This window comes from Hippoglossus stenolepis, chromosome 13 (genome assembly GCF_022539355.2).
Source record: "Hippoglossus stenolepis isolate QCI-W04-F060 chromosome 13, HSTE1.2, whole genome shotgun sequence".
NCBI lineage: Eukaryota > Metazoa > Chordata > Actinopteri > Pleuronectiformes > Pleuronectidae > Hippoglossus > Hippoglossus stenolepis.
In genome coordinates, this window is record NC_061495.1 from 21,057,890 (window position 1) to 21,176,024 (window position 118,135).

At 40.4% G+C, this 118,135-nt stretch overlaps 7 protein-coding genes and 1 long non-coding RNA gene across 20 annotated transcripts; 2 read left to right on the forward strand and 6 right to left on the reverse strand.

Moving 5' to 3' along the window:
- Positions 1–5,078: 5,078 nt before the first annotated feature.
- On the reverse strand, positions 5,079–10,465 carry gja3 (gap junction protein, alpha 3). The gene is made up of 3 exons (XM_035173644.2): positions 10,079–10,465; positions 9,432–9,493; positions 5,079–8,347 (listed from the first exon to the last, which is right to left on the reverse strand). Exon 3 carries the CDS (start codon positions 8,309–8,311, stop codon positions 6,875–6,877), a length of 1,437 nt encoding a protein of 478 aa, XP_035029535.1. The 5' UTR covers positions 8,312–8,347; positions 9,432–9,493; positions 10,079–10,465; the 3' UTR covers positions 5,079–6,874.
- Positions 10,466–10,980: 515 nt separating this feature from the next.
- gjb8 (gap junction protein beta 8) lies at positions 10,981–14,979 on the reverse strand. Its single transcript, XM_035175235.2, has 2 exons — positions 14,866–14,979; positions 10,981–13,465 (listed from the first exon to the last, which is right to left on the reverse strand). Exon 2 carries the CDS (start codon positions 13,430–13,432, stop codon positions 12,641–12,643), a length of 792 nt encoding a protein of 263 aa, XP_035031126.1. The 5' UTR covers positions 13,433–13,465; positions 14,866–14,979; the 3' UTR covers positions 10,981–12,640.
- A 1,011-nt stretch (positions 14,980–15,990) lies between these two features.
- On the reverse strand, positions 15,991–41,346 carry cryl1 (crystallin, lambda 1). Its single transcript, XM_035175181.2, has 9 exons — positions 41,200–41,346; positions 40,326–40,433; positions 38,802–38,928; positions 36,049–36,210; positions 35,084–35,179; positions 33,078–33,176; positions 22,848–22,956; positions 18,257–18,363; positions 15,991–16,616 (listed from the first exon to the last, which is right to left on the reverse strand). Exons 1-9 carry the CDS (start codon positions 41,238–41,240, stop codon positions 16,512–16,514), a joined length of 954 nt encoding a protein of 317 aa, XP_035031072.1. The 5' UTR covers positions 41,241–41,346; the 3' UTR covers positions 15,991–16,511.
- A 327-nt stretch (positions 41,347–41,673) lies between these two features.
- On the forward strand, positions 41,674–60,267 carry ift88 (intraflagellar transport 88 homolog). Of its 9 annotated transcripts, XM_047342637.1 has the most exons (29): positions 41,674–41,880; positions 42,067–42,129; positions 42,901–42,960; positions 43,073–43,126; positions 43,265–43,328; positions 43,497–43,566; positions 43,851–43,941; positions 44,358–44,462; positions 44,714–44,816; positions 45,405–45,751; positions 46,042–46,112; positions 46,300–46,386; positions 47,584–47,683; positions 48,362–48,367; positions 49,206–49,292; positions 49,424–49,610; positions 50,163–50,271; positions 50,432–50,582; positions 50,677–50,792; positions 50,999–51,051; positions 51,188–51,253; positions 51,371–51,477; positions 53,585–53,657; positions 54,412–54,459; positions 55,636–55,650; positions 55,853–55,903; positions 59,083–59,190; positions 59,399–59,556; positions 60,014–60,267. In XM_047342637.1, the coding sequence occupies exons 1-28, from the start codon at positions 41,800–41,802 to the stop codon at positions 59,518–59,520; spliced, it is 2,595 nt and encodes an 864-aa protein (XP_047198593.1). In that variant the 5' UTR covers positions 41,674–41,799; the 3' UTR covers positions 59,521–59,556; positions 60,014–60,267. The 9 variants fall into 9 exon arrangements, with proteins under 9 accessions (XP_047198593.1, XP_047198592.1, XP_047198594.1 ...); XM_047342636.1 differs by having other exon boundaries at positions 59,399–60,267; XM_047342638.1 differs by lacking the exon at positions 54,412–54,459 and having other exon boundaries at positions 59,399–60,267.
- On the reverse strand, positions 45,975–47,397 carry LOC118120144. Its single transcript, XR_004698182.2, has 3 exons — positions 47,175–47,397; positions 46,256–46,418; positions 45,975–46,110 (listed from the first exon to the last, which is right to left on the reverse strand). It is a non-coding gene; the product is annotated as an uncharacterized LOC118120144 (long non-coding RNA).
- A 407-nt stretch (positions 60,268–60,674) lies between the features above and the next one.
- il17d (interleukin 17d) lies at positions 60,675–63,689 on the forward strand. Its single transcript, XM_035174876.2, has 2 exons — positions 60,675–61,594; positions 62,271–63,689. Exons 1-2 carry the CDS (start codon positions 61,278–61,280, stop codon positions 62,584–62,586), a joined length of 633 nt encoding a protein of 210 aa, XP_035030767.2. The 5' UTR covers positions 60,675–61,277; the 3' UTR covers positions 62,587–63,689.
- Positions 63,690–64,237: 548 nt separating this feature from the next.
- eef1akmt1 (EEF1A lysine methyltransferase 1) lies at positions 64,238–67,064 on the reverse strand. 4 transcript variants are annotated; one of them, XM_035175628.2, is made up of 5 exons: positions 67,010–67,064; positions 66,474–66,646; positions 66,040–66,122; positions 65,468–65,757; positions 64,238–64,906 (listed from the first exon to the last, which is right to left on the reverse strand). In XM_035175628.2, the coding sequence occupies exons 2-5, from the start codon at positions 66,615–66,617 to the stop codon at positions 64,773–64,775; spliced, it is 651 nt and encodes a 216-aa protein (XP_035031519.1). In that variant the 5' UTR covers positions 66,618–66,646; positions 67,010–67,064; the 3' UTR covers positions 64,238–64,772. The 4 variants fall into 4 exon arrangements, with proteins under 4 accessions (XP_035031519.1, XP_035031521.1, XP_035031523.1 ...); XM_035175630.2 differs by lacking the exon at positions 67,010–67,064 and adding an exon at positions 66,905–67,000; XM_035175632.2 differs by lacking the exon at positions 67,010–67,064 and adding an exon at positions 66,964–66,988.
- Positions 67,065–68,288: 1,224 nt separating this feature from the next.
- On the reverse strand, positions 68,289–117,128 carry xpo4 (exportin 4). 2 transcript variants are annotated; one of them, XR_007034782.1, is made up of 25 exons: positions 117,015–117,128; positions 113,845–113,950; positions 113,160–113,301; positions 112,097–112,235; positions 110,273–110,389; positions 109,971–110,124; positions 100,919–101,031; positions 89,776–89,933; positions 82,353–82,527; positions 81,558–81,734; positions 81,164–81,306; positions 80,911–81,056; positions 79,871–80,048; positions 76,213–76,372; positions 75,862–76,031; positions 75,581–75,755; positions 74,070–74,276; positions 73,758–73,844; positions 72,950–73,130; positions 72,729–72,850; positions 72,511–72,641; positions 71,927–72,044; positions 71,392–71,484; positions 69,359–70,075; positions 68,978–68,992 (listed from the first exon to the last, which is right to left on the reverse strand). XR_007034782.1 is itself a non-coding variant. In XM_035174440.2 (24 exons), the coding sequence occupies exons 1-24, from the start codon at positions 117,102–117,104 to the stop codon at positions 69,878–69,880; spliced, it is 3,480 nt and encodes a 1,159-aa protein (XP_035030331.1). In that variant the 5' UTR covers positions 117,105–117,128; the 3' UTR covers positions 68,289–69,877. The 2 variants fall into 2 exon arrangements, 1 of the variants encoding a protein (XP_035030331.1); XM_035174440.2 differs by having other exon boundaries at positions 68,289–70,075.
- Positions 117,129–118,135: the final 1,007 nt, after the last annotated feature.

The following is a 118,135-nucleotide window of genomic DNA, read 5'->3' on the forward strand; positions in this document are numbered from 1 at the left end:
TCTGTTAATATTTGATTAATTAGATAAAGCCTAAATTATTGTAGGTGTGTTGAATGGTGTATTTTTCTACTATACAGTGCATCTGGAAAGTTTTCGTACCCGTTCAAGTTTTCCACATTTTGATATGTTCCAGACTCATCTTAAAATGTATTCAATTCATTCTTTTCCTCATAAATCTACACACAATACTCCACAATGACAAAGCAACATTTTTACATAGGTATTCAGACCCTTCACTTAGTACTTGGTTAAAGCACCTTTGGCAGCAATGACAGCCTCAAGCTTGGCACACCTTTATTTTGGAAGTTTCTCCCATTCTTCTTGGCAGAATCGTTCAAGATCAACCAGGTTGGATGGGGAGCGTCCATGCAAAGCCATTTTCAGGTCTCTCCAGAGATGCTCTATTGGGTTCAGGTCTGGACTCTGGCTGGGCCACTCCAGGACTTTCACATAGTTTTCCTGAAGCCACTCCTTGGTTTTCTTGGCGGTATGCTTCGGGTCGTTGTCTTGTTGAAATGTAAACCTTCGCCCCAGCCTGAGATCCAGAGCACTCTGGAAAAGGTTTTCACTCAGGATTGCATCCATATTTCCCTCTATCCTGACTAGTCTCCCAGTCCCTGTCGCAGAAAAGCATCCCCACAGCATGATGCGGCCACCATTATGTTTGACTGTAGGTATGGTATTAATGAGGCGACTCTCAGTGCCCGGATTCCTCCACACATGCCTTTGGGAATTGTGGCCAAAAAGTTAAATTTTTGTTTCATCAGACCAGAGGATTTTGCTTCTTGTGGTCTGAGAGTCATTTAGGTGCTTTTAGGCAAACCCCCAGCAGACTGCCATGTGCCTTTTAGTAAGGAATGGCTTCAGTCTGGCCACTCTACCATAAAGGCCTGATTGGTGGAGTGCTGCACTGATGGTTGTCCTTCTGTAAGATTCTCCCATCTGCACAAAGGAACTCTGGATGTCCTTCATAGTGAGCATTGGGTTCTTGGTTACCCGTCTGACCAAGGCCCTTCGTCCCCGATTACTCAGTTTGGCTGGGCGTCCAGATCTAGGAAGACTGTTGGTTGTTCCAAATGTCTTCCATTTGAGAATGATGGAGGCTACCGTGCTCTTGGGCACTTTCAATGCTGCAGAAATGTTGTTGTACCCTTCCCCAGATCTGTGTCTTCACACAATTCTGTCTTGCAGGTCTACAGACAATTCTCTTGACCTCATGGCTTGGCTTTCACTCTGACATATACCATCGACTGTGAGACCTTATATAGACAGGTGTGTGCCTTTCAAAATTATGTCCAATGAATTCAATTAGGATAGGAGGACTCCAATCAAGATGTAGAAGCATCTAAAGGACCATTGATAGAAGTAGGATGCACCAGAGCTCAGTTGCAAGTGTCATAACAAAGGGTCTGAATACTTATGTAAATTGGATATTTCACTCACTAAACAGTTTTTGCTTCATCATTGTGGAGTATTGTGTGTAGATTTATGTAAATCTTCTCATGTAACGTTCTAAAATCATTTTTAAAAGTGTGCATTTCTTTATAAAATGGCCCAAAATGGCCCAGTTTCCTTATTTTCTATTTGCTTGTGTGTTTTTTATCTGTTGCTTTGTTGAAACCCACTGTGCTCAAAGTGAGCGGAAACCGATCAGCTGTTGACTTCACCCCCCCTCCATCGTGTATCGCACTGTGTTGTAAATTGTCCCTGAGCTTCTGTGACTGTGCAGACCTGAGTTTGTGATCGATGTTTGTGAGACTGACGCGCTCGTCTGATTTTAATTATTCCTGGATGTGGTTATGAAGTGGGTTTGGCTCAGTGGCACATTCTGACATTGTCTGTAGGAATGCAGAGTGAGGCTGTGTGCCGAGAGGTCAGAGGTCAAAGAGTCTGCAAAGAGAGTGATGCCACAGAGACTCTGAGGCTCAGCTCGTGCTGATGTTTAACTGCTGGATGTTTGATGTCTCCTAACTTTCTCCAGATTACTTTCATTATGGAGAAAGACAGGTTTTCTGGGGGCAAATATAATAATCTGATAGAATTAAGCCCAGCCATTTATTTATCTATATGATAACTATATGACTTACCAATTATTTAGACAGCTTCTCTCTGATCAGCTGACCAAAATAATCTCATGTTCTAAACCAACAACTTGTATCTTAGATCCCATTCCTACAAAATTACTTCAAGAAATTCTGCCCCTAATTGATAGTACGTTACTGAACACAATCAATCTGTCATTATCATCAGGATATGTACCACAGTCCTTTAAAATAGCTGTAATCAAACGCCTTCTCAAAAAACCCACCCTAGACCCGAAGGTTTTAGCCAACTACAGACCGATATCCAACCTCCTCTTCCTGTCTAAAATCCTTGAAAAAGTTGTAGCCAATCAGCTGTGCGAGTTTCTCCAGGAAAGTAATGTCTATGAAGACTTTCAGTCGGCGTATAGAGCTAATCACAGCACGGAGACAGCCTTGGCAAAAGTCACTAATGACCTTCTAATAGCTTAACAGTTAATTAGCATTAAAGGAACCGCCCTAAACTGGTATAAATCCTATTTTTCAGATCGATTCCAATTCATGCAAATTAATGATGAGTCATCTGTGCGCACCAAAGTTAACCACGGTGTTCCACAGGGCTCTGTGCTCGGCCCAATTTTATTCTCATTATATATGCTTCCACTAGGAAACATTATCAGGACACACTCTGTAAATTTCCACTGCTATGCGGATGACACCCAGTTATACTTGTCAATAAAACCTGAACAATGTAATCAATTAACTAAACTCCAAGCATGTCTCAAGGACATAAAGCTGGATGACCAGCAATTTTCTCTTATTAAACTCAGATAAAACAGAGGTTCTAATACTTGGCCCTAAACACCTTAGAGATACATTATCTAATGATATAGGTGCGCTAGACGACATTGCCCTTGCTTCCAATGAAACAATCAGGAACTTGGGAGTGATCTTCGATCCTGATTTGTCCTTTAATTCTCACTTAAAACAAATTTCTAGGACCGCCTTCTTCCACTTGCGTAATTTCTAAAAAATCAGACATGTCCTTTCTCAAAAAGATGCAGAAAAACTAGTCCACGCCTTTGTTACATCCAGACTTGATTATTGTAATTCCTTATTATCAGGCACCAGCAGTAAGTCGTTAAAGACTCTGCAGCTTGTCCAAAATGCTGCAGCACGTGTCCTGACAAGAACAAAGAAAAGAGACCACATTTCTCCTGTATTAGCTTCACTACACTGGCTTCCGGTTAAATCTAGAATAGAATTTAAAATTCTCCTCCTCACCTTCAAGGCCCTTAACAATATGGCACCATTATACCTCAAAGAGCTGATAGTACCTTATCACCCCACTAGAGCACTGCGCTCCCAGAATTCAGGCTTACTTGTCGTCCCTAAAGTCTCTAAAAGTAGAGTTGGAGCCAGAGCTTTCAGCTATCAAGCTCCTCTCCTATGGAATCATCTCCCACTTTCAGTTCAGGAGGCAGACACCATCTGTACATTTAAGAGTAGGCTTAAAACCTTCCTTTACGATAAGGCTTATAGTTAGAGCCGGTCCAGGCTTGTCTTAGACCTGCTCTTAGTTATGCTGCTATAGGTTTAGAATGTCGGGGGACACATGACACTCGGAGCTTCTCTTTCCAGCTTCTCCTTCCTCTTCTCAATCGTTATCACATCAAAGAAATTAGTATCTCATCAATACATATTACTGACTTGACTTCTTCCCCGGAGTCCCTTTGCCTTATCGTCAGGAAATAAAACGACCAGTAAATATCGTCAAGTTTTTTTTAAGAACAATCTGATGGAGCCTGAAGGAGAAATCCTAAAATTATCTATCTATATCTAGTTATGTCAAATTAAAACACATAGTTGATCTCTGTATGTCTGTACCATGAAGAGAGGAGGTGATGGATTAACCCTTTGAGTGATAATGAGTTGATCTTTTAAACTTATCCTGAGACCAACCAGTTAAGTTAGGAGGCAGATTTTTTTCTCTTTCTTTTACTAGGTTTTAAGACTAATAAATAATTTAGGTTCTTAGACAACTTCCTTTTTTCTTATAAGAACTAGACACTCGCGTAGGATTGTTTGGCCTTGGTGGAGATTTTCCTAGATATTATTTGTAAAAATATCAATCATGGTTTTTCTTGATGATTTAAAAGTTTTGTTCATTTTCTTAATCTCTCATCTTGTTAATGTTTACGTGTTTATTAAGTTGCTTTTTGTTGAAAAGTAAAAACGGAAATGTTTTTTTGTTCAGATCAAAGTTCAGGATTCATGTCTCACGTCTCTATTTCTGTGACTCTAAGTTTTAACTCTACAGATCTGCACTGAAGTGTTTGAATCTGTGACTTTTATTCGCTGCTGAAAGCAAAAGCACGGACAACCCATATGGTACAAAAAATTTATTTAGTAACAGTTTTGTAAACATTTGAGGTAAATGAACATTTACATCAACTTGTTCTTACAAAAGAATCATTCATACACAAGGCACTTCTCTTGTTTAAGACAGCTTTGAAAACAGGCTGCTGCTGCTGCTGCTGCTGCTGTTCTGAGCATCGTGAGATGTTTCCTACTCCCTGACGAGCCAGAGAAATCATGCTCTGCATGAAACTTAAAGAGGAGAGAGTTCAGAGGAGGCGTGGGGGAACGACGACATCCTGTCAGGGCCTCATACAGGGGGGGTGAGGGAGGGCCACAGCTACCCAGCTAACACGGTCTCAGCAGTGGAGTCGTCCGATGTGACGTCCCGACCAGAGAACAAACTGAGTGAACAAAAAAAACACCCCGACTGCTTTTTCTCTCTCTCGCTGCTGTTTTGTTGTTTTATTCTTTAAATCTTCAAACTCGTCCGAGCTCGAGATAAATAACAGTTCTTTTTTAAAACACTGTCTTTTCTGTGAAGAGCCGATGCGTGTTTTTATTTTTAAAACATTTTCTTTCCTTTTAGGATCATAGTGATTGTTTGACGTCACTCTCTCTCTCTCTCTCTCTCTCTCTCTCTCTCTCTCTCTCTCTCTCTCTCTCTCTCTCTCTCTCTCTCTCTCTCTCTCTCTCTCTCTCTCTCTCTCTCTCTCTCTCTCTCTCTCTCTCTCTCTCTTTCTCTCTCTCTCTCTCTCCCTCTATTTCTACCAATATTAGCATCGTAGAACAGCAATTTTCTTTCCTTTTCCTAAATGTGCAAATCTTTATCAACTACCAAAATGTAAACTTTAGGAATCAAAAAAATAAAATAAAAACAACAAAGATTTCTTTTTCTGTTTTTTTGTCATTTTAAACAAGAAACATGGATTTGGAAAAGGCTGCGTTCAGCTACACGTTGTGTCGCTGTATATTCTCCTCTCTGTGTTCCTGTTTGCACTTAAAGTCGTAAGAAACAGTGTGAAACATTGTGGGTACAGATACACCGTAGAGTACCATCCTTTTTATACCCCCCCTGAAAATTGAATTAAATTCAACAAAAATAAAAAAACAGCTGGTACCACTACATTGCTCTTTCTCCAGTGTATTAACCTGCACACGAACTGCTGAAAAACGACTGTTTCATTAAGGTACTTTAATTTATCCTGTTGTTAAGTCCCGATGTGTCCGATGCAGATGTAGCTGAATTCACATGCAGTGAATTATTGTCATAAAGGTTTAAAAGAAAAGAATCATTTAAAAGTGAGTGCCTGGGATGTGAATGAACCAAACAGCACAGTGACACGACAGAGACAAGACGACTGTGAGTGCTGATTTAAAGTTTTTTTTTCTAAAGGTTTCTAAGAATCAAGATGAACACAACAAAGTAGAAGCCTGTCGACTGCACCGCGGCGTCTCAATACTCACAACGCCAGTCGCTTTGTCGTCTTTTATTTTTTAATCGCAGCTGTTTCGCAATCACAAACTGACTACTACAGTTATGCAATTTATGAGTAAAATTCAATTCAGTGTTTAAAAAAATATCACTTTTCAGAATAAAACCCGATGAAGAGGCACGTGAAGTGTGTCGTGAACGTTTTGATCGCAATTTAGACTCATATCCCGTCAACAACCTTACTTATCTTACTTCATAATGTGGACTCTAGGAAGATTCTTTTTACTTCCATCGTCTCTGGGTGAAACCAAACTAGCCGACTTCGGCGTGTCGAGTCGGTGAGTTGCAGGACTACAGATGCTGCCATGCACAGCTACAAAAAACGCAATTCATCCCGGAGGATTCAAATTAAAAACAAAAACAGGTGATTGCAAGTGCTGCAGCTTAAAGGTCAAACACTGTCTGGCCACACATCGACTAACTGAACAACACCAGCTACTTGTGCTTCCTCCTGATTAAATGAAATGGAAATATATTCAGGCGTCGTTTGGACAAATGATCCTTTTCAGTCGGAATCATTCGTCCTTCAGGCTCAACGAAGAAGAAGAAAAAGTAGAGAAACACCATGAAATCTTCCTCCTCAAACCAAACATGATGCTAAGTCCATTTTGATGCATAACATGACAGCGTCCTCGGCTTGAATGGAGCCTTCCGACTCACTGCATCTTCACAGTTTGTGTGCATAGATGAACGCCGTTCAAAAACATAAACCTTTCCTCGACAACTCTGCAACTCACCGACTGCACGAAATCAACAGCTGCTGCTGATCGAGTCGTTTCACATTTACCTCAACGATTTTTTAGCTTTTCTTCTTTCCTGTCTCTTGTCGCCTCGCCTTCTTTTGCTGTTTGTTTTGTGTATTTTTTTTTTCTTTTTCTTTTCTTATGCATGTGTGTGATTGTTGTGTTTTTGTCTGAGAATCTTTGTATTTCGGCTGCGGTCGAGGGATGAGGGCTGTTGGTCAGGGAGGGTTCAGAGACATGAAAGTGGAAGAAGAGATTCAAACAGCCAGGTCGCTCGGCCTGGCCCTGATGCTGCTGCTCTTGCTGGCCCGACTGAGCCGCCGAGGGTCTGTACTGACCCTTACTGGAGGCTCGTGCATCTCCACCGTGGTGATGGTGATGTGGCCTTCCTCCTGCTCGCTCTTCCCCCCGCCCCAGCTGCCTGCGGTAGAGGTGGCGCCTGGGCTGCTGCTGCTGCTGGAGGCGGCAGTGGCGGTTGTGTTGGTGATGTTGGTGTTACTGGTGGTGTTGCTGGTGGGAAGGAGAAGCGCAGCATCGACGGGCGGCTGCTGCTGCTCATTGTCGGTGCTGGTGGAGGAAGAGGGGGATGGGGAAGGGGAGGTGGCCTTCATCTCCCGAGTCTGCTGCTCGGTGGCCAGATTGGCCCAGTTCTGCTGCGTGGCCAGCCTATGGTTGTTGTTGTTGCTGATGTAGTAATGGGAAGATGGCGAGGGCTGGCGGAGGGACTCCTTTTGCTGGAGGTCATCCATCTTGAACTCTGCTGCCGAGGGTACAGCTGTCGGCCCTATGGGTGGCAGGAACGCCCCGCTGCCCGCCGTAACATCTGTGTAGTTGGGAGGGTAGCTGTGGCTGGATGGGGCAGTTCTGGAGCCCGAGGCCAAACACTCAGGCTCCGCTATGTTGACGCAGCGCAGCGACCCGCGGTCAGGGGCAAACTCGTTTGTCATGCCCTGTTTTACTTTCTTCCATCCAAGGTGATAGATCTCTAACAAATTCAGCAAAAGAGACACGCAAGCCACCACAAGCATAAATATAATGAAAATAGTCTTTTCAGTGGGCCTCGATATGAAGCAGTCGACGGTGTTGGGGCAGGGCCAACGTGCACACTTGTACAGGGGCCTCAGCTGGAAGCCATAGAGGAAATACTGGCCCAAAATGAATCCCACTTCAAACAGGGTCTTGAAAATAATGTTGAACACATAAGTACGCAGCAGTGCGCCTCTGATGCGGATTTTGCCGTGTTCATCCCTGATTGGCGGCTTTTCCTTCTTGCCGCCGCCTCCTCCTCCTCCTCCAGCATCTCCACCATTTCTATAAAGGAGTTCTTTCTCCTCTTGGAACCTGTTCGCTTTGCGCAGCTCCTCCTCCTTCTCTTTCCGCTTCTCCTCCATGCGGACTATGTGCAGCACGTGGCCCAGGTAGATGAGGGTCGGCGTGGACACGAAGATGATCTGCAGCACCCAGAAGCGGATGTGCGAAATTGGGAAGGCCTCGTCGTAACAGACGTTCTCGCAACCGGGCTGCTGGGTGTTGCAGGTGAAGTCGGACTGCTCGTCGCCCCAGACCTCTTCAGCCGCGGCCCCCAGCACCAGGATTCTGAAGATGAAGAGGACAGTCAGCCAGACTTTGCCGATAACCGTTGAGTGCTCCTGAGCGTTCTCCAACAGCCGCCCCAGAAAGCTCCAGTCGCCCATGCTTCAAGATTTTCTAGCCTATGGAGAAAGTACAGGCTGGAGTGGACGAAGAAGGAGGGAATGTCAGAAACAGAGAGAAGAAACAGTCAGAGAGAGGTGAAGAAAGTTGTATGAAACGAGTATTAGGTGTGGCCTTACCCAAAGGTTAAACACCCTACACACACGAACACACGAGACGACAAAATGACATGGATGAGAGCGGACATGTCGACCACGACTCCACATATTTGTCTTTTTCATAAAACGCTGGGCAGAACACGGCCTTTTACAGAAAAACTGCCACGTCGACGTTGGATATCAAAAACAAATCAATTCACAAGCATTCGCTTCAAACACAGACGCTTTTCAGCAGCTGGTGTGTAAACCACCTGTTTAACCCTGGTTCACTGTCCCTCTCTCTCTCTCTCTCTCTCTCTCTCTCTCTCTCTCTCTCTCTCTCTCTCTCTCTCTCTCTCTCTCTCTCTCTCTCTCTCTCTCAATGTCAGGCCTATCTCGCTCTCTCACCTGCTCGCTCCACTGCCCAGCAGGCATGTGCTGAGATCAACATTATAATGTTCGAAAACAGCATTTAGGAGAGATGGGGCTCTGGTGTGGCATACACACATGTGCACGGACACACACGCACATACACACACAGACAAATACCGGCATTCACACGTGCACACATCCTTTCTTCCCTCTCTCCGTTCCACTGTAACGCTAAAACCACACACATCTCTATTTGTTACTGTAATTACAAAAGATAATTGATCATGATAATAGTAATATATTTATGAATTGACAAATTCTGATGAGACTTGCGAGTTAAACATTTTAAAATGTGTAGATTTAGACAGATTACATTATTTTCATTATCAATTCATCTTAGAGGCTTTTTTCTTTGATTTATCGAAATATTTAACATCAGGCACACGCTGATGTCTTCAAACAGCTTGTTTTGTTCAACCAATAATATCAACTCTATATATTTATTCAAAAAATTAGATAAATATAAGATAACATATTCTCACATTTTAAAACCTGAAACCAGAGGATGTTTAGCAAAGTTTTTACCATAAACTCACACTATTCATGCAACAAATCACCAACACACAGAAGAAGAAAGAGAGGAGAAACTTACTAAAATATTCTTGTATTAAAGGTAATAAATCCATCGACTAGGGTTCACAATATGTATAACACCTGGAAGAGAAAGACGTTAAAGTCAAATGGTTATTCATTCAATTTCAGTATTATTTCAAATGAAGAAACAGTGAGAGTTTAATATTTTAAACTAAAATGCCTCCAGATGTCACGATAAAAACATTTTCTATAACTTAATAAAACTGAATACCATTATGAATGACCTATTAAATCCATAAGAGTGTGTTTTCCAACTACAGTTTGCATTTGAAATATCTGATATAAATGCAGAGATGTGTAAATATTGGGGAGATGAACTCAAAAATTAAACCCAGGGAGTCAGAACTATTTGATTTTATCTTCAGAATCAATAACTGAATACATTTCTCTGGGGTTCTCAGGTATTTGAGGCATTTATGTCGCATGTTGGTGAATGTAACAGACAGAGCCAGGTTCAAATACAAAGCCATAGCTGCAGGTTCACAATACAGAGTGTGCCAGAGTCCCCAGACTCCCTTTAACGCGCCAGGAGCTTTGTCAGGCTTTTGTCTCCCTCGTTAATTTACCTTATAACAGGCCCTGCTGCGTTTACTTGCTCTTTCTCCACTCCCACATAACATGCACAGCAGTGTTCATCTGTCATACCTTCAGACCGGAGATGTCATACTTAAACACGAAAAGCAAATCCTTGTGCCATCACCGGTGCCATCATCAGAGCGCGTAGACCTCCTGTGGCTGCAACGACCCCCTGTCTCTCTGCCTCCCTGATCCCAAACCCCCGCAACCTGTCGCCTCTCTGACAACTCCTCAAACTCTTTTTCTAAAAGCTGCCACACAAACTCAGTCGTGCACACTCTTCTCCAGGCGTGTGGTCAGGTCTGCTCCGTCCCAGGCCCGTTCAACGTGCGCAAAAGTTCTCCCTTGTTGTTGTCAGTGTTTGGAGGCGGCTTGGAGTCGGAGATGGGGCTCGGTCAAACGGAGCTGCCTCCCGTTTCCAGCCATGTCTGGACTGTCACATTGTGTGACCATGCATGAGTGAATCCACAGAGTCATCAGCCTGTCCGGAGTCACACCACGCCCCTGCCAACCTCCCCAAAACCCACTCCAGCGTGTGCGTAAAGGTTGTCGCAAAATGTGCCATCAGAAAACTTTGCTCTAAAATCTATCCGAAGTAAAAACAAAAAAGTCATGAAAAGTTTTCCTAAAGTTGTTAAACTCCAGTAAGAGTAAACTTACAATTATAAAATATTAAAAGTTTTAGGTGAAAACTAATGTTCAATGAGCATAAGGTGACAATAAATGTGATGCTTTAGATTCACTGTCCAAATATAACATAACTTTAAACCTGATGTTTGGTGTGTAAAAAGAGCAGATTGATGAATAAATAAAAAGTAATAAAAGCATGTTATTATTAATATTGGATATCAAAAATGAAAAATGAATAAAAGAAAGACAAAAACATTCCCTGTTAGTTCCACCCAGTGGGAGGCTGCAGGCAGACATAGCATCATATGAGGTGAAGTGACACAAAACAATGAACCACACAGTTTCTGGTTTTACTGATTTATGACCAAAAAAACAGTCTCAAAGAGCAAAATGACTTCAAGGATCAAAGTGCAAGTGTAAAAAAAACCCATCTTAGGTACAAAACACAATCATAGACATTTCATTTCCTTCTCACTTATAGGAAGCTGTTAAAAAGCAGAATATCTCAGAGTGTGGAAGAGAAAAATGTTCAGAACGTCTCAGGAGGATCGAGCTCGTCCCTGATTTTTGATTTGTGACGGAGGACAAAGACTTTTGTCACTTTGTGGTTCCTCACATCGAGAGGCCGAGCGGTGATTGGTGTTGTGGCTAAAAAAAGGCACATCCTGAAAGCTGATACAGGCAGTCAGGTCACACACAGACACACACAGACACACACACACACACACACACACACACACACACACACACACACACACACACACACACACACACACACACACACACACACACACACACACACACACACACACACGCTGTGACAACAACACAAGTCTTAATAACACAGGAGCAGGTCTGGGCTGATCAGTAAAGCCGCATATCAGTGTTTTAAAAGCAGGATTACTGTGACAGAGACCCAGCAATAATGTTAATGATGAAGCAGTTGTTGAAGTTTTCTGCTTAACATGATAATCCTGCTTTTTCAATTAAACTCAGCAGGTAACAGCAAATTCAGTTCTTTGCAAGCATTTCACATTTATGCAACTTCTGACAGAAGCATGACAACATCATGTGCACCCTAAACATTTACAATTCTCATGTTCGTACCAAACGACATGTAAGTGTTAAAATACGCAACATATTCTCGGTGTTTAGTTTTTTTCCTCTCAAGAAAAACTTCAATTTCAAACACTTTCAGTTCAAGTAAAAAGACTTTGTGATTTGATCGAACAGCAAAGAGCCTCACATCTATCATTAAACCACTGTGGAGTTTTAGATAAGATTCAACATTGTTACATAAATTCTTTTTCAGTGTAATTGTACCCTGTGCAGCACAGCCCTCAGTAGTTATTAACACACGCAAATAAAAAAAAACTAAATCATTAAAAGAAAGTCATTTAACAAATGTCAAACTTGATTTTGTGCTTGATTTTGATTTAACAGCATAAACTCAGCTTTTTTTTAAAAATCAAGAACTGTAAAACATGTACTAACATTTAAAATTAAATGTCTGTTAAACTACACACTGAAAATCATCACAAATTTTGCTTCATTTGTCATTAACTTCATTTTTCTTCTGTAACACTTAAACAGTAGGATTCCCACTGTCACCAGCAGATGTCAGTGTGGACTCATTCTGCTCTGGTTTGGTACAGTACGGCACATGCAAGCAAACCTCAGTGTGAACGGTAAACGGAGACGAGGACAAGGACGCGTACGACAGGAATAGAAAATCTACGCTTGTTGGGTTGATCTGTGACTTTTTTTATGCCAGGAAGGAACGAGAGACATGGGACCTCCTGTGTAAAATTTGAGGCCATGTGGGGGAATAAAGAGCAAATCAGAATAAATACAGAGACTGATGTAGAAATCCCAACAAAACAGATTTCTGTTAAATGTCCTCGTCTCAATACCAAACAATATGCACAAATGAATGATGCATTGTGGGTACAGTTTATGGGTTTCTCGTCTTTCGCTCAAGTCCACTCTGATGGCTGCTCTTCAACACGCGGTCTTGTTGCTGGATGAATCTGTGCATGTGGACAGCAGCATCTCATTCTTCTTATTCAGCGCATTGTCCCGCTTCACGCCATCCGTGAAACGCTTCTTATTAGACCTGGCTGAGCACCTCATGAGCGCCTTGCCGATGAGGTAGCCCAGCTCAGCCACGTTCAGGATCATGCAGATGGATGACGAGGCCACCATGAAGATGGTGAAGATGGTCTTCTCTGTCGGCCGGGAGATGAAGCAGTCCACCTTGTTGGGACAGGGCCACTGCTCACACTTCACCAGCCGCGGCATCTGGAAGCCGTCGTAGACGAAGTAGAGTGCATACATGAAGCCGCCCTCAAAGATGAGCCTGAAGAACAAGCTGCAGGTGTAGGTCCACCACAGTGGGCCTGTGATCGGCAGACGCCTCTTCTTCAGCATCTCCAGGTCACTGTCAGTCGTCTTCTCTGTGCCGTTGGAGGCCAGCATGCTCCTCTTATCCCCACGCTTCCTGTAGGCCACGTGCATGGCCACCAGCAGAGCCGGCGTGGAGACGAAGATCAGCTGCAGGCACCACAGGCGGATGTGTGACACAGGAAAGAAGTGGTCGTAGCAGACATTTTTGCAGCCCGGCTGCTGCGTGTTGCACGTGAAGTCAGACTGCTCGTCCCCCCAGACGCTCTCAGCAGCCAGGACCAGAATAGTTATGCGGAAGATGAAGAGGACAGAAAGCCAAATCTTTCCAAGACTGGTGGAGTGTTTGTTGACGCCGCCCAGCTGGGCGTAAAGCACCCCCCAACTCATTGTGGCGAAGAGGACTCTGAAGGGTCAGACGACCTGGGGAGGGCATGAATTCAGAAGAATGTTAAAAGCCTGGAAAACTAAAATTCAGCGAGTCACAAACAGAAGTGCTAACTGCCTGAAATGGTGTGTGCAGCTGTTCCATTGTTCCTTGGATGGACACACAGGATTCCCCCCCCCCACATTCTTTAAAATAGTGAAATACAGCCCCTTCAAGTGTGTTTGTTGTTTTTTTTGGAATGAGGAATATACAAAAACTATGAAACAACAACTAAAACTACAATTTCCACCAATCTATGTGGAGGGATGAGGCCTGGGCCTGAGAGGAAACCACTACATTAAGGTACAGATCCAGGTTAATGTTTTTTTTTTCTTCAACTATTTTTTTCAAGAGAAACTAGAGTAGACCTCAGTAGAGCTCACACCTCCACCAAGGCCCAACGGTCCCCTTATGAAACCACATTTAAATTCGCTGGATCCAAAATATTGATTTGGATTCGTGTAATAACACAAAAATAACACTGCTTAATAACACAGATTAAAACGTAAACTCATCGTAATAAATTTGGATTACTGGGTTTATGATTGTCCCACAACGAGGCTGAAACTGACTTTGATTTTAGGTTTTGTATTATGTCATCTGTTGTCTTGAATTAAAATGAGATCTTATTAATTCGCTTTTTGTCTTGGATGTTTTGTTTTGTTCATTTTCATCTTCCCAAAGCACTTTGTTACATCTGTCCTTTTTTAAACCCTCACAGGAGTCTTTTTGTGTTCTGCTTTTTTTTCTGTCAGAGGAGATGTAGCCCCCATCCCCCCAAAAATCTGTGCACGCCACTGCCTGTAACTATGCTCTAAAGAATCCAACATGACTTCACCACTTTAACACTTGTGTGATTATTATCACTCACCGCCTGTTATTAGCACCATCCTCACTTTTGGGTTAAATGGGTTAAATTATAATCTATAATCTGTCTCCGCTCTGTTTGGTAACATATGTGCTTCATGGCAGTGACATCATAAATAAACAGAAGTGAGAAAACAGAAGAATTGAGAAGTGAGGATGAGAACGGAAATAAAATTCTTCAAATACATTCCAAATATTTCCTCTCCCCTTCAGTCTTTTGCTTTTCTTAAGAACAAAGATTATAATAAGACATATTAACACTGACAGTGAGAATATTTGTTGTAGCATGTTTAAAGGCAGTTTGGCGCTTTTAGATCTGAATCAATAAATCTGATTTTAGGAATGTAGTATTTTCTGTTTCTGTTGACTTGAAGTTGTTTTTTTTTCCTTTAGTTTTTGCGACACAGACACAAATGATGATAAACTGTCGAATCTGAAAGTTACTAAATGAAAATACGTGTTATCATCAGTAATAATAAAAGGATCTCGTGGAGTTAATGTATGTGAGGAGAGCACATCATGAACTCACCTGTCTGTAGTTTATAATAAAATAAAAAGTCAGTAGTTGTCCATGGAGGTAAAAGTCCTGAGTCCCTCGCGCTGCTTCAGAATCAAACCTCAGCTCGCGCTCCACTCGTCTTAAAGCGCGAGACACCTGTAACCTCAGGGGGGAGGGGCCAGAGCAGCCAAGGGGCGGGGCCAGCAAAAAACTACAATGGATGAAACGTTCCTACGACCAAAGTGATTGAAATCGGTTTAGACTTGGATTGAGGATCAAAACACAGATTTCACTGTTTTTATTGAGCTTTATAACAAAAATGTCAGCATTGTTAATCGTCATGGAGAGGCCCTTCTACCAATGATCAAATCACATTTATCTGCACAGCCCATATTCAGCAAATACTATTTGCCTCACAGGGCTTAACAAGGTGCGACACGCCTTTAACCCTCGTCAGGAGTAATAATAATTTTATTTCACAGCACCATTTAAAACAGCCATTACAAATTACTGACCTCTGACTGACCCACTCCCATCAACCAGAGCTGAAATGTTAATGTCATAACAGAAAATCAATTGGTAGCAATTCTGAAACTGATTATTGCTTTAAGTTTTTAAAAAACATCTACTTGTTTCTATTTTCTGTTGCTTTTCAGACTCAATATTTCTCTCCAAGTAGTTGAAGTAATCAGTGCTTGATTTTATTTATATAATAAATATCACATCATTAAGCTTTAAAAATATATCAAAGTATATGAAGATGGCATTTGTTTGCCATTGTAAATGATTTGTTATTGTATATTAAATGGTTAAGTAATCTTTATTATAGACTTTTACTTAATACACTAAATTTTTCAGACCTCTGTACTCTACAGGACGTATACATTTCTTGCTAAATATTGTATTTTTGTTATCAGTTCAACTTGACACAATTCCCAGATGCAGGCGATCATGTGACGGTCGCTCCGGCCTGGTATCTCTGTGAAATGAAATCTGCAACAGTAGAAATGTCCCAGCGAGCGGTGAACAATCAGTTACTCTCAGTTACTCTCCTGACATGTCTCCATTCTTTGTTTCCTGGGATTCAGGAGTTTATCTGTAATGAAACACATCGTTGATTTGTTCTGCTGATGGGAACAGAGACCAACACAGAACTCAGCACAATATCATAATTTTATTTTCCTTCATCCGAAGGATAACTGAGAATTAAAACACAATGTGTTAAGTGAATAAAATCACATTGTTTGATTCCATTTTAAAACTTAACAAAACATCCTCCTGTCTTGAGGGTGGAGATCGACACAAAAAGAAAAATGTTCTGGACATTTGAGAAATAAACTTCACAGTTGTTTTTATGTTCATAAAAAGGCACTTAAATCAAACAGGTTTTCAGAATCACTTCAAAAATGCAATGATATAATTCTCATTGTCATATATAAAATATGTTAGTGCCTGTGATTCCCTTTTACACCATCATGGAACAAGTTCTGTTCCTGTTCAATGTTTAACGATGTGCTGCAATTAATGAGCTTTATTTCTATGTAAAATCTCACAAAAATCATACATTTAAAATCAAAATCAAGTATAGTCGAATTGTGAAAAAATATGGACAACATTTTTTTCTCGGTCAGCAGTCATGATCATTGACGTTCCAGAGTTTGGGCCCTGGATGTATTTCAGTGGTCCTTCTTCAGCTTCGCCAGACCCATGAGGAGCTGGTCCCTCCTCTCCTTCCTGGCCGACAGGCTCTCCTGGTCACCGGGAATCAGCTCACACATCTCCTGTAGATGACACAATACACCAAAATTGAATGCGTTCTTCTGAGGCTCCATCCCTCCACCAAGTTGGGTGGATATCCAACTTTTTTAATTTATTTTTCTTTGTCCTGCTGACAAATAAACGAACAAACAGACACGTGCAAACATCACCTTGTTGCCTGAGGTAAAAATATAACAGCCATAAAAAAAATGGAACAATACACTTATTTTCCACCGGTTTTGAGCTGGAAAATTCCACCAACTAGAACATGACTTAAGCTCTGGTTCTTCTGGAGGAAAATATTTCCTCAACAGGTTCCTGTCCCCTGGAGAAAGTTCCTGTAATAAAATCGCACCTTGTGTTGCGTCCTCATGATGAAGTTTATTGTTGGCATCGGCACTTTTCACATACCACAGCACTTAAAACTAATTGTCAACGCCCTCGCTATATACGGGCCTTTCAAAACTCATAAAACTCAATTATAAAGCAATTTAGGAACAATGGCATGATAAGAAAAAGTACATTAAAACTACAGATGTCCGATCTTTACAAATCCTTGATTGATTGTTCCATTTGAACTTTAATTTGAGATAAAGAAAAGCTTGCTCGTTGACAGACAGCAGAGAACGTATAGCTGCTGAAATCTCTTGCAACGTTTACAAATCCCCTCTGTTTTTTAAATCTTTTGTATCTGCCAGTTTTCATGATTCTCGTAATTCTTTTCACTGACTCTTTGTTGTGTTGCTTTTATTTCTTAACTCTTGGAATGTGAGCTTGAAAAAGAGACTGGGAATCTCAGGCTACATCCATAACACAGCGTTTTCAAAATAAAACGATTTCTCTCTGTGTTCTGGCTTCGGATCAGTTTTAATAAAATGCACAATTTAACTGCACTACAGCTGTTAGCAAAGACAACGGGGTCAGCAACATAAGGGATTATCCACGTTGTGTTCTACACTAATAGCTGAGGCAGATTGTTTTCTTCCAGAAAGGGGTCATGTGATTGGAGCCTGAAGAATCAGCGGAAGTATCCTCACGACCGAAAAGACCCAGTCAGCAACTGGTTGAGCGTCTCTATGTAAATATTGATCTATTTCTGCAAAATGAAAAATGCAGACCCAGCAGTGTTTCCAAACTTCTCTGTTTTCATACTCATGCCTCAAAGACACTTTTCGCTTTAATAAAGATTAAATAGAAAAGTAAACTGTGTGCGTGTCTGCCTGCCTGCCTGAAAATACCTTTAAACCCTCAGCTAATCAAAGTTAATGTAGTGGAATTGTTTTTGTTCTTGCACGTACAACTGAACCTAATGTGTGTAAATGAATTAAAGGTGAATGTGAATCAGGACGTGGCTGCTTTGGTGAACATTCAAAGACCAAATGAGAATATGGCTGCTTTACGACAAACAAATCCAAACTCAGGAACTTCGAAAACAAGAGCGTCTTCTATTGTCCTCTCAAGTGCTTCACTAAACTATTTATTGTTTCTTCACATGATGACATTTAAACAGCCTGTGAGAGCATGTGATGAGACAACGCCTACATTAAGGAAGTCATGCATTTCAGTCACGCAGAACTTAAGACACCATCAGTTAATGTTCGCTTCATCTGACTCAATCGGTAGTGAGAAATCATACATATGGCAACATTGCCGTCACACTCACATGATTGATTCTCTTAGAGCCCTCGCCCTGGAAGTCTGGTACAGGCCCGAAGGAGGTCAGGACCCTCGCTATTCCCTCGCCGTAGCGTTTCATGTAGTCTTCCAAACCTGTGGGAGGACAGCTGATCAGAGGGGGACGGCTGCTACAGTATTAAATCCTGCAAGAGAGTTTCTGGCTCTTAATGTGAAAAAACAGGAAAACATCGAGAGCAAAATATCCCAATTGAAAAAGTTTTTTCAGTTTTCTTCAATGTCGTAGGAAGTGTTTTGATATGATCTCAACATGTGATATGGCGATGAAGTGGCCAATCAGCCTTGGTGGAGGTGTGTGCCCCTCTGTGTTAACTTTTAATTTAAAATAACAAAAGGTCGCTTCAAGAATATTAATGGCATTCAGAGATGAGGGAATCCGTGTGAGGTTTTGCAGGTAAAGGCTGAGGCACATGCAGATGTTGTACAGAGACGATCAGCTTCTCTTATAGCTCTTTACACAGAACATCTAGTGAGTGTTTCCTGCTTTGAACCCACCTCCTGACGCAAACTGGTTCAACAAATGACACCCATGGCTGTAAAAACATTTTAGAAGGGATGCACATTATGTCCTCTGCAAGCCTCTGTGACCTACATATATGACGTCTGTCTATAACGCTCTTTTGTGTGAAGAACACCTGCACAATTACTGTATAAAAAATACTACTTTATTTATATATACAAGCAGCCTTAACCTGATTTTATGGCTGCATGATTCAGCACTAGACTGCACAAGTTTGTTCCGGCTGGCATCCCTCACAGAAATCTATTCATCACACTTATCATACATGTAATGTCGTCTGTTTCCCTGCATCTGATTATTCTTGGATCGTTATGAGTCTCTTAAATGTGTTGATGCCACAGAAACCCACTGAGGAAAATGTCAAGATGTGTTCAAGAACTTAAATTTATGTTGCTGAGTGACGTCCTTGGTGAGAGTGCCTCATAAATAACTGTCACTTAGTTATACTCTCAATTATTCTAAATAATTATTCTTGAATGATTTACTCATAAAGTAGACAGCAGGTATTTTGAATGTGCACTGATTTATGTGTTACCCTGATCAACTGGTTCATTACCTTTGCCAAGGAGGTTATGTTTTCACCCCGGTCCGTTTGTTTGTCAGCAGGATTTACGCAAAAGGATGGGACATGGGTCAAGAAAGAACCCATTCAATTTAGCCATGGATTCGGACAAATGGGCAGATCTAGGAATATTTTCATCCCATTCTTTCATAGATTTCTCAGGAAAATATGTGCAACTTGCTGCGGATCCAAATAAAAATCTGGATCTAGCGAATTTAAATGAGGTTTCGTAGTGGGGTAGGATTTTTTCAGCCGCTGTACGATAACAAATCAGGCTAAAAACCTGTCACTGCAGCTAATGTGTAGCCAAGATAACGTGGATTCAGTAGATAATCAATATTAATATGTATCTTCAATAGTTTTAGAGCCATGTTCATTCAAACATGACGGATTAGGTGCAGGATTTAAGGGGACTGTTGGGCCTGGGCAGAGGAATGCGCTCTCCTGAATGCTGTTCTCTGACTCTGGGTTTCTTCTACTCGAACTCTACAAGAACATCTTTTATTGTCATGTTAAGGCAGAAAACTAAAGTTAAACCAAAAGTCTGGAAAAAAGTGTTTGTCCCACTGCTGCTCGACTTGTTTCTGCTTTTAAAAATCACTTTATAATGCTACATGTAGCAACTTTATACAAACACAATTCAACCAAATGTGTGTGACTGTGGCCCCTAATTCAGATGTAAAAAAATAACAGGTCGCAGCTAATGAGGCAGCCATTATAACTAATGATTGAACAGAACATATCATAAAGAGGGGCAGCGTCATGGTTTCTTGACATTCCCCTGATAAGGTGAGCAGAAGATCTCTGAAGTAATAAAAAAAGCCAAAGTGAAGCAACGGAGAGACGAGAACAAACCTCTTCGCAACGGCTCTTTAATTACGGCAGGTCAGGGGGCGACCGTTTCAAATAGTTCTGTCACACTCACTTGAAGTTTCACACTGCAAATTCAAATGTGTGACACACGTACACGTTGTTCAGTCAAACAGACACATCTGAGAAATATTGCAAATGGTCTTTTGATCACTACAATAGTTCTTAATCTTTTAGATGAAACCTGGTGGGAAACGCTATGTTTATATGACAGCGGTGCAGTGAATACCATCTACCTTCATGTCTCTGTTTTTTATTTTCCAGTGACATACATGACTGGTATTTAAAGTTGTGCAGTGGATGATTTGACCCCACCACAGCAACTCTTGAATATTTAAAGACTTCTGCAGGGTGGTAGAGGGTGACAATGAGAGGAGAGTTACAGTTTTGAGAGGTTAAAACTGAAACTGACTTCTTTTTCCATTGGCCGTTCACTCACTTCATTTCTTAATTTAACTTGACTTAACAATGACTTAATCTATATGATTTAATGTGAAATCAAATTGAGAGAATAGTCAATGTTAAGTAATCTTATCATTATAATGTATATATAATAATTATACTGTATGTATCAATATAGTGGCAGTGGTAAGCACTGACGCCTCACAACAATAAGTTTCTGGTTTCAGCCGGTAAGGGTCTTTCTCCTGTTGGTTTTCTCCAGGCACTCCTGTCTAGCTTTTCAATGAATAGTCCCCCTATGTTTCTACTCCAGTTTAACTTGTGCATACAACACTCCTCTGTTGCCCAGCATCCATGCAATGGAAAAATGTAATTACATAATATAATAGTTAACAATATAATACTGAGAACACAGCTAGTCGACCCCAACTGGTTGAGGCAGATTATTTCTCCACAGGTGCCAAGTGTTTGCTTGTTGGGGGAACTGTTGGATTTCTCTATTAATTTGTAGGCTCTCAACCTTACTATGTGAAGAGCCTTGAAATGATGCCTGTTGGATTTACTATTACTATACAAATACAATTGAAAAGAAGTGGATCATACTGTTGGACTGCCTTTTCAATCTTGTGACGGACGAAGCTACAAACATTTCAGAGTCTCTCTCCAGGTTTTCAGTGGACTGCTCCTTTAAAGGATAATGCTCTCCTGTACAGGTACGAGGTTTACAGGAGCCAAGTTGTTTGGGCAGAGTAGAAAAAGAGACAGAGACAGAGCCTGAGTGCTCCGGTATCTGATTGGAACGATACAAGGACGGGAAGTCGCTACAGGATTGGGTCTTAGCAATCTTTAGAGAACACGATCATACTACTGTTTCCTAAGCAGCAGAAAAAAGAATGAGTCGAGAGCTTCAGTGCTGTCACTACAGGTAGAGTTGGCGTCTGGTTTGAAGGCCTCGATGTGGGCTTTGTGAGTTTTGGATTACTGGTGTGAGGGAATGCATTCATCGCAACCCATCAAAAGACGGCTTTGTTCGGCCACAGCGACCTTTTTCTGTGTGTGTACACAGTCCTGGCTGCTCTCTGGGTTTCACACTACCCTTTGATATTCTGCATCTCCCTGAAGTTTCACTCTCAGCCTCTCTCTGGCACCCACAGGGCGTCACAGTATGGTACAGTACATGCATGTTGTGCCGAGACATGTGAGCTGTGTCACCGTGTGTGATTTTCTCACAGTGTGTTATACTACAGAGGACAGTCTGTGATTGTGCAGCGGTGGTTCGTTTATCTGAGAAAGTACAAAAAGTCAATATCATAACATTGTAAAGCCTTTTATATGATTGTCTTGTTCCTTTGGTTGTAGACAGCTCACATCCCATTTCTTATTTTACATTTAATTCAGTGGATCAAGGTGCAAAATGAATTTTAACTTAATCAATTTATTTATTAATTTCTGCCAAGGACATTATGTTTTCATCACAGTTTGTTTGATTGTTTGCAGGATTACACAAAAACTACCGAACATATTTCCACAAAACAAAGAACCCACTACATATTGGCACAGATCTGGACAAAGGGGCAGAACCAGGATTTGTTTCATGTTCTTTAACATTGTAAAATAGATTTTCTTTTTTTTTACATTTTAACCACACTCCCAGGGAAGAATTCACAGATCTTGATGAGAAAAATCTGGCATATTTAGGGGACTGACAGATAGCTGATTTAAATGTATATTATGTGTCATCTATGTAAATGTATTTATCTAAACTTATTGGATGTAATTTTTTGACTTAATTGTGAGGTCAGGATGATGTCATTCCAACCATATGAGCTAAAATTAGTTTTTGATTCCATATAAACTTTATGTTTCATCTATAATCCTACAGGATGCAAGAAACCTTGAAAAATATTAATTTTTGATCCATGCATGACGTCATTTTTTGACTTGTGCTTTTAACACCATATTTCTGTTGAACTTGATCAGATCCAAAAGTAAAATCATCTGGAGAAACTGAACTTCATGTGTAAAATTGGTGAGCTCTGCATTCTGCCTTTGAACGTGGTTCCTTCACTATTGTTGCCCGTCGTCTCTTTTTCTTTCCAAACACTCAAACAAAGTAAAATTGGATGGAATCGGGGGCTTGAGGAGGAACGCTGGATGGTGACCCTCTGTTTATGTGAGCGAAAAGGTTCAGAGAGGGAACATTACCTTCAGGTGCATTGAGGTGCATCGTTTCCATGGGACCAATGAAGGCGTAACGCATTCCTAAACCCTCTGACATCACCAGGTCGATGTCCTTGACTGAGATAACGCCATCCTGATAGGATAAGGGGGAAAAAAAGAGTTCAGACACTAGAGCCCATTTCATTGACTTCATTGAGTTGAACAGCTCAACTCTGAGAATTACTACCCTGTGCTCATATGCCTCCCCGAACCAGAGCTATTTCAGTCTACATGTTTTCCCCCCCCTGACACATATGAGGTCATCGTGATCTTTGACCCTTGAACACTGAAATTTAATCAATTAATCTTTGAGTCCAAGTTACAACTTTACAAAATGTGAAGAAATTCCCTTGAGGCAGACTGGAGACATCATGTTCAAGAGGCCAAAAAACTGTTTTGTGAGGCCACTGACCTTGACCTTTGACCCCCAAGGATTCTCTAGAGGAGTTAAGAGCAAAAAAAGGTTTCGTAAGGCCCCAGTGAATTTGACCTTTGACCTCCAAATTCTTATCTCGTCATCTTTTAGTCCACCTGAATGTTTGTGCAAGATGTAATGAAATTCCCTATGGGTGTTCCTGAAGCATGAAGAAATTCTCACTTGGTGTTTCTGAGATGATGCGTTCACAAGACCAAAAACATCTTTTGTAAGGTCACAGTGAACTTGACCTTATACCTCTGACCACCAAATTCTATTCAGTTCATTTTTGAGTCCAATTGAACGTTTACACCAAATTTGACAAAATTCCCTCAAGGCATTCTTGAGATATTGAGTTCACAACAAGGGGAGGGTCGGCCTATTGTATGGACATACACTCCAAAAACATATTGCCTCTGGCCACTGACTGTCGCCGGCGATGAGGCATGAAAACAAAAATAATTTAGCTTTATTTGTAGCTAAAAATGTATTTAGTCTGAGGCTGTAAGACCATATTTTCACTGGCAGATCAACAAAGTCCTGGCTTTTAACCCACTGGGATTTTGAACCAACTAAATTCCCTTTGATCACATCGGACTACTCCCAACATATAATGTTTCCCCAATCAGCCAATTCTGTGTCCTCAGGATTATGTGGGCAGTGCAGGGAGGAGAGGGGCTGAGGATAGAGAGATGGATGGAAGTGGAGACAGAGGGAGTGGTTCAAGTATCTTTGGGTTAGAGATGCCTGTTGGCTTGACCACGCAGGAAATCAAAGCTCCGATACAGATACAGAGAGTAGGGTTAGCAAAGAGGAGAGGGACAGGGTCGTCTTTGTTTGGGTCCCACGTCCAACAACGGGCCTGTTATCTGAGCCAAGCGCGACGGTGGGTGGGGTCTTTTCTCCGCTGTAATCACTGGGGCCAGCAAGCTGCTTTCTCAGCCACTCTGCTTTCCAACACTGGCCCCGACTCAAGGGTCATTTCAGTGAGTGTATTTTCGGAGGGGTGAGGGAGGGTCCCGGTTATGTATTGTTATGACACCACAGGCCTTGATGATCACAGCTAAACCTCAGGTCATTACCTATGGCGGAGATGTTTTCACCCCAGTCTGTGTGTTTGTTCGTTTGTATGTTTGTTAGTTAGCAATACAACGCAAAAACGGATTGCCACAAAACTTGATGTGGATTTGGATCAGGGGTCGGGTCCAGGATTTTTTTTTCCCGCTTTCTTTAACATTGCACAATTTCCTAAAGAATAATTCATGGATCTTGATGAAAAAAATAATGAGGCATGTTTAGGGGACTGATATCTATGAATGTTTAAAATTTGGTGTAGGGGAGTGTTGGTCCTTGGCTGAGGTATGTGCTCTACTGAATGCCATTCTAGTTACTGATGTTTGAGTGGGAGGGAAAACTGCTCAGTCACTCATAACTGAATTAGCCGTCTTAAAAAGGTGCACAGTACCTCGCAAACGCTTTATACACAATGCGGTAAAGAGCTTTATTAGTGCCATGGATATAGTTTTAAACTCTTCATGATTCCTTTATAGAAGTTGAGATACAATCGTAACAGCATAAACATTGAAAACCATTGTTGATGTTCATGTCAAAACAATTTGCTGTTCATCAACATTACAAATTGGTAAATTAAAGTTAATAACAACTCCTCTGATTGCGGCCAAACCATTAAATAAATAGAATTCTTTCTATTGTTGCACCTCATTATCAATAATGATTCAAATGACAGCCGTTCCTCAGGTGTGTCACACATGAGGAAAGTCTTTCCGATATCTTCACAGCCCTTCTGAGATAACACAAAGGTAAAACTGGAGGAAATGTAATCCACATTGAAAAGTGATGCTATGGTGATGTCCCCAAACAGTTTTTTCCAAAGAGTTACAGTGTACTTGAGAAGAGGTTTTAAGACTCACACTGGCAGGACCATTAAGGTTTGAGAGTGAATCAATAGGGACTCGGGAAAGCTTCTGGTCAGGTGAGTGATCACATGTTAAGTGTTCCTGGTGGGAATGTAACGCTGAACTGGACATTGATGTTTTCCAGAGACGATGGTACATACCACATCGTTAGGATGCCAGCAGTTATCATCATCTGGTCCTTTAATTTACCGAGCAGGATCTCCATAATTGTCCTCTGTGACCAATCATAATGTTTAAAAACAATGAAGTTGCTCGACAGACCAGTTGCTAAAATTATCTAGGATGATAATAATCAGGCATCTAAGAATTTCTACGTTGATCCAGAATAAAGTAGATTCTCTGCATTAGTTCAGGGTAAAAAATTGCATGCAAAATCTGAAAAATTGATTTACAAATCAGTGTTGGTAGATTTGCTCATATTGTTTGACTAACTATGTAAGTAACGGTACCACAGAGTAGAAATACCAATATATTCAAGTAAAAGTATAAAAGTATGAAGAATGGACAATTTCAAAATAATGTTTGTATTATATTAAATTACATTATATTATAAAAAATATAGATCATATTTTTTTTTGTTGACAAATGAGACTGACACAGATGACAAAGTGAATACAGGCAGTACAAAGGATAAAATGATAATAGCAATAGGATAACAGGAGAACAGTATAAAGTTGTAAACTAACAGAGCAGTTATTTATGTATCTGGTGATATGTCAGTAATTGTGAATACTTCATGCATTGGTGTGTCGCCTCTTCCCATCACATCAGACTTTGTTTGTACTGCAATATAAATTTGGTCCAGCGTGTTCTGAGAAGTGACATCTACACTGTAAATCACTTTGTTTTAGTCACATGGTGCGACAGCCGGTTACGGCTCAGGTCAGCTGGTTTATCGAGGTTCTCTGTTCTTGGCGAAGCAGCAATGAAGATTCACAGTTCATCTCCATCTCCGGTGGGGACCAACATAGGATTCCCTGTGTGTTATGAATAATCCTTTCTCCTCAAACACATTCCACTCAACTTAGACAGTCACCGTGACTTAATTAGAGCCAGGCCCACACAGTGAGTTTTGACAGCTGTGACTGACTGACGTTCCAGATTTACCTGCTGATCAACTGTGACGAAAGGAACTCACAGAGCGATCGTTCCTGTACGACAGGTTTGCCTTTGTTTTTTAAATTGCGCTAATGGCAGAAGATTTGTTGACCTTCTTTTAAACCTAATTCATCACGTACCAGTGATTTCTAAATTGAAACTGCCTCCTATTGTTAGATTTCTCTGAAGGTTTACACGTTTCAATTTAAAAATAAATAAGTGAAAACTTTCTCATTTACAAACTGGTTGGTTATTCTCACACACACAGGGACATTCATGGGTTGGGCGGGTTGAACGATCTCCCACGGTAAGAACCGACGTCACAACCAACCAGCAACCTCTTCAGCGAGCTGCCGCTGCTCAGCATGAGCTGCATCATCCTGGTTTAAATGTCTATGATGCAGTAAGAATGTTTAGGCACCAGTTTGCACATGAGGAACATTTTTATTAAATTCCTAAATGTAACAAGACTTTATGTCATTCATTTTGCTGTTTGCGGTTTTGCTACAGGTCTAAATCTGTGCGGCAAAATTAGTGAAGTTCATTATTTGTCTATAACTGTTTGAGATTGTCATTATAATAATATGCTTTAGTTTCAAATTTTTTGTTTAGTTTTTTAATTTATCAAAGCAAGAAAAATAAATATGATAGAAGTTAAACGTAATTTTCTATACACCCCATATACAATTATCACCTTTTAAAATGTACAATATTATTGCTCAATATCATGTACTATTTACACAACTAATTTTGTGCAATATTACTTTTATCATTTCATGTACAACATCACTTCCAGTAGGCCTCTTCACATATAAACTATTATATTAAATCATGTGCAATATTACATTTCATTTGTGTAATATTACATTCATTAACATTTGCAAGGTTACTTTTATTATCTGATGTAGCAAATGACTTCCATTATTATTGTGGAGTATTATATGAATAACATTCAATATTAGTTATTTATTACTTTAGATTATAGTTTATTCTATAACATTTATATAACTTCTATGAATAGCATTGCTATACATTTAGGCACATTCTTTTTTATTTTAACTTTGGAGCAATATCTCGCACAAGACTTTCCTTCAGGATTTATAAAGTTCTATCTTATTTGTGTTGCTTGACTTGAATGAAGCTGCAGTGGATGCTGGGTTTGAATCGTCATGCTAAATAGATCAGACTTTATGAGCCCTTAGTTAAAAATAGGAATAATGAACAGGTTCTTCCACTGTGCATTATTTTGAAACAGACACGTTATATGTGATTTATCATCATACACAAAACTTTGTGTAACTTGTTATCCTGTGATTTTATTGTTGCCTCTATTCTTGGTTGTCGTATTTATTTTGTGATGGATGTGTAACAGCCTCTCATTTTTGTTTCTATTTCACTGTTAACAGTCCAAGGATGTCCCCAGTGTTCACACTCAACAGAGCTCACACATGAGTGCACCATGCTCTCTGGAATGTCATGTCGATACGAGTCTTTGCTTCCACAGGCCTGTGTGAAGACATAAATATCTCATGGGAGATGCATGGATACAGTCAGGAGGGAGAGGAACACAGTAATCTCTGCCTCATTTTCTTGCAGTGCACTTTAATTCGCAGAAGCTGAAACCTGGTGACATGTTTGTCCCGTTGTTGACTGAACCAAAAAGTGCTTTCACCTGACTGCAGGCCCACTTGACTCATCAATGCACTGAGACGTTCCTCTTGAGACAAAGAATCCAGAGTCGTTTGAGGAGAGAGAAAAAATTACAAAACAAACTAAAACAGTCCGAAAAGTGAAAAGCCCAAGTCTCTTAAAGCAAGTCATCCCACGGTTTCTGCCCGTATGACTGATGCCATTTATATGTGAGTGCCAGATATATAACAACTAAAATAGTTTCATATTTCTGTTTCAATTCCATGAAAAAAAAGAAAATTCTTCAGTAATAATTTTAGGATTACACGCTCACACACTGTTTTCACTGGGTTGTAACAAATAGGAAAAATAAAACGGATTTGAAACCTAGAATAGTTGATCAAGAAAGAAAAATCTGCTGTCTGTTAATGAACCACCCCTCTGTTTTCAATAATACACATGACTAAATAAACAAACTTTTATACATCTCCTCTCCTCGCTGTGCCCGAAGAATGCTGTCAAGATATTCAACTCAAAGCCATGTATGTCATGGTGGAGCTGGAGGGAAGACCATAAGCTCACCGAAGTCGGCAGGATTTATCTTCTGAGACTTCATGCCAATCCATCGAATGGAATTTTAGATATTTCAGTTTGGATAAAAGTGAAATTGATATCCATTGAGAAAAGAAAAGACCATATAATCAACACTTCTCTCAACAAATTCGAAGCTAATGAAGTCTATCAACAATATGATTTATTGCAATGATTATTATCCTGGACTGTATAATATCTTTTCATGTATTCATATGATCTATAAATGAACTGTGACACAGACCAAGAAAGACAGTAACTGCTGGTTGGGGTCCAATCCTCAGCTGTGTGAGTTCATGTGTCATTTGCTGCACGTCTGTGAATATATGAATTTCACAGAGACTTGAATTCCACAGGCTCCTGCACAAACCCATTAGGGCTTGTGTGTCATTTTCGAACTAGTCTTTCAGTTCATTTGATTTTCACAGAGAGATGACTGAGCACTTGGAGAAGTCTTAAAGATGCAAAAGTTACCCTGAGGATACCGTAACGGAGCTAATCCGGTGGAACGGCCTGTTCTGACAGTTTGTGTACATTCCTCTAGTCAACACTTAAATGTCAAGCACTGGAATGTGAATGTGTTAGACCTCCTCAGAAAACAGGTCACTTTTCATACCACGGTTGTGCTGCTTCCATCATTTGATTCTACTGCAGACAATGTCATGGGATTAAGGAAACAGAAGGCAATCTGATAGATCACATGGATTGTTTAATTTCGATTATGAAGAATAGACTGATTATGTCGAGGAGGAAAATCGAAATCTATCAGAAAGTTGTTGAACATAAATACAGCGATAACGTGACATGTTTTAATAGATTGTTGAGCAGTGCTCGTGATGACCTGAGATATGGGTTCAACGTGTCATTTTAGCAGCAACTAAGAAAGTAAATGATGTTTCATATTTTCAAATTCACACATAACCCGTTATCAATATCCTCAACGCTATGTTTTAAAGCAACTTGTATTTATCTTAATCAATCAAATTGTATTTGTATAGCCCATATACACAAATCACAATTTGTCTCATAGGGCTTAACAAGGTGTGACATCCTCTGCCCTTAACCCTCAACAAGAGTTAGAACAGCAGCTTGATTAAAGTGAGTTTGATGGTTGAGGGAGTGTGAACATGGAGAATGTTTCCTCTCTCATTCCCACTCCTCACCCTGCACGTCTGTTCTATGTAACTTTAGTGAGTGGGTACGATCTCCTGTGAGAAGTGTGGAACTGACTGAGGGTCACAGCTCCAACTGTCAGAACCAGGTCCAGCCAGTTGAAGAGTTAAAAAGACTCAGAGGTCATTAAAAACCAGCGTTTATATCCAATATTCAGCAGGAAACTTTTAAAATAAAAAGAATTCTAAACAGAGTTTGGTGGATTTGATACAGCTGCATCCTCTGGTTCAGGAAGCCGGGGATCATGAGTAATATCCACTGTTCAGTTGTGTTTCAGTTTAGTGAGTGGGACGACACAGTCAGAGCTCCACTCAACATATTGATAGACTTTGGTTTTTCTTGACATGAAACCCAACAGAATTAATGACCATGTGTGTCTGCAGAGAGCACTGTCGCTCAGTAAGAGTTACATAGTGTTGCTTTAATGCTACAAACACTTCACCAATAGACTCCAATCTATTTTTCTTCATGACAAGGTTGAAACTGAGGGTGACAACTGTTAGCAACTCAGTCTACACAAACAACACAGATAGCATCAAGGCGCAGTACGTGTTAACAAGAAATTTGAAATATACAACAAGGAAATTGAGCTGTCAGTACACACCTCATCGGTGGTGACACAATCATTCAGGGATTAACCAGTTTCAATAATGGACAGAAATGAGGGATAGTCTGAGGAGAGACAGTGACGCACTTCTGCATTGTCGAGAATCATAACGTGTTTCCAACTGCTTGAAAAGATTTGACATGGACCAATCCTACTGTTGGTGTACTTTAAACATCCTTCTCTTGTTGGAGCAGCAAATGACTACAGGATAAACGACTAAAAGACAATTAACTACTTCGATGAGGTCAATGGACCAACCTTCTGTTGCCACACCAACTATGTGGCTTCACACCCACACAGTTGGTTTGTGCCACCCCTCCAGGTCAGGAACCGTTTGTTTTGTTTGGCTTTTTAAAGTGTGAAGTAGCTGTGTTGCTTCTGCTGTTATCTTACCTCGAGTGTATCTTTTATATATCTATGTGTATGAGGGGGTCACTTGGTCGTTGCCCATCTGGTACAGTTACACAGTGTAGCTCAGAAGTACAGTAACGACACTGACAAGGACACAAAGTGCTCGCTGGGCTGTGAAAGGGCCGCTCTTTGTTACACGTCTCTGACAGAGAAAAGAGATGGAATAAAGAGGTAGAGAGAGAGAGAGAGAGAGAGAGAGAGAGAGAGAGATCTGAGTTCCTGTGGAGCGAGGGATTGAGTTTGTTCTAACATATTGTTGCGATTCATCAGGGTCACGTCAGGGTTATTTTCTCAAAATGCACAAAAAACTGGACAGGTGACCACAAAACTTGGTGGAAGGATGTGGTATGGGTCAGGAAAGAACCAATTCAAGTTTGGTGCGGATCTGGATCATGGGGTGGATGTAGGACATTTTTTCCCCCCTTATTTTAATATTGTGATATAGGAGGTTTCTTTTAACATTTTCATTGATTCCTCAGATATCAGAGTGTGTGGAATTTGGTGCAGATCCAAACTAAAAATCTGGATCTAGTTAATTTAACTGTGGTTTCATAAGGGGATTGTATGAGCTCTCTGAAGGCCAGTCTAGGTTTGTACGTTTTTTTGTGGCATAATTTGTGTATTTGCAACAAAATAATTTATTTTCCTGTTCATGGCAATACAACTTGGATATTCTACAGTGATTTGGTCCATTTGACCTTGAACATTTGCTTTACAGATTTTCAGACCATTTGAAAAGGAGCAAAAAAGAAAGAGAGAAGCAAAATAATTGAAGTAACAGACAAAAAGGAAGAAATTATAAAAATATTTACCATAAAAGTTTGTGAATCTTCTCCAGAAATACAGTTTTATTATTTAAATTTGTTTTCAATTTTAATAAGAGCAGGTTATGAATGCCATAATGCCATTTGACATGACTTTCCCTTTAACTTCCTCAGAATTTCTACAGTAAAATCTTCTGAAACTTTACATACAGACAGTGAGGGTCAGGATGAACAAGAGGGAGGTTCTTTGTCACCTCTTAACAATGAAATTAAGTTGAGATAATACTGATGTTTATAGAGTTTAATGCCTGAATCACAATGAAATGAGTCTTTATTTGAGTTCAGCTCAGGATAAAAATGGTCATCATCATTCTGACCATTCTTCCTATGAATGATGTTATAATGGTTCCTGTCATCAGAGGCTAAAGCTCATTTACTCTCATTCTGTTCCTTTTTGGAAGGAGACCACAGAGACTTTGGCAGAGGTGAGCGGACAAGAGGTTTCCTCTTTTCTGCCTCTTTTACAAAACCATCAGTGGCACAAAGCCTCGCTGAGACTCACTGAGACTGAGCAGCTCTTGTTCAGAGATAACTAGAATTACAGCACTGGGGTTGTCTGCCTCCTCAACCAGTGCAGTTTCTACATACTTTTTCCCCCCATATAAAAGGTCATTGTAACCTTTTCCTTTGAGAACTGAAACACAGTAACATGAGTTCATTGTGACCTTAACCTTTGACCTTTAGGCACCAAAATAATCACTTCATTTGAGTCCAAGTGAATAATTGTAACAAATTTGAAAAAATTCCTTTCAAGGCATATCTTGAGATATCGTGTTCACGGGAATAGGACGGACAGACGGACGGACGGACAACCCGAAAACCTCCAGCCTCCGGCCACTGGCTGTTGCCGGCACGGAGGCATAAACTAAAACACATGTTGCTCATCTAACCATCAAGACTCAACAACAACATAATGACACACCTAAATGTTTTTTTTTTGTTGGAGTCTTATTTCTTACCGTGTAGTTATGACGCACAGCAATTATCAAAACATTAAAAGTGTTCTGAGGAGTTGGTGGATGATCCACATTGAAGTTAGCATTTAGCCTCTTTTAGGCAACTTAATTACCCCAAATCGCACAATTTGAGAGAATGTGGGTTAAAAAAATGATTTACTATTTCATGTCTATTTATAAAATTTGTTATGTTCCAGTTAATGCGACTTAAAATGTTCTAATGTAACATTAGCTATGGCCAGGGCTACAAGTGGCTCTCAGCTATTACTCCAGCTGAGGGTCCTGTGGCAGAACTGTGGTTTTGCTTGAGCTTCATTTCATAATAACTCTGTTTTTTATGAAATTTTATCATTTCTAAGGCAAATTATTGTTGGTAAATTAGATGTCAAATTAGATTAGATTTTGGTCCCATTTAAATTTAGACCAAATATTTGGGTGTTGTAATGCAGTATAATTAAAATCTTAGCTCTGATGTGTTGTTCTTTTCATATAAAATAACAAGACAAAATGTCCAAAAGGAAAAAACTGATAAAAAAGTGGAATAAAGTGCCTGAGTGGCCACTGAGACACTGACCTGGACCAGCCTCCAGGACTCTGCGATGATGGCCGCCTGGACTCTGTTGAGGGCGAAGCCATCGATCTCTCTCCTCAGGCAAACGGGTACTTGGCCGACCTGGATGAGAGAAATCAGTCACACCAGGAATTGCTGGTTTGAGAAAAAGTCATTACATTATTCAAATCATTAACCGTGCTGTGAATAAATTAAAAAAGTTTGCCTACATTTAAATTTTACCTGAATATTCTATTGGTTTTATATTTATTCATTTGACAGATGTTTTCTTACAGCTGTTATAAATTGTCCTGTAAGATTATTTAAAAGGCTTGTGCTTTTATTTTGAAAGACTAATGCTATCAGGAGAAAAAGGACAGAGTACGAATGAAAACAGTAAAAAAAACTGTATCAGTTATTTTCAACACAAAGAAAAATGTGTTTGTTTAGCAGCTGGCTAACATGAGCACACAAGGCCAGTTGGTATTTTACCTGATGTTATGTACATACAGGAAAATGCTTTTTCAAAAGGTTAAATAAATGCAGTGTTATTACAGTGGCAATAAAATATTCGACAAAGCATGATTTTCAGTGTTTTTAATGCTGTACATAAAAAGTGTGTATTCAAGTATTTTATAATAAATTTAAATATGCTCATCAATCAACGCTCGAGGTTGTTATTCATTAATTAGAGCGGCTAAAAGGGGTATTTTGTAATTGGTACATACACTCACTGAACTGTTTACTTAGACAGGGTAGGGCCTCTCTTGGCTTCTGTGGCTTCTATAGATTCCACAACATACTGGAAACTTTCCTTTGAGGTTGTGGTTTGTGTTGGCAGGACAGCCTCACATCACATCTGCAGATTTATTAGGTATCTGCTGCTTATGACCTGCTCTACCACATCCCACAGGTGCTCATCTCTGATCTAGTGACTGGAGGACAGGTAAGTGCTCTGAACTCATTGTTGTGCTAAGGAAGTCACTTGGAGACGACTTGTGTGCATGGAATGCACGTGATCTGCATTGATACTTAAAATGGAGAGTGATGCTCATATCAGAATTGATTGGTATTAAAAGGTCCAAGTGAGCATTTGACACATCATTACACCATCAACACCAGCCTGGACCATTTACTCAAGGCAGGCTGGGTCCATGAGTTCATGCAGTTGATACAAAATTCTGACCCCAACATCTGCAGCGTCGGCTGAAATCCACAAGCCCAGTTATTGTTGTCATTTTTCTGAGGAAAAACTTAAGTACAAAGCTGTGTACATGTGTACAGGTATTCCTGATAAAGTGCTTGGTTAGGGTGGACATTTCTTCTTCTTAGCCAGGGTTTTTGCATTTTTAAGACCATACTGAATAAAATTCAAGATTTATGTCTTGTACGACAGATATGAAGGAATATCGGAGTCCCCGAATTGGTGGAAGTAGTGTTTAATGAATGTTAAGACCTACCTAAATGTATTTAAGACTTTTTAAGGCCCCGGGAAAACCCTGTTAGGTCTTACTGGGTGTTCATGGGGCGTTCACTGTCTGTTTAAGGAGCTACAATTTACCAACAAAGCTTCTGAGAACCAACTGAAGAATTAGACCATCATTTAGCCAATGATGCTATAAGTGCACCGGGGATATGACCTGACATGCTTCTCTCCTGGAAGCCAATGGTTTCCTGTAATTTTAGCAAGTTGAAATCCATCTTGTTCACATTTGTGGGAATTGAGAACTTCCTGGATTAAATAATCCTTCAGTGAACTATGTGCTGGCATTATTTTTGTGTGTGTTTTAATACAGTTGCACTAAGAAGTGATTACAGAATTTAGAGACCTGTGACTACGCTGTGTGATATAAAATCAAACTGACAAAAACAAATTGGTTAAAGGGTTTGCAAAATAAGAGCTGTCTGTGTTAGGACCTTTTTAATCCCGTTACATGCACTTATGGTTCTGCTTTCTCATTTCCTTGATGCAACAGTCGTTTTTTTAAACTTACACAACACCCAGGGATTGTGAAATGTATGATGCTTACCTTGGTCATCACAGCATGGGTGGTGTCCATAACAGTTGCTGCCGTCTCTGGGTGAGGTACCAGCTCCACCAGTTTGACATAGTAGGGTGGGTTTACCTTGGATCACAGGACAATAACACATCATACAATGGAAACTCAGCAAGGTTTCTTCTTCTAGTTTTCCGTAGAAAGAAATTCCTAAAAGTAAAAGTAATAGTGCAATATAAAGATTTAAAAACAGGAGACTGGTAAAGATTTGTTTTTAGTTATGTAACAAAGCCGATTGGGGTGAGGAGAGTCAGTGACAGTCACGCTTTATTTCAAACTTGGCAATGAACACTTTCCAGTGAAATTCTATCGGCTATTGGACATGACAAGAAGTATTTAAGCTAGTGGACTGAAATTCTTTTGGCAATAAATCATAATGGAAAAACAATGAGTGTGTTAACATGTGCATTAGTCTCCCAGACACAAGTATTTTCTTGGTTTTTGATCGTATTTGGGATTTGATGTTAACATAGAACATGAGAAATCGACATGATCATAACAGTATCCAGGTTTCTGTTCATCTTAGTGCATCAGTTGTGTCGTGATTTCTGAGCATCTCAGGAACTGTGTTCAATAAGAGCAAAAATGGGCAGAGACCAGGATGAGGTGTTTGCGAAACAAACCCAGGATTCTCCAAAAACCTGATCATAACATGGATACTGGTGCACATTCTGAGTGAAAGGTTAGCAGGTGTTTATGGCTCAAAGGCTCCAAATGTCATGGTGGGCAGCAGATGTGCTTCATCACCTGCAATCTCACTTGTGGAGTAATAAATGAAAAGAAACCTCAAATAGAATGGCTTCCACTAGGTATTTTATCCATGTATGATAAGGGCAGAGTATGTGTAAATACATGATTAGGGAAATAACTAAACTAGCTTCCACAGTTTGGAATCAGTTTAAACGACCTGCTGGTACCAGGACCTTAGTGGCACTAACCGGGTGGGAGACGAGGCAGCGACTCTTGTTGTGGACTGTAGAGAAGACGCTGCTTGGCACCAGACAGGAGGTGGAGCTGCTCAGGATGACTTCTTTTCCCACAAGACGCTCTATGTCCTGGAAGACGCTCTGCTTAACCTCAAGCTGCTCAAACACACACTCCTGAAAAACACAAACACGCACACACACACACACACACACACACACACACACACACACACACACACACACCCACACCCACACACACCACACACACCACACAACACACACACACACGGTAAGTGACAGAAAATGGGCTGTGAAGTCTTTGAAAGACAAACTATCTTTTGGATAAAAACAAACCAACAACATTTTTTAAATAGGCAGTAAATATAATACTTCAATCGAAAACCGCAACCCACACTAGCATGCTCTTCATAAACAATAAATCTGTATTTTCATAGAGCAATGTGACATTTTTGACCTACTCATTTACCTTTGCACAAATTGTCGTCAAACTGTCTGGGATAAGTCATTACCGAAAATATGAAAAAACTGAGTCATCAAAGCAATGAATTAACACTAAAAATGTTGTTTCTTGGTATAAGCGTCAAAGTACTACTCCACATAGCTTCTGAAAATATTCTGTTTATTCTTAAATTATCTGTTTAGGTCTGACGTTGTCTGATGATGTATAATGCTGGTAAGTGTATAGACAATATTTTATCTCCACGCTCTGGCACCACTTTCTAAGCTTGATCCAACTGGACGAAATTTCCAGAGACTTCTAAGTCTGTGTGACTGTGTTCTAAATATCTGAGGTGAGTAAGGAAAGGCTGGTGCTATCAAACTTTCTTCAGCAGGACAACACAGCAAAGAAAAAGATTATTAGTAAGTGTCACACCATTTGCAAGGGCTTCTAACAACCCACTCTGTCACATGTGTTAAATACCACATTCTTCCCATTTTAAACAAAATACAACCACAATTTTTATTATCCACCTCAGGCTGAGCTGTGACTGAGTGGAGAGTTAAAATAGCATTTCATCATTACCACAAAAACTGGCTGAGCAAGCAGCATACCTGAAGACAGCATGCATGATGATGTGATGCTGCGCTCATTAGAGCACAGCAAGGTTTCTGTTCTAACAACAAATCCGTTCGAATCAGACATTCTATCCTTCGATCAAGTGAATCTTCTGTCTATGATCTATATTTTTAAAGTCAGCTTTTATTGCATAACTCACTTTAGCAATGTCATTAATGGTAAAATGTGTGTGGTGTTGTTAACACAGTCTATTATCTAATGGTACAGTTGCTCTGCAGCGAGTATGAGAGCTCACAACACGAGTCAATGTGATGTTCTGTAACCACCTGCACTTTCTCTAGCTGATCAATGACAGGGTGAAACTTGCATCACATCGAGTCATTCTATCAGGAAATGCTGATCTCATTATCTGAGTATAAAAACAATAATCGACCTGCTTTTCCCCGTGTCTAATGAATCCTCTATTGTTCATTGTTAGTGTGAACTCAGTACAAGACATTGATTTATTCTGACCCTACCCGTCTCTGTGCTGTAGAGATGAAGAGCACCATTGTCTGATTCACCCGAGTCAAGCAAGACACTTTCTTGGCTTAAAAAGTTAACTCACTATTTTGTTTCAAGTGGCAGCGTAACACATGACTAAGTAAGTGCGCAGGTGTTGGTTTTGTGTTTGTACTCTTAAAGCGACAAAGGCAAGATGAGTGATTTGGTGTTAAAACGTCATGTACTGATTTCAAGAGGAGGGCAACACTTGTTTTGACAACCGCTCTCAACCTTTTGTCAGGTCAAAGCTTTGATAGTTTAACAGACGGCTCATTACTGTTCAGAGTTTAGTAAGAAAATGTTTAGATTTTTAGGTAAATAAACATATGAACAACATATTTATAGCATATTTATCATATTTAACAATAAAGAAGAAAGGTTTTATTACACTAGCCTGAGAAAAATGCATTTTAATGATGATGATTAAGTAGGTGCAGTTAAAAATCATATTCACTAGGATAAACAGCTGCTTTGTATCATAAATAACATTCTTTTTTTTTTTACTGTAAATCATTTCCAATACATTGGAGCTTTAAATGTTGCACATACAATCCACAGCTCTGAGTCCACACTGATAAAACATTCACTTAACTTTGAAACTGATATTTTTGCTATTACCCACAGTAAGTTTGATCAAATAAAGATAAAGGAAAAAGAGGCTTAATTTGTTTTAACTTTAATGTAAACACTAGAAATTATTATTAAGTGAGCGGGCTCAACCACATATAATGAAAGCGTAACCATATCTGAGCAAGTGTCACTTTACAAAATCCCGAAACTCATCTGTGAATTGTATGTTACACAAAAGTAAATCAGTCTCTGTGGTGTCAAACAATATATGACACGAATGACCTGATGATGTTGCGCCCCCTTGAGGATAATCAGTGTAATTTTGAAAAGGCCACAATGTGCTCCACTAAGATAATTGTAATCACACCAAGTTTTATTTATTGTGCATGACTTAATATATATGATGCATGATGAATGAATAAAAAAACAATGTAATGATTTATATGCATTTGTCACATTACAGTGGGCAGAGACACAATGTCCCTAGGTTTTGACAAAGTTTGACAACATATGGAAAACATGTAAAATATGTGAAACTCCCTTGGATTTAAAGACGTGGGGACAAGCAGACAGAATGACATGTACTGGTGCTGGGAGTAGTCTGCTGTGTTACCTGGACAAAGAAGGCTCCCTCCAGTGCCTGAGCCAGGTCATCGTAGCTGCTGAGCAGAGCGAGCTGCTGCGCGGCACTCAGCTCTCCTCTGAGCATATGAGCTTCCTCCAGCTCCTGCAGCTGCTTCCTGAGCCAACAGAGTGAAAGAGGCAGCTAACATTCAGCCATACACTTTCTGAACATGAATCGGGATGTTTTGTCATTACCTAAATTATGTTTTTGGGGGAAATATTTGAAGGTGCAACTGGTTCTATCAGTAACAGCTGCCACTTTTTTTTTTAGCAAATATTGTATCAGATGAGTAACAAACATACCTTAAAATAATGTAACCTATATATTTCCTACAGTGTTTTACACGTTTCATAGAGACAGGACGTTGGATTAGAGACATTCTAGTACAATGACACCCTCTACTGTCCACAAGGTCAACAGAATCTACAAGGGGCTGAGAGATGAAGCCGATTGCCGATTTATATTATATATAAAAGGTCAATTTAATGAAATCCTGGTGTAAAATGTGTGTCTTAAACTTCTTTTTACTTACACTACTTTCCAATGTAAGGCTTAATAATAAAAATTCCTTTGTCATTCCACAGTAATGTTTAACCAGCGCTGACTTTGCTGGAAAACAGTTTAAGCCTGAGCATGTGTTTGTTCGTGTGCTCCTATAGTAAGAGGAAGCCACTGAGCATGCAGTGGCCATGTGTCCTCTCTTCCGAAGGGAAGAACAGGTTCGATTTTGACCCTCAAGAGTCATGGGAGAATTAAGGCTACTTTACACATGAAGTTAATGCTCCCTAAGTGACTCTCGCCCTCTCCTCCGCTCTCCCTGCTTTGCTTACATACACAACTCTCTGCCTCAAGTCCTTACTGTTCAGTTGCCTTTTAATGAGATGCTCAGAGAAATTATCCTTTCTGTCGTACAGATAAACGACCATATGCCTGCATGTCATTGTTGCTAGAACTTGAGCTGTGACTCAGCCCACTAGGTTTTTGTAGCCTCAAGACAAAAGGTGTTTTTAGCTGACCTGGCTTAACTGACCTGAATCAAGCACAGTAAAGGTGTTAGAGAATCTAAAATCTTGCAAGTTGATTTGAGGTGTCTCCTATCAGTTTAAACACCCAAACCCATTGGCTAAAAAGCCATACAAATGTAATTCCCTCGTAATGTGAGAACATAGAAACATTTAGCAATATCTGGTCCACTTTCGATTCAATTTAAAAACTATACGAGCTCCTGTGACAGGAGACATATGTATCCCCCTGTTTATACATATAAAAATAATGTACAAAAAAAAAAGAAACACACAAAGTACTGCTTGACCTATTGGAGTATGGACTCATTTACATTATAAGTTTCTTCTGTGAAGTCAAGTGTTTTGAGTTTATAACAGGACCATGACAACAAGAGGAAATAGGAAAGTTACTTGGAAAAGTGGATTGAATATTACATTAATTAAAACTATACTACCGTTTTTTATATTATGCTGAACAAAGAGTGCAGTGTTGTGCACAGCGGCCGACCTGATCTCTGCGATGGCGTTAACAGCCTGTCCTGGCTGGTTGTCATAGATCTTCACGCTGTAGCCTCCGCTGGCAAACACCATAGCCCAGGAGCGACCAATCAGCCCACTGAAACAGAGACACACAATCACACACAGAAATTTAGGACATTCACTTTTCATTGAAAACTGTGTAATGGCACAGAAATCCCATAGAGCAATCTGGGCAACTATTTCCCAGCCATTCAAGGCAGGTGAGAGGTCAAATGCACAGTAAAGGCCTCGCATCTTGTCTGGGCTCATTACTGACAGTGAGTTTTGAATGACTGTCTGCCCTTTGTCCATTACCCCCTCACTGCTCAAACATGCTGATCCCAGGTTCCTTCTTGTTCCTGCCTCGTCCCGGTGTTTACACAAGAGAATAATGTATGTTAATTTAACTAAATGAGGAGCAAAAGAGATGTTTTGTATTTGCTTTTCAGGGTTGATGGGAGGTCACTTCAGAGGACTCCAAAGTTTAGTTGAAGAAATAATGAACAGGGAATAGACAGCCGGTTAAAATGAAGGCCTACATATAAACTACAATTATCGAGGCAACTCCATGAAGTGCTTTGGGGTTTGCCAGGCTTATAATTACAAATGAGTGAGAGCTTACACATATTGGGCACAGCAGACTTGAGATCTAAGCACACATACAGAATAGTACAGCATGAAACTGTACAATGCATTCACTAAACTTCAACTACGTGCAGAATCACAATTTGCAAAAGCGGACATGACAGCAAGTCGAAAACTATCCACAACTAGCATAATACATGGGAGTAAATATTAGCATTAAGGAAACAAACAACGTGTCCTGACCATAGAGTACCATAGATAAAAAGGTCTTGACTCACCTGCCGATGACGGTGATACTCTTCATGTCGGACTGGCTCATTTCTCGGGTATTATGAGTTCAGTTCCGACCTCTGATCACTAACTTTGCAGAAAAAGCAGATTTTCGATTAAACCTGTAGCACCGCCCCTCTGGAGTCACGCTACTAAATACTACGGCAACCAAGGAGGTACAAAAACAAGTGGTACACTAATATATATATATATATATATATATATATATATATTCCTCGCTGCATTAAAACCTGAAATCAATTCGTTCTTTGTATTTTTCATTAAGTTATTTTCTTAGTTTAAGATTCAATTCGAGTCAAACTCCGATTGTAACAGAAGCAGGGCTTGTGGACTCGAGCTTGTATCCTGGCAACGGCAGAAATCAGCTCGAGCCAATCAAATTACCGCCAGGCGATGATGGACGCGTGACTACCCAATCAGAAGCTTGGAAAACCAATTGTCCCACCCATGCCGCTGGGAATTGTGGGATTGATCCGCTGAAAACGACAACAAACTGACTTTTTGCTGCTACTCGGCGATGCTTAGTGTTTTACTTCCACATTTATAGACTTCTCCTCCCCGCACCTCTCAGGAGGAGAAGAGGAGACATGGAAAACGTGCATCTGGCTCTGGAGGAGGAGGACCTCTACTCCGGGTACAACGACTACAATCCAACATTTGACTCCGAGGTAAGTTAGCAACTAATGCTACATGATGGAGCCCAACTACTATTAATGTTCAATAACTAGAAACTACGCGGAATTATTTGACATAACCTTTTTGCTTTTGAAGTTCTATCACTGCATTGGTTGTTTATTGTGTGTGTGAAGAATACAGATTTGTTGTTATTAGCTAATTACTACTGATTTTAAAAGGAGTTGGAGAATGATGCAGGCTTCCAGCAAGCAGTGAGGACCAGTCATGGAAGAAGACCCCCGGTAAGTGCAGTCCTCTTCTGCCTGTGTGTGTTGGTACTGAGCACGGAGGTTTTGATGGAGCCAAAAGCCTGGACCTGATGCGGCAAAACTGAATATTGAGGTCCTGGTTCAGTGTAAGATGGGAATTGTGGTTGGGTTAGGATTAGAGTTAAGATGGGTTCGGGATGTGTTGGTCATGGTTAAGTTTAAGGTTTGGTTAGGCCGTCCAGTTTGTTATTTAATTGACACAAACAGATAAAACATTTGGGTCAAAACAATATAAACATTATTGAAAAAAGATCATTCTTTCAGCAATAGTCTGATTCACCCCAAGTGTCTGAAGGAGAGGTGTCGCAGGTCACGCCTTCCTGCTGCAGAAAGACTGTACAACCAACTACACACACATTATGGACTTAAACTCTGAATTAACTCTCTTAACTGTGCAATATTCATTCTGTCTGTGCAACACAATGTTTCAGGTGCAATCCATTCGCTGTACGTATTCTGAAACTGCAGATATTTTCTTGTTTTTACACCGTATATATTCGTTTTTATTCCATTCATATTTTTCTATACATATTTTAGATTTTCTTACACTTACGTATTATCCTTACACTTAAATATTGCATGTTACTTAAGTGTTACTTAGATAAATAAAAAGTATGAATGGAAGTCAATGCAGTTTTCTAACAGGGATAGCTGTGCATACTTGTGTGTGTAAATGATATCCTAATTGCAGTGTTTTGTTCATACTCATGTATAAATATAAATACCACGTCTTTGGTTTGCCAGATGACTGCCAAATTTCCCGGCACTGCCATTGGAGCTCGGCCTTTAGGGACTTCATTTGGAGTAAGTACAGCGAGATACAGTGACATTTAACAATGAAAATGTTTTTGTCTCATATTTGCACAATAAAAGGTATTGTCAAGTAAACATGGCTCAATTATTTTGTTTCTGTAAGTCTCGGATCCCTATGACATCTTCAATGGGCAGACCTGTGACTGGAGCTGTGCAGGTGAGAGGGATTTAGTCCTTCTAAGCTCCCATATTCTTCATTTTTAATTATAGGCTTTACGGATACTTTTGCAAAGTTTTTGGGGAAATATCACATATTTAAATCAAAGCTCACCAACCATCTCATATAATGTGACAGGACGGAGCCGCCCGACCAATGACTGCTGTAAGAGCCGCAGGTTACACCTCCTCCCTGACTCGTGGTGAGTGAGATTCTTTTACTCAGTGTAGTTAGCTGGAGTGTCATTCATTTATTTATTCCACTATTTGGAAACCTAAGGATTTTTCCTCTGTGCGTTAATATCAATTATCTATTAAATGATCTATGAAAACAAACTGTAGCTGTCTAATAATTATTTTTGTTTTTTTAGGCTCAACTTTTGACCCTCTGGGACAGTCCAGAGGCCCCGCCCCTTCACTAGAAGCCAAGAATGAGGATACGTGAGTTGAACTTTTCAACATTTCTTTGAAAAATATCCCTGCATCATCCAAAGTCTGCATTTTGTCATTAGCAGTGTGCAATGGAGAGACTTTTGTAAAAGTGTTTAAAGGTGTTGTATAGAATCTTGATGTTAGGTATAATTGCAATTTAAAAAACTACAAACAATCAATCTAAGATACCATTTTCGATTGAAGCTACAACTACTACATTTGTATGGTTATAAAGCTTCATGCTTTCAAGCTACATTATCCCACATTGCATATCTGTGCCTGTGATCTTTTAGGCCTGAGGAGAAGATAAAGATCCTGGAGAAGAAAGTGAATGACTTGATAGAAGAGAGCTGCATGGCACAGAGCATTGGAGCCTTACAACTGGTCAGACTCTGTTCAACAATAACGTAGTGTTCAATAATATTGGCAGTTTGGATTTGGATGAGGCAGTGAATAGTGACAAGTGTCAACCCCAGCCAACAGGTCTGAGTATCAGGTGGAAGACAATCATCAGAGGCCGTTCTATCAAATTCAGGACTGTTCAGGCAGCTTTCCGTTATTAGACCTAAAAAGGTGGATAAGTAAAATCCCTAAAGTCTGAGTTTGTAATCGAAACATTTTCTCAAAGTTATTTGTCAGCGTCAGCAGATGAACCAAATTTACTGGCATTGTATTTTTCATTTTGGACCCAGATGTTGGCATCACTTCTTACGTATGTTTGAGTTTTTATGTGTGCATGTTTCTCTGTGGACTGACTGTGTGTGTGTGTGTGTGTGTGTGTGTGTGATGTGATTCTTCAGTCTCTTGAAAAAGCCAAGGAGGCAGGGAGGAAGGAGAGAGCACTGGTGAGACAGAGGGAACAGACTGGAAATGCTGACCACATCAATTTAGACCTCACCTACTCGGTAAGTTTGGCGGTTGTATATCACTGGTTGTTCTAATGTCTGACAAATGAAAAGCTGGAGCATTTAATTCCTGTAATCTAATATTATATGCATAACAATTTAAGGAGTATCTTTAACCCACTTATACTTATATCTTTCATATTGGAAATAGGTCTTATATTTACATTGTTGAAACCTGCAGAAACCCTGAGCCGTCTGTGTTTGAAATTATTTGACTTCAAAATATTTAAAACTTATTATTTTATTACCAGGTTTTGCTCAACCTTGCCAACCAGTATGAGAACAATGAAATGTACCCCGAGGCCCTAAACAGCTACCAGGTCATTGTGAAGAACAAGATGTTCAATAATGCAGGTAAGCAGACTTGTCACCTTCACACGGATGACAGATGTGTTTTAAACTACGGCTGCTCTCGTGAATGCACCACAGCAGACGTGCCATGTTTAATATGCCAGTAAAACCACAGAGGATGTTCCTTACTATTCTGGTTTGACTAGTCTGTTAGCAACATCCGTCAAATCTGAAATAGTTTAAATAAAAAGTGCACAAGAACATCTTGCTGTATAAAATATTGTTTTATAAACTGTTGCACATGGATAGGAATAAGAAAACACAGAAAAAAGAAAAGATTGGTAACTAACAAATATCTATTATTAGGTTAGGGAACAAAGATTCAAACGACTGTAACTTTTAGTGTTTTATGATAAATGTAAACATGACTGAAACTGTTTGGCCCTCCAGCTTGTGTGTGCACTAAAAGATACAAACCACTGTAATTTTTAGTGTTTTATGATAAATGTGAACATGACTGAAACCGTTTGGCCCTCCAGCTTTTGTGTGCACTATCAATGGTTGAAATAACCCTAGACACTCTGGTACATGCTGCTTTTTATATTAGTCGTGCTAGTTTTCCCTCACACAACATCTATGCTGTTCCTCCAGGCCGACTAAAGGTCAACATGGCCAACATCTACTTCAAACAGAAAAACTACCCCAAAGCCATCAAGTTCTACAGAATGGCGCTGGATCAGATCTCCAACGCTCACAAAGAAATGAGGATCAAGATCATGCAGAACATCGGCGTGGTCTTTGTTCGCATGGGTCAGTACTCGGATGCCATTACATCGTTCGAACACATCATGAGCGAGAGCCCCAACATTAAGACGGGCTTCAACCTCATCCTGTGCTACTACGCCATCGGTGACAGGGAGAGGATGAAGAAGGCCTTTCAGAAGCTCATTTCGGTCCCTCTGGGCATCGATGATGACGACAAATACATCCCATCTAATGTGCGTAACAGTAAGATATGTATACTTAAAACAAATGCAAATGTATTTAGTCTTTTCATAATGAATTGTATTGTCCCTAAGCCCTTCCAACATAGTTGCTATGTGACTAAAAATGCCGATTGTAGGGATTGACCAGGAATAACAATATGTTAATTCGAAAATTACTGTCCTTCTTTTGTTGGTCACTACAGATCTTATAGAGAATACATTTACTTACAATCAAGTGTTGGTGATCATTGAACATGATGCTCAAGGTCTGAAATCAAATGTTGTCCTGTTCACTCTTTCAGGACGACACCAGTTCCAATATGGTCATTGAGGCCATTAAGAATGACAAGCTTCACCAGATGGAGAGAGATCTGTAAGAAAGATTTACACAACAACATTTTTCTTCTATAATCATTGCCTTGGCTTTATCAAACCACTGACATAAATATACTGTATATTATGTAAAAATACCAGTATTGTTACATAATATACTGTCAATTTAATGTGTTTTTGTACCTTTGGCTTCCTGAATTCGGTTTATTTCCTCTTGCCTTGAATAGAAAAGTCCTGGCTGAGAAATACATCATGACTGCAGCCAAACTCATCGCTCCGACTATTGAGACCTCCTTTGCCACTGGATTTGACTGGTTGGTCACTGTTTTTTCTTGCAGTGTTAATACTAGAGGGTATACATTGTAATTGGACTCAAGCTCATTGACATCGCTTTAACATATTAAAAAAATTGTGGTTTGGTGATATATAAGTGGGATAAGAGATAGATGACAACATTAACAGGAATTATTAGTGTTCACTAAACCAGGCTTTAAATTGGCATGGATTTCCACCCAGTTTTGTAACTGAATGCAAATGTGAACAAAAATAACTACAGGTCTATATTTTTAAGATTTCGTGTGCACACTTTTGAACCACCAGAAGGAACAGAACGGAACAGAGCAGTTTTTAAGATGATGCTTCAAATCTCAGAGCAAAGTTTGAAAACAGCAGATTTGCCTCTCGCTCAGGTGCTACTGAGAATGAGGCGCCAGCAAACGTGTTTAATATTTTAGATTGGGTAGTTTTCAGCGGCTGATTGCTGCTGCTGCAGTAAATGTGTATGAGGGAGGCCATAAATTGTTAAAAGAGGAGAGGAGCAGGTTTCCTCACTGCTTAGGGGGATTTTATTCCTATGACACGTCTTTGGTAGGAATTGAGAAAAGCTGGTTGTTCACCTGCCAGTGTATCTCATAGATGAGATAAACTTAATCAGCCATATTGTTTGCAAACAAAATCTAAATGCATCTTGGAGAGCAGTGTTTATGCACCTCACTTATAGGTCAGATTTAGATAAATAACCATTGTAACACTGGCAGGTGAAGGAGACTTCTGTGCAGATCAGATCAGGAGACCAGGGTGGAGGTAAGAAATCTTTACTCACAAGCATTTTGGTCTTGTTCAAAAGTTCAAATCTGAGTAATTCACTCAAATCAAAAACAGGCAAGGAACAGGCCAAAATCTGATCTCATACTCGAGAAGGAACCACGAGGAAGAATTGGAGAGAGCATGTGGTGACAATCTGGCACTGCGGAATGTACAAGACAGAGAATATAAGGGGTTTACTGGCAGGACCACAGGGGCAGGCTAATCGGGTGCAGGTGACAGTAAAGTGACCAGGAACTGAAATGACAGGAAATGTTAGTGACCAGACAAAATAAAACAGGAAATGCACACATGAAAAAACTAACTTGACATAACAAATTTTACTTGATATTTGCAGCAAGCATCAGATGATCTGACAGGATATATAAAGTGATACACTGAGCATGTTTGGTATGTTGTGTTTTCAGGTGTGTGGACATGGTGAAAAGTTCTCAGTACGTCGAGCTAGCCAATGATCTTGAGATCAACAAAGCCATCACCTATCTCAGACAGAAGGACTTCAACCAGGTGAGTTTTATTATTTTCAGCAGCATAAAGGGCAATACCACTCAATTTTGGCATCTCCCGTCTTTGGTTTGTGGTGAGAGGGAAGATGAACTAGGAACTTCACCCACCACTCCACAATATTTTAACTCCAAATGGAGTTGTAGGACTGAATAGAGCATATAAAAAGTGGCTGTCTTATAAGGTTGAATCAAGTTAGATCTTGCTAATATTTGCCATTTGTGTAACAGATGATATATTTGAGAACATGCCGATTTTATAACAGAATTACCAAATGTAATGCAGTTACAGGGAGTGAGTTTTTAAACAAAATATTTGCTGTATCTATGTTTTTTATTCTCACTGTTGCTGAGCTACTTTTAAAGTGACTGTCTCTATCAGAGTAGCAGTTACATCTATACATTCATTCATTGAGTGGTATTTCCCTGTGAGCATATTTGCCATGTTGATGGTCTGGTCTTTGTTGTCCTTTCACTGCATATTTAGTTTTTTCCATCTTATTATTATTTATTCTTTTACAACATTGTGGTTCTGAGCAGTTATTGGTCAGCTCTGTTTGTGTGTATGACAGTTTTCTACTGCTGAGGCTGTTTCTGCAGCATCAGACCCTAAATCTCCGCTGCTCACTACCTCCATTCTCTCTTGCTTTTGTCTTGTTTCCTTCCCATCTGCATGCCTAAGGTTGAGGTATGTGTGCCTTCTGTTTCCATGTTTGATTGTGTTGTTTTTTTGTTGACATGCCACTACCAAAGCATGCCTTCTACAAATAACAGCACTGCCAGGAGACGTTGAAGAAGCAGCTATTGCTTTAAAACCCCACAGATCAGTGAAGAGAATCTGGGGGCCGAAAGGAAATTCTAACCAAAAATAAACCAGTGAGCTCTCATGTAACTGCAGCTGTGCCTCTGGAGCTGTTAATATAAGAGATGACACTGAGCAGCTCCAATATCTCCACTCACAGTATTATAACTACAGTATGGTCAACTATCTTGTAATCCCAGACTTTACACCCTCTGCATGTGTGTGGTGCTTTTTGGCTTGTCGAGCGACAGTGATGGTGGTGGTGGTAGTTGTGGTGTAAGCTGCAGCATCAGTGCAGCTTTAGCTTCTGTTTACACTCTAATACTGGTGGACACTCTCCCTAGTAGGTTTACATTGGCTCAACGTAAATGTGAATGTGAAGTAATTTCTGGAAGAAATGATGATCGCTACATATGTCAAAATCCGCTGCACAATTTCAGTGGGTGTATTTTTAAATTTTTTAATAATTTAATTATTAATATCCAAAATTCAATTCCTAAAGTAATATTGTTTGAATTGACTTTTGCCAAAATCATTCATACAATGTTCAACTAGTTTTCCAGTGGATATATAATTTATTGAGTTTTTTTTATTAAATAAAGTGTAAACAACATTAGTTTGGATGTGTGTTACATACTGGGGAGTAGTACAGTATTATAGTAATAAACTAGAGAAAAGCCAGTGTCAAATGTGTATTAATTAGCTTTTTAAAATATTTTATCAGGCAGTTGAAACCCTGAAAACATTCGAGAAGAAGGACAGCAGAGTGAAGAGCGCTGCAGCCACCAACCTTTCTTTCCTTCACTTCCTGGTAAGACTCCTCGATGTTTTTAATTTTAAACTGGACCATCTAGTTCTAAAGACGGTTGAGTTGCAGCCTCTATTCTCAGTCCCAAGCTGGTACCAGTAGATGCTTCCCTCTGACCTTTAACCCTCCAACAGGAGAAGGAATATGAGCAGGCTGAGCGCTACGCTGACCTCGCCATGACCGCCGATCGCTACAATCCAGCAGCACTAATCAACAAGGGCAACACCCTGTTCGTCAAACAGGACTATGAGAAGGCTGCAGAGTTCTACAAAGAAGCGCTGAGGAACGACTCCTCCTGCACCGAGGCCCTCTACAACCTGGGTAACACCTGCTTTTATCACATAGGGGTTCATTCATTCTTGACCACCACGGACACCAACGACTATTCATTTGAAAGTAGGAGGAAGTTGTTAAAGGGTTGTTAAACCTAAGTTGTGAACATGATACTGACATTTCATCAGCTTTTAAGTTGATGTTTTGAACTTGTTTGCAAACAGAGGTTTATTTACACATCCAGCAGCTCTGAGCAACACATTTTGATTTGCGTTGGCCACCTGAGGGACGTAATATTCGCTGATTTTAGCTTAGTTGTTGGTCTTCACTAATTCAGTATTACATCTGTGAGTAAACCAAAACATTGAAGTTGTTGCCCGCACAGTTCAACAATGAGTTGAACATTTCTACAAAGAGCTGCATATTCAGCTGATAATTCTGTCAGTTCATCACAGTGACGTCTTTCACATCGACACATTATTTTCACACTTTTTTCTGATCCATTTTTATTATAAAAATATGAATTATAGCTGCTTTAAATTGTCTATAGTCACCGTAGACTTAAAGTTGATGGTTTTCTTCCCCTTCCACTTGTACCAGGTCTATCCTACAAAAAACTGAATCGCCTGGAGGAGGCTCTGGACTGCTTCCTGAAGCTCCATGCCATTCTGAGGAACAGTGCCCAGGTCATGTACCAGCTGGCTCATCTGTATCCTACTGATGACAAGTGATTGGGAATGTGCTTGATCTCTGTGTTATAAAGTGTAACTGCTTCAGACAGTTGGACCTCAGAGGTTGTTTTTTCATTCTGGGATTCAAACTCAGTCCCCATATCAGCATCTCTTGGTCCTTGACTCACTGGGTCTCAGCTATGAGCTTCTGGAGGATTCCCAACAGGCCATCGAGTGGTTGATGCAGGTCATCAGTGTAACTCCCACAGACCCACAGGCACTGGCCAAGCTGGGGGAGCTGCACGATGGCGAGGGGGACAAGTCCCAGGCCTTTCAGTACTACTATGATGTACGAGAATTAGAACTGAATGTTTCTCTGGACTTATTGATGAACACACATTTATATCAGTGCTCTGATGTTGTTGGATTGTGTTGCTGTCCAGTCTTTCAGATACTTCCCCTCCAACATCGATGTGATTGAGTGGCTCGGGGCGTATTACATCGAGACTCAGTTTTGTGAAAAAGCCATTCAGTACTTTGAAAGAGCCACACTCATTCAGTAAGTAACAGAATTGACTTTACTTTAGAAGATAATACAAACCAAATAGATCTTTGTAAGAGTGGATTTTTCATTTGAGCAAAAAGAACAGATTATTTGATTCTATTTGCCTCCCAGCTGAATTCAGAATTGACTTTTTACAATACCCTTTTAATGAATAAAACCTTTTCAGTGCAGGATTGTGTATTTCTGCTGTGTTTCCACAGACCAACCCAGGTGAAGTGGCAGCTAATGGTGGCAAGCTGCTACAGAAGAAGTGGTAAGAATAATATTTTATGTAACTGAATATTCTCTATTAGTTTGATACTGAAAACCTGATCATAAGCCTGTCCTCCTCCCTGAGTGCTAGCTGAGAACTACAATGAATTTAGCTCTTTTTCTTTTTTCCTTTACAGGAAACTACCAGAAAGCTCTGGAAACATATAAAGACATCCACCACAAGTTTCCAGAAAATGTGGAATGTAATTCATCTCGTTTGTTTCACACTTTTCATCTGAGCTCTGGAAAAATAAACATTACATAATCCACCGATCAGAGCGTGAAGAAAATATAAACCTCTTCTGTATGTTTGTGTTCAGGTCTGCGTTTCCTGGTGAGGCTGTGCACGGACATGGGACTGAATGAAGTTCAAGAATACGCCACCAAGCTGAAGAAGGTGGAGAAGATGAAGGAGATGAGAGAACAGGTACATCTCTTCTGGCTTTTCTTGCAAAGAAGCATATTTTCTGCCCATTTTTATCACCACCTGAGGTTGTCAGATAGGTATTCACCCTGTCCACAGTTTATAAAAGCTTCTTACAGCTGTGTTTCTTGGGGAAATATATCACACAGGAAGCTATGCATTTTACATTTCAATTAAACAGAAGAAGTTAAAAGGAACTTCTGTAACTGACATCACTGAGCAGATGAGAAGAACTGCAGAAATGCACTGACAAAAGATTCAGAGAACAGCCCTTAGTGTTTAATCAACAGTAGATTTGTTGCTTTGGAGAAAAAACCCAACATTGAAACCTAATGAACGGAAACAGAGATTAAAAATATCCTGGATTACTATTTAAGCGTCCAGATGCTTCAAAATATAAAACTCATTAATTATCAAATGTGTAACTTGACGTCATTTAGATTTACTCATTCAAACTAACCTTATATAATCAGCCGTGTGTTATGGTAAAACGTTGAATTACATTGTACATCTGAATATGAACATAATGCAGCTTCATAAATGACCAGCTTGTTCTGCAGTTCAGCAGACGTGTTAGTCTTTCCCTCTTGTCTTGGCATCCTGTCGCCTTTTCCTGGACAAGATCTCGCTGATTGAAGTCATAGACTTGTCCTTTTGCCATGAAGTTACTACAGCTTCAGAAATGCACGAAAAAAAAGGCAGTTTTTTTTCTCCTGTTGATTTTTCCTCGAATCAAAATGTTGAGAGGAGGGCAGCCACTTCACAGCTGTTTAACAACTGGTGGACACGAACGCTGGGTCATTAGCTGTTGTGTTAGAGAAATCAAACACAACAACGAGAATAGCCCAACAGTCCCTCTTAATTCAATCAAGTTTGACCAAATTGCACACACTTACAGACATCAGTCCCATTTAAGATCACTAAATTATTCCTTGAGAAATCTGTAAAAATCTGTAAAAATGTCGTCACAATGTTTATTGAGTTTTATTTTTTTGCTGGATCTGCCCCAAGAAAGACAAAAACAAACAAAGAAACAGACGGGGGTGAAAACATAACGTCCTGGGTGGAGGAACTATCATCAGACGTTTACGGTCTGATGCTGCGTGCTGTTGTTTGTGATGTTCTACAGATAATTTTATAATATTTTGTTACATCTTTTGTTTCTTTTATGATTATCATTATTTTTATTATTATTATTATTATTATTTAGGATTTTCACTCCATTCAGCTCAAAGCTGAAAAAATATCTCCCCCAAAAAGCCCCAAATTTCAACTAATTTCAATTATTTCAGCATTGCATCCTTATCTTGAAGGAAGGTTTAACTAATATCTGTGGTGGCTGTAGGATTTATAACTCCACATCAAAAATAAATGACTGCTGTGATCCACAAAACTGGAGCAGCTCTGGGGTCAGTCGAGTTTGGAAGAAGACAGAGTAACAGAACCTTGTGCCGTGGTCCTGTGGAGATTTTCATCAGGGCCAGGAACAGATGAGAAGGACAATCAAAACCAGCTGCTCTTAAATCAGCCCAGAGACGCTGCTGGATCCGAGTCATGTTTCTACAGAGAGACAGACGGAGCCAGAGGGTTGACTCAATAATCCCAGACATCTCCAAACTGAGTGACAGCGAAACACAACCGATCCTGCTAATGGGACTGCATAGTTTATGAAATGATGAATGAGAGAATGATTTGAAGAAAGATATGAGTAATATTAAATCACAGTTCTCATGCTAAGTGTGTTCTTTTTTTTCATGGTATTCCCCCTGTCACATTTTGTTTTGTCTCCAACTTTACTTATAACTAATCGTTGCTGTGGATCGACTCCACAGTCTAGGTTATTCCACACAAACTGGAAATTTAAGACTTGCCTATATGACATTTATATGAACCTCTTAATACTTAGCTGTCAATTTCCATAATGTTTTTATGTGAATGTTTATACTTAGAACTTTAGTTTTAAATAAATAGTTTTCATGCCAATAGAAATGGCTAAATCTATGAGAGACATAGGCTGAGCAATGGGGGGAAAAATGTGACATCAGAAGAGTGCGAATGATTTAAAAACTAATAAAAGCAAAGACTCATTGTTATTTCTCTCCTCCTGCAGAGAGTGAAGTCGGGCAGAGAGGGAAGTGCCAGAGGTCGGAGAGAAGGCAGAGAGGGCAGCGGCGGGAGTGCCGGTAAGTCCGTCACCATAAGATTTATAAGATTCCTACTGTAGAAACATATCATCCAATATTCTGATCCCTGGTTTCCACATTATGTATGGTTTGTAGACCTGTGACAGTACTAATCTTTACATGAGATTAACATGGGAGAAGCCAGACGTCTGTAGTAACCTTGAACATTAACCATTTAACAATGAGTGTGTATATTGATAGTATAGGTAGAGCTCTGTTCTGAACGCCAGTATTCAGTGTAGTACAGTTTGAAATACAATAAAATATATTGGGAAAGTCTTTATTGTCACTGTCCTAGAGAAACCACTACAATGAAATTAGAGATGCTACTTCTGAAACTAAAAATTTATAAAAAAATAGTTTAAAATCCAACAAAAGACATAACCAATAAATACAAGAATAGTAAATACTTTAAAATAGAGGAATAACAAACAGTTTATTGATTTAAATTATAATTGAACCCAATTTAGGCTTTTCTTTTATTCTAAAAAAGTCCTCAATGTAAGTTATTGAAAACGTATTGTTTTTGCATCTGTACTGAGGGTAGGTATGATATCAGCTATCATATTGAAACATGCCTCAGTCAAAAGGAATAAGTTTAATGTTCTTTATTTATTCAGGGTGATGTTAATTTTAATTAGAGCTGATAATCAACACTTTTCTGCCTTGTTAGTGTTTTTAAGTTCATATATTTTATACGTCATCGCTTCTGTCTCTCTTCCATCTGTCGCTCACTCATGCTGCTCCTCATTAGGCCCCTCCACATCTGTCCTCACCTCTCCTAAGAAGGCCAGAGTTATGGGTATACCTCTGTACATCACCCTGACCCCTATGTTTTAGATATATAGATAGATAGATATGTACTCTATTGATCCCAAATTGGGAAATTATTTTGTTACAGCAGCGTGACAAGGGCATTGCACATTGAGAGAGTAGCGATAAAACAGATTGGAAGAATTAAAAATTAAAATAGCTCAAACATTTACATGCCTCCTCCCACTATCCAGAAATGAAGCCAAAATATCCCAGCTAAGAATTTTGCACATTTGATGCCAGAGTCTGCGCAGTAACAATCAGGGGGTGTGGCCATGGTATCGAAGACCTGCAGATACGCTCGTTTGACCAATCGAGAGTCGGGCTCAGCTGTCAATCATGATGTCTCAGCCCATTTTTACAGCATCAGAAAACGAATTAAAACCAAACTTACTGGAAAATGAACACTTAGACAATCATCAGTGTGATATGAACTTGTCCCATCTGCTAACATGAAGGTGGGCTTTATGACGTGTACTGCAGGCAGCCACCAGAGGGCGATAGAGATGACTTTGCTTCGCTTTCGGCAAGCTTTCATGTCGTCCATCTTTGTATCCAGTCTGAGATCCGTAATGATGACAGCGATGTGGTAGTTTAGACGTTTTAGGAGCCCTGACGACACAGAGGTCACAGCAGACACCTGAGAAGACTAACACACACACACACACACACGCACACACACAGTTTTCACTCCTTCACTACAGATCCACAACAAACACAGACACACACTCTGGATTGGCTCTGACACTGGAACGCTGGCTCCTCAGCAACTTTTAAATGAAATCCAGACAAACTACAGCGCTGCCAAAAACCAGGCCCAGCTTTGCTCTGTTGTGCAGCTCCATGTCTGTAGTGTCCTGTAATGTGGTGAAACATATATCTATAAATCAGACACCTGTTAATGTTCATGCCGCTCCATCCTGCCAACACTCCCATTATTCCCCAGTGTCGTTATAAATTAAGTTAGATTAGAAAACCTCAAACCCGTGTGTTTTTAATGCCTGACACTTCTGCAGGGCCAGAGATGTAACTGGATCTGTTCAAACGAACTGTTCCTGGTGGTTTTCCAACACAACCTTATATGTTTAATCGTCTCAAAATTGGTTACAACAGAAGTTGTTTAACTAAACCCCAAACTCTTCTCTTACTTTCTTACGCACATCAGAGGACGTCAAAGCAGGTGAGAGGGGGAAAGTTTTGAGATATGAATTGAACTCTCATTGCACATGTCATACTTGTTTCCTCTTTCTGTGCTGTTTATTTCCTTTTCTCTATCCGTTTACATTTTTCCAATCCAACTCTTTAATCTTTCTTTTTGTTTCTCTCTCTGGCTCTTCCGATCTCCATCTGTATTCTCACTGTGCTTCGTCTTTGCTGCGCAGTTGCTCAGTCTGAGTCTAAACAACTCAGTCCACTGTTGGACTCAGGGAAAGGTATGTGAGATTATTACTCAGAAACGATAAAGTGAAACCTGCTGGATGATAAATATGCTCCTCTAGCCAACTGTTCATTAAAGATGTAGACAGGGGGAACTCAAACACCAGAGCTCAATAATTTCATCCCAGTAATTTTCCAACATCTGAGATAAATTTACAACTTATTAAACTGCTCAAGAAAGACACTGAGAATTTGTATTTTATCTTGACTGGGTCTTTGAACGTGAAGTGTTTAGTTTATTCAGTTAGAAATTGATCTTCACCTCTTTGGCCCTGCTGTGCAGAACAAATCGAACTTCGGTTGAGTATTTGTGTAATCCGCTAACGATCGCAGACAGAAACATAACCTTCCTGGCAGAGGTAATACATTTTAAAAATAAAAGTAAATGTGGCTGAACTGCTCTCAAACCACATCAGGTCCTACAGTCTGTGGCTTCTGTGTTTTAGGTGTGCCAGCTTACAATAGAATAACATGTTAAGACTCAAAAAGAGAATAATAATAAGGGACAATTTAAAAACATATCTCAAAACACCTTCCTTTGCTTTATACCAGTAATATAATAAAAAAATATACTGCATGTGCACAGTGGTACTGGGAGAGAAATCATCGTCTGTTTACGACTTAAAACCATCTCAGTTCCAAACAGACACTTTCAGTTTCCCTGAGGTAAACGCACAAGATAAGAAACCTGACTATGGAGTTATGGTCAAAACTCATGAGGCGAGTTCAGAAATCTTCTGACAGGCAGCTGTGATGTCGGACTGCGGTCGGAGTTTGCACTAAATGCTCCCACAGAGGAGGAGGGAGGGAGGGATCGCACAAACCTCTTTCAGATTTCTGAGAAAACCTCGAGTGCACCTGAGAGTTTTCCCTATTTTCTGTCAAGTCTGCATATTCGCAGCACTGTACATTGTGTGTGTGTGTGTGTGTGTGTGTGTGTGTGTGTGTGTGTGTGTGTGTGTGTGTGTGTGTGTGTGTGTGTGTGTGTGTGTGTGTGTGTGTGTGTGTGTGTGTGTGTGTGTGTGTGTGTGTGTGTGTGTATCCTGGTTTTCTCACACATCCAAACCTGCGTCATTTCTAGATGTGAATCTGGGAAAAGCCACAGAGCAAGAGAAAGGTGTGTCCCTTTTATTGTATTTTCCGGGATCATATTCTCGCTGTTCAAATAAATACATTTCTTAACTCTAGGGTTGCACCCATGTTTGGTTTTTGAAGACTATATTTGACCCATTCTTAGCTCACGTAATCTTTCGAGGGTTTTTCCGTATAATTTTGGGATAGGAAAGTGAGTTTGAAAAGCCAGAAAGTTGACTCACTGATACTGATCAACACCCCTATCGAACCCTCACAGAAATATGTAGGCTATTCTCGCTGTAGAGGCATAAAAAACACACTCATTTCAGCTTTAATCATGGAAACTCTTACACAAGATTCACTTTAGGTCTGGCTTTCGACCTGTCGTGTCATCCCTGTTTTCCGTGTCTCCCAGTTGTGCATCATAAAAAAATAGAAATGCAGCTGAGACCGTACAGGGAAGAAGAAAAATACATTTTCCAGCAGAGGTTTGAGTTTGCCAGCAGTTTGCGAGGCCTCGTGTGAGATGTTCAAGAACGTGTGCGAAGGTGGAACATCGGGCCGCCTCCCTCTCTTTCCTGTTTTTCCGCTTTCTGTCATTGCACCAGTCCGTCTCCTTGGCTACCTGGCAGCCAGATGTGGGCTGCTGCTGCTGTCTGTAATCACGTCTGTCCTTCAGAATCACTGCAGCACTTTGTCAGTGTGTCATCTGAGCCTGGAACATAAACACATTCATTACATCTCCTGAAGAGTACCAGCTCTGTGTCTAAGATGATTTGGACCCGAGCTGGTGCTGGCACTCAGCGTCTTGCTAAAGGGCACTTCAGATTGTTACAGGGATTGAACCAGGTGCATTGTGGTGTTATCTACACATTTATTGAATGTTTTATCCATCAGTTGAGGCAGATGTATAATGTAAATATGTCTTTATAGGAGAGGTTACAGTATAATTGTTGACTAGCACTTAAAATATCCTGCTTACCTCTATATTATAGTTTATAGCATTTATCAAGTGTCCTTATATATTGCTAATTAATGCTAATATAAAATAGACCATTAGAGTCGAGCCTCTGCTCTTTCGTGTCGATTGGGGCCAGTTGAGGTAGTTGGGGCATGTTTTCAGGAAGAACCCTGGGCGCCTTCCACACCAAACTGGGTGGACATCGTGGGGTAGACACAGAATTCACTGGTGGGATTTAATATCCCATCTGGTCTGGGAACGCCTCGGGAACTCCCAGGAAAAGGTGGGAAGCGTAGTTTGGGAGAGGGATGTCTGGAACACTCTGTTTAGACTGCTGCAAACACGAGCTGACCTTGGATAAGTGATGGATGGATGGATGGATGGATGGATGGATGGATGGATGGATGGATGGATGGATGGATGGATGGATGGATAGATAGGTTTCTTGTGAAACTGATTTGTAGCATATTTACTATTACAATAGGAAATGATCTATCACCTACAATAAGCAAATCCCCTTCACCCATTCACTGCTTCCTCTATAATGGACACAGCGGATACATACTCAAGAGTCAGACTCAAATAAAATGGCAGTCATTGGAAAATCATTTAACCCATGTCAACTTTTATATATTTTAAGGTGATAAAAAATATTCAGCTTATAAGACAAAGAAGCAAATACACAAATACAATTCTCACATCTCCGTCATGTTGACTTTTCAGAAAGTGTAGTTTCAGTTTGACCTCTGTTTGACTTTATCCCGGCGGTTTTGAGATTGTTAAGGTTGTCGTGGACGTTTCTTAATATCTGACACAGAGACATAAACACAGTCAGAGAACCTTTGAAAATACAGAAATGTTTGACAGCACATCTTGGTCATACTGGGATCTGTTACTGGATGAATCCTGATTACTTAGTTTTCAGCGTAATAGTTTAAAAATGCGTAAATGTTAAGATATGAGTGTATAAAAAGTCAAAAGCACATGTCTACACAATACATCTACATTAAGTGGTTTATGATTGAGGCATATTTAAACACCTTTAACCGTGTCAGACCAACTTCATCAGATTATGACTGATTTGCTAAATTCAAGTGTGTGTTCGGTGTGTGTGTGTGTGTGCGTTTGTGTTTTGTGCAGACAGCAGCCACAGTAGCAACAGCACTAAGGGAGAGCGGCTGAGCGCCAGGATGAGGTCACTTCCTGCCTCCAACGAGCCCTACGAGGCCAACAGCCCAAAAGAACTGGGTGAGGAAAACCTATTTTCTCTCAGTCTCACTCTTCACCTCTGAAATCCGTGACTTTGACTTTTATCTTTGAAGCATTTATGTTCTTTGGCTTCCTGGATGATGTGAGAAAACACGTAGAAACTGAAGTGTTAGTACAAACACTACGATTGACTGTTAACAGGAAATGGGGCCATAATGAGTAAATCTTCTGTTGCTGTCGTGTGTAGATGCGTCCTACGTGGATCCACTGGGGCCTCAGATGGAGAGGCCGAAGACAGGGGCCAAGAAGCGAGTGGAGGATGACGACTTCGCGGATGAAGAGCTGGGAGACGACCTGCTGCCCGAGTAGCGTCATAATATATTTTACATTTTCAACTTTTACATGGTAAACACTTTACTTTTCACAGTTATGGTCCAAATGAATGTTTACATCAGCAGTGCAGAAGTCTGATGTCTTCACCTCTGTCACATTTGGAAAAGTAAATATTTATACATGTGTATTTAGCGGAGGAATACTTATACTTATAATGTATATAGACTTATATACATGGACTGATTGCAAAATGTTCTTCAGGAAGCTGCTCAGTATTTTCCACAGCTTTGTTGTTGTTTTGTCCTCCAGCACAATGAAACTGACATTTAACAACAACAGTGACGCTTAACTTAAATTTGAACCTGTTTACATGAATTATGTTGAGATATTCTTGGACGTCTTGTTCCAGCCCAGGAGTGAATGTGTTGCGCAGTTTACTCAGCGTGGATTTGAACTTCTGCCCAAAAAGCGATAAGGATGAAATGTTGCATCTTTATCCTCACGTCACCTTTTCTCCTTTTAAACCCAGTGCTGGAGCCAAACAATGAAAGACATGACATATGTTTCTGACTGTATGTTTCCATGTGTGACCCTGGGAACCTTCTGGAGAATCCATCAGCACATCACATTCACCAGACTCATGTAATAAATCCATTACAGGCCCACTGTTGTAATATGTACCAAAAATGTTTATTTGTAGTATAATATTTATATTTTCTTGTTTGTTCATTCATTTTTTGTTAAGTACACGATTAAAAGAGACAATATTTATCTAACATTTAACCATGTGGGTGAGTTTTTAAAAAAACAGAAAGCAAAATGTTTTTTGTTTCTCGTCTTATCAACCACTCAAAGTGCATTACTGTCCAATTCACATCCACCTATTTACCCACATTCATACTTTTCTCTGACATGTCATTAACTCGCTGATGGCACAGACATCAGGGGCGGTTCAGTATCTTTCTGGAGAAACCAGGGATAGAACCAACAACTTCCTGGTCACAGCTGCTTCCCTAAAAGATTTTATGACAAACCCCATCATTAATCAATCTTAATGACATACATTCATAGTACATGACATACTGACAAGGGGATGAACTAAAAGAGATGTGAGTTTGAGCTTTTTGAAAGTGTATTGTGTCTGTCTGTGCTTGTGGACACTTGACATAAGAGGTTGGACAAAAGTGGATCCAGTGGATGTCGGGGGGGTTAGAGGACTGTGGAGCGGCGCCAGGATCCAGCAGCAGAGCGCACACAGCCAACAAACCCCCGGACCTCCCGGCAGCAGCTGCTCTCATGGAGGCTGGACTCGTTTATCACCGCAGATAAAGGTTGAAGACAGAGCTTTATCTTTGAGTTGGACTCAGAGTTGTCCCGGATGGTGGATCGCGCTGTCTTCTGCGCGCACTGACGCCTCCATCGGATTTTACGCACACGTCGCTGCAGAAAAGCAACAGGGAAACCCTCCCGATGGCCTGTTCTCGTCATACCCAGAAAGCAGCAAGTGTGAAACTACCAGCGCGGTAATATTTTCGGTTTCTAAGGTAATTATTCCTCCTAGCGACGCTCTGGTGCCGACATGTTCCCCTGGCGGTGCGCCCGTGCCTCGATTTCCGCGCCAGGACTGTGGACTGTTCGCTCGCCGCTGGTTTCACACGTCTCCCTGGATTATAACAGAGGACACTGACCTCGCTCTTCGATACAGCTCACTTGTGTTTGGGGACTCGTCGTCTTTTAGGAGAGACGAGCAGAAACCTTCCTCTGTGGGGTTTGGCACCAAAAAGCGCACAGCGATGGCGCGTCCGCTCCGCGTCCTGCTGCTGCTGCTGCTGCACTTGTCGGTGCTGCAGCTGTGCCGGGCGGCAGCGGCGGGTCGGGTGCGGAAGAAGGCCTCCAGGACCCGGACCTGCACGGACCTGCCGGAGGAGATCCTGGAGCAGATGTTCGGGCGGCTCTCGGTGGGAGTGATGAGCGCCTTCCATCACGCGCTGCAGCTGGAGCCGCAGGACAAACTGAACCGGACCTGCCCGAGCACCGCGCGACCGTCCCCGGCCGAGAGCAAGACCCGCCTCCCGGTCAACCTGCTCAGCATCTCCCCCTGGGCCTACAGGTGAGAGCCGCTGGGGCAGGGAGCTGAAGGGAGCTGAAGTCAATGCAATACAAATAAAGTTATTATTATGATGATATGATATTATGATGTTTTCTATCATGTGCTGCCAATGCAAGTCAATGATGTATCTCAGTTGCAATTTATACTGTGATTAAACAATTTAATGATTTGAGACTATATTAGTTTGACAGAAAGTTTATATCTAACAATATATAAATTATAATAATAAACTTTATTGATAAAACTCAGATACAGATGGCTTTAGGCTAAAAGATAAAAAAAAATGAGGAGTTGAAAGCAAACGATAAGAAACAATAAAGAGCAGTTTGAAGCTCAGACATTGGGGCAGAAATATAAGAGTGAAAATGTTCAAAATCAAACTGTGTCTTTGCTTTTAAAAGATTTAAATGAGGATTAGAGGCCAGATGGATTTTTGTCAACGTTAGACAACATAAGGTCAGAAATATAAGAACAAGAGTCCTGAGAAGAGACATTTCAAAAAGGAAAAGGAGTCACATCTCCTCACAGACATTGTTCCAAAGAGTGGGGGCCTGAACAGAAAAGGCCTTTGGAGGAATTTTATTATGTTGATATGAGCTTGTCCTGTAATTAAGGCATTTATTAGTGTAGCAGCAGCTTAAGCAAAAACAAAAGATAATGTAATTTGTGTTTGCAGGCTCTCGTACGACTCCACCAGGTACCCCCGCTACATCCCTGAGGCCTACTGCCTGTGTAAGGGCTGCCTGATGGGAGAGGAGAGCCACCAGTTCCGCAGCACCCCGGTCTACGCTCCCACCGTCATCCTGAGGAGAACGGGCTCCTGTGTCGGAGGCCGCCATTCCTACACCGAGATCTATGTCTCTGTGGCCGTGGGCTGCACCTGTGTGCCGCTGCTGCAGAAAGAGAGGGACGCACACAGCAGCAACCAGAGCCTGGAGAGAGCAGGGCCTAAAGCCAGGAGGCCGCTCATGTCTGCAGGGAAGAAAGTGTGAAGAAAGCAGCTTCTGCACCACATCCACATCTGTGTGTTTCCTTTATCTTCCACTGTCACTACAAACCAGAATTACAGCCAACCAGAGCAATTTCAGTCTACAAATGTTTTTCTTGCATCTTGCTCATCAGTTCATCTTTGAGTCAGTCTGCAGATATAATGTTCAAGAGGCCAAAAACATGTTTTGTGAGGTCACTGTGACCTTCAATCACCAAAATCGAATCAATTCATCTTTGACTCCGTTTGTACCAAATGAGAAATTCCCTTGAGCTGTTTCTGAGATGTTGCGTTCAAAAGACCAAAATGTGTTTTAACCTTCGACCACTGAATTCGAATCAGTTCATCCATGAGTCAAACTGGATGTCTGTACCCAATTTGAATACAATCCCTCAAGGCGTTCTTGAGATATCGCGTTCACAAGAATGGGGAGAACGGACAGACATCCCGAAAACATAAAACCTCTGACCCACTGGCTGTCGCCTGCGTGGAGACATCAAAATATAAATGTAATAAATAAATGTAATGATTTTACCTGCTTCCCTAAACTTTCTTATTCGGATGATATAAGGTTTGATTTACTTCTCCTCATCCTTGATAAAACTCCTCAAATGTTTTCACATCAGAAAAGAATAAACTTTATTTCATCCACTTTCCTTCTCGACTTGATTTGGACCCAAACTTGGACTTGACCTGGACTTAAGAAGATGTGTTTTGACGACAGTTGTACAAAGACACAGCAAACTGAATCTGCACCTGATGGTCTGACTGAAGAGAAGAATCCAGGAAAGACTCTGAGATACAGAAACATGTTTCACCTCTGCTGTGAAGCTGTGCACATGCTTCTGTGTTGGTTTTCTCAGGTTTCCAGAAATTCATCAGATTCCTGCACCACAAACAAAATGATTAAATCATCATTTCGCTCCGTTGTGTTTGGGTGGAGGCAGAAACCTCAGAGTCCGAATTTTCAAACCTTCGGCCCATTTAACCAAAACTATCTGCAGGACGAGAAACCATGATCAATAAATGAGAATGTGTTTATTTGTACTGACCCTTTAAGAATGAAACACATGTTAACCTGTGGAATAAAACCGGTCTGTATTATCAGTGACCTGATCACCGCTGCCACCTACTGGTGTAAAAACACTTTTCAGTCACACACATCATTTAAGTCATTTAAACTAATATTTAAATAAATGTGTCATTTCAAAATAAAACACAATCCAGTGATTTTAGTGAAACTAAACATCTGTTGCTGATAAACTGATTTAATTTGATGAGAAAAGAAAAGTAAAGAGTGGATTTCACTGAGAAACATTTTATCATTATAAATAAATGTGATTATCTCCAAATATTTCATATTTTTATGATTAAATAACAGGATGGAACTACTAGTGGAAAAACCTTGTCCGGAATCCATTCATTACATGTTGAATAACATCATATTTGCTGTACCTTGGTTTATGATGGTGTTGGAAAAATATCCAACGTAAAAACACAAAAAATGTGTCTGAAAACTCTAATTTACTTGTTTCTACTCTTTGAAAAGTATTTTTTTGTTATTTCTATTTAGAATGTTTTTTGTGCGACTTTTCAAGGATCATTAATCAGTTGAGCAGTTGTTGGTGTTGTTTGCAGAGAGAAGAGAGTCAAAGCTACAACAAACATTTAATACTCCTTTGTTTCTCATTTGTATTTTCAGGAAACAAGAACTGGCTCAATTTTTTAATTAACGGCAGTTAATTATTTGAACCAAACATGATTTCACACAAGGTATCACAGGTGGATACAAGTTATTTTACAGGTTGTTTTCCACATATGATTATTTACCTTTTTATTTATTCATAAAATAACATTAAAATAAATTAGTTTTCAGGGTCCAAGTTGACATCTTCAATTTGCTGTTTTTCTTGAAACAGCGTCTGAAAGATATTTAATGTGAAAAAATATAAAACAGATAAAAGCAGCAAAACCTCGAAATAAGTTAACAATACAGGACATTATTAACCTAAACTAATGTCCAGTCATTTTCCATGTAAGTCAGTGGACTTTTTTACATTTTGAAGCAAGACACGTTTTTTCCTCACGAATCAAAGTTATAACTGTGAGCTTAAACCACAGCTGGAAAGTATCTGTGTGAGGTCCTCAGGAAGCAGCAGTCAACACTCAGATCACTGATCAGCTGGAGCTTCAGCTGCTCAGCAGGACAGACGGATAGTTGACGAAGCAGCGGAACTCATTGGACAAGTTTCTGTTGTGCTGCGGCAGGAAGCTGCACTTGTTTACACCCAGAAGCTCTTTGGCCAGATTCTCCATCATGGCTCCTGCACAACAGAAGAAAAATCAGGTGTTAAAAGCTGCTCATGTAACAGGAAGTGAAGCGTCGTTAATTAGTGTTTAACATGAAGGGCGTTAGTTTAAAGTTTCACTGTGTAGAATTTAGTGACATCTAGTGGTGAAGTTGCATGTTGCAGCTGAACACCCCTCACCTCACCCTCCCCTTCCAAACATGAAAGAGAACCTGTGGTAGCTTCAGTTGTCATAAAAACTCAAAAGGTGTTTAGTTTGTCCAGTCTGGGCTACTGTAAAAAACATGGCGGCCTCCGTAGAGAGGACCGCTCCTGATGTAAACATAAAGTATTTCAATATAAAGGGCCAATTCTAGGGTAAAGACAACCACAATTGGTACAACTCAGATGAAACACACTAGTGAAAATATCACTAGGATTATTTAATATTCAATATCTGCAGATAAACCCATTTCACTTAAATATTACACACTGAACCTTTAAAGTGAAGATTGTTAGTTTAAAGCTCATACGTGCAGAACTGGAAAAAGGACAAGAGAAACACAGGCCGGGGTTTTGTGACGTTCTTCCTCTCACCTGTGCACAGCAGCACTTTGCCTTTACTCAGGTACTTGATGGTTTTGGCCACTTTGCTCAGACACTCCTCGGACAGGTACGGGGGGTCGGCCAGGACCACGTCGAAGCTCTGAGGAGCCACGCTGGCCGGCAAAGACAGCGGCTGCTTGTAGTCGTAGAAGATGAAGTCGTCTCCGTAGGTGGCGAAGCGGCGGTCGTACTCCAAAACGACAGCGGCCACCCGGTCTGAGCCGTCCACCACGCCCTGCTTCAGCTTCTGGTACACACTGGGCGCGCTCACACACACGACCCTAAACACAGAGTGGGACACTTCCAACCAGAGCTGGGAGAAGTTCTAGAGCTTTCAAAACTGGAGATCTATCAGTTGGACGATAACAATCATATGACATTAGTCAGACTGGGATCAGCATTAGTTTGCTGTTACAAAACTTTTTAAATGTCTTTATTCAAATTCTATATATTAAGTTGTACTTATTTTTATTTTATATTAAAGTTTATCATTAAATTGTAAAGTATCCCCTCAATTACATTTATTTATGTGATGGTTAAGGTCAGTGTGTGTGTGTGTTTACCTGCCTCCCTCTCCTGCTTCTCGTACGACCTCCTCAGCTAATAGAGTCGCTGTTTCTTCAGTGTACCAGAACTGACTCATCCGCTGGTGGACACACACACACACACACACACACACACACACACACACACACACACACACACACACACACACACACACACACACACACGACTTGTTTTGTATACTGTCTCAGACCGATAATAAGAAGAAGAAGACACCTAATAAACCTCCTTGAAGGACAAACAGCGGGATACATCATCCATACATTGATAAATTGAAGTACAAGTATAATCTTGTTTTAATAGAATATGATCAATTAAAACATAGATAATATAAAACATAATTAGACTTTTTCGTTGTGAAGTTAATATAACCTCTCACTCACACACACACACGTGTTCAGTGTGAGAGTAGTTGGTTCGTGTGTGAGCTCACCCAGTCCTCCTCCACCTCCCCCACACTGAACTGCTCTGACAGACACTTGATATAATCCGTTCTGGACTCCTTGTAAAACTCCTGCAGGGCCGCCAGAGAGTCAGCTGACAGGGCGGGGGGGCCATCTTCATCACTGTCAGTCATGGCTGAGGAGGAGGAAGAGGAGGAGGAGGCTGAGGAGGATGAAGAGGAGGAGATCAGCTGTGCTTCAGGGATGAAGAATGAATGATCATTGATCACGTTTGACTGATTCATAAGGAAACTAACTGAGTCACGTGTCCTCGTGTCGTCATTAACATGTAAAAACAATCATTCAAAATATTTTACTCGAGTAAAAACACAAAAGTCTGAGCATCAAAATAACTACATATACAATTACTCCTGATGCTGAAGATTAACACATTTATCCTGATATATAGTACTTTAATTACTGATGCGTTCACGTGCACATGTACATCGTAGTAATCTGAGCTACTTTCAAACTACGAACAGCTGTTTTGTTTGCGAACGACGCTTTGAAGCTAAAGTGGACAAACCGGTTCAGAGCCTCGGACGGAACCACGTGAGGAGTCGCAGGAGGATGACGTCACGGCAGAAAGTATGGCCGCCGCGGAGGGACAAAAACCTTAAACGTGAAATAAATGTGAAATAAAACATTTATCTCCTTCAACCTGATTTCACATATCTTAGTTATAACTATTATGATCTATAGTATTCATGTACTGTCTTTTATTTCTACTATTACAGTGCTTGCCTTTCCATTAATAAGTTTGTTGTGATCTTTATTTTGTATATAATTTGCATCTGATTCATCTTCAGATTTATCTGGGGTTAGTGTTAGATATCTAGATCCTTCACAAATTAATTTACAGTTCATCACGTTCAAATTTTAGCTAGTGTAAAAAAACATCATAATAAACTCTTATGAAAGGAAAACAAAACTGAAACACATCAAATTGACAATTGTTAAAACTGTCACTATTTTTCTTTACTGAGTTTTTTCTCTTTTTTTCTTTACAGTACTTAAAACCTGGACTCTGATGAATGGAATAGAAAATTATTTAAATGACTTAAACAGTGACTGGAGAAAAAAAAAAGGCAGAAATAAATAAGTTTAAAAAACACAAAAAATTGTTCAGTCAATCCTGACTTTTAGTATTTTATATCTTACATTATTTATTAAAACAAGACAGTTTTCTCCACCTTTGTTAATTTAGAAGAGTTATTTTCATCGTTAGGACATTTCAATTCAGCCCAGAGTGGTGCATATCTCTGAGACCAAGACCCTACAGTCCCATTCAATTCGATGGAGCCAAACTTCACACACTCGATGTCAGTCCCTTAAACGTGTCGGCGTTTTTCATCAAGAGCCATAAATCTGAAAATGAGGAACGACCTCCCTCGCAATGTTAGACAAAGTTATACATTTAATTCCAGCATTCTCGCCAATATGCACTAAAACTTAATGTGTTCTTTCCTGAAACAGACTGCGTCCTCCCACAAAGTTTAGTGGAAATCTGTCCAGTAGATTGTGTTATCTTGCTAACAAACAAAAAGACGGGGTGAAATAATAACACTCTTGGTGGATGTAATTAATATTTGGAAAAATGCAGATGTTACAGAGTGTAACTGTACTTATTAAATTGTCTTTTCGGGCTAGTTGCTCAGTGCAGGATGTGGCTACAAAAACCTCTGAAGCTTTAAAAAAAAAAAAAAATCATATTATTAACAATTTATTTATTTATTATTAAAGTAGATAAAAGACATTACAAACAGACACGACACATGTTAAAGGAAAATGCAGAGGCAGGAACATTTTATACAATAAGTTTATGTACACTTTTACACTTCATTAACAAAACAGCCATTCTACAACAACCAGGATTGGAACGAGGAGGAATCTGTGTCCAACATGATGCTCTGAGTGGCTCTGCTCCTTTTTATTTGGTTTCTTATTGCTGTCCTTAAACAGTCTCTGCTTCAATCCAGTGTGTGCTGAAGAGTGATACGGTGGATGTGCTGCTGTAGGAAAAAAACTTTACCACTGAAATGAATCTGCTAAACTCTAGAGGCTCCATCCGTCTCGCGGGCCTTCGTCTGTCCGGAGGGAGGGAGGAGGGGCTGCAACCTAATTCTACGATCCAAAATATCAAACTGCAAAAAGGTCAAACAGAGACGGTCGCTCCCTCTTTAGATGAATTCATACAATGTCGAACTCGTACAACTTTTCCAGCCGTCTGCTGGCATATAAAAACATCTCGGTCTGTTTTTCTTTTTCGTCTTTGAACGAAAATTTCTTGTGGTTTCTGGTCTGAAAACATATTATATATATATATATATATATATATATGTACATCCTTTAGTCAAATGCAAATATGATTTTGGTTTTCTGTAATCGCCAACAAACGCACGCCCTCCTGTGCTCCGTGGTTCAGTGAGCCCAGGCTGGGCCATACCTTTGTTGTCATGGCAACACTTATTGTGTGTGTGTCTGTTGTGTGCACGTGTGTGTGTGTGTGCTTTTGTGTGTGTGTGTGATTTTGTGTGTGTGTGAGTGTATGTATGTGCGCGCATCCGCTGTGTTTTTTTTAGCGAATGACAGGCACAGCTGACATTTGTTGTCAGTTGACATGTGACATGATCCACACACACACACACGCGCGCAGAACAATCAACAAAACAAAGGCACTCTGGGAAGGATTGGGGCGAAGTGTGTGTGTGTGTGTGTGTGTGTATGCATATGTGTGTGTGTGTGTTTGGTAAAGTGGGAACTGTTTAAATGAAGTGGGTCCACAAAGCCCCTCTACCTTCATCTACGAAACCTCACACTGGAAAAATCTTCTTCACTTTTCAATAACAGCAAACTGTTTGACCCTTGATGAGACTGTGTGTGTGTGTGTGTGTGTGTGTGTGTGTGTGTGTGTGTGTGTGTGTGTGTGTATTCTGTAGACCTCCAGGCACATGAGGAGGTGTGGGGGTGGGGGTGGACCCTGTCAACATCAGCCTCTGCTCTGTCTCTCGTGGTCATGATACTCAGCGCTCTGTCGCTTCAGACCAACAGGGCGTGATCCTCCGACTGAGTCTGTCTGCTCTGCAGTTTGTCTCTATGGTAACCACATCATCATCATCATCATCATCATCATCATCATGAAATTTGTCAATCATGCTGGTGGGGGTGGTGCAAGACAGGATGGTGGCTGTGGGGTGAAAATAAAAAAAGGAATCCAAGGAGGTGAAAACCCGGTCGACATTCAGGCATGAGATGGATTCCCCAGCAGGCGCAGAGACAACAAGGTCCTCAGAGCTGTCTCTTTTACCCATAGTTCATAGGGATGAAAGGGGGCGTGAGGGGGGAGGTTTGCTTTTCAAAAATGACGATTCGAGGCAGAGGCGGTTTCCAGTGGTTATTTGACGCAGAGCAGGCCGCCAACGTTGGCCACAAACTCCTCCAGGCTCTTAAGGAAGGCAACCTTCTGCTTTCGGTCCATGGTGGGCGGCGTGCTGCTCGCCGTCAGCGTGTTGAAGGCGTCGGCCAGCCGCTGGTAGATGACGGCATCTCTTTGAGAGGAGAGCAGCGTCTCCACCAGCTCCAAGTACTCCGCCTGACGGAGGAGAGCAACAATACATCAGATCAGGGTCAAAGAAAAGACTGGAGATTTAGTGAGCGGACAAAAACTTTCGATTTAATTTCATTGACTGAAGTAACAAGAACTTGAAAACCAATGATGTCTGAGGAAACAGTGTTGTCACTGTAATCTTTATTATTTGGGATTAAAATAATCTTATGATCACAAACCATGTGATCATGAATATCTTTGCTAAATCACCTCATTATAAATGACCTAGTTCAGCCTTTTTGTGCTAACATTTCTTGCTAGTTATTGCTGATGTACACAAATATGATTTAACCTTACTGGTTTAGCTAAAGTTCAAATTTCAATTTATCAAAAGTGTTTAGGGCTGAGATAAAGGATAAATGTGTCGTTAGTTATTATATTCATTGTTGATTTATTTGGTGATTATTTTCTCATCCATCGATTTCTCATCCATTTGCTCATTTAAAAAAAAACAAAAAAACAATCAAGATATTTAGCCTATTCTTTTTTATTAGAAAAAGTAAAGTGACAAATCCTCACAACTAAGAAGCTGATATTTTAGTTGTGTTTTTGTTTAGTATCGTTTTAAATTTCGGAATAAAAATGTATAACTATATAAAATATTCTTAATTTTCTGCATTTTAATCTGTTTTCACTACAACGGAGAAAAAGCTGGATTTTATGTGGAAAGAAAGAGGATAACAAAATGAAACTAAAAGAATTGGACATTTATCTGCAGGCTGTGTATATATGGGATGATCTTGAATTATACATCTACTCAGATACTCAATATAATTAATGGAATGTCAGAGTGGAGCTGTGCTTGTGCCGATCAGGCACCAGAGGGCGCCTGGTGTTACTTTCACAAAACTTTCTTCTTCTGGTGTTTTGAGCAGCTCAGGCTTCACTTTTTATTGTTGTTTAATATTCACACTTAACACTTGAATGTCGGAGGCAGAATTCTCAACAGACAACAACAATCAGCACCAATAACAAACAACTCAAATGTACTAACATATCTGCAGAAAGAATTTACCAACAACAACATGACGGTGGGTTTCAGTCCGAGTTAATTCTATATTTGACCACTTTATAAATGAGACCCCTGCTTAAGGAAACTGCACTTTGCTGAACAGACCACGGTAAAGAAACTGTTCAATCATCTTAAAAGCTTTAAGTTACTCTACAGGAGCCAACAAATCGAACAGACACCAATTATCTTTCTACAAACAGAAAAGCTTGTTTCATGTTTATTTCTTATTTCATCATCCACAGATTAAAATCACTGGAGTATCCTGAAAGTTCATTAGTTAGTCACTCACCTGGTGCAGGCACACGAGTGTGTAAAGAGCTTCTCCTGCCGCCACCGTCATCTCTGTGTTGTGCTTTTGCAAAACCAGCATGTCAAACACCAACTGAAGAAAACAAAGTTCAATTAATTGATTTTACAGTTCAACAGCCCGTTACCTGCTGCAACTCTAGCTTTTTAAAACAGCTCAACATTTTGGCAAATGTGTTTTTTGCTTCCTGAGAGCTTTTCTTGTTCAACAAATATGAAGCCACAGTCAGAAAATTAGCTGTCAACACAAAAATAATCCACGTACCAGCACCTTTAAATGAAAAAATAGAGCATTTGTTTGATGCAAATAAAAACCAGTATAAAACTGACATGTTGGAAAGAAAAGTGTACGATAAGGTCAGGAATCTGATACTTTAAGAAGAGAGCACATCAGTGAATTTTTTTTGTCCTTTCTGAAGTTATTTAGATTTATTTGTTTAAACTTAATTGACAGACAGACGGACAGACAGACAGACAGACAGACAGACAGACAGACAGACAGACGGACGTGTGGTTACCTTAAGGAAGTGACGGGTGGCAATGAAGAGAGGCGTGTCCTTCTCCTGGTTTTTGGCACACTGTTCAGCCAGAGGAGACAAAGCCTCCAAACACAGCTGACTGATTTCTGAACTCATCCTGAAGAGCAACATTAAGGAGAAGAAACTACAAAACAAAAAATGTTATCATTTGAGAAGTTCTGAAGCTTCACCAGGCGTCTTGTTGACTCCAGATTAGAGCAGGAGACCAATGGGAACACGAGCGACCAGTTTAAAATAACATTGTAAATTAATATCAGGATGTGATTCTCTTCTTTGCTGTAAAACCACTTTGAGATTTGGAGCAATAAAAATGTCTTAATATCTTGATCCAATATGAAAAGAGGCTTCTTGGACTCTTCATGAGTTAATGCTGCAACAGTATCTGACTTTCAGAGGAAACCTAAGCAATATTTTTTAAATAGCTAACTTCACTTCAAATATGATACATATTGGAAATTGGAGAAGGATAAGTGCGAGTCTGGAAAAGCATTATGAATTTCTGAGGCTTATTATTCCGTCATGAATATTGAATAACAACTGGAGCACAGATCGTTAAAGGATACGCAGTCATTCCGAGCTCCAGCGAGAACATGAGGCTCTTGAAGAGGTCTTCAGGCAGCTGTGGAATCTTTTCTGGGAAGATCTCACAGATGAAGGTGATGAGCTTGTAATACTGGTTACACAGAGACGGGAACTGCAAAACAACAAGGAGGACTCAGTTAAACACACGGAGGAAATGTCAAACCTTGGGTTAAAGGAAATCCATGTTGTGTAGTTTTACCTTGAGCAGGTCCTGAGACATGAGCGGAAGAACAATGTTGACGCCGTAAAGAACCACATCTGCTGCCGATACCGTGCGGCTGGAGGCTGGTGTTCCCTGGTCTTGGTTCCGAAACACCTCGTCTAAAAGAACAGCAAAAAAGTTCAATCTCAAGTGAATGAAAACCCCCAAAAATCATCTACTCCCGTTGATAGAAGACAGAAAACATTGAGATGACCCACCTGTGTCGCTGAAGTCAATGAACTCTTTGGACAGCAGGTTGGTGAGCAGCTCCATGATGAGCAGCAGGTCCTGATACTGGTCCTCCTCTGCCGCGGCATCGTTTCGTTTCCGACTCTGGTTATTTTTGGAGTAGACTTGCAGTAACGTCAGACACGCCTCGTACAGCTTCATGGACTTGGTCTGAGCGAGGAGAGGAGGACACGTAGCGTCACAGATTATGTCTCGCACAGTTAAATGAACCTAAAACTTAAAGATCTACATTAAATATCGCTTATTACAAAACCTTTATTTGAACCTAAATAAATACAATTTAAATAAATGCTGAAATTGTTAGAAAACTATTGCTAATTTACACATCCAGCAGCTACAGAGAAACAGCATCAATCATCTGCAGTCATGCATAAAGTTGATGAATATAATAAACTGTCAAATATCAAAGCAGCAGAGGGAAATCAAGTACCACACACACATCCTGCACTCAGGCTACAACAATAAAGCATGTTTTCATTCAAACACCGCTGCCTAGTTAAAGTCTTAGATTTCCAGTCTACAGTTTATAATACAAACTTCTGTCATCTGTAAACTCAGCTGAAAATATTCAAATTAGGTCACTTGAGTCATTTTTAGGGTGGAACGGTGGTGCAGTGGTTAGCACTGTCATTTAACAGGCTCTGGGTTTGAACCTGACGGCCACCCAGGGGTCTTTCTGCGTGGAGTTTGCATGTTTTCCCCTCGTCTGTGTGTTTTTTTTTTTATCTGGTTACTGTGTGTGTGTGCGTGGACGTACATTAATGATGCTTCACTCACCTCTCCCAGGTAGCAGATCTGCTTGTGAGCCACTTCCACAAAAACCTCAATAATGAGGTTGATTGTCTCGGGCGTGTTGCTGTAAACCTGCACAAGAGAAGTCTCATTAGTAATTTTAGTCGTGTAAACATAGTTCTAGTTTTGTTTCTCGTCTTTTGCGTTTTACACTTCATGTTGAATCAGTTCAGTCTTTGTGAATTGATTTAACTGGCGTTACGCTGGTACGCTGAGTTAGCGCCGTTCTCTGAACTACACAGGAACAATAACGTTCCTTTTCACAGACTTGGATTCATCCTCGCGCGCTGCTCTTACCTCCATGAGGCCAATGCAGCTGGACAGGAAGTCCATGAGGAAGGAGAAGAGCGAGGCAACGTTGTCGATCTGCGTCGCCTCTGCGATGCCGCACAGCGCCTCTAACGTGGCGACGATTTCCTGTTTGACGGCTTCTTCCTGGCTGATCTGAGCGAAGTTCTCCTGGTTAATGAGGTTGAGGAAACGCTGCTGAAGAGGGTGAAGCACCTGGATGGAGAGATACCGGGAGGTCATCGGTTAATTTAGGAATTAATGAATCAAATGTTAGGAAGGTGAGATCAGAAGGGACAGACTGTATAGCATCAATCAGTTATTTATGTCCCACACATTTTGAATGCAAAAATTCAAGTAATTTCATATCTTTTAAAAGGTTGGGTCGTTTTTTCTTTGTTGATCCAAGATCAAACCAAATGGCAATTGGAAGATTGAATATAAGGGGTTTAGTTTTTATTCAGAGATGATTCATTTATGATGTGTCTTTTTCATTTATCTTATTTTGCAGCTTATTAACTAATATAATTAAATTAAGACTATTTTCTGTTTTCAATTACTGTGCTCTAATAAGATCTTCTTTTAAAATTAAAAAGATAAAAATCTTTTTTGAGAAAATAGAATTACCGCACTGAGGTTGTATGCCTCCTCTTTCATGAGGCCACCAGGACCTGTGACCACCCAAATCTTAACAGTTCATCTTGAGTCCAAGTGAACGCTGGTACCAAATTTGAAGAAATTCCTTCAAAGCCTTCTACAGATATTGTGTTAACAACATGGGAAAGACCTGAAAACATAACACCTCTGGTCTTGGAGGAATACAAATAAAAACTATACTTTGGCACACCATTTTAAAGCAGTGTTCCTTAGTATTTATTTTTAATAAGTGGCCTTTTATTGTTTGATAGGAACAGTTAAAAAAAAAAAGGAAAAGTTCATGTCAATGAGTATCTTGTGTATTTGGTCAGTTCTGGGTGCATGTAAGAGAAAGAGCAGTGAAATAAAGATGTAACAAAGGGGCGTCTGACTTCTCCACCTCCTCCTCCTCCTCCGACAGAGTCGAGCTGAGCAGAGCAGCTGTATGTTTCAACAGCTGCTGTCTAACTCATACAACCCCCCCATAATTGGTCTGGAGTCATTGTGGCTTTGCACCACCATTTACTACTGTCCGCCTATTAAAACAGAGGCCAGTGGGATCAGGACGAGGATCATGTTATACACACGAGAGAAAGACGGGACGGGGGAATATTAATGAACGTATCCATCACTCGTAATCCGTGTGTCTGACAGTGAGTCTGTGGGGATCTGCAGCTCTGAACTGGACTTACTCACCTTAGTGTCTTTTAAAGTCAGACATCATAACTCTGGTGAAAGTATTCTTTGTGTTTTCATTATATTTGGTACCAGTTCACCAGGTGAAGATACGTGTTATGGCTGCAGGAGATTTCCCATTCACTAAAAGTAAGTAAGACACAAAGAAAAACAGTACTTGATTGATCGATTCAGCTCTTATTATTTACCTCAGCCCAGTATTGCTGTTTGGTGTCAGAGTCCATGTGAGCAAAGCCTCCGAGGACCAGCGCCTTCATCAGTGTCCTCTGCACAGAGCTGGACAGCAGGTGGAGGGGCGGACTGCGACTGGCAAACTGCTTCGCCAGGTTCCACCAGCTCTCACACTGCACCACAATGTTCGCCCTAATGACAGAGAGATATTTGGCTTAATAACATAAAAACACATTCAAGTAGATGGAACCACATGATTTTAGCATTTCTTTCCTTCACAACTATTGTTTGTCCTCACCTCTCCCTCTTCTCCACCAGCGTCACCAGCAGCTCCACGGTGTCATTGGCCAGCTCAGCCTCTGCGCTCCACACCGACAGATTGTTGATCACCTTCTCCAGAAGATATCCCACAATCCACTGGGCCCCTTCTGTATCTGCACCGAATGCTGTGCTCAGGGGGACACTGATCTGAGGAGAGAGAGGGAGGGGGGAAAAGGGGAGACAGATGTGAGAGACACAACCGGTTTATTGCTTTTATGAGGTAAAGAATATACCATGGTTGACGTTTGCCCTGAGAAGCCTGAGTGACCAGGTGTCTGGGTCACATATAGGGGGCTAGGGGGCAACAGTGGGTCAGGAAGCTTCATACCTGCTCATATAGTTTCTCATCCACCAGCAGGTACGTCTTGGCCCAGCGTCGGAGGAACCACATGATGTCTTTTCCCATCTGTGGACTCAGCAGCTCCGTCAGGCTCGCTCTGGTCGCCCTAGATTCAACCTCTGACGTCCGCAGCACCGCTGACAGTAACCTGAGACAGAAGAATATAACAGTGAGAGGAGCTGGATTTAAAGGCCATGTAGTCAGGCAAGTTAGCATGAATGAGCAGGTGCTCGTCATTTAGGTTACTTTAATAAATATTATTATTATATAATAGTATTATTGATTTTACAATGTTGTTTGTGGGCTGTTTTGTATTTTTTTTGCTGTTGAATTATGTTGTTTTGTGCTGAATCCTGTCTATTTTATTTTGAGCTTGACATATTGTAAAGGACCATCTAGGAAGGGGAATCGCAAATTAGCCTCGCCTATAAATGATGTGGAATCTGGCATCGGGTCATGTCTTCCACTGACAAGCCAAATGTGTCTTCTGGTCCTTCATGTGCCGCGAAAACAGATCCGACCCACTGAGGACTCTACAAGACCTCTGAAGTTGCCCTGTGGTATCTGGAACCAACATGCCACCGTTTTACATTCAAGTCCTGTAAGCGGAGGTGGAGCTGCTGCAATGTTTCAACACGTTGTCCCCCAATACACCGTCTCTGGTTCATGGTTTGTCCCTCCTCAGACTTGTGTCGGTTCGTACCGACCACTTAAAACACCTGGCGAGTCTCGTTTTGGAGATGCTCTGACCCAGTGTCTTGTCAATACACAATAAAAAGGGCATGAGAACACAGGGAATGTTTGGACGAGAAGGTCAAAGGAAGAAATTTAGACCGAAACGGACTAGATGATACAAACCACGTCATAACAAGACAAAGGGCACATCAGAGAGACACTAAGACATACATCATGATGCAAAGATTAAAGAGTAAAGCTCAATTTATAGTGTATGTGTCTGCAAGAGATGAATCATCTGCTCATGCATTTTTGGCTCGTCCGATGATGTCCAAGGAAAACTAAGTACCTGCTGACAAACGTGTCATCGTGTCTGACGTGTCCAATTTTAGACTGTGTTAGCACCTTCAGCAGGCAGATTACATCCAAGTTTGAACATTAAACTAACAAGTTCACCACTTGATAAAATATCATTAAAGATGGATAAAGATACAAATCTCAATGAAAAAAGGGGGTAAAAAGAATAAAGAAAAATACCCATGCAAGGATTTAAGACAACAGTTATGTCATGATAATCAGCAGTCTCTTTAATATTTGTGTCCATTTCTACGATATCTGGAGAGCCACACCATGTTTTTTTATGGTATGTTGATGATTTATGTACAGGATTCATTAAATGATTTGAAATCTGGAGAAACTTCAGCTGTGAGCTCAAGAGAAAATGAATAGGAGTTGGTCCAAAACAAAGATGCCTAGTTGGTTGTGCGATGACACTTTGGCTTTATTCAAAACAACGGAGTTGCACTGCAAGGAGTCTCTTACGCACATGTGTAATTAATATATGATAGTAACAAATTCTATTTTAAATTAATAAAGTCATTCACCCTACAACAAATGAATCAAAGTGTAATAGAAAGTCATCACTTTGCTGCCCACCCACGCACCCCCCCCCCAGACATACACTATATAAAGGGACAGAGATACAGAGGGCTTAAAGCAGCTTATGGTTCCGCCCCCCTCAGTGCACAGTTTCACATTGTTTGCAGAAAACAAAACCACGTTGACATTTACGGAGCCGGGGTCGCTCGCTCGCTATCAGGGAACCTGATGCCATCATCCGCTCATCTCCGCAATCCTCTGTCAATGCTGTCATCCCCTTTACACACACACACACACACACACACAACCACACGCACACACAACTGAACAATCTACAAAAAAAACATGCTCAATGACCTTCAACAGACAATATCACTGGCTGCTGTGACTGTCTATTGTCGTCACTGATTATCCACGCACGCACACAAACGCACGCACACACACACACGCACACACACCATTTAAACAAACAAGCATCATGTGCATCTGCCAACAGCTCTGAACCGCACAAGGTTTTCTGACACCACAGCCACATTCTGTCGGGATCTCACAATTAGCTGTTGTTAAAAAACAAACCATCTCCGATAACAGGAACTAGAGACAAGCTTTCCTTCCCAAGGTCCATTTCATTATCTGCTGGTGTATTTTTAGGGCCATCATTTTGTTCTGATGTTCAACAACCACACAGACCGAAATCTATTGTGTGAGACACTGATTTCTGAAGCCACCACAGCAGGAAGAGACCACATAGCCAGAAGAGAGGTTGTGATAATAAACTGACATTTCTGCTCATAGGATGACTGCTGGTTGAAAATTAGTTTTCAGAGTCGTACATCTGAGGCCCTGGAGAAGTAATCGTTCAATAATTTGTATTGATCAACAACTCCTACTGCCCTGCAGACACATTGTCATTTTGAGCTGTGGTGCAGCAGAGAAGCAGCTTCAATGTGCAGCTCAACCTGGCATCTGATCTTTTCCCTGTGTATGGACTTAAATGGCAGTTAGTTGGGTGGCTGCTGCAACAAACAATTATTTTTTATTACTGATTAATATCCTCCTTTTTTTTTTTCATTAAATATTTATCCTGGACCCAAAACAAAATCCTAGAGCCTAAGGGGCTAGAGAAAGTTTTCTCATCCAGAGTCAAGTGTATTACAACTCATCCTGAGACCAGAGTTTAACTGGCTGAACATTCACATGGTGCCTGAGTGTGAATGTGAAGGGACTTACGCCGGGTTCACACAGGACGCGGAAGCGCAGCGCCACGGCGCGCTGCGCCAAGGAAAGCCAGGCGCCTCCTTTCCGCCCCCGTTACTCAATTGTGCCGTTCACATAGGCTGCGATGCGCCGCGCAGCGCCAAGGGCGCCTCGCGCCCTGCACCGATGGTTTCGGCGTCGAGTCTATTTTTTCCGCTTGCCGCGAGCGTATAGCGCCAGGAAGCACACTGAAAAATGATTTTAAACGATATATAAATTACATATTTTATATGACATAAATTATCAAATATGCATTCCCATACTTTGTATTCCCCTTCTGTTGTCCTGGAGTTTTAATTTTCACAATTTTCACAATCACATAATTAAATGTCCCCCTCTGCCCATCCACTACAAGCACACAAGCAGACAGACAGAGAGAGAAAGAGAGGGGTGGGGGGCTATGAAGACCATCATCATTTACCCCCGAACCCCGACATTCAACGGGTACAACAACAAGCGGAGAAAGCAGAATCGCGGGCTGACCGGCGCGGAGAAATGCGCGTCCTGTGTGAACCGCCAGGCGGCTGCGCGCTTGAGAATGGCGCGGCGCGCCGTGGCGCTGCGCTTCCGCGTCCTGTGTGAACCCGGCGTAACACACCTTCAGTTTTATGGGACAATAACTGACAATACTAGGAAGAGAAAGCAGCCTCGGACAGGGACTATTCTGGGACAGTTTTACGGGAAGTCTGACTGGTTTAGTGAAATGAAGTGTCACAACATCCAAGGACTTGTAATAAAAAGAAGAGCCATCACATAGAATAAAACAATCTATCTGCCTGCAGTTTGTCAGCCTTTGACACAACAGAGACGGTGCTCAGTCCAACATTCGTCTCACCTGATGACGGAGTCTGTGCGGTTGCAGCCTGGTATGGATGTAGCCTTCTCCCCCGGCGAGCCCAGGATCTGCAGCGTTGTGTTGATGTCGACCTCTGTTGAGTGTTTGATGGAGAACTCCATCACCTCTGAGGGGATCAACGGAGTTTCACCTTGAGGGTCGTCTGCTAACAGATACCCTGCAGAGTGCACAGACAGATACAGACACCATGTTTTACTGCATGTTCACTTCTGTTGGCAACTGAGCAACTTAATGTTCCCTCAGTTTAAGTGTTTTTCTCAACTATATACCCTAAAAATTATGCACAAAAAAAATAAAGATTTCAGCTGTAAAGGTGTCTCCTGATGGCAGAATGTTCCTCCCAGTTGAAGTGGTAAATCAGTGGAGAGAAATCAACAGTGCTGCTTTAACAATGCTGATTCAGACAATATTTAATTAACGCAAAGTCACTGAACCGGGTGGAGTTCAGTTCTTCTGTCTTGTTCGCAAATAAACTCAGTTAGGTGGAATAAGCTGCACTGGAAAAGTCATTTACAAACTCTATAAACAGCCATAGTCTAGTGTATTAAAATTTCACAAGGCATTTCATTAACTACGACTGTATGATGGTTCCACGTCAAGTTTAAATACATGTGTTGATGGGAAAATAGAGGAAAAGTGTACAATTATTCACTTTTTAAAAATTGTAGATGGCTATTACTGACACAAAGTTGCTTATTCTGTAAATGTGTTATATGTGTACATACTAAAAAATATGTATTTTTAATATATACATTTAAAATATTCTGTACTTAACAGCCTAAACACAAGATGCCACTTATATCATAAATGTCAAATCTAATCTATGCGTCAGGCGTGATGAAATAAACCAACAATTCTGAGTGAGCAGATTGGAACGTAATAAGAAAAGAAACATTACTGAGGAAATAATTATGTCTTCCTCGAAAACGAATATCTTCACACAACATTCCAGGAAATTTGCTGCGAGATCAGATAAACCCAAAAGACAAACAAAAACAATGTTTTGTCCTGACGCTGACCTGAGACCAGTATGATCCAGTGGATGTCCTCGTAGAGGTCGTCCAGGTATTTGCGGTCCATTGATCCAGGGTCAGACGTCGCCATGAGGTGCTGCTGTGTCCTCTGGAGTTGACCGTGAAGCCGTGTCACCCGGTCCTCCAACAGGCTGCAAGGCGTCAACACAAAAAAAGTCAATGACAACTCCATAGACTAAGATCAAGAATTTAATAAAGAGTTGTATATGAAGCACCTCATAAGGTGTTAAACATTTACTTTGTTAGCAGGGGGATACAGTGGTCAGCAGCTACACGTCCCAGCATGCCGATGCTGGACAGCTGGTCTGAGAACAGCTCCCTGTCATCTTCCTGCAGCTCATTGATCTCCTCCTCATCATGAGACGATAGGCCATTCACTGACTGAGGGTGGGGGGGGTTGGGGGTGTTATGAATTGCAAAGAGAAGAGAAAAAGTTAGTCAACCAGTCATGAGGATAGAGAATAAACGCAGCTATGTTGATTCCGCTAAAAGACTGGAGCAGGTTCAGGATCATACAGACCTCTCTTCTCTCCTTAAACTTTTGTACTTCTCACAGCAACTACAGTTTGTACAATTAAGAAATGTAGGAAACATAGTTGTAAAAGCATAAACTTTTATCTAGAGAGTCGCACCAGGTTGCGTGTGCCGTCAGGAGCAGCCAGGTGACACTGGATATACGAGTTGAAGACCTGGATCGCCGGCTGCACGAAGCAACCGCGAGGAAAATGCTCCTCGTCCTGGACGAGCGTGAGCCAGGACTCCAGCAGCTTGTCGTAGGCCTCCATGTAAACCATGTCGTCCTTATCCAGCTGAGGGAAGAAAGAGCGAGCACATGGACGTCAGCAATACAATGTCAACCTTTTCTTTAGTAGACTTTTCACAGGTTTGGGTGATGTAATGTTTAGAGGCCTAGGATTTAACCAATATTTATCTGATTAGAAAACCTGCCGATATTTTGTTAGACGATTATATATATATATATATATATATATCTCATTTAGCTATAATACATATAAATAAATATGAAAATAAATTATAAACAATACTCCCATTATGATTTCCCAAAACCCAAAGTGCCGCTTTCAAATGTCTTGTCTTGCCATCTAATCATCAACAGTTGCTGATTACTTTTCTTTGGATCAACTAAAATCTATTTTATATATCTTTCTCAGCTAAGAATATTATTTTTCAAAAGGCATATCCTGAATTTACTTATGGTGACAGGCTGTTTTAGTCTTGTATCTCTTACTATTATTATTTATGTATTTCTGTCCGCTGTATTGTTTTTTTGTTGTGTATTTTAACCATTTGTTTTCTTATTGTGCAGCACTTTGTGTCTACAAATAAAGTTATTTTCTTTGTATATATCAAAAGCAATATCTCAGATCTGGTTCCACATTGAGGATGATCCGGGGGTTATTACTCACCACCTCCTCCAGGGCGGCGCTGCGTCCAAACGAGCAGGTGAGCAGAGTGAGGCAGTTGATGAAGGAGGTGAAGAGATCGCTGGGCAGTGCTGTTAAAATACTTCTAGGGAACATGGTGATGAGATTGGAGATGATATTGGAGATGCCCACTGCCTCCGAGTCCTCGATCTCAATCCTGGGAATGCAGATAATAAAACGAGATCTAAAGATAAGATCTAAAAGATCATACAAACTGCTAGTGATGCTTTTAGGGAGAAAAAATAAAAACACAGTGATGACGTGAGGTTTAAATCCTTCTGCCACTGGCATTTAAATTCAGCTGTAAAAATCTATTTCACTCTCGAGAAAAAAAGGTTGAGAATATTCAAACTCCCTCTTTTCCATTTTTAGTCCAAACCCGTGCTCTGGCCTGAGAAAGGATTTTTTCCACTCTCCCGGGTGAGGCAGAGGCTAAACCAGGGTCACTTTCCAGTTTACGCGCTGGTGACTGCGGCTTGGACACGGGCATGAAAATTGATCCTTAACCAAAACTCGTGGGCAACTTGACCCCTGAACGCTTTTCCACAGCTGCATCTGAGGTTATATTTATGGTATTTCTGCCTCATAGTGCAACACACACACTAAGACACGGGAGAATGAATGACTGTTATTATACTTCTGATCTTAAAGTGACTTATCAAATCGTTCCATGAAAAATGAAGTGACAGATTAGAACACGCCAAAAATTCATTTTCTTCTTTCTACATTTTAAAACCAGACATGAAAGTGACTTGTAATCTGAATTCAACATCATCTGGACAAATCTAACCACAGAGCCTGACAATCAATGTGAAGAGACAGTGAAGAGCCACAGGAAGAAGTGAGGTAGCCATGTTTAAAAAATAATTACAGGCTCACAGTTAAAACAGAGCACTTTGTCAGGTATCAAATTCCGGTTAACAAGGATCAGGTCCCTATAGCTGGAGTTTGCCTCAAACATATGGAGAACGGAGCAGGATATTGTCTGGGTCAGACGTGTACAAAAACAAGAATATTGCCATGAAACATGGCCAGGTACATTGCTATTTTGAAGCAGCAGAAATTATTTTAAATGAGCATTACCAAGATAGAAACATGCACCTAAACCCAAAAGACAGCTGTATAAAATTAAGACACTTGGTTCAAACCCTTTGAACCATGCTTCCAGTGCAGCGACCATTCTTGTTCTGCTGTAACAAATGTGGATTTGGACATGGCCGAAATGCACTTGGTTGATGCCCTTTAGATTATTTGCGAGAGTTAAGATACATGAGTTTTTTCTCCCCACAGTCACCAAAGTGCTTGCTCATTGTAGGAACTGTTGGGTTTCTCTATAACTTGTCTCACTTCAGATTTATATTTTTCTTTATAACACATTTTTAGCCTAGGTAGTTTAAACTTAGTGATACTGATATTTAAGGTTCAAAAATATGTGATGATAATATTAAGCACATAAAAACAAATATTTAGGATGCCCAAATTTTTGTTTTTAATTTGAAAAAGACCCCAAAAACTGTTTTCAGACAGTAAATACTGATACATACAATCTTCAACTTGACATATATAAAGTCTGTTCACTCAGCCGATGCATTTCCTGCCAGCCAGTCACAGCGTCTGCCTCAAAAGATTTTCTGCATTTTTGCTTATCTAATAAATCGTCTTTAACCTCAACAGAAACCAACATCTTCTCTCTCATTTTTGTCTTTTTCTTAAGTAGCCTCTGCTGTACTAAAATAGTACAAATCATAATCCTGACTTTGTATTCGAACTGACACACCTCTCCACAGTCAGAGAGAGAGGAACGCTGTGAGAGAGGCCTCGCTAACCCCTATCAGATGGAGTTAAATTGTGAGCAGAACTGTTCAATCACTGTAGATCGGCCATCCCTCTCCGCATGGTTTTCCGATGAGGCAATTGGAAAAAAGTTCCAAGAATAGGTGATTACAGGCAGAGCAGGAGCGGAGGGAAGAGAGAGGGAGTGAGAGGCATGAGAGAAAAGAGAGTGAGAGAAAGAGAGACCCCTACTCGCTGAATCACGTGGTCCAGCAGCAAGCTGGTGTGCACGCTGAAATGTGTCTCAGTTATTTATACATGTGTGGCCCCTTAATTCAGATCAGAAACACGCCGACTACACACACACCCACTTAAGAACATAAACTACTTCTACTGGCACTAGATAATCATCTGTCTCTCATATTCACACACATACACTTCCCATGAACACTATTTCTGACTGATATCTAAACAGACAGCTCTTTTCTTCCAAAGGACTTTTAAGAGTAATAAAGTACAGTATAAACGTGTCTGTAGCATTGAATGTCAGGTCAGACATTTGCTCCTGTTAATTGATTATTTGCTCCATCAGCTTCTGATATAAATCATGATTGAGCTATTTTTTATTTATATATAAATATAAAGTAAGATGTTGATGACGTTTTCAGGAACCTTTCCTGCCCCCTAGTAAACTGTCCGGAAAATGCCGGAGTTAGCCCATGTGAGAATATAGCAGGAAAATGTCCTGAAAATGTCCAGTGATTTTGATGACCTTTCTAACATACAACGGATGTGAAACTGGAAGAATAGAAATATCTGAGGATGAAAAAGAGCAGCCATACATATAAATGAAGAAGTTATCTATTTGTAAAGACGACCAGAATTAATTAACACGTCATGTCCTGTCTCGTTCATGCTCCACCCCTCGTCTGAATGTCCCAGACATTTTCCTGTTGTTGTGAACAAACCGGACGGACACAATCTCCTGCTGTCTTCTTCGTATGTCAAAGACAAACTCTGGAAAATGACCCAATCTTGCGGACATCTTCTGAAGTTCATGTCTTAAAGTGGAGTTACAGAACTGTCGTGTTTAAGTTAATATGGTGAAGTTGTAAACAAATCAATAATTTGGAGTCATGTTTATGTTCATTTCTTTTGGCTCCGATTTGGGTCTCTCAATGAAACATCTGGCTTTTTAGCTGCCAAATACCCCACCCTGTTCACCATCGAATCGCTTACAGTGTCTGTACGCTGTCTGGTGCTGAGCAGGTGTTGTGCACTAGGTTTTAAGGAAAGAAACATCTGCAGCAGCTGAAAATGACACTTTGAGCGCAGATAGAGTGAACAAAAACTTTCAAAGGTGCGAGCAGAAAGCTTAACAACGAGTGGAAATTCACTTTAAGAACTGGAGAGCTGAGAGGTGCTGCAGATTCAGGGGATTATTACCTGTAGGGTTCATCATTATGAGCTGCACATCAAAAAGATATCAGATATGGCGCTTTAAATGAAAGAAAGTTATTAATTCTCACAGTAATAAAAGTAATTTATTGTCGAGTTTATTACTAGGGGGAAAACAAAATGACCAAGGATATATCTTGAAATAAAAATTGAAATCGCTTTGACATTGGTACAAAAAGTCAGCATTAGTGTCGACACCCAGCCCTTATTAAAAAAAACTATAAATTCAGTAGAGTGCCCACACTGAGGGGCAGTTTAAAAAGATGCTCTAAGGAGGACAGAGAGGTTGCAGAGAAGTTTAAACGTTGGGTCATTTAATGGTTTAGGGGCCACTGTGGCAAATCATTTATACAGGTGGAAAATCCATGACAGGTTTTTATGGCTGAGCAATACAAATTGAAAATGTATATGAAGAGCAACTGGACGTCAGGGGAGGATGATAAAATAAGACTAATGTGTTCTGCTCTTGTTAAAGGACTTGCAGCTGCACTTTGAATTAACTCTTCAGCCCTGAAACCTTTTTTTAAAACTGTAACAGAAAGTGAAATCATTCTTTATTTGTTTTCTGAGTTTCTGACGGAGGGTTACTTTTAGTTTGCATGACACCAGTTTCTCATTTACTTCCATTGTTAGGCTGAGGGGCTTTATCCTCACTGAGCTGGAAAATAATGATGACATGATCAGGCTGCCAGAATCTTTAAGAATGACAGGGATATATAACAATAGAAGTTAGGAAAAAGTCAGATTTTGGTATATTTGTCACTTAGATTGTTGAGAGTTATGTGTTTATAAATAATCTCAAAACACTTCTCAGTGGCTACATTACATCTAAATATTAGCATCTTTAGTTGTGGATGAGAAGTTTCGTTTTTATAGCGGTTACTCTGTAAAAAAGAAAAGTCTAATTAGGAATCAGGCTTGAATTAATAAAAGGGGAATAATTAAAAAGCAGATGCAAGGTTGAAATCTAAGGTCTATCCAGCCGGGGTGATTGCTTAATGAGAGCATTAAGCATGAACCTGATGTTGTCGGAGAATTTTGAATTGACTGCAACTACGATTTAAAATACCATGTTTGTGAAGAGCTGTGGTAGCATACTCTGATCACATGCAGCATATGTGTGAAGTTATAATAAAAACTGCATAAAAAAATCCATTAAGAGCTTGAATGATCTGAAACATTTAAAAGAAAGAACCAGATAATTATTACATAGAAACATCTGTATGATCAATCAATCTGCAATGGTTTCATTTATTGATTTATCCTTCTATCAATTTTTTCAATCAAAAAAACTCAAACTCTCAGCTGTTTCAATGTGAGCATCAACGATTTCTCGTTTTTATATCATAATAAACTGAGTATGTCTGAGATTTGGGCTGATATTGTTTGAAGATGTAATCTTGGGATTTAGAAAGGAGTTATTGGTATTCATAACAATTTACTGACATTTTATGGACCAAAAAATTATTGATTAGGTAAATAATCTGTGTACTAGGGTGAACAATTGGGGGGAAATGCTTTATTCTACTGCACTTAGGCGTTATTTTTCCATTCACATATTTTAAGCAGGTGTGTGACACAAACAGTTGTCTCTTTCAGTCTAATATACAGCCTCTGTCTTAACCTCTGGGTAACTGCCGCCTCACCCTGCTGCTAAAAACAGAGCAGTAATCTCTCTTAATGCATCCACCTGAAGACCAAAACACTCTCTGAATTCCCTGCACCACACAATCGATAGCCTCCAAACAGCTGCCCGTGAGACCCTCCATGCACACGATCACAAGCTCCATCTCTTCTGACAACAAGGCGACACAGGAATCAGAGGACGACAAAACCCCATGGCCTCTTCAAATGTAATGCCAGTAAAAGTATGTCAGTTATAAATATCACACTGTATTATATAAATACAATGGATCCCATTTGGAGTCACAGGGAGCTCTGTTAGACTGTTATCTATCTATCTAATGTCATGCACTGCGGTAACTTTGGTCCTTGAAACAGTATCAGATCATTTCTGCTGGACATGGGGTTACTTCTGATTGGAAGCTCTGATTGCTCTGATTACACACACACTGCACAAAGTGATGGTGAACAGCTATCGTAAAAAGCCTGAAAAAGTGTGAAGGAAAATTGGCTTTGAGGTGAACATTAGGGATGAAAACCCTTGCTCTGCTTAGAACCCGGGTTCAGTTCTGCTTAGTAAAGGGATTTCAACAAAATAAATTGAGCTGAACACTGGAGTACACACAATTTATTCCAGTGGAAACCTATTGGCGTTCCATGCATTTGCTGCTTTATGAGTAATGATGATGCTGTAATGCCGAAACAACGGCATGAGCTCACTTTTTTTTTGTCAACAAGCCTGAATTTGCACACGTCCCCTTTTAAAATATCTCCAGATAAAAAAAACCATTTAGATCAGAGCCTCATATCTTTGACTTTGACACAGCGTACAAGTTGAAGAGAGCTCTGACACAAGTCCACATTTCAACCTGTATTCATGTTATATTTGAATCAGTACTTTTTTTCTTTCAACTTCACAAGGAAATCTGGGGAATATATAGAATTTAAAAGAGACAATTATTGAAATGTATTAAAATTAGACAAATCACTTTTTTAATGAAAACAATTGCTCAGATTTTACATGCCACTTTCAAGGGTTTTTGGGCCATTACTGCGTTCTGTAAAATGTGCTTTTCATTATTATTTAATTTCTAACTTATTTACAATAATTTGGGTGGTTTTTCACTTTGCGTCTTTTGAGTTGACTCTTGAATCTATTTATATATATATTTTTACTTTGGTCTAACTTAAATTTGCTCTTAAAAAATACATTATGTTTATTATACTACTTAACTGACTATATGTCAAATATGAATATTTTGTAAATCAAATTCAATTCCGCTATTAATATGTATCACAATATAATAAATAGTAAATAATCAGGAAAATCAAATGGCTTTTACAGCAAATCTTGCTCAAATTGATGCAAAAATATGTAATAAAAAAATCCAATATAGCTGCAAAGGAGTTATGCTCAATTATTTGCAATATTGTATTGTCAAAAAAACCCAGAGATGATACCAAAATATAGCTAGTTACAAAAAAATATGTGAAAGCTGACATATCCAAGATTTTAAAGATACAAGATTGAAGATTTCATTAAATTCTGCAGAGCTGTGAGCTGTAACTGAGAAACAATCCACATTAGTTTCATCATCAGCTCCGTACCAGATCAGATAAGGAATACTAAACAATTGTAGAACTTGTACCCTTAACAACACTAAAATACGTTTGCCAGTGTTTTCAATGGTTGCTAGTGTTTTAAAAAAAATCTGTGGTTAAATTTCAGTTTCTGTGAGATGCATTATTTGATCCAATTTCACATGAATTTGGGAAATAAGTTTCTGGTTAACTCCATTAGTTACAGAACTGGAAGACAAAATATTCCCCCAAAAGCCACTTTCCCATCGTGTCTGCAGACGCTCAAATCACAGGCCATTAAGAACACAGACTCAACATTCAATCACTTCCTGTAAATAAAGCAGAGATGGCAAAGCATGAGTCACAATCCTGCTGACGTTGGCCTCCATCACTTGTTTAGTCTTGGAATTTCACTAACATGACATCCTTGAGATACTGGAGGGAGATTTAACACCTCAGACTGTCTACAAGGGTAAGGTCACATCAACGATACTTACTGCTCCTGCAACACATGCAGTTAAAACGGACAGCTGAGGTTTTAAAAGAAGCATTAAATATGGACTATATTGTTGCAGTGTATGTTACGCAATCCTTGTCTGAGCTATCTCAAAGATTTGAGATGATTTTTAACTGCTTCTCCTTATGTGCCATTGCTATAGATGTGAGGCAAATCAATAAAGGAAAAGGACTTAAGCATACATTAATCTCAATTTAGTGCTTTGGATTCACATGATTTTTACATCTTGAGTCTTTTTTAATTTTTCAATAAATCCCTGCACAATAAGAATAATTTAGCAAAGAAAAGACTAATTTCATTGAGTGTAGAAGCCGTGTAATAGCCCCTTCAGCTCTTGAGGTGACACTTTATATTGGCTTTTATAAAATCTTATGATAATTATAATAATGTAAGTGCACAAGTCAACAAAATGTATAGATAAATGTTAGACTCTTCCAGCACAGTGACACCTACCCGTTGATCATGCTCAGCAGGCCCTCCACCAGGTGAGCCAGGTAGGAGACCTGGGCGCTCTCGTCTGGGAAGATGGGCCCGTGCATGGAGGCCAGCTGGGCCAGGCACTGCAGCGAGTCCTGCGCCATGTCCGAGTCCTCCCGAGTCTTCCTGTGCACCTGAGGATGAGAGTGGAGGAAATAGTTTTCATTTTGTTTAGTTTTTACAAATTACTAAAGAGGAATCTTAATCAAGTAAAGGTCAGAAGTCCACAAGAAAGCAGGAGGTACTTTGGATATCTGAACATTGGTGGAAATGAGCGCACTGGGAAAAATAACAGACAGTCTAAAAATATGTGGAAACCCCTGCACTCTGTCACTTTTAACAGCCGACTGAAAAAGCACAGATGGTTTCAGTTTTGTCTTCGTGCCCACCTGCATCATGAAGAGAGACAACAAGGATGGAAAAAGAAAAAAAGAGTCAGGGCTTTCTTCAATTCTCCACATTTCTGTTTTAATAAGGAGGGAATGCTCCACAGAGTAATGTGGTTGGAGTGAGTCTCTCAAACCACCTGCACGACTGCAAAGCATCTCACTGACATCCTCACCCTGGGACTTGAATAAAATACAACAGTAGGACCAAAGAACTCCTGAAATACGAATATAAAAACATTCAGCTGTGAAAATGCTTACATCAACTGAAAAGAAATTACAGGGCTGAGGTTAAAGAGAGGATTTGTTTATAGATTAAAGGAGAATAAGCACAAACATCAAGCGAGGTGCTTTTTAAAAATGGTGACAGCTTTGGCGTATGTGGTCTGACAAGACCTCTATTATGGTTCCGCAGGGAGGTCAGGATTACCAGCAGAGCAACAACCTATTCAGCTAACGACACTTGGGAGCGCTCGACAATAAGGTTGTTTAAAACCGTCTCCTCTACTCCCCTGTGTCTGTTTGTAATAAATGTATATATATTAAAGGCTGCTTCTTGTTGCAAATGTTAGTTGGGGTACGATATTGTGTGTAGGATTCAATTTAGTATTTTGAGCTTTTAAAGATGTGTGCACTGTGCATTGCTGATTTTTAGAATATAATTTAGTGTTTACGTTTAAACTTTTGGACAATTGAAAATGTATTGAATTATTTGAAATGAATCACATTAACATTTCCATTGTTTTCTCTGACCTCATGAAAACACTGCAGGTGAAGGCAGGTCGGGGCAATGCCAAAGCAACAGGCGGCAAAATATAACTAACCATAAAACCATCACAGCCAATCAGGAGCCAGAAAAAAACGCATTAGCAGTTCTGGTTACAAGCCGAAAAACTGAACTTTTCTCTGTCTACATGAGAACACTCAGAGTTCCTGCAGGTTTCAACTAGTGACATTTCAAATTATAATGAGTGAAATTTAAAACCATGTCAAGCACGACAGATACGAAGAAGTAATGCGAAGTAGCCGAGTAGAGAACAACACAGGAAACACAACATTATCTCTCAGACTAAAGGCAGAGACAGTATCAGATGATCAGTTATCTGTTTGACGTTGGTCTTTTTAAGTTTTATCACAGCGTACTAATTTCTATATCGTTGAACCACTGATATAGATTATAAACTTGGCATGCAGGCAAAACATTTCTGTTGAAAAATGAAACTTATTTTAAAGTGCGACAGAAGAACCACTTAAATGAGCATCAACGTAATTGAGGCCTAAAAATTCAGATTATTAACCTCTTAGACTTTTCTTGGACCTTTTAATTCCCCACAGACACTCAACAATGAAAATGACATTTCTGAAAATCAAATTATTTTGTTTTTGAAAAGCTCAGTTTTCAGTGACACTGCATGTGGGTGAAAGCTCGTAGAGAAACCAGTATTTGAAAAAAATAACCACGCACATGTGGACAGAGCCCGAAGTCTTTGCATATCTGTAGTAACCAATAGTTACCACAAAGAATATTTTCCTTATCATAAGTGACCAACCTGTGCTCTTTTTAACACGTAAATGCTCACAATAATATACTTAGGAGTTCTCATTTATTTTATACACCATGTATGATGCAATTAAATGGGCAATTATTTATTATGAATATACTCACTTTATATCAACAGTTTTGTTAGTAATTCTAATTCTTCTTATAACAATTACTGGAAATAATAGCGATGGTGTTTGCAGACTGTTGACTGTACACACATTCTCTGTCGCACCAGTATCAGTTGCAGTTTATATAATTTTTACATCTCCCGACCGCAACCACATACAAAAACAGTCATGGCAAGAAGGAAAAAATATTCAAGAGCATTGCAAATCAAATTTAAGACTTTTAAAAATCTTTCAAAGGTCCTTAATTTGAGGAGAAACAAGGACTCAGGTCATATCCACTAAATACGTTATGGGAGGAGAATTTAAACTGCAAATATTAATGTTTTTATTCATACAAATTTGTTCTCCGTGAAAATTTTATTCAAGTGCAGTATAATTTTTTTAAACTTTAAAACAGAAAAGTAGGCCAAGAATGAAAAGGTGAACCTGCCTCATCCTCTTGTCACTGCATTTAAAAAACATCAGCTGATGCCCGGCAGGATTAATACTCACTGGTGTATAACCCACGACCCCAACAAGCTGAGGCGCAGCAAAATGGCGTGATGATTTTCAACACGTCTATCTTCAGACACTGTGACCCTGGTCTCAAACAAACAGTCGCTCAGCTCGTCTGAGCCCACAGACCACCTCAATCAAAGACTTGGCTGGAGGAGATCTGTTCGACTCGGTCTCATCTCAGTTAAAAGCCGCTGTTGGGTTGTGCGATTGTGAGGTTTGTCCGTGCTGAGCTGTCACACTCCAGCAAGAGAACAGGCATCATTGTCTCCGATTGTGCACAGAGAGAGAGAGACACACACACACACACACACACACACACACACACACACAGAGAGTAAGGTAGTAGCAGTAATAGCAGTGCGAGTCATCACAGCCCTGCAGCAACATGTGTTTCCACTGATGGTTACTATGTGGACGTCTGGAGCTCATCTGTCTTCCTCCTCTGAGCTGCGGCTCTCCCCTCAGCCAGTCCGGAGTCTTTCGCTCTTTCTTCGTCTCCTCCCGTCTCTTTTATTGTCATCCTCTTAGATCCAGAGTAAGTGCTTCTTCTCCTCGTACTATGCCAGCACACAGCCCCATCGCTGAAGCAATCCAACTTTCAACCTCCCTCTCCCTTCTCCTCCTCCTCTTCCTCTCAAATCTTCTCACTTCCTCCCTCCCCAAATTCTTTCTTGCAGCCCTTATCCCCTCCTCTTCCTCCTCTCTCCCCTCTCTGCTCTCCAGCTGGGGTGTCTGTGCTGGTCGTAAGCCACACTGCTGGGAAGAAATCTCAGATGCTAACGTAACGTAGCCACCATAGTCCTTGCTGCTGCCCTCTTCCTGAGCGTGAAGTCATCCTCTGGAAGAGCTCAGAGAGAGGACGGGGGAGGTAGAAGGGGCGGGAGAGGGGGGAGGCGAGTGAGTAAGCGAGAGAAAAAGGAGAGAGGGAGGGGTGGGGAAGACAGCGCAAGGCCAAAGGATTGAACAGCGCGGGGTCTGAAAAAGCAGCTGCACCAGCAAATGATCCGTGCAATTCCAGTAATGTCAGTCGCCTTGAGTCTGACTATAGTTAGAGATACACATGTATGTGTGTGTGTGTGTGTGTGTGTGTGTGTGTGTGTGTGTGTGGTGTGTGTGTGGTGTGTGTGTGTGTGTGTGTGTGTGTGTGTGGGGAGTGGGGCTGATGCAAGGAGAGAAAACAAGGTAGAACAATATGAGACATTTTGGGAACGCAGATCAGATGGCAGTAGATTTTACACACTGATTAATCTGTGGATTTAGTATCAGTGAAGAATCTTTACACCTTTGTCACTGATGCTAATTCGGTTCTTATTATGTTTGCTGTGCTAGCTTACGTAAAAAAGCCAGACCAATGTGGATTTTTGGGGACCGATGCTGATAACGATATATACCACCGCTTGCCCAATGTCAAAAAAAAGTTTCTTGCTACGAAACAAAACTGGATGTCAGTGTTAGAGTTACTTACATTAAAAAAATCTACCATCTGTAAATCATTCAACGGGCATCAATGGCACGACAACATGGGGGAAACCATTGTTTGCCTCAAGTTTAATCTCCACACTCCAACACTACAGGGGAATATGTTTTGTGGACTGATAAGACTGAGGTTGCATTGTTTGGGAGGAACAACCTCCAGTAAATATGGCATAAAAAGGGGAATGCATACCAACATGAAGACATCATCACAACTGTGAAGTATGTTGGAGGGAGCCTCAGGATTTAAAGCTGCATTGCCCTGAAAGCATCACATCATCGATAGGGAAATGAATTTCCAAGTTTATCAAGGGATCTTAGAGGAAATTCATCAGCATGGCTTATGACCAGTTGAAGCCTGACCCCAACAATCAAGTGTGATGTGTTTATAAAAATACAACAGAATGAATCATTGATTCTGGATTCAGATTCAATAAAATTGTCCCAAACCCCAGCATAACTGCACACATTTTGTCAGAAGTATTGGGATTCGACACCAAAGCCTATTACAGAGAGCAAGTATAGCTAAAGAGAAAAGAAAAGGCAAAAGGTAATGAGGGAGACAAACATCAAAGAGGAGGAGAGAACATGAGGGAGAATGCAAGGTAGAGAGTGACAGAGTGTAGGAAAGGAGGAAGGAGGAGGAGATGAGAGTGAGCCAGAGGAAGAGATGGAAAGAAAGAGGAGGGGAGTGGGAGAAAGAGTGAGGCAGGGAGAATGAGGAATGATATTTATAGAAGGAGACAAAGCCTGGTGTCTGTTACCTCGGGGGGCTCAGGGGCTCATCTTTCCGTTTTTTTCAAAATCAACACTGTGCTTCCAACTTATTGTCTTCTGCTCGCTCTTTTCTTCATTCACTCTCTCCTCTCTCGCTCTCTGCCTCTCAGATTGTGTTACTGTCTGCCCGCAGGCGCCTGCTGCAGCCTCATCAGTCTCTGTACTCTACACTGATTCAGTTTACTCGGAAAACACGAATACGCTTCAGCTTATATCCCGTTGTGTGTAATTTTATAGGACATCAATATACAGTACATTACAATATAGTATGTTTGAAATTAAATTGAGAAGCCATTCATGGGTAAAATTACGATGGATTAACGATCGGACGAAATTAAATATAAAACTTGAAAGTTTTACAATATACAACATTAACTCTGGACTCACATATGCTCATTCACTTTGAATGGAGTGACATCATGTTTTGCCGAACTGCATTGTGGTTCTATTGTTGCCGTCGTTACTTGCACTGCATTAGGTTGAGATAAGCTAAAATGTTCACGTAGCAACAGAAACACCAGCTTATCACCTCACGTCAATGTGAAACCGGAGGCAAAGGCGACACACCATCCATCTTTTTATACAGTCTACATGTAAAACTAAAAAATTTAAAAATGTTCACAATACATATCCTGAATAAATCAATTCCTATGGCTTTTTATTGCTTGAAAAATGTATTCAAACAATAAGCTGATCATTAAAATAATAACTTCTGATCAAATCACCTCTGTCAATTAAAGTCTCCATAAATATAGCAGTGAAAACGACTTTGTATTTGTGTGTGCTTATATCAAAGGATGAGTGAGTACAATGTGTGTGAATACTTGTATAACACATGTCCCACGTGGTAGTCTGTGTATGCACGTGTGTTTCTGTAATGTGCGTGTACGTGTCCATTTGATACGTTGAAATAAACCAGATGCGTCGGACATTGTGTATGGTTTGTGTTTGCATGCGGGTACACACTCAATCACAATCTGATGCTGCTCTCTAATCACTCAGAGTCAAACTGAAATTAAAAACCCAGAGAAACAAACAAACTGAAACAAGACAGCTGACGCCAAAATTATAGATGCCTCAGTTTGTGTGAGCTTTTGTGCACTCTCCTTTTCTTCTTCTTTTTTCAAATGGGGGGGGTGCGCACAGTGATCACAAGCTGTTAAAATCGACAAAAACTGAGTGGGTTATTTTGAAGGAGGCCCACAATCAACAGGGTCTTCTTCCTTTTCAATCTCCCATGGTCCATTTATCCTGGAAGCTCTCTCGCTCTCCAGAAAATTGCCTCCACGTTTCACTCTCTCTCCAAATTGTATTTCTCTGTTCCATCTTGTTTCATTGTCTCCCCCATTAAATTATACACACAGCTCTATTCCTTGGTCCATTTCCTCCTTGCTCTCTCTTCCACTCCACTCGAGTCTCCAAACAGCTTTTTCTTTATTTTATGTTCTTCCCCTCATTGCTCCCTCCATCCCCAATGACCCCCCATCCCTGAGTCTGTGGGGCTGTCACCAGCTGAAGTGGAAAAGAGACGAGTGCTCTTCTCTAAAAACTTCATCAGAATCACTTGATGCTTCAGGAACAAAATAACTACTACATGCTGTATAATTATTGAGCTGATTTCCTAAATACGGGTTTATCCTGTAGGTCGGAGGGGAAATTGTGACCTCAGGCCCTGCTGGGACAGACAGGCGTCAACAATGATCTGGCTCCAGTGTAATCTCATTAGTTTGTTAACTCATTGCTATTATTGTCAAAGAAATGGCAGACTGACTTAATCAGCTTTTGTACGCCAATCATGTCTGAGATTTAAACTCCTGTCATCCGGATGGTTCCAGGATAACAGACTTAGTTCTCACAGACCATTTGAAAATTAACCACTTCCTCTCATGCCCACCCGTCTCTTTTTACCACATTGTCCCACTTTTTATTAGCAGAAGACGTCGGCCAAGATGTTAACTCACATGAATGTTCCAAACATTTATCATGTTGTTGTGAACGAGTCTGAATCGCCTGCTGTGTTCTTCATATGTGAGAGGCAAAGTCTGAAAAGTGTTTGGACCCAATTTTCTGGACAATTCCCAGGGCTCATGTCTAAAAATTGAGTCTTTCATTTTTTCATTTATGAATTTTTCTCCAATCCCGCAGATCACTTGAAGCACCAGGATATTTTTAGCCTGTCCTGCACACTCAGCATGCGAAACCACAGATTTTCGACAATGTTCAGATCTGAGGACTGTGAGGGCCGTCCCCAAAGCTTCAGAATGTGTCTCTTGAAGCGGTTCATGGAGGATTTTAAAAGGTCTGCTTTGAATCACTGTCTTGTGATGTGAAGTCAGCCTTATCAGTTTTCATTTTCTTGACTGACTGCATCCAGAACTGACTGATATTTAGTGGATCCCACAAGTCCCCATTTTTGTACAATGTACCCCCATGCCCCAATTACTGTTATATATTTTTTAAGGATGACAGTACACTGACATTTCGTTTCATTTTTCATTAGAGTCCAACCAAGTTTTTCACATATCATTGTTATATAAAAACTACCTCTTCTGTAAAATGAGTCTCTCTTATCACCATAGAAACCTGACTGACAGCAGCCTCCTGTTTGCAAACAACACTGATGGGTGAGGGAGCACTGGAGCCAGTTCATCGGAGACTGACAGACACCCTCCCACAGAGGGACGGAGACTCCCCCAGAGCCCCTCCGCAGGGTGACGGGTGTGTGTGATGGGTGGGTTTATTGTGGTTGTTAACAGGGGCCCCTAATCCTGGGGCCGGGCTCTAATCCCGCCACTGGTCTGCTGTATACTGTGACCCTGATGGCGCGTGTCTCTGAGCACTCCCTCAACACACATAGATGCCCCTGACAGCCTTTTACCCCTCACAGCTGAGGACACGCAGCAGCTGAGACAGCAGACAACCATGTTTAATACAACAAACACAAAACGCACACATTCTTGACTTTCTATAGTTGTGAGGACACTCAGTGACATAACGCATTCCTGGCCGAGCCCATTATGGACAAACGTAATTCTAACTGAAGCCCTAAAACCAAATCTTGACAACAGACAGTAAGATGGACGAAATGACGGCTCCCCAAAAAGAAGTCAAAGTGTCTCAATTGCCACCTGATGGTTGGATGGAGTATAGGTCATAAATCCTGCCTCCTCCATGTTAGCAGATGGGTCATGGGCCAAACCAATAACTAAATACATTTTTGTCAAATGTCATTTTAGGTAGTTCATATCTCACTAATGTATATTCAAGTGTTCATGTGTCGAGTTTGGTTTTAATTATTTATTTGATAACTAAAACAAGGTGAAACTTCAATGTTGACAGCTGAGACTGACTCCTTATTGGTCGAGCCCATATGCCCTGGATGGGTTCGTATCCCGGGTATTTTGTCTTCATTTCTGTATAATGGGAGGAAGTGGAGACGTGTCGTCCATCTTTATATACATCTTTGACTGTCAAACAGCCCATTGAAGTTACGAGGACTGGCAAAATTGTCCTCACAGCTATAGAAAGACAAGTTAACACACTAACAAACACATGCACAACATACAAGCAGAGCAAGCAGACAGGTACACAATACACAAGCTCTAACTGACAGTCCCACAGAGACAGAAATGCACTAACACACAGAAATGCACACAACACAACCAGGGGGATGCTGTAAAACACACACCCAAACCCCCCCCTACACACACACACACACACACAGACAGCTGACAGCGTCACAGGAGCCTTACAATAAACAGTTGAGCTACTAGAAATACCAGAGTGCGAGATGAGACTGAAAGCCTGAAAACTGAAACCAACACAAAACACATTGTGCAGATTCCAGCAGCAAAGAGAACCAGCCGAAAAATGACAAACATTTTTATTCAAGCCCGACTGCGACGAAAGGCCGATCAAATCCTTGATTGGAGCCTGTGTGCCTGCTATATTAAATCTCTGATTACACTCGCTGCTCAGAGCCAATTGCAGTCATTTGTATTTGCTTTGAGAATTGACAATCAGGACAATCAGACTGAAAACTTTTTTCAGCTGCATGATAAAAGGGTTTAGACAGACAGTGAAGGGTGATTATCAAGAATACTACAATCAAGCATCTGCAGATTAGACAAAGGAGAATTATTGTTTGTTTTTCTTTTCTACAAACAGTAAATTAGGTCCTGAGCCAACTTAATGCAAAGTATGTAAATGGTCAAAATGGCATTAACTCAAAAGAGAAACACATTTAGATATGGTGAGTGTACATACGTGTTTTTACTCCGTATTTGTTTCATTTTCACTTTAAACAAGAGGCACACAAGGCAAATAAAAGCCACCATGTCAAAGAGCAACAGAGAAACTCACAGATTTAGATGCTGTTTTTCTGTCCGCAAAGCTGAAGGACAAATGCTTCTGAATTTGATGAATGGAAACTTGAGAGGAAATAATTTTCCACCGCGAAATGTCTCGATCTTTTCGACGCATTACAGATGGAGCCGAGTTGCAAACAGTCAGCTTTCAACCGACAAGTCCGGGGGCACGTTTAACCAATGTGTTCACATCTAAACTCTAATGTTTTACATTTCATGAGAATGTTTTTCATAGAAAAATAATAACATCAAATTTAAGTCGAGTTTCATTTTTAAATTATCTTACACTATTTTAAACTTCTCAGAGCCTCTTTCATCTGTGTATAATCCAAACACAAAATATACAATATTACTGAAGGTGTACTTCACTTATTTTACATCTGTAAAAAATATGAGCACTAAATAGAACCCTATTATTGATCACTACGTCCTGATAAAACTCCTGAATGTGCAATAACAAATACAACCCTGATTAACTTCTGCAAACATCAGAAAACGGTGCTGCTGACAGCAAACCTATCAATGTCATGCAAAGCACTTTCCTGGATTATTCATCTGTAAATCTGCATCAGAGTCATTCAGAGGACCTGTCACAAGATGTTCTCTGTGCTATGTTAGGTCTCACAAATATTACAGGTACAAATGGTGCTCAGGAAGCAGTATTTGGCAATGAAGATGTGTGATTAAGCTGCAGTGGAGCAGAATTTAGTAGCGGGCGTGTTGGAGCGCTGACTTGCAGAGACGACTTCAAACGTGCCAGAAAACACAAACGGATGGGTCACCTCATACTGTATCTTCTGTTTATTGTTGCACTTGAACGCACCATAACATCACAGGCAATGGAAAATACCTCTGACACGTTTGCTCAATGCATTTTCATCACACAAAGGAAGATAAAGATATATAAATTGTGCTTTGTTTGTGACACAACAAAAAGCAAAACCAATGTGAAAATTTTGAAGAATTTGGCTCAGATTTGGTTAGTAAAACAGTGAGCATGCAGCAAGTGCAAGTGTGAGCAGGTAAAAGATAGGTCGATGCTTGTGGCAGGTAAAGGCTAAAAGGAGGATGTAGTGTATGGTGAAAGGCACACTGGTGGATCAGCATCATGCGATGAGCATGCCAGAGAAGTTTGGATGACGCTGAATGGAAGAAGAGCTGACCCGTTTGTTCCACACTTCCCCTCCACACCATTTGCTTAGCCAGCGTGGGCAGTCTCTTAAAACACACAAGTCACTGCACAAAAATACACATTGACTTCACCCGGCGGTCCACTGAACAGTAACACAATAACACGACCCTACTGCAAAGCACCCATAAATCTACTTAATGGTGCATTGAAGAAACCCACATAAGTAGTGAAAACGTGAGATGTGCCAAACGACGAGGTCAAGTGGGATTTCTTTCCCCGACATGAAAAGACAAACTGTCTCTCTCTTTTGATCATAAATAAACCACCAGCTAGAGGTCAGGAGAAAAACCAAAGATGAGGAGAGGGTAAAGGAGGACACAAGAAAACTCTAATGGGAATACATGAGACAGAAATAGTTTGACTTTAGACAGAAAACCTCAAAAGTGACCTCCCTGACAGAAAGATATGGATGGATGGAAAACGGAAGAAGATAAAGACAGATGTGAAGATAAACGGACAACAGTGAACTATAAAATAGCAGAGAGCAAAGAATCTGCAGGTTTTGTTGCAAGTTAATTTAACGTTTTTCCTTTTTCAAAGTGCGGTGTAAAATAAAACCTATAACCAATTTCATCAGTGACACAAACACAAAAAATGTAAAACCGCTGTGGCCTACAAGATTACAAAAAAAACAAAAAACAACTCATACTACAGAGCTCACAACTTAAAAACTAAAAGATTAAATTCAGACTTCCTCCAGGGCTGCAAAATACCCAGAGAAACAGAAACACATGAACAATGGAAGGGATACTCACGGTGAAGAAGAGGTCCATGACACGGGTGTCCAGCAGCGCTTCCCTCCAGGACTCCCCAGGCTTCAGCGTGACGTTCTGCGTGGCCTCAAACATCGCGATGTAGTGGCGCCCCAGTGACCCTCCGCCAGTTAAGGCTAACAACAGCATGTAGTAAAGGAGGAGGAGGAAGAGGAGAAGGAGGAGGAGGAGGAGTGCCACAAACAAAACACCAGCTCCTGTCACTACGCTCCTTCTCAATGGGTGTTTTGGTGTTTGGTTTCTTGTTAGTGGCAGTAGACACTTGTAAGTCACTTGTTAACTAACCCTCCCTCTCATTAACCCTGTCAGCTCTCACCATCTCCTCTGTGGTTGGCTTTGTTGTCTTGTCCTCTCTTCCTTCTCTTTCTCCCTCGTCAGCTCTTCTCTCACCACCGTTTTCCTCCACTTCCTTCTTTCTCACCTTCTTGTCCACTTCTCTCCTTTCACTCTTTAATCCAACTCTATTTTTTCCTGTAATTGACTCTCTGCCACCCTCTTCCCTTCTTGTGTCCTCTTGCTCACCTCTCTTCCCACCAGAGCTTCCTCCTCTTGCACTCAGATTTCTCTTCTCTGCTTCCTCAAGATCTTAAAACACACGGATCAGTCTCTCTCTCACTCCCTGCAGTCAATCGAGACTCTGCCCCTCTGTCCGCTCCTCTACAAGACGTGCTTGAGACTCCTTACTGCTCTAAAACACTCCCTCCAACTCATCGGCCAATCACCTTGTCTGTCCTCCTGAGGGCTTTCCAAGACCAAGGCAAGGCTCTTTTTTTGTCTCCCACGACAAACAATCCTCACACTATCAACACTCTTTCCCTCTTGACAGTTTCCAATGTCTTTTTCTTCTTTTTCTAACAAGAAGCTGTCTCTTCTTCCCCATGTAACACACTTTCTCCTGATTTACAATTTCATCTACACCCACTTCACAACCCACAAACTGCAATTAAATCTTATTTGCTTGTAAAATGTCCCAATTCTTCTTTCTCCCAAACACGTCTTTCTAAATTCACACCCCCACAACACACAGTCTCATTTAAGCGCTCTCTTCGCCCACAACAAGCTTTTTTACAAACCCACAACACACACTTTCTCCCTACACACCCAAAACCCTTCATGTCTTTATTCTAGACTCCTAAACACACCCAGAACATGCGTTTTCCTTAGCTCATCAAAAACAATCCTCCCAAATTAGACTTTTCTTGCACTTCACCCTCACAAACACAATTTCTTCAATCAAAGCATCTGACAAAGCCACAACACTCTCTGCAAACATCCATTGTATTTGTCATATTTGTTAACCACCATCATACGTTTTTACTTTCTCCCAAAAACATACAATCTTTCTCTCCTTATTTGGAAGACTTCCAAATAAATGTACCTAATAGATCAACACAGCAGGTCGATTGGGCTTTTCTCCTCCTCTAGAGACATTTTTTGCTGTAGTTTGTTTGTAGAAAATACAGAAAAACTAAATCTTACCTCACAAAAGAACAACCAATTCAACATTTTTTTATCTTAATCTCTCCAATATTTCATCCATCACAAGACTGAAAAAAACTAAATCCATATTGTCCATTATTTAAGATATTTGATTGAGGACAATATATTTAACTACAACTAGCTACTAATTAACACTAATAATCTGAACTTGTGTTGCTTTAATGGCACCCTGCACGTTTGCTTGTAAAAAATAATGAAAAATAAAAGACAGTCTTCCTCTCATTTTCCATCACCCACACAATCACGTAAAACACACACACACAAACATATAAACTCACACACACACACACGACCATATCAGTGCCCTGCAGCTCAATGACAGCAGGAGGAAACTTTCAGAGGAATGTTCGATCAAAGCCAAACAGCGGCACAGGCCTACGAGGTCACGCATTCCTCTGACACCAGCCCACAGTCACTCCCAGTGCACACACCCCACCACGACACACCACAACACACTTTTCGGTACAAAAGTTGGCACCTGTCTGAGGGTCTGAGCGACTGTGTGTGTGTGTGCATGTGTGTGTCTGTCCAATGCTTGGCTTTAAGGCTTCTTTAAAAATAGTCGTGGTGGAGCACAGGACCTCTAACTGAACTTTTCCAAAAGGAAAGAATAAGAAAAGGATCTGGGAAAAATAAGAGTAAGAGCGACAATATGACTGAGTAAGTTCATGTGTAGTTGTTTTGGTTTGTCAGGTTTAACAATTCATTTCTGATTATAAAAGAACCAGATTTTTCTTTTTTTTTTCTTTGTCTGAATAACTTCCTCATTCAGTTCCCTTTACATTTACCTGGTCCATGAATTGTATTTGTCTAGTGGAAGTTTTCACAAAACTTAATTGAAATGAAAACAGTTTGGCTTATACATTTTATTCTATCTCTTGTCTAATTTAAAACATAATCATCCAAGAGAGAGAGATAGGGGGGAAAATAGAGGAGCTAGTTCGTATTTGGTTCTACAAACATGGAACTGACAAAGTCCTGCAACCTGCAGACGGTGGTCGTCTCCTCGGGTAAGGACCACCATGGTGACAGAGGCCATACAACCGCTCCTAAAGATCATATGACTGAGACAAAACTCACAAGAGACCTCAGGAATGATAACTACACAGCTTCTTCAACTACTTTACACAGCTGGACAGAGATGTAAAAAGGCTCTGACAGCTTGTGACAGAAAAAAAAAAGGACGTTTCAGGAACATAAATTCCAAATTACTCAAGAGAATAATTTAGGAACCACATCTAAATACTTTAAACTGATAATTTAGTAAATTAATATTAATTTCTTGATCAACTGATTTAGAAAAAGTCTGAAAAGAGTGAAAAGAATCCAACACAACTTCACAAAGGAACAAACTTCCAACAGTCAGAAACCACAACAATACTCACTTTACGCTCAAGCAGAAAATGGCCAAAACCAAATTACAAAATAATCTAAATTTTTCATGAAAGATACTGTAACGACTTCAGGAAACAAACTAAAAAGACAGAGAGAGGCTGGTTTACTTCAATTGACCCGCCGAGATACGTATTTAGCCGAAAAATTATTTAAAAAGGGATCAACACACCCAAATTCTAATCAATAATCACAGCGACCATAAGATGTGGCGGTGAATGAAAAACACTGACTCACTCATCCTCTCTCCACTGCAACACACAGGTGAACTGGTGCTTATTTCAATTATAAGTTAACTTAATCAATCAACATGGTCACACAGAATAACAGCAGCAAAACATAGCTAACCTTTTATTATTAATACACAATTAATTAATTGTGGAGGAAATATACATTTGCTGGGTTTCTGTGATAACAGCACTTATTCACTATTTCTGTGTGTTACTAAGACAAAGAAATTGGGGTTGCCTTTTTAATTTTTAAACACTTGCACTGTCTTTGAAACAACTCACATGAACTGAAACTCCAACTGACAGTTGAAAAAATGTCTGACAGTCCCTTCAATCATGTCCAACCTCACATTTAGGGAAAAGACCTAGTTTAAGAGCTGACGAGTAAATTTAGAGGCTCAACTACACTCATTCTCGTCAAAAAAGAAGAACTGTGTATGTGTGTGTCTGTGTGTGTGTGAAGTGCACATGCCTCCAGGGTGACTAATGTAGGCAGAGTGACTCGGACATGTGGGCTGTGGTTTGTTGGGTTTTTAAAAGACATCACCTGCCACGATCTCAACCCTTCCAACAGCCTCAAGAATAACTAATGTGACATGTCGATTTTCCACTGGAAAGATAAGACGCACCGACAGATTAACACACACACACGCACACACAACCAATGTAAACCACTGACCACGAGATTTTAAATCAAACACAAGTGAACAAATTCTCACACCCCGAGTTCTCACTTATAGTCGCCAAATTTGCAGACACATAAACACACGCTGTCAAATCTTAAATAATGTCAACCACAAGTCAAACGCCTGTAAAACTGCTGATGTAAGACTTGTCTGATCCGCCTGTCACTCTGGCTGAGAAACATTAAGTTGAATTTTCCTCTTTTTGAATCCAGTTATGAGATTGCACCAAAGGAAGAAGACTGTTTTCAGCACCACATCTTCAGTGACAGACACTTGAGAATTCTGGTATTTATAGTTTTGCGTGTGACCTTTAGCCCAGGTAGTGTGCACAGCTCTCAACTTCCAAGCATGACGAAGGGAATATAGTCGTCATAAAAACCCTGCCATTCTTCCCATCATGGGTTGTATTTCAGCGAGTGTTGCTGTGCATGACCTTACCACATGGCTACAAAAAAGCATATGCAGGCTGAGCCTTTTTTCTGGACGTAAAAGAGAAGATGAAATATGTGGATTAGAAAAAACAAACTGCAAAATGTCTCAAGGACAGAATTTGGATCATGTTTAATTGATTTGATAATTTTGTTGCTACAAGGTAACAAAAGTTAACTAAATGAATTCCTGGTCAGTAACTTCACAGATCAGATAATATATGGTTATATCAATGACTGTAAATAAAGCTGGACAACGCCTCTCCACTTCGAACCACTGTACAAAAATGATGCCAAAATATCCTGGATACGAGAGCTGCCATCTTGTGCCTTTGACATCATTTGTGTTGAGCAGAGGTCTGAGCAGTAGCGATCGAGCTTTGAGCTTTGAGCCACGGTATTGTGGTCAGTCAGTCAGTCTCAGCTGTCAGTCATGACATTTCATCCTGTTTGTATAGCAGTGGGATTAATCCTCTGGGGATCATGAATGTCTGAACCAAACATCCTGGTAATCTATCAAATATCCATGAAATCTTGAAAAACAAAGCGTTGGACCAACAGTAATACCAGAGTGTTTGCTGGTAAGATTCCTCAACTGGTATATATTTGAAATAATTGTTGACTTGTTTCAAATTCAAATAAATTATTAGTTTCTTCTTGATATTATTCTGGCCAAATGTTGGTTTCCTATCAATTCACTGTGGGAGATTTTTGAAACGTGTAGCCCATCTCAGTGAACAGTTCCCAACACTTTCCTAACAATTTGCAGACAACGTTCAAAACACCTCACAGATTAATCTCAAAGTATCTTCATGACCACCTTAAATAGCCAACAATCAGTTTCAGTAATCTGAACATTTTGCAGGCCTGAACGACCTTCATGCTCAAGGATGGTGGATTAGCGATCTTCTCCTGTATCCTTTATTCATTATGGTTGATCCTCGCAGAGGATGGACCCACTGCACGGGGGAGAGTGGCTGCGCGTCTGCCAGCCGCCGTGCAAAGAGGGCAGCACTATGCTAAGGCGTGTGGTAGGGTTTAAGTGATATATCCTGCATTAAGTCTCCCCCCGCAGCCGCACCATGTGAAATAACAGTCCAGGAATACCTCCTCCACCACCCCCTCCTCATTTTCTGTCCTGTTTCCTTCTACTGTTTGGCCTCCATCTGTTTAGACAGCAGCTGTCATTAATCTTCACTCTACCCAATCAAACCAATAATGTATACACAATGCATGTTCACTGGCAAGTTTATTGTCTATTCATTGTCTATTTATAAGTGAGGATTTGAAATAAAGACATAAAAAATACATGTTTTTGTGTGATGCCTTCACATAAGATAACCAGTGAAACTTGAGCTTTGTTTGTGTCTTTATTGCTAAGTGCTCATTGTGTTAAGTTCTACATTTTTCTTTGCTGTATTAAAATAAAATCAATGTTAAGGATTATCTGTCAGATGATAGACAAGAACGTGTCATGAAGGAACTTCAGCTCAGAAGTTACATGCATCAGCCGAATGTCCATCAGCATTTTAGCCATCTGTATATACACTCCTGCCTTTGTTTAGACAGCAGTAGTTGAGGATTCTCTGCACAGGTCAGGGTCAAGGCAAACATCCAGCATCAGCTTACACACTCCTAATCCTAACCTTAACCTGAGGGGGCAAAATGCCCATAAATTGACCTCTGAACAGCTAATGAGAATCCTGAGCCAGGCCAAGGCTAGTGTTGGACTGACTGCCGTCTTTTCAGCACAAGAATAACCCCCACTGAGGCGGCAGGGGGTTACGGTAGCTTATAGATGTTAATGCTGCTTTTATTGCGCCTCAATAAATATAAGAAAAAAGTAGAGGTTTGTATATTCACAGGACAAGTCAAGTAAGGGGCATCCATATTAATACAATTTCAATTTAGTGTTTCTAAACCTAAAACTAGAATGGCACTCAGTCAAGCACATACCTCCAACCAAGCCTCAATAGTTCCCTTAAATTAAATGAAGCTGCACCAAATTGCACACACTTAAAGATACCAGTCCCCGAAAATGTGCCAGATTCAAGATCCAAGAATTATCCCCTAGGAAACCTGTGAAAATGTCAAGAAACACCCTATCACACAAGGTTAAAGAAAATTAAAGATTTGCACCAAAATTCGTGTTGAGTCCTGACTGATCAGAATCAGGAAGTGAATGCAGGTGACTGCATAAGTTTCCTAACGTCTCAATTTTTGCCCAAGTTTTCAAACTCAAATGGGGCCAGCAGTGTTTCCAAACTTCATACACGTAGCAACAGTGATGCGTTTTAAAACTAGAATGTAGTGTGGATGTAGCCTGAGGAAAATAGTTGGAAGAGGCATGCAGGGAACGCCATTCTAATTTAAAACAACTTGAGTTATTAAGAGCCAATACACCATGAAATCTACACATTCCTCTCCAGTGAAGAAAAGAACAGATGGGAGAAAGCAAAATGAAAAATTGCTTTAGAACAAAGCTCCACTGGCTATTATAGCAACACAAGTGGCAGCGATGAACATACCAAAGACAAATAAACATACAAGTGGCTAAAGGACATTGTTTAGTGCAGGAACGCTGGGGCAGTGGGGACGAGGGTGATCTATCTGTCAGCTCGGACCGCCATTTACAGCACCTGACTGCCGCTGCAGCCTCGAGTCCCGACCACGACCCTGGCTAGAGTCAAGCCAGGTGTGGAGTGACACGGTGTTGTACAGACGCCCGGGGAGCGTGCCTCCACCAGATGACACCAAAGCCTAAGGGCCCAGCTTCAGACGGCGGTGAGGACAGATAACACACATGCCGCCCAGTTTGTCTGAGGGAGGGAGGCTTTTTAAAAAGAGCTGGTTGAAGAGTGTGTGTGTGCCCATGAGGGTGAAAGGCAGCCGCTGTCAGCCACGCAATTAAGGAGAGGCCCCTTGATACCCATCCTGGCATACGCTTGCATCGCAGCACACGGGCGTGTTGTGACACTTGCCGACAGGCGGCCACACTCATTCTGGCGTCCCAGTGGCCTTCATCAATCTGCTCTCCTTTTCAACAACAGCACACACACTTGTACGCTTCACGCACGCAGAATTTCAAGGGGAACGCCACTTGATTCGAAAATTTATATGCTATTTTTATGGCCTAAGAAAGTCCTTTGAACATTTGTGACAACTCAGCAGCAAGAAACCAGATAACTAATGTACAGCTCTATTCCAAGCAACTAGTAGCACAGGGATGGGCTCATTTTATTTATAATTCATCTTTGCCGCACATTCTTTTAAACTCACTTAATGAGATCTTTAGGTTGCAGGTGGCAACAACTGAAAAATTCGTAATAATACTACTTAAATGTGAGAAATATACTGAGTAGAACCGAAATTATTTATTGGTTATAAAAATGAAAATCAGCCGATATGATAACATCTTAGGAATCAATGCTAATTAAAAATATATATAGATTGGTATCTTTTACTAATAAAAGATACTTATACTGGTATTGTATTCTCCTTTATATCAGGCCCCAAAAATCCATATTGGTGGGGCTCCAATACTGAGGTATAGTAAATTGATGGTAAAGTGATATAGGGAATTCAACTGAAAAGCCATCTATAGATGTGAATAACTCTGTCCATAATGGTCTAAAACTCCCTGTGATATCAAAGGGAACACTGTCTTGGTCCAGTGAAGTGGTATATTTGTACATTCTCTATCATCTATGTTCAACGCAAAATAACCTTTTAATACCACTAATAAATGAATTAAATGTTTATAACACTGTGTGATTGAATATCACTTTCCAGCCCAAAGCATCCTGCTTCAACCTCAACTCAAACCATTCCATAGATGTACAGTAACCTCTGGGATGGCTTCATAAACACGCACACCCAACACTCAAACAAAATTAAACTGTTGTCTAAAAATTGCCTGTGCACAAACTAAACATACACTGTGTGTAAATGTGCATCTTTGAGAGCACACACACATATTGAACTGAGCGCGCCAGGCATACCAAGGGGAGCCTCAACAAGCCAAGGCGGGGGTGGTGTGCTGCTGGAATGATATGGGGATGGACGCACAGACACCTCTTTGAAAGTGATACATGGCCCTGGGTGGCAGCAAGCGCCACTACAGATCCGCTCAGACAGGCAGAGAGGATGCCAGGCTGGTTGGGATTTAGGCCATAATGAGCCTGGATACACATAACACACACATAACTCACACACACAGTGCCCAAGTTCGCTCAACAATGCGGCCAACTGCAAAGATAATATAGATGCAAGCACAAGAGATAAACTACAAAGCAACCAGACGGACAGATATACATTCCTGGGTATCACATATTTTCAATATGTGATCCCCCCCTCCAACAGCAGTGTATATTCACACATATAAGATTCTTATAAGTGATAAAAAACAAATTCCTAAAATGAGGAGGCCCTTGAGCATTTTCTAACCCTTACAAGATCACCTTCATTTAACCTGAACCTTTAATCTAAATACTAAAAGGTGTGTGTAGCAATGTCATGGTGTCAGATGCCTCTAAAAACAATCGAAATAATGACTAAAATTACAAACATTAGACCACTGGGCTAGTCAAGTTTAAAGTTATTTGTCATTGCCCAATTAGGCTGTGAAATTACCCTCTTCTTCAGACACAGATATTCATATACAACACATGAAATGGCAAGCCATGATAAAAATGTGAGTAACAGGAAACTGACCTGTTAAGAAATCTTAAAATTTATGATCCTGACCTTTGTAATGTGTAAAAAAAATCCTGGTCAGCCACTGACATAGAAAGGATATGATTGGGCGGCAGGAAATTCCAGCTGAGGACCTGGTTGGCCAGAGCCAGGTAACGCTGGAAGACAGACGACATCTGGGCGTTGAGGTTTTCTCTGCGGCTGAACTCCTGCAGCACCTCCATGGTCAACATGAAGATCTGACGCAGGCTTTCCTCCTGGAACCGAGGAAGTAATGGAGGGGGAAAAGAAGAGAAATATGAATGAATCCAGGAAATAAAGAATAATGAACTAAAGAAAAAGCAATTATCCTTTCTGTAAAAACTGTATTGATTCGAAGAATATGAGATGAGGTGGAGAACCCACCTGGAACACTCGCTTGCAGCTGCCGTGAAACTCCATGCTGAGGCCGATGCTGCTGGTTTTACTGGAGCTGGAGAACTCGCTGAGCAGAGCCGTCAGGATAGAGCAGGCCAGAGTTTGCTGCAGCAGAGAAGGTTGTATGATCGCAGAAAAATTTACTCAGATCAAAAGAGCAAGTATCATCAGTAAATACAGGGAGGAGCATGAGTGGAAAAACTAAATGTGTCTGTGTTAAAACTGTGTTAGTTTAAGATGCCTTTAGGTACCGATTAATCCCTTATTTATTTTTTCAAATGTCATAAAATGTCAAAAATCCGGTAGGACGATTTATTCGAGCAGCAAATCCTCACATTTGTGAAGTTAAAACCAGCATATATTTGACATTTTGGCCTGATAAATCTCTCAACGACTAATTGATTGTTTTTCTTTCACTTGGACTAATCAAGAAACCCCCAAGAGCCGTGGACACTGTCCATCACGCTTGCTTTTTCAACACAAGGTTTCAGTCCTCAGACCATCAGCAGGAAAAAAACAAACAGACAATGTCAGATTTGGACCAAAATATTATTTCTGAAGTTAGAGCTGTGTCACTAATGGTGTGCAGATACATTTTTGATACTATGACTAATCCACTCATAGTTTTTGCACTTCTTCCTTTTAACATCAGTCAAATGCAACCAAATGAAGAAACATGGAACTCATATATGAGTGTGTGAATTTTGGTGCAGGTTGATTGAATGTAAGGGGACGGCTGGGCCTTGGCAGAGGTTTATGTGCTCTACTGAGTGTCATTCTAGTTGTAAATTAATTGATTGTGACTGAGGGATGGTGAATCTGGTTTTGTGCATCATAATTCAAATTTAAATTAAACTTTCAGCACTGTCAGCTCTCCATGGCACAGTTGACATTTTCTGGTTTGTGGTTTAGGTCATGTAACAAATGAAATACTGCCACCTACTGGCTTACAAGGGGACAACCAGTTGGTTGTATAATATAGAGCAGCACTGAGACAATTAAAAGGTAATGCTAGTATACTACTACAAACTGGAAAAAAATATTTTGCCTTTTTGTAGAAAGGATCTATTGTCTTAATTATTGAAATAGTTCTTTGTGACTTGCACCAAAACACCAAAAAGATGTAATCATGAAAATGCCCATGATCTAAACACAAAATTGATTTGAGTGCATGAGCAAAGAAAACAGGCGCTCAACATTATACTTTCTTCTAACCACAGGAACACGCCTGGAGCTTCTATCCCAGCTCAGCCTTTGTGCCACTTTTTATCTTCAGACCGAGCTCTCTGTAATCTGAGCCAGATCCCAGGCAGAAAGAAAAATGTAACCGGGGTACAAATGTCGTCCATCAAGGCAAAACATAAAATAAATATGATCAAAGACAGTTTTGTTAGGAGGCATTCATTTAACTCTACGAATCAGTCGGAAAAAGATTCCACAAGCTCTCGAATACATCTTGAATTTTATTCTGGGTAACTGCTGACCTGTTACTGAACAGGTCTAAAAAGAGATGAAATAGTTTGTTTTGTATGTAAAACTAAATTTACTGACAGATCTCAGCACATCTCTATATTTTCATCACATTTCATACACCTCAGACTAAACTTACATGTGAAAGAGCAGCAATCACTGACAACAGACAGCATTATTACTGCATAAGATCATTTATGGGTTGTAAAATTGAGAATAGTTTTCATATAGTAGAAAAGTTAAACAAAGGGACAATTAAATTCATCTCTTTCAAATTTCCCTTTACAGCCAATGTCCCATTTTGAAAAAAGCTGCTTATTAATCATTAATCATCTTGCTCACCACTGTGGGGTTCCCGCTGCTTATGAGCTGTCCGACCTCGAGAAAGATGCTTTTGCAGTTGATGGATTTGTCGAGAGAGCCTCTCTTCACGATGACCGCCACAGCCAAAAGGATCTGCTCACGGACATACTTCTGCACACTGAAGGAAAAAGGGAGATGATCAGTCACAGAGAAATGACAGTGGATGTAACAGAGAATCATCCCAGGCCACTGCAGAGACTGTGAAAAGTAAACTGAAAGAGGCGTTCAGTGTCTGACGGTGAGATCACAGCTGCAGCTTGTTTTCTGTATCACAAGAAAAACCTGACTTTATTTCATTTTTGTTAAATCCTTTTAGTTTGTTGAAGAGAGTTTTGGTAACTTGTCAATGCATTAGGTCAGGAACTTTGGTTATAGTGTCTGTAACCTGTACTTCACATATCAAATTAACCTGTGCTCTTCTACACTTAATCTGGTAAATGCTCATATTTTTATCAGGAGTTTAGAATGTGCATTTATGTTTACATCTTACGTAAAGAATTATATATATTTTCTTAATGCAATTTCTAGATATTTGTGTTATTTATTATTAAGTGTATGGTTAAGCTGTAAAATATCAAGCCTCAATTAAGCCTTAAAGATTTTTTTGTATGAAGAACTGCAGGGTGTATGTTGGCATTGCTCGAGTCATACTGCACAAAAATGGTTAGATTATTTGAAATTTAGAATATATATATATATATATATAAAAGTTGCTTTTCATTGGAGATAAAATGTAGGGCAACTTGTTAGTCACTGAAACCTAATTTCAAATGGCATCAATATTATCTGCACAAACAAATTAACTACTGCTCATAACTGGCTCGGAGTGATCCACCCAGATTTAGATGTTCAACATTGAGCTTATTCATGTAGTCAGCTTATTTAAAACATCTGTGGGATTTGAAAGGTTTGTTGGTGAATATTAACGGCTGTTGGATGACTTCAGTTTTCTGCGATTTATGTAACACGCGATGGGGTTGTTTGATGTTCTTGCAAATCTTACCACTCAACAGTAAGTTCATAGATACAATGTGTTTCTTACTTGGGTCTCTGTAAGACGTAGGTGAGGAGGAATGTCCGCAGCGACTCGATGCTGGTCTTCTCCAGCAGGATCCACTCCCGCACAACAGCCTCCATGATGGCTGTGGCTGCCTGGAACAGCACATAGTCGACCTTACTGGTCTCTGGAAAGGGAGAGAAGATACATATAAGAGACAAGAGAATAAGGAGACTTTTAAAAGTCATGGGTGGGACACAATAACTACTGTGCACTCAGAGGCAATAAGAACTAAATGCAAAATCATATGAAATAGATCTGATCCTAAAAGAAGCTATTTCAAAACTGGTTTGTCTAAAAAGACAAATGTTGATGTTAAATATAAGATATTTTGCTCCATAGCTCCTTTCTGATGGAAGCTAAAGGTCAAACTCACTGATCAAATGAAAGTTTCTGAGTCAGTATGGGGGTCCATGACATAAAAAATGTTTGTGTTATATCCAAACATCAGAGCAGAAGGTTTGTGATCATATCATCAGTGGCTGAAGTCCAGACTGGATCAACACACGCATTCCTCCCTTTAAACAATATCTGCAGATGTTGATTAAAAGGGCAACACACAGAGGGACCTACAGCTCTTGAAAGTACAAACTCAAAAAAAGGATGTTTGTTCAGCCAGTGGGTCAGGGCACATTTTAAAGATATGAAATGATCTCAAGTCATTAGTTACCTAAGATGTGCTTGCAGATGGCAAAAGGAGATTTGGACTTCCTGAAGGAGAGGAACACGTGTTCCGCATGTTGCCTCTGTTCTGTGCTGACCATGGACGGCGGTGCCTGCAAAAGACAAACAAGTTAGATCCAACAGTGCGTTATGAAAGGACTATTACTATCCTACACCGTGATATTAATATTGTGGTCGTACAAAATCAGGCAATCCGTAAGCACAGCTCCGAATGTGCGCAATACACATGTATACACAAGAACACATTCTTTTATTGAGGGGCATCACCATAGTACAGCTCAGGAAAGTCACATTCCAGGCCTGATTGTTGTATTAGCAACTTTGTAGTTAGTAGAAGGTAGCAGAAGAAAAAAAGAGCCATTCATCTGAGGACAACCCCTCTACCCATACATACATCTGTCATGTTATGATGGCAAACACACATCGAGCGTTTAAGGTTGAATCACCTTCTCAATGACATGCAACATTAAAGCTGCACTAATGACTTGTTGTGTGTAATGTAAAAAGTGTTCTGAACGGTCATGTGAGGTAGTTAACAGGACTGCCTCTGAAGAATGTATTTCTTATCATAACTTAACCATAGTTGTTATTGCTTCCAAAGCTGGATGTCTGATCTAACCGTGGAAAAGAATGTGTAGATATAACTGCAATGTCTGAGGTTGGACTGAATCAGGAGTCAGGACCCTTTGGTGTCCGTCTCTATGTGTTACTACTGTTTATCAAATGAACACAACTATCAATATAAAAAAATAAACAGGTTCTGCGTCTGACTTTCTGGGGTGTCAAAGTGACCAAGACGTATAAATATAATCAGGACCCTTTGCTGTGAGTAATTCAGCTCCATCTTTCCTGTCCGTCTATACTACTATTTTTGCAATACATCGTCCAACGAAAGGCAAAAAAATTTAAAGAAAGTATTGCCCACAGCAATAACACAGTACAACTCCTCATCTCTGTCAAAAGGTGAAGTCTCACAACCCTGACGTATAGTTTCTGCTGTCCACACCAAAGCGCTCTGCTTACTCCTGCAATAACTGTGAATTTGCACATCTCATATTCATATTTTAGTCCTATTCCTACCTACCTAATTACATTGTGTTTAACAACTACTGTGAATTTGCAGACTTCTCTCTTATTCATAGTTTGTCATCTCTTGTATTTAGTCTCTTGTTTATAGGCTTATTCTTCTATTATATTAAATACTTTACTGCGTATTCTAGAGATTTTTCATGTGGCCGAGCATCAATATAACAGCAGTGAATTATCACATGCTAAAATCAACCTGAAACAGATATAACAACAGCACGTTCATGTCCAACTGATTTAGACTTTACATCAATTAAGGATACCAAACATACGTTGCTATTCTATACACTAAAATATAAATCATAATGGTTTAAACAGGGAGTTAGAAGTGATAACCTTTAATTCAGAAGACGCCTGATGTCACACTTTGATTGCATGAGTTACACCCATTTATCATCATAATACAATCAAACTAAATAAAAGGTTTCTACTTTTAAAGGTACTGAGTAAAATTCTACTTTCTGGGGTATCCAAGAGGCCGAGGGGTAAAAACATAAAAAATATAACGGCAACATGTGCGGTTTGACTGAATCAGGACCATTTGTTGTGAGTAATGCCCAAAAATATATAAAACGATAAAGTCAAAATGCCATTTCTGAGATTAAGAGAATGAAAAATATTATAAAGAAAGAATCAAGCAGTGTATCCTGAAAAGTTCCCATGGGGCCTGAGATAAGTAATCAATCTGAAACAGATATAAAGACAGACTGACAACCACAGCACTGACTTAGACTTTATAAACAAGTCAGGAGACGTGCATTCAACTCATCAACACACTTATGTGTATCAGTAACAAGACCCAATGTTTTAAACAGGGATAAACCTGGATTCAAATGACATCTGCTGACTCACATGTGAAGGTAAAGCTCTTGTGTGGCTGCAATGAAGCATTAAATAATAATAACCAGGCTCCTCTTTCATTCTAAGAGAGATCTGACTGCACATGCACCAATTTACCAAATTCATCATTTGATTGCATGTGTTACAACTGTTTATCAACTGAATGCAACTATCAATGGGACAAAATAAAAAGGGTTATGTTCTCATTTCAATTGTACTGATTCAAATTCAACACTCTGGTTGTTTTTACTGAACATCTTCCAACTAAAGGAGAAAAGTGGCAAACAAAGGTTAAAAACAGATGAGGTAAGAAAGATCCATGTGATATTAGGTTTCAGAATTAAACACACAGTTGATCCTGAGGTTTTCCATGTGGCCGAGCATCAATATACATCAGCAGCAGTGAATTAACACATGCTCAAATCAACCTGAAGCAGCACTGACTTAGACTAGGATAACCAGGAGCCATGCATTAAACTAATGTGTAGAGGTAATAAGACATAAACAGTGGTAACCTTTGATCGAAATGACACCTGCTGACTCACATGTGAAGGTGGAGCTGCTGTGATGTTCACACGTGAGCATCTCGTGTAACAAACAGGCTCATTTCGCAGGTTTAAACTGTGCAACAAGCAGCTGAACGGCAGGGTTCGAATCCCAGATCATGGCAAAGCAAAATGGCAGAAAGCAAGAGGAGGCTGTAGCTAGCTCCTGTCTGCAGCACACACACACACGGGGCTCGTGCCACATGGTTTAGCTCCTGTAGCTGCTCCCTTCGTGGAGGCTGGTGGACGAGGGACAACCGGGCTGGAGGAGGAAGCGGACACATGGTAGAAACTGGGGGGTTTTCAGGGGGATGAAGCTAAGGCTGAAGCCCAGGATGCTTCCACTGTGAGCGGGGAAACTTCATGTGACACCTGAATGAGCCGAAGTTTCTGGAAACGTGAGCCCGGTTATAAAGTGTCTAAACGCGGGGTCACCCCATCAGGTGGAGGGTTAAGAGAGGAAAATGGTGGAGGAGGGAAAAAATGAGGGATTTTTCTTTTTTTTAAGGAATAATAGGAGTTTGGTGGATTTCCCCCCCCCCCTCCGCACCACATCGTTTCTCCGGTTGATAAAAAAGACAAGTGAACACATTTAACAACAAGCGGCTCCGGACTTAACCCGGGATAAAGTTAGCACACATGTAGCTCCTCCACCGAGGCCTCACACTAACCAGCGGTTCCTCACCATTAAAACTTTGGCAGCGCTTTCCAGCTGTGTGATCACTTCTGGTGCACCGACCGCCGCCATCATCGTCCCTCTCCAATGACGCGCCATGCGCTCTGCATTGTGGGAGTGCAGCGCTGGTACCCGGGCAGAGGAAGGGGGGGTGGGGGGGGGATCGATCCCGTCATCCTCAGCGCGGAGGCGGCGGGTCCTGCAGCCGTGCTTCCCCCCCCTGGAGAGACTCTGTCCTGAGCCAGGGGCGGGTATAGACAATATTGGATGGGGGGGGACTGGGACACAGATTTAGAGAAGGGTGGCCCATTTAAATACGACCACAAAGTTTCGGTGCCATATTGAAGCAAAAAATACAATCTGAGCATCTTACAAGCACCTTAAGAAAGTTTAATACAAAAAAATTAAGGGAACACTAGTAACGGCTTGTTAATACAGTGCGCTGCACCCCCCCAAAAAAAGATCCTGGGAAAAAAGAGCCTATATAGGCATGTTAATCACAATTTAATGAGATAATAATAGTTTAGTGGAACAATGTGCCCGGTAGACCTTAAGCGCCTGTGTAATTAAAGGGATAGTTCACAGAAAAATGAAGTCACTCCTTATCTACACCACCACTATGAGGATGGAGGGGTAAGTGAAGTGTTTTGAGTCCACAGAACCCAATCCAATACAATTTAAGTAAATGGCGACAAAATCAACAGAAAATGCCTCCATACTCCTCGTGCGGTGTCTTCCAAGTGTCCGTAAACCCCAGACCTTCAAATTCAACTCGAAAGGGTTTTACATTTACATCATGTTTTGAGCCTAAATGTCCTCTGATATCCTCCTGCCTGGAGCCAATATATCATGCAAACTAAGTTGTAATTTAATGAGGAAAAAAGTCATAATTTTACAATAATAAAATTGTAATATTTTGAGAAAGTTGTAATATTAAGAGAATAAAGTCAGAATTGAGAAGGAAGTCATTAGATTAGAAGTATAAAGTTGTTATATTATGAGAAAAAGTCAAGAATACAAGTCTGTATCTAAAGAGAGTAAAATTGTACTACTACGAGAATAAAGTTTTAATTTAATGAGAATAGTTGCAATATTACAAGAATAAAGTTTTAATTTACTGAGAAAAAAAG

Coding starts and splice junctions, on each gene's coding strand:
- gja3 (XM_035173644.2), bottom strand. CDS start 8,311: ATGGGCGACTGGAGCTTTCTGGGGCGGCTGTTGGAGAACGCTCAGGAG.
- gjb8 (XM_035175235.2), bottom strand. CDS start 13,432: ATGAGTTGGGGGGTGCTTTACGCCCAGCTGGGCGGCGTCAACAAACAC.
- cryl1 (XM_035175181.2), bottom strand. CDS start 41,240: ATGAGCCAGTCCGACATGAAGAGTATCACCGTCATCGGCAG. Junction 38,929..40,325: donor AACGCCATCGCAGAGATCAG/GTCGGCCGCTGT, acceptor CTGTTGGCTCAG/GAAGCAGCTGCAGGAGCTGG. Junction 36,211..38,801: donor AGGGAGCCTTCTTTGTCCAG/GTAACACAGCAG, acceptor TGTGTTTTTCAG/GAGTGTGTGTTTGAGCAGCT.
- ift88 (XM_047342636.1), top strand. CDS start 41,800: ATGGAAAACGTGCATCTGGCTCTGGAGGAGGAGGACCTCTACTCCGGG. Junction 49,293..49,423: donor TTTCTTTCCTTCACTTCCTG/GTAAGACTCCTC, acceptor ACCCTCCAACAG/GAGAAGGAATATGAGCAGGC. Junction 50,793..50,998: donor GAAAGAGCCACACTCATTCA/GTAAGTAACAGA, acceptor GTGTTTCCACAG/ACCAACCCAGGTGAAGTGGC.
- il17d (XM_035174876.2), top strand. CDS start 61,278: ATGGCGCGTCCGCTCCGCGTCCTGCTGCTGCTGCTGCTGCACTTGTCG. Junction 61,595..62,270: donor ATCTCCCCCTGGGCCTACAG/GTGAGAGCCGCT, acceptor TTGTGTTTGCAG/GCTCTCGTACGACTCCACCA.
- eef1akmt1 (XM_035175628.2), bottom strand. CDS start 66,617: ATGACTGACAGTGATGAAGATGGCCCCCCCGCCCTGTCAGCTGACTCT. Junction 66,123..66,473: donor GGGAGGTGGAGGAGGACTGG/GTGAGCTCACAC, acceptor TGTGTCCACCAG/CGGATGAGTCAGTTCTGGTA. Junction 64,907..65,467: donor CAAAGTGCTGCTGTGCACAG/GTGAGAGGAAGA, acceptor TCTGTTGTGCAG/GAGCCATGATGGAGAATCTG.
- xpo4 (XM_035174440.2), bottom strand. CDS start 117,104: ATGGCGCGTCATTGGAGAGGGACGATGATGGCGGCGGTCGGTGCACCA. Junction 112,236..113,159: donor TACGTCTTACAGAGACCCAA/GTAAGAAACACA, acceptor TTTTTCCTTCAG/TGTGCAGAAGTATGTCCGTG. Junction 70,076..71,391: donor CACTCGTGTGCCTGCACCAG/GTGAGTGACTAA, acceptor CTCCTCCGTCAG/GCGGAGTACTTGGAGCTGGT.